Raw genomic sequence first — 121896 nt, forward strand, 5'->3', positions numbered from 1 at the left:
GAAATCGTGATTGTTGGAATGGTTGGTTGCTTGGAAATGTATATGTCCATTATAATTATAATTTGACAACTTATGAAATATCTGACAGTTTTTTGAAAAAATATTGGATATATTTATATTATGGACAGTGACAGCGACTCAGAAGTACTTACTCCTCCAGAAATAAGAAAGGTGGCAAAAAATATTGATTGTCAGAAGATTTCGAATGTTTTATTCGCATTGAGAATGATCACTTTGCTGCCTAGGCAGGCAAAGTAATAATCCGCTGATTGATATGTTTCTGCAAAATCAATATTTGCTGTCAATCGGATTTCCTTTGACCTAAGAAATCTTCGGTTGAAACATATGTTCAAGTCAAAGACTTACCCTGTATATTATATTGTAGATCTGCACATCTCTCTTCAAAATTCCATATGTTCAACTTTTTACTTTCTCTGAACCGATAGCTCAAACACTCCGCCACAATGTATATAGAGGGTGATTCACCGCGATTGCCTTTTAGACGTTTATGGAAAATTAATCATAATTTTGTGCTGAAAATTTGCATGTTGGGACAATGATCTTTCTCCCTAAAATATTTTCAGGTTTCTACAACTTCCGGTTATAGCGGAAATAGACTACTCACGCATTTCAAATGGCACACCCAGTATATTATTGCATCATCAGATAGCTTTTTGATGACAATTTCAGCAATACCTTGGGAACTTAACGTTTCAAGTTTATGAGATTCTTATAAAAAAAATGGTGGCGATGAGGACTCACATTTTTCTGAATATTTCTGTAGAAAAAGTTGTTTTCGAAAAAACATGTTTTATTTTCGGTATCGTAAATACGTTCCATTATAAGTCTGTTTGGGGTTTGAATCAGAAATGCACAGGGTGCTCATCAGAAGGGTCATGAAGTTGGACACCTCAAATTCATCAAAACTCAAGATTTTCGAATTAGAACCTATATTTTTATTTATTCAGTTCAATTCTACGTATAAAAGATATACATATATCTGCGAAAGCTGTCTCAATATTTTTTCTATATTCATAGATTATTTATCAAATCAAGTTTTTTTTATTTTGTATATCAGAAAACTATGAAAGAGCTCAATACATATTTGAATAGCTCATTTTTTCCATGGACTTTATGTGGCTACCCACAAAATACATACAGAATCTGATGAATTGATCATCAATAGAACTCAGTAAATTTTTCATGAATATTCGTGTTGTTATTGTGCAACTCAATTCTGAAAGTGAATGCTTCATAAGTGATTCGGATCCAATCTTTTGAGACCAACATCATCTCAAAAACCGAAAATAACACACATTTAGAACAAGCGCGCTCGAAATTTAGTCTCTACAGATACAGTGGATTAGTTCCATCACATTTACTTGCTTTTTCCTCGATCAAAATCCTTCGAGATGAATACATCTGCTGACTCGAAAATAACAATTTGTCTTTCAGCTCTATAACTTCCTCCTTGATCGTACAAACCCCCCTCCACTCCCCAATCGGTTTATTTCTCTGATTGGCGAGTAAATGTGGAAGTTATTGTAATATATCGCTCATAATTCTTCGAACCACTGTGGAAAACCTTTTTTTGGTGGTAAGATATCAATTTGAGAACAATTTACTTTCGACATTCGACTCGGTTTCACGCAGTTTATTGCCTCTGCGGCAAGCAATATACATTTCTTCGAGACTTCCATCCCATTCTCTTCACAGAAATATGGTACATTTTAGTTTAGAAACTGCGTATGCCTATACCAGTTTTTATGACTAATAAATTTCTGTTTTTTTTTTGTAATGTCGTGAATGTAAGGAAGAATGCAGATGTCGTATACCGTAAGACAGATCATCATTATTATTGCGCTCTCTGCTTATAAATTTCCTGCTGATTCGAAGGCTTTCCTCCCCAGGGTGAAACTGATGTGTTTGGGTTATTTTATATACAGAGTGGTTGTTAGGCATATGGAAAAATTCCAGGAGTCATCATCACATTGAAAAGGGGCTGTAAATAGAAATATTAACATCGGTAATTGTCAAAAGTTAGTCAAATATTTCAAGCAAGGATCGAAATGATATGAGTCAAAAAAATTCAAAACTCGGTAATGTACAAAATTGCATCAATATTCGGTCTATTTGGTGAATACCGAAGGCAAGAACTTGAGAATATGCAAGTTACTCAAGTAGAAGATAAATGTCCGTTTTTTGGTGAATAAACCAGTGACTAAAAGCAATAAATATTAAGTTATCACAATTGATCAAGTATACAAAATGCAAAGTTCAAAGCTGATAAAAGAATAAATTGTCCATAGAAGTAAACCACCTTTTTTTCTTTCCTGTTTCGACTCTCTTAGGCCTCTGTGAGACCTCTAGGGAGTTAAAAAAAAACACATTTGGCCAAATCCCAAGTATCAGTGCGAAATATTTGAATTTGTAAGGTTCTGAAAAATATACAAGTCACTGTATCGAACAACCACAATTCTTCTGTATGAGGCTGAAGGTATTACTAGGCTGATGAGTCATGTAAGATTACGTCTGTGGCTGAAAGATGTAGGCATAGAGGTCAGTAAGTATACCCTTGAAAATTGTGGTTTCAAGAATACTTTCGGGCATACCTTTAGCCCAAAAAGTAAGTGATGAAGAGGGGTCTATAGCCCCTAAAAATTTGCTCAAGAGCTGGAAATCGTTTTAAACCTTTTTGTGGGGGTCTTGAATGAAAGCTATCTGATTTTGCGACGGTTTCTAGGTTGTGCTTCAGTTTTGAGAGCCAAAAAACCGTGAAATTTTCGCACTTTTTTCAGTATTCTGCTCATAACCCGAAAAGTACGCATCCTACATAAAAATTTGTCCTAATACTCTTCAAAAAACATAAAATCTAATGGCGTTTGGAACATTGGAATCGGTCTTTCAGCTGCAATTGACCGTCAAAGATAAATGATTTTTACAAACTCATGAGTTGAGAATAATCAACTTTTAAACTGCAGTTTAAAAGTTGATTATTCTCAAACTGAATTTGTCTCAATTTGAAGTTGAAAAGTTATAAATTCGCATTCAACCTGAGCATATCACATAATAAAAAGTTCAAATTGGAAAGTGCTATGAAAAAAACGCTTGAAAAAAATCAGACTTCAAAGCCCTGTATTTCGAAAACAAAGCGTTTGTGGGCCCATATTCATGAAACTTATTTCTAATGATCCTAGAAATATGTCATTTTTAATTGTATCTCCAATTAAGTAACACCCTGTATAAAATAATCGAATGTTATTTCCAATTTCAGGAGGATCATAAGAAGCGCTGATCTAAATGATCTAAGCTACAAAAATTGATAAATTAATAAATAACATCTAGCGATTGGGCGATAGTTAATGCATGCACCAATTGCACGCACTCTTGGGGACCACAAATATATATTACTCTAAGTGGGTAATGACGCATGAACCAACGAACGGTTACGTGAAGTCAATGATTATCTTAAATTTTCTGTACTTAGAAGCTTAGACAGGGTTTTTTGAACTTGACAGAGCACGTAATCGATTGTCATTCTGTAATCATGATAAAATTAATTGAAATAATAGCATTTCTCTATTTCAGTATCGTAATGAGTTCATTGCAGTTCTAAAAACAGTGCTGTAATGAACTCATTACAGCATCGTTTTCAGTTATATTTATCGTTTTGTGGTTGTGACTTCCAATCCTATCAAATTTCAACAAACGTCAAAAATTGTAAATATAAAATAATTTGGATATAGTGAAATGATTTGCAACATTATTCTCAAATTCTCCTAATTCTGGTGGTTTTAAATAGATTTTGTCAGACATAATTCACGAAGTTAATGCATAATTGTAAATTATTTCAAAATTCGAACTGTACGATTCATATTCAAATTCGGTAATCTGTCAATTTTCGTAACAGTCACACCAACTGCCAAGATACAATATAAAAGTCACTAGGATATATAATCTGATTTTTTTCATTGAATTTCGACAATATTACACAAAACTTGACAGAAATAGAGAAAATATCGTCAAATACTCGTTGCAGAAGGCAATTCCAACACTCATGCGTTCGAAAACTCGCTCCTTCGTCGCTCGTTTTCAAATTTCGCATTCATGTTGGAATAGAAGCCCATTCTGCAACTTGTTTTAGAATATACTATTATTCAATCTTTTTGATTTTAGTTTTCTTCAAATCATCTGAAAAAATTTAAAATTTTTTTCTGTTTGCAAATGATTCCAAACGAGAGTAGGTAAACCTTTCATCAAAAGGAAGGTATCAGCGATATCATCTCCTACACTTTTACTGATTGCGCCAAATTATCACATCTACATCCTATGTGGTTGTACGCTATCGAATTATTTGTTGTTTACATGTGGGCCGAACAAAATAGGTACCTAATCCAAATTTGAAACTGATACAGTGTTCGTTTGATTCGATAGGTGTGAAAAAAAAGCTATGGATGATGTAAAAGGGAAGGAGGTGCATGTGAAAATTGCCCCAGATGATCATCATGAATCGAAAGCGCATTCTGAAGAGCAGGAACCTACATCTGTTAAAGATCCCGCGGAGAGAGGTTTGTCAAAATAATATGAAATCATTTTACTTACTGGTTCAAGGAAGCTAAGGGTAGATAGTGGACACTGAGGTGAGTCAGAATAATCTATATTTGAAGGATTTATCCCTCTTCATAATCAAGCTACAGAGTATTTTATTGATTCTGACAATTTTTTCTATTACGCATAACTTTCGAACCACCCCATATATTTTCATGATATTTGCTACATTTATTCTCTGCACACGGAAAAAAATGTATTCTCAAATCAAGAAATAGGATATTCTTGAAATATTAAACTTGATCCAAGTATATATTGAATCGGAAAAAGTAAAGTAAGAAATTTGGTATACTTGGAATGAATAAACAGAATACCGAATACATATACTTCATAGAAATATATAATACTTCATACAAGTAAATGATGTATTCAAAATGAAGGAATAAATTGATTGATTCAAGAATACTGCTACATTTTGTTTGAACATACGATATTGCGACTTCGAAGATATCATTTACTCATTATGAAAATTGAAATATACTCATTCCAAATTATATTTTTGAAGAATTGGTTTACACATTATAATTATTGCGAGTGATACATTTTAGTTGTAATTAGAATATGCCCAAGTCACAAAGATGAATTGGAGACCTATTTGCTCATTTTTCATGTTCGAGACTAATCATAATAAATGAAAATATGAAATTTTGTAGACAAAATTTCGTCATAGTGAGACATATTTCATTTTAATATTTAAATATTATGGTTTGAGTGTTAGAAGGGGAGTGAATAATTCATCTAAAATCCACCCTGTGATTGAATTAGCAGATAATATGAATTTTATTTTTCTTTTTATGTTAATTGTAGCTAACCAACTCAATAAAGGCCATACTAGATAATTTGTTAATATACCGTTTCACAATACATCTAGTTTCTGACGCTAAAAAATGTCATAGCGGTACCATATTGAAGTAAGTTATGTGATATTTTGAGATGTGTTAATAATACATAAAAATATAAGTGAAATTGATTTTGGTGAGCAATAATGAACCTAAAAAATGATAAGAAAAACACATATTTTCTTTTGAAATAACTTTTGTTTCAACATTCAAAAATGGATGAGGTATACTAGCAATTAAACACCTGGGATTGCCCCAGATAGCAAGGTTCTCGTGACCGACACAACATGGGAATAATCGTTAACAGTTTACGTTATATGTGTGATATAGAATAAGCCAAAAATTATTTAATGGATATAAATGTATTTTACAAAATATAATTCCTTTGAGAGGTGTCTAATGAACTGAAATATTTTGATCACGGATTTCGTTTTGAATAAGATGAATTTTTGAAAAATTCAAATTATCCAGTTCAGAATAAACCATTCATAATCTGAATTATATTTGCATGTACTAGATCTGAGTATATTATACCGAAATATACTAAAACGCGAGTTCTTTTCCCTGCATCTTCGTCAACATGATTCGACTCGTTTGATATGCCGCGCCAATGAAAACGTTCCTATCCACCTGTTGGCAGTATTTATCGAAATACAAGTATATAAATGCTTTCATCCACTAGATTCAAGAATATTATTCGAAGATATACTAAAATGCGCCCTCTGTGCAGTTTGCATTAGAAAATATCTCTTTCGATCCCCTTCAGTCTCATTTAGGTGATAGGACTGATCGGTCTACGGAAGTTTTAATTGTGTTATAAGTGTAAGATACTGAATATATACTGCAAAAAGCAAAATTTAATTAGGAATTAGGGATAAATGGAGTGTCTGAGTGGAAAATTTCAAGGTAAGTTTTTATTGAGAAATAATTTCAACTCATTTAATTTTTTTTCATTAATTCGGATTTCATTTTCCTTTTCATGATGCTCTTGGTGTTTTTTACTATTGTGATTCAGCTTGATATCTTTGTATTATTTCTTTGAGGATTAGGTATTTTTGAATTGATATTTTCAACAAAATTCTTACTTTTTCAGAACAAATGCGTTAATATTTAATAGGGTCTGTTATAAAGATTTTCTAGAGATTTCTAATTATTTTCGAAATATTAATGCACTTTTTGAATACAACTTCCTGTTCATAATTGATTAATGTTAATTGAATTTGATTCTTTTGCAGAATATGGAAATTGTTCATGAACAATTGGGAGTTACGTTATCATTTGCTGATGAAAATGCAAATCAATAGATATCTATCGATATGAGTGAGATACAATTTTGGAATAATTCTTCAGGACCAGGTAGTATTTTTCATTCGAAAAAGTCCACGATAAAATTTATTAATCACAAATTTCTTCTTTCTTTGCAGATCTCAAATGATATTGGACAAATCATTCAAGAACAGAAAAATAGATCAACACAGAGGAATCAAACCGCCAAGCCCAACTTGTTTTTGGTATCAGGGGAAAATCTATTATAGCCGAAAAGTTTCCAAATTGTTGTATATAGATGTAGATGAACTTTTAAGTATGTATCTCGAATTCTCTCCACCTAAATAATTTATTCTTTAGGAGATAACTATGTTCCTTTAATCATTTGTATAGTACAATGTTTTATCCTGTATTTGTATAAATGTAATACAATTTTTTTCCAATGTAGATATTGTTTATTTGTTGGTTTTTATTTATTTTATGATGATATGAGAAATAAATTCGTTTTTTATATATGCTGTATTTTATTTATTAATCAGATTAAGAAATCTAATGGATTGGATAGATAATTGCATTTATTCTTTCGAATAATTTCAAAGAATTGATTTGAAATTAATATTCATTTCAAGTAAGTTTACTGTTTCTTCGGAACAACCATAAAATTAATTTTGAATTTATCATATTACATACTTATTCTAACACTTACTTAATTTTGGTTTGAGTATATCAATTCTTTCATTCGAGTATATGATTCACTACCTTCAAACGAAGAAATGATTGAAATTGAGGAATTCAATATCTTGTCTTGAAAATATTTTATATTCAAACGAAATTTATCAACCACTCATTTCAAGTATAGTCATTTACTCACAGCAAATATAAGAATTTTCTTTGGACCAATAATACCGACTTTATTAAATTCAAGAATATCATATACTTATTTGGAATACTTGGTATATTTAAATTTGGAGAATAAAGTATACTTGACCCAAATTTATTATAGTCTTGCTTATATATGAATCTATCATATACTTCAACCAAATATTATTCACTCAATTTGAGAATAGATTTTTTTGCGTGCAACAACTACTCCATACAAACATAGCAACTGAATTCATTTTTCAGGTCAAACCTAGGAAAAATTGATAAATAAGATTCAACAAAAAAAAATCTGCCTATATATTAGAATTCCTTAAATTTGAAAGGATATCTGAATAAAGTAGAAAAAACCAAGGAGAGCAAGGTATTTCTTGAACTGTCGCATTTATAGACATTTATCAGGCCCTAATTTTTTTGGGTCACAAACTTGAAACATAACGAATAAAAAAATTTGTATTCGAATAAATCTGTGATGATTTCAAATAATTGTACCACTGAAAACAATAACATTTATTTATTAGATATTTGAAATGAATAATAAGACTATCACAGTCACGTCTTGAAAAGCAAATATCATTAGGGGTCACTTGAGATCAGAAGATTACTCGACACAAATAAACGATAGATTGCAACTTTTCAGGTAATCGAAAACGATTGCAACAAATTGATACAATCAATAAATGATAAGAAATCAATAATTTTTCTAATTCAACGAACACAGAAAGAGCGAAGAATCTTGTTTTTTGGGTTAAATCTCATTTATCCATTTTTTCAGACCAAGTCTAAAAAAACATTCAGCTACTATTGCTGCAGAGAGTAAACATACCAAATATCATGAAAATATATAGGGTGGATGAAATTGACAAAATCAATAAAACACTCTGTATTTTGATTATAAAGAGAGATAGACCCTTCAGTGTCCACTATCTACCAGAAGCTTCCGCCCATTTACCAATGAATCACCCTGTATATCAAAGTTTTTTATCATGTATTTCATGATGTATTTTTTTGTACTAGTGATAATATCGATTTCTCTGGAATTGTACAGGGTGGGCAAATAAGCGAGGTAAGCGGCTATATCTCAGGATCCACTCATCGTAGAGACTAAAGTGTACAAGAGAACACACTCCAGTGTGTTCTCTTGTAAATAGAAATATAGAAAATAATTTCCAAATTATTTTGAAGTTCGCTAGGGGACGTAATAGCTACCGTCGAGAAAAAACTCGACGGTAGCTATTACGCCCCCTAGCTGTAGAGGTATGAAATTCAAAACAATTTCCACTGTGTTTTCTTCTACACTATAGTCATAAAAAATTTTACCGCAAGTCTCTACGATGAGTGGATCCTGAGATATAGCCGCTTACCTCGCTTATTTGCCCACCCTGTACATCCTGATGTTCAACTTCCATTCAGACTTCAAAATGGATGAGCTGAAATATAATGTGGCACATTCCAAAAATATTTCGATATCGATTCGAATGAGTAATTGATGAAACCATAATAAATTTATGTCTTTAACTAACTGATAAAAAATTCCATATGGAAATAATAACTTCAATTTCCACGTATTACAATTCAGAGAACAAAAATGATTTCACCACAATGATGTTTTGTCAGTACTGCATTTTCAGCTGATTCTGAATAAAATATACATCAAATGATGTTTTTGAAATAAAAGTAGGTATATCGAATTGGTGCGTTTGTTCTAGGAAATAATCATTTCCACATTTTGAACCAAAAATACACTCAAACGATGAATTCGTGGTGAAAATTGACCACTTTCGCAACATGGGGTCGAGCATTGTCGTGCTGTAAAACCACTTTATCATGTCTCTCGTTGTATTGCGGCCATTTTTCTTTCGAAGCTCAGCTCAATTTCATTAATTGCGTTCGAAAACTATCGCTTATGATTATTTCAGTCGGTTTTAACAACTTATAATGCACTACTCCGAGCTGGTCCCTCCAAATACTGAGCATGACCTTGGAACCGTGAACATTAGGTTTGGCCGTCGACGTGGAAGCATGGCCTGGATATTCCCATGATTTTTTTGCGCTTGGAATTATCGTTATGAACCAATTTTTTGTCTCCAGTCACAATGCGATGCAGAAATCCCTTCCGTCTTTGCCTTACAAGCAGCTGTTCACAATCAAACAAACGCTTGGTTTGGTCTTCTCCAAAAACGAATTGTGGAGAAGATTTGTGGAAAATACTAAGAGACCTTAGTCCCCCTCTAAGAATTTTTCTGGTAACGGAGAACCATCCACCAATAGATGTTGGATAAAAAATCAAAAGTGCTTTACGAAATGGCTATGAAAGGCAGTAGCAAATCCTACATAGATCACAAATGGTTGTTCTAACTCGCTCAAGTTTAGAGATTCTGAGAAGGTATTAAAGAGGCTTAAGAGAGTCGGGATAGAAAACATAAAACAAAGAAACACAAAACTAGTAATCTCCAGTTCAAACTTCAAATAACTTCAGTGATGAAATGATGAAGATTTGTCTAACATTTTCAACGTTGATCATAAATAAAAACATTAAAATTAACATAATCCGCTCATCTTACACTTTTTGAAATGCCCCTTATGTATATTTATGAAATACTAGTACTTTCCAATCATATTAGACCCCAAAATCTTTTTTTTGTTGTACTTTACAAATGAATACCAGGAAAACAAATTTCAGATTTCTCGTTCCAGAAAACATTCCCAGAAATAGGAATCTATATTCTACGGTTGGGTGAATATATAATACTTATTAGATTTGTCTAATATTTTCAGCGTTTATCATAAATTAAAACATTCAAATCAACATAATCCTCTCATCTTACACTCTTAGACATACCCTTTATGTATATTTAGGAAATACTAGTACCTTCCGAACATATTACACCCCAAAATTTTTTTTTTGTACGATACAAATGAATCCCAGGGAAACAAATTCCAGATTTCTCGTTCCAGAAAACATTCCCAGAAGGAGGAATCTATATTGTACGGTTGGGTGATATTTAGTACATATTATAAGTAGTTATTAGATTTGTCTAATATTTTTAGCGTTGATCATAAATTAAAACGTTCAAATTAACATAATCCGCTCATCTTACACTTTTTGAAATGCCTCTTATCGTATATTTATGAAATACTAGTACTTTCCAATCATATTAGACCCCAAAATCTTTTTTTTTGTTGTACTATACAAATGAATCCGAGGGAAACAAATTTCAGATTTCTCGTTCCAGAAAACATTCCCAGAAATAGGAATCTATATTCTACGGTTGGGTGAATATATAGTACATATTTGATTTGTCTGATATTTTCAGCGTTGATCATAAATTAAAACATTCAAATCAACATAATCCACTCATCTTACACTCTTAGGCCCAGTTTCACCAAATGCTTTAATCTTGACTTGGCTCTTAAGTGAGGCCTTAGATCACGATTAATGTAATGTAGCGTTTCACCACATTCCAAAGCGCCATTTAATCGACCAATCGCGATTTAGCACTAATCGGCCATTTTTGGAGGATTATAACCTTTCAAGTTGAGATTAATAATTATTTATCAGTATGGAACTCTGGTCTATGTAATTATTTTTCCGGAAATTTCGTCAAAATGGCCTTTCGACAAGTATATGATCTTGCCTTCGAAGAGATGATAATGATGAAGAATTTGTCGTTCGACGTCCTCGATGGATCCGAGAAAGAGAAGATCATTTCCAAAATTTGGACAATGCGGATTTTGAGAAAAGATTCCGACTCTCAAAAGAAGCTGCACTCCAAATACTGGGAAATTGGAAGTGTTGTAGTGGAAGAACATCAAGAGATTGCGGAAGATCCACGTCCAGCAGTGAGGCAGGATCAATAGGACTTAACACATTGAAAACAGCTGAACAAAGAAAAAAAAATCACTCACAGCCAGCAATTTTTTTTTCAAATTTTTTGGTCAATTTTATCAAAATATGACTATATGTATAGGCTCAATATTTCCCATTTAAAATACACGTAAACTTTGTTTTTGTGTTTTATGAAATTTATTGCAAGGAATAATTCATTGATATGTTTGATTGAAATATTATTTAAGAAGCAGTTAAACTTGTTAATAAAAATAAATAAGTTAATAAAATTACTCATATAGACATACCCTTTATGTATATTTATTAAATACTAATACCTTCCAAACATATTACACCCCAAAATCTTTTTTTTTTTTGTACGATACAAATGAATCCGAGGGAAACAAATTCCAGATTTCTCGTTCCAGAAAACATTCCCAGAAGGAGGAATCTATATTCTACGGTTGGGTGAATATATAGTACATATTAGGTTGAACTTTACCCGTGGCTTGTATGCGTTCAACGCAAACGGAATCCTAATAGCTCCCGAATGATTAATTAAACAAACATTTCAGCTGGCAACACGTAAAGAGAGAATCCCTTGTTTGGGAGAATAGAGAATGGACCGTGGAGCTTTGGAATATTGATGAAATCTATACTCACAGGAGTGGTTCCAAACTTTTCGCCGCCTATCACTGATACCCCATTCTATTGAGAGAAAAACAAGCGCTTTTTGTTCGTTTTGTTGGTGATAATTCACGATCGAATGGCAATAGGTTCCTTCGACAAAAAAATAGATTTATTAGGTTGACCGAACTGCGCAGTTTACCCTATCAAGAGTTAAGTGTAATTGTGTATGGATAGGAAATTTCAGTTGGAATCATACTTGTTAAGTAGTAGTCATTTGTTACACATTAAGGGCAAATCATTTTCAAAATATACGATTTACAATGCATTTGGGGCATGCCAGTCATAAAATATAACACATAAACATTGTATGTTTATGCTATGAATAATAGATAATTCAACTAGGTGAACCGCTGTTCGATATTATCCTAATTCAATGGAACAAGGCAAGTTGATCTCATTGGATTAAAAGGAAAAATTATCCAAACGTGTGGCAATATCATTTCAAAGAAATGTCATTCTATTCATGAAAAAGTACATTTCAGTGTACTGAAACTATTTGAAGTGATTTAATTGCTCTAAAAATTATGATATAGCAACTACGAAATAGGAAATATTCAGAAAAGATGAGGCAACATCTGAATGTTGGTGAAAATTTTAGTCTTTCAACGATTCGCTTCACAGGGTATCCTGAATTATGGCTTACTTTTCATTCTTTCCTTTACCCCTGTATACAGGGTGGCCACTTTTTCAATGGGATTGTATTGGTAACTTTTAAACCATAAGAGTTAGAAGGTCGGTCAAATGGAAAAAAAGTTGCATGCATGGAAGCATTATCAAGCAGTTCAATTTCGAAAAGTGTCATAAAATATACAGGTCCGCATTGAAAAAAATGAGGTTGAGGGTGGCCTAGAGAGCACGAAACGTTGGATACGAAATCTGATTATGTCAAATTGAGAACAATTTACTGTCGAATCAAAAATTCCTGTAACATTTTTTGATAATATTTTAAATAAAGTGGGAAAAAAAGAAAAATCAAAATGACAGAATTTACTTTTCTTATGATATCTCAATAACCGGCCCAGATAAGCTCGATTTGTTTGAACTGCTTGATAATGCTTCTATGCATGCAACTTTTTCTCCATTTGACCGACCTTCTAACTCTTATGGTTTAAAAGTTACCAATACAATCCCATTGAAAAAGTGGCCACCCTGTATAACAAAAAAACTAAGTAACTGAGAACGGCATCTGAACAATTATGTTCCCGAGGAATCAAGCTACAATTAAAAAAAACTTCCTAAAATAAAATCCACCGAAGGGTTCAAGAAAAAATGAACTTCGTTGAGATTTTGTCATTTTCCCTGATTTTGACAGTGTGTATATTCAGAAGTGATGAGTGTAGATCAGCTCTTGTCATTAATTAAATTTTTATACTCAATGTTTCATCATTAATTTAAGTGTGTTTGATGGGAATTTGAAGCTTCAACGTGCTTCTTCAACATCGCATTCTAGTCTACGCTGAAACTGTCCAGTTCCTGACAAGGATCTGATGATACTGATCCTAACCAAATGAAGCATGATGCCACCATGTCTTTTGAATGTCATCTGATCAAAGCAAAAAGGTCGCAAATCATTATTGAATAGTAGCCCAGATGCCGGAAACCAAACATTCATTAGGAAATCATTCTATTAAATAATAAACATAATTTGAAACGAATGATCATGTTGGAAGAGCGGGCTATGAAAGACTTATAAAGATAGCAGGAGATCGAAAACCCACTGGAAGGAGAGACGTAGGAAGACCAAGAAAAAGGTGGCTGGAGAGCTGGGTATCCACCTCGGTAGAGACACCATGAAGAAGAACAGGTTACGACCTAAATAGAAGAGGAAGAAGAAGAATTTAAAACGTGTTTCATCCTTTTTCTTGTAATTCTCATTATAATTGGAAACATAGTGCCTTACCAAAACTGTTATATTCAAGTAAAGATGAGATAATTAACATTGAAACTTTTGCAGATGAGACACCTCCTGTAGAAGAAGTAGTAGTTTCTGGAGATGAACCAGACTTGGCTGCAACTAGAGGCGGTAATTCATATGCAGCCAAAAAAACTGTGGCTCAAGGTAAGATGTTCAGGATTTTTCTATATATCTCGATAATTCATCAAGCAGATATTGAAAATGAAGTCGTATAAAGCTATATATTTTCAACAACTGCATTTTTAAGAAATACCAAGAAGAAGAATTGTGATAAATATCATATATAGTTTGGATATAGTTTACCTAGATTCCATGAAACATTATGTCTACAAAATTCAAACTTCTTAACACTCCGCTCTTTCGCTAACATCAAACACTAACTTTTAATGATGTGCAAAACGGAACACCAAGACGGCATCAACTGTCTCGATGATCAAAGAAGTATTATATTACAAGCAGTTTGGCATGGTTGATTTCATAATTGCAGGGTCTGCAAGAAGTGAGCATGCATAGATATCAAAATTAAGTTAGATAATTATTCGCCAAAATTAAGTACTGATAGGTGATAATGTCAGTAAACTCCGCTCTTGTATCTCAATGGATTGAACCTAGATGCTCACGAGATAGCTATTGTCGTTAGGAATGTTTTCAAATCATTATGTTCAACTCTTCGATTCTGTCTTCTGTTAACATTTAAACGCAAAGCTCTAGAAACTCGAAATATATCGGGTATGGGTGTGATGGGATCTCAGAATCCCTTTGAGCTGGAAAAAATGGATGGCACATTTTCTGGCTCGATTTTTGAGACAATTCATTTGGTGAAAACCACAACCTCATGAATTCAACTATTTTCAAGTTATAAGAGAAAATTGGCAAATTGCGTGAAATGAAAAGTTTTCATAACTTTTTTATTACTGGTGCTATCAACATGAGACAAAAAGTTCTACAGGCACTTTTTTGAGTAGAATGTATTGATGTTATCATTTGTTTTTTATTGCAAATACGACAGCCACCTACCAGATTTCAAAATATCACAACTTTTGGTTTACATGAAAGACCTCCTTTGAATTTTGGCAAAGATTCACCCTCTTTAGATTTCATTTAGTAAGAACGTGTATATGTGGTCCCCATCGGTGTATCGGCCCATAAATGATTAGCGCTGAAACTCCTCAAAATTTTTTTCAATAATGAAGATGATTTAATAGTTGGTATTCAACTAAATTCACCTGGCATTAGACAAAGCAAAATTTTCCTGGCCTAAAACTCTCAGTCTTGAGTTCTAGAAATCATTTTCAAACAAAATTTAACCTCATTCCAGACTCAGAGTGGATTTTCGTGGAAATTCGTACTTTCAAATGAATTTTTATTATTTCTCGAATGCATATTGAAATCATTAACAACAATTCAATTTTTTTATTTTAATTTTTTTTAATTTATCGATTTTTCATTTTCAGGAATGATGGACATCGCTCTCATCACTTCAAATGCCAACCAACTTCGATACATGATGGAGTACGCATCCGAATCAAGAACTTACTATGTAAATTTATTTCTAATATCGGTCTCACTGATACTACAAGTTGCTGTAGGAATTTCATTACTTTTCAAAGGAAGATACCAAATGAAAGGTGATCCAAAGCACAAAAACGTTTCTAGAATTAATAGTTTTTCTGTGATTGGTGTGTTTCTTGTGACCCTGATCAACGTCTTCATAGCTAGCTTTACAATGAGTTCAAAACCAGTGGCTCCTAAACCACAAGCGAAATATCAACCTACATGAATATAAAATTGAAATTTTAATTTGAATCAAAATGAAAAGATTGACGATAGATTGTTTACCTTCGAATGGACATAAGTTATTTTGTGTTAAGGTTCAGAAATACATTTTCAATGAAAAAGATTTTTTATTTATTTTAAACACAACATGAAAAAAAAATTGAATTGCGTAATATACATAAATCAGAAATAGGATAGAAATGTCGTGCGTATCTTGAATTTGGGAAATAACGGCACAGGGTGTTTCAAATATATTGTGCCAAAAAGTGTGAACAAAATTCAATCATAACTTTGAATTATCAAATCAAAACCCTAATTTTTTATGATTGCGTTGGATTCTACAGAGAAAAATAAGAGTAGTTTTCAAATATGATCATGCTCACAAATTCAATAATTCAAGAGTTCGAGATTTTATGAATTTATGTCATACGTAGAGTCAATATCATTCAATATCTTTCTAGAGTGCGTTTCGGACCAGTATTCTATAATCATGATGAACGATTCAAATGTTCAATATTCTCTTGGATAATGGAATCGGTTTGTGTTCATTTTCAATAAGCTTCGAAGCACTCAAAGCTGTCAATAATGACAATTTAAATTTAAAACGTTTCAATGTAAACAAGGTATTATCGATGAGGAAGCAGTATAATCCCAAACGATTGGCTAGAATAATGCATTGCTATATTAGTTGAAACATCAGAGTATTGAACAGATGGAGGGAGTATACGAGTATGTCATTTTCAGTGAGCAAATTTTGTCCCCAACATGAACTATCAAATTTGACATGGAGCGCGCGGAAATGGAATCATATCAGTGATGCAATATTTCACTCAATTCGCGAGTTTCTCCACAAAGAACGCACTTCTTATGTCCCTTAGTGAATCATCGTTCCATATTAACTCAAAATATATTGACAGAAATTCAGAAAACGAACGTCAAGAGCTCCAAACGACGTGAAACCAATGATGACACTAGGAGAGCAGAAGTTGCCGAACTTTAGATTTCAGCAGGTAAATAAAGAAAATAATGATTATTCTGCGTATTATAATTTCGACAATTAGGAAAATATCAGATTTCAAATATTCAAATTTGCATATTCAATCGGGAATCACTCAAATAAATACATTTCATTCAATATAATATGCATTCATGTAGGATCTAGTTATTGTTCCCTGTAAATAATTGCGAATATCAACCGGATGCTTGGAGACCTATTAGTTTCTTCTAGTGTCGAGGGCATGACAGTTTCAATGAATTTACAGGGAACGAATTGTTATTGTACATATAATGTAAAAAGGATGTGTTATTCTTCGAGGTGTCGAAGATATGTCATGGAGTTGTAAATCTTGAAGAGATTTACTGGGGGGTTGTGAAAGTTCGAAGACAATACGGTCGTACCAGATGTGTCATATCAGGTTCTAGTCCTTCGAGAATATTCGATTTCCAGGAATCCGCGAAGATCTTTGTGGGCGGTACGGCAAAGCTCTTATTGGACTAGGAGATGGTACTTTCGACTAGGGGATGGTACTTTCCCTAAGGGTGTAGTCAAGCCGAACGAAGGGAGGTCGATATTCGAGACAGGGTAGTTCCAATCGGCAGAGAGACAGTTCAAGTTAAGACGAAGACGAGTGAAGTTCGGTCTTAGTCGAAGTAAGAGTAAGTTCTGTCGGTTGAAACTTAAGACGTAAGACGAAAAGGCGGTTCGCGGACTAGATTAAGAAGAGTCGCAAACAAATCAAAGACGAGACGACCGAAAACTTGAAGTACGACAAAGACGTGATAATCGAAGACGTTTAGAGTAATTAAAACTAGAGTTAAAGACGAAATTCAGTACCGTGGTGAGAAACTTCTAATTAGGACGTTATAAGGATCTTCTCAATACTGAGTTTGTGCTGTATAATTGTGGCTTTGTAAATAGATGTAAATAATTCAAAAGAGTTAATTATTACAAATCCAACAAAGTCACGGAGAAAAAGACGAAAGGCCAGGTAATCGAATCATCACTCTAGACTCTAGACACTCGATTAACCAAGCCTACATTCATAACGATATAGTAAAATTGTGGATTTGAAAATATACCACAATCCGACAACGTAATCTAACCATCTTGGCGACATGTAAAAATTGCGTATACTCCCTCTACCTATGTTTATTACTCTATGGTTGAAGCCATAAAAATCTCAGATTTTGACATTTGAAAAAAAATGATCAAAATAACTCTCATCGTTTTCCACGAGTTTTGCAATTAAGTGTTGGTAATTTCAACTTGAATTATTTGTTGACGGTTCGATAAAGCTGTAACTTCGAATTTCCATTCATTTCAATTAACGAACTTCATTATTTCGTCCCATGAAACACTCCATTTTCTTTATAGCTGCCCGTTTATACAAAGGCGACGTATAATTAGATTTATCCGTGTTTTACTTTGATTCCTGCGTGTCCCTCTGTACAAAAGCTTTGATGGTGTAAACACCTGCACGGAATCTGCGTCGATCTGTCAGGATAGTCGTATAAGGATTTAATGACGGTCCTGAAATACGCATAATTAAAAGCTTGAGTGGCGTTTAATTACTTCTATTATCAAAACAGCTGTCGTGCAAATTTTCTACTATACGTTTCCGAGCAGAAAGCTGGCCTGGAACCGTCTGGAGGATTATCCAAGCACAAACGAATTTCTATTCGGATGACAGAAAACTTTCTACTACTTAGTAACTAAGCAGTAGGAAAGTTATAACTTCATCAAACTGCAAGGGATAATATACTCGATCTTATTGCGAGTAGGTTCTAATAGAGATGCTGGAGGAATTCAGCTCCAGGTATCTACAGAGTGTATGTGAATAGTTGCGGAAAAATTCAAGGAGTGTTATAAACTTTTTTTTTGGGACCCCTAGTTACGAACAAATTTTTTGTCAAAAAGTTAGGTGGGTCTGACCTATAAATTTCTTTTTACACCCTTTTTAATTACAACCCACTAAAAATGGCGGGGTTTTTATTTTTTTCTTAAAAACTAGAAACTGATTAGAATGAGAATAAACAAACATTTCATGCGGTCGAAGGCATGCAGAAAAATCTTTGGTGATGTCCCTCTATGGTTGTCAGGGGTAGAGAAATGCACTCATAAACCGTGTTTCGCAAAAAACTTTTTCATGTTCATATTTCACATAAAAAAAAAATTTTGGATAGCTTGATCTTCTATTCTTAGCAAATAGGTTCTCTCGTAATTCTCCTCTAAAATACACGATTTTTGAGATAAAATAATTTATGAACAGATTAAAACTCTGAGTCGTAGATCCTGGAATTATTTTCGAACTAGAATTTAACTAGTAAGCGGATTTTATTTTGTTGTGATAACTAATTCTCTAAAAGCATTCAGAAGATAACCAAAAATATTCCCCGAATGTGTAGCTCCACATTACACTTTATTTAGACGAATTCGCCAACTACTACGAGAAAGCGGTACATCGAAAATGAATGAACAGTGAATTTTAGCAAAAACTTTGGAGGGACCTTATTTGTTAAGAATGAATTAATTGTTTAATTATAAAAATGAATATGAAAAAAAGTTTCTCAAAAAATAAGGTTGAGGGGTGGCTTTTTCTACCCCTTGCAGTCATAGAGGAGGTCCACCAAAATGAATGCCTAATTTAATTCTTGTCAGTTTCTTGGTTTTCAATGAAAAATTTAAAATTGCTGTTCGGGGACCTCTTTAGGGGACTATAACTAAAAAGCGGGCTCAAAAAAAAAAAATTATATGAAAGACCACTCTATTTTTCGACAAGTAATCACCCCTAAATTTCATATACACCCTGTATACAGGTACACCTTTTAATTCAATTGTGGCAACAAGAAGCAATTAGACATAATGTATGTGTATAGCCAAATTTTTCATCACAATACTCAATATAAATATACCTGCATTAGTGTTACAATGGTCTTTCGTTTACAACTTTCTCACTCATGAGGTTTTCAGAAAGATACAATATCTTTCTCCTACCCTAATTAGTGTGCAAGTACCATAATACCATTGCGCAGGCATACAAATTAGTGAATAAGAAAAGGAAGAAGAAATTCACGGTGTACAATATGATTTTATATTTCTAACATATGAATAAAACTGGAAAAAGGTGAGTTCATTGATGTAAGTTAAGAGGTGATGACCAGTTGAGTTAGTAGAGTGTTCAAGGATGTTTCCAAGGGCTGTACCGCAACAAATTTCCTGTCTGTCGTCCATCAGTGTTTTTTATGATCCCCACGAAAACGCCTTACTCCAAATATTCAAATAATTCAACTCAGAGTAACTTTTTCATTGATCATGGAGTACGACATATAGAATGGATTCAATACTGGCGGAATTGAAGCAGTTCAATTATTCATGAATCTTCAGTCTCACTGGAAATAATCTTTCCAGAAAGCTTGATCGCGAACAGATCCTTGACTGAATGGACCATCGCATAGACGTAGGACGATAGCTCCGGTCGACCAGGAATATAATAAAATTTTCAGAATATCCCCGCATAAAGCTAGCAGGATTTCACGCCAGATGAACGAGATAATTGGATAAACTTGTTTAATTTTTGAAACAAGCGCCTGTCAGCTTAGAAAATCTCCCGTTACGGCTCAAACCCAGCTGGCAGTTATCCCACTCTACGAATTTCCATCGAGATAGGTTAGAAGTTTTCATTACTCGAAGGAAACAAACTTGTATTACGCGAGTCCATCATACTTCAACGGGTGGAAAAGGGGCAGACATTTGAAGTACAACAGAAAGTCGGTATATAAAGGGTTGCCCAATAAGAGGTTTCATTTTGAATAGCCTGCTATCTTGGCAACTTCCGACATTTGACAAGTAGAAACTCACTGAAAATTAAGCTATACACGTTTCAACAAAGCATTGAAATTTTTGAAATTCTCTAAAAATATGGTGAAAATTTTGAAATAACAGTTCGCAAAACTAAAGCACTCTTGAGTCGTGAAGAAATTTTTTGCTCGGCAATAATGGTACTGTTGGAAATGAGCTGTTGGGGCAAGTTAGTGGAGTGTAGAACAACCGGGAGAATATTGCTGTTGTAGACCGCTGGCGTTGTATTGGCGAAAACCAAAAAACCAAGCTGATTGATGATGTCTGTAATTGGAAGACGTTCATTTCTGTTTATATAAATGAATAAATAAAACTGCGCTACGTGCTACACAAGCGACGAAAAAATCGCAATTTTGGAAGTTGAGATTCATGACTGTGATATTTTCGAAGAGGTGATCACAATTGGCGACCGAGATTATGTGATTTATTACCTTTAGTCTCTTTTCTTTGGTGCCAAGTAAAAGATGAGGCCTATGCCAATGATCGACAATAGATTGATAACTTTAAAGACGGAATTCATTGTCCAGTGAAATTTTGTAATTTAACACCTTTAGAATAGGGTTATGATAATGCTGCAGAATGAATTAAAGACCTAAAGATGAAATTCGTGCAGTTATCGAAGACATACAGCTGCAAATGTGCGAATTGATCATGAAAAAGATATGGTAATGCAACCATAGTCATGGCGGGCATTTGGCTGTTTCTTTACAATGAAGTAATTGTTTTCTCTCAAAATATACTGTTTTTTTATATAAAAATGAAACCTGCCAATGAAAAACCGTTTTTATTTAGCACAAAAATAGTTGGGTCAATTCTATGAAATTTTATATATTTCTGCAATGGTCTGCATTTTGACATATTTTCGACAGTAGTTGGCAACTCCGCATTTACTTGAGGAGCACTCTTCTTTTTTCATAAGAAAAAAATAATTGTTTTCTTATTTCTAATTCTAATTCTGATTCGAATTCCAAAATCTCGGATAACTTGAAAACCACTTTCTTTTTTGACCAATATTAAACTACTTTGTGAGACTCGGAGGAGCTTCTTCTTTCCAAGTTTAACTTGAAAAGCTCAAAACCTTCTCAACCTTCCAGGGCTGTGGGGTTGAAGGAAATGAAAAAGCTGATGAACTTGCAAAAAGTGCATCAAGGTTAACACCAGCTGGACCTGAGCCTTTCTGTGGCTAGGAAAAGACCAATATAAAACTGTGGTCCAGCTATGGGAGTTGAATAACAGGATAATCCACTGGACTAACACTCCTGGACTTGCTCAGGCAAAGAAATTCGTGAAGAGTTCACCTACCTACGCCAAGATGCTCTTGAAGCTGTCACGAGCCGAGCTTCGGGTGATGGTGGGACTGCTGATGGGGCACTGTCGGTACAAACATCATTTGTACCGCATGGGAAAGTCAGCAGATGAGATTTACAGGCTCTGTGGATTGGAAGCAGAAACAGCCGAACACATGGTATGCAAGTGTCCAGAGCTGGCTGGCTTAAGAAGCATTCATATGGGTAAGCTGGTCCTGGATACCAGAGGGGTAACGGCCAAGCCCCCTAAGGAGGTTATCAGTTTTATTAACGTCGTTGACGACCTCCTTGAATTTCCATGAATGAGTAGGGTAGAGAACAAAAGATCTACATGGTCGCAGTTCCCGGAAGGCTTACCGAACCACAACGACCCCAGTTCAAACAATAATACATAAATTCTCTGCTTTGCAAATTACATCCGCCTATAGGCTCATTTATAGCAATCACAATGTCTGTTCCAACAGTGCTCAGTCCGGAGCACTACAATATAACCCAAAGCTCAGCTCGTGGCAGCTGCAGAAGCTCCAAGCTCCAAAAGATCAGACGTCTTCAAGGGTAGATATATTCACTTATCAATACGTGTTAGCTAAGCGAAATTCATTAATTTAATTGGTTAATTTCAACAAGAGTTGTATGATCATCGATATAGGTTAGAAGTTTTCATTATTCGAAGGAAACAAACTTGTATTTCGCGAGTCTATCATACTCCAACGGGGGAGAAGGAGCAGATATTTCGAAAGTTCAAACAGCGCCAATGAATGCGTCCGAGAATCGAAAATGAAACCCCACTGGGACGAAGATTGCTGTTCAAAGTTGAACGAGAAAATGATACGACCAAATGGGAATTCGATATAAAGGAGTTTTTGGTATTGGGAAAAAATTCCCAGTCGATTTGGAACTTTTGTGAGTTTTATTCGGGACAAATTTTCACGACGATTCTATTTTTATTAGTTTTCCTCCATGGATTGTGGCGGATCTGTGGAAAAGAATTGCGATTTCCGTTTGTCGGAACTTTTGAGGAACATCAAATGAAATAGAGCACGATCGAGTTACTCTGGATAAAATGGAAAAAATCCGTTCCGAGGTGCAGAACGATTTACAACTCTCATAAAGTTCCAAGCTCTTGCTGAATATTAATCAATGAAAAATAAACTAGTTTTTACAATAAGATGATAATAAATCTATCTTTCATCATATTCCAAAAAATTTATCAAACAAAAATAATATTAGGTGTACAACTTTGCTTCATCCGTTTAGCAATAGATGGATTCAGCGGTAAGTGGTAGTCGACATAAATAGATCGTAGATGTCATACAATTAACTTAGGTATTTGTAAACTTAACACCATCGAAATAGTAGTCGATTTGTGTCTGCATCATAAAGTTATTCTCGATTAAACATGTCAGCTTACGAGCCAAATTCTCTTCATTTGCGGGAGGTTTCAATTTTCACTTCAATATGATGAAATCTGGGACTGAGGCTCATCGAATGCTCTCATATGCCTATGGTGAGGCCGCTATTAGTGAAAAAACGAGCCGAGAGTGGTTTCAACGCTTCAAGAACGGTGGTTTTGACGTCGAAGAATAGAGAAGGTTTTCGAATATGCAGAATTAGATGCATTACTAGATCCAGACTCGTATCAAATGTAACAAGAATTGGCAGGATCATTGGAAGTGACGCAACAAGCCTTACAAAACGCCTGAAAGTCATGGAAATGATTTAGAAACATGAATGAGCGAGCGCTCAGAAATTCTTTATCACGTCAGTGTTTTTCTTATTTTTTATTCGAATATAAACATTCCAAAACGTGATAATTTCAATACCTCAATTATTTATTCATTAAAAATATCAATTAATAATTATTTTCCATTATTATTGAAAAATTTTTGCTTTAGCTAAGAAAATCGATTTCATCCGAAATAGATAAATTTGAAATCAAAAAGATAAGAAACATTCTGTTGAAATCATCAGGTAAGTTATCATGGAATATCACTCCACAGGTTAATATGTCTAATTGACATATTTGTTTCAGTTTAAAACCCATTTTACATTCAGGAAGGCAATCAGCTACTTATCACTGAATATGAGATTTCTAATGGAAATTTGTTGATAATAATGATTATCTACTTGAAGCCTAAAACAATCGAATATAATGAAGCTATTTTACAATATGTAATAAACAATTAGGTATTCACAATAATTGCCCAAATACCGAAAAAACAGACAATTCCACATTAATGACCGTGGAAGCACTAAATATTTGATGGTCCAGCAACGTATATAATATGAAAAGTAGTATGAAAGGCATCTCATCTATACGATTTTAATGAGGTTTAAGTTACCTTCCTACCAAAAGGGTCCTTAAATTTAAGTGCGTCCTTTCGAAATGAATAAAATATTAATGTGGGAGTAGAGACACCTGAGTCTTTCGACAACCGAGAATGTATGAATTAAATTTGAACTATACCTACATTCAAGAACGATTTGTATTTGTGATGAAGTTTTCGAAATCAGTCATTTTGAGAACAAACTTTTATCCAAGGAGATTATCGATAGAGCTATTTGAACATTTATAGATTATTATTCATTTGTTGGAAAGAAGGGAGAGCACTTTATACAACGTGTTAATGTCGAGGCTGTACTACTAATAATAATAATAATAATAATAATATAGTTTATTGAATCATAAACAATAATCGCAGAGGCTAAGAGCCTGTACGCGATATACAATTGAATACATTCATGTATACATTATTTCTTAAGCCATTACCATTATGAAAATACAATTTAATAGAACAAAAAATTATCCGCTGAACGTCCAAAGAGAACAAAACAAACATATCTAATTTAACTTAAACGTATTCATATTATCCCAAATTTTTACCCAAACCATTTACACTATACCCACACCCAAATCGATATCCTCGAGAGTAGGAACTGTAAATTCCCACATCAGTTTGTAAGTGTCCGCCATAAATTAGTCAATAATTAGAAACATCTACTTCCTCTATGTCTAATCCATTCTTTGATGAGTCTTTTCCTCTTCCCAATGTTCTTCTCATTTCTTAATTCCCTGGGGATTTCCCTGTAGATTCTCGGTGCTAGGTATGAGAAGCATCTCTGACCGATACGTTTTTCAGCTCTGGGTGTAAATATGCAATTCTTATTCCTGGTTTCATACGAACACTCTATTGGCTGCAGATCAATTTTCCCAGAAAAAACAGCACTCAAAATTTGAGTAATATATAGCTGGTGAGGATTCATTACCCCTGACATAGCGTATAATTCGTCTGATGGAAATAATAGAGGCTTACTATAGATGACACGAAGTAACCATTTCTGAATTATTTCTACTCTTTTCATATGACTTTCATATGCACCACCCCAACCTATTATACCATATCTTATCAGAGTTTGACAGAGGGAACTATATATCTCCATGAGCTCTTCTACATTTAGGTACTTTTTAAGATGTCTAAATCTTGGCAAAAGGCATCTGAGTTTTTTGACTAATGTGTCTATATGCTTCTCCCATTTCAAATGCCTATCTATTGTAATTCCTAAATATTTTATGGCGTCACCTTCAGGTATTGACGTTTCTCTGTTGATATTCAGTGGGCCCATTTGTGGTAATCCAGATTCGTAGGAGGCGAACGGTAAGTATTTAGTCTTTTTTAAGTTGATAGTCAGTTTATTGGATTCGAGCCATTGTTTTATCTTTGAAATATCCTCCTCGGCTTTAGATTTTAAATTCGGCCATGTCTCATCCTCGTATAGTATAGCAGTGTCGTCTGCGAAGCTAATGACTTCACCCTTCTTTTTCATCAACAGTAAGCTGTTCACGTATATTGTGAACAGAATCGGTCCTAGCACTGTCATGTTTTTTCTACAACTGATTTGAAATAAACTCTGTCTCTATTGAAATGTGATTTTTCACTTCCAAGAATGTTTCGCACCGAGCTTGTAATTATTTTTATATCTACCTACACTATAAATCTCAAAATTCCAAAAGTTTAGTGGTCACGAGAATATTCGATATTCTTTATGAATTTTCTGTAGTTTCGCGAAAAGGTCAAAACAGGTAATTTACATCCAAATACAAATTTTCATCGTCTGGATCAATCTGCAGTTCTGAAATTAATAGGAACACAAAATTTCGAATAGCTATATTCACGGAAACGTCAGTCGAATTACGTCCATGAACGAACCTTTTTGCGGTAGCAAAACTACATTCGAAACTACTCTAAAAATTGCAAGTTTCTATGCCTCGCCGTACTAGAGTTATCTTGTGTCGTACGGTCAGACGAATAGATTCAAATTTGAGGACGAATTTGTGTTCAGTCAACCTTATCGTTTGAGACCATTCTCGGCTCAAAATTAGAAAATTACAGAAATTGTGACGAAATGTTCAGTGAACGAGCACTCAGAATTTTTTTTGAAATTATCTTTGGATCTCATCTCCGCTATATTCTACAGTTTTTCTTCGATGAAGCCGAAAGTGCAACCAGGCGGCTGAAAATGTGGATGGAGTTTATGGTCCTGATACTGTGACATTTAATCACGCACAGTTTTGGTTTCATCGATTTCGTTCTGGTAATTTCGATGTCAAAGATGCACCCAGCACTGGAAGGCCAATTGTCGAAAATGTCGATAAAATCATGAACATTGTCGAGTCCAACCGTCATGTGAGCACTGTTTCGAAGAGCTGAATATTGCACAAAAAATCGTTTGGAACCATTTGCATAAGGCTGGTCTCAAGAAGGAGCTCGATGTATGGCTTAACGCAAAAAACTTTATGAACCAAATTTCCGTCTGCGAATCGCTGCTGAATTACAATAAAATCGACCCATTTTTCAATACGACAACGTCAAGCAAAAACGGTCGTGGTCGAAATACGGTGAGCTGGTGGAAACGGTGGCCAAGCTAGGATTGATGACCAGGAAGGTTTTGGTGGGGTTGGCAGGAAATTTTCTACTACGGGGTACTCCTCTACGGCACAACTATTAATTCGGAACTATACTGTCAACAATTGAACCGTTGAAGAAAACAATCACCCAGAAGCGGTCAGCTTTGGTCAATAGGAGAAGAAATGTGTTCCATAAGGATAACATCAGGCCACACACATCGATAGAGACTCGCCAGGAGCTCAGGGAGCTTAGTTGGGAGGTTCGTATGCATTCACCTTATAGCCCGGATTTGGTACCAAGTGATTACCATATGTTCCTGTTCATGGCGAACAATTTTGCTGTTGAAAAATTCGATTCAACAGATGCTCGTGAATTCGACTGTCTCAATTTTTAGCCAATAGGGACAAGGGCTTCTATGAGAGGGGCATAATAAAATTACCTTCAAAGTGGCGCTTTTTACCTAAATCATAGAATCATACTAACAATGCTAATCAACCATAGAATGGTATTATGGTGTCGCGGGTGACACCGCCAGTTTTCAAACCTGCGTCCCAGACGTGTTTGAGTGGGGATGTCGGTATGCTTCTATGTACCTTTCAGGCGGGTAGTGCGTCGTCGAACTTGGTGGTTTGAAGTTATTATTGTTTGTTGATTCCGCTCGTAGAGACACTTGTGTCATCCGCGACACCAAGATACTGTTTGCGTATTTTTTTTAGTTTCATTTGAAATGGCATCTTCAAGCAAAAATTTGAGTCAAGCCGAATTAGAAGAAATTATATGGGTCTATGAGCGAGGTGAAACTGATTTAATGTCAGATATACCCGATATAGAAAGCGAAGATTCTGAGAGTGAAGATGGAGAGCTGTCCAATAGCGACTACTCAGATAATCTTTCTGTAGAGTCTAGTGATGAAGAAGAAGATTTAAACTTGGCAAGAATAGTTTCAAGTGGTATAAACAAAGATTTTAAACAGGCTCCGAGAAGGAAATTTCTTCAAAACTTGGCTCTTCAGTTGGTCACCCCCCACATGATAAATAGACTAAAACAACCAACATTATCCAGACGTCTACGGTTTTCATTCCTGGATGTTTCGGGAGAAAAAGAAGAGTTTCCAGTTCCTGACCAAAGAAACATTCCAGCTACTCAAAAAAGATGCATGGTTGTCCCAGAAGTGCCAACCGAAAAAGTTAAGACAGATGTATTCGATGTAAGAGCAATATTTGTGCTGAACACAAAAAAACCAATTTGTCCCCCATGCAGCTTGGATAGTTGAATTATTTCATTCAATTATGTTTGTAACGATGCTATTTAAGAATTTGTATTAAAATATTCGAACATAAAGTATTTGTTCTTTTCTTTCGGTGTCACATACGACACCACTATACCAAGCATGTCCAAAAAAATTAGCATACCATTCTAGGGTTAAAGCCTTGTTTTCCATGTAAAAATAATAGATTTCTTTCAACTACACCTTATATTTATAAGATAACTTGTAAAGTCGTTTTTAACATCCAAAATTGCATTGATCGTAATACTGAAAAATTTATTTCCTCAAGTAAAACCCCCAGTATATCCTTTTGAATACCAGTCACCCAATTACTTCCCCCAAAAGCTTATTCTCCGCCTCATATGTTAGAAGAGGTACTCAAAAAGGACGATATCTACGTCGTCCAATTTGCTGAATAAATAAGTTGTGCGATCCTGAAAGACGCAGTGAGAGTGTCGGAAGACCGAAATTACCGCTTCTTTTCAAGGCACCCTCCCAAAAAAACAACATCAATCGACACCGACATTAAAGGGCTAAAGATCGGAATCGACCGAATTCCTGCGGCTTAACGGGCCAATTCCGATAATCTCATTATCGTGTGAATTAGAACATCTAAATCGTGTTGTTAGCAGAACGGAATCGGAATTGAATTTATAACCTAGAAGTTTGCATTCAGCAGGATCCCCCGATAAAAATCGAGTAATTGTTGTGCTAGAAGAAATACCCGTGGAGGTATTTATTGAGTTCGAGGATCCGATTCGAAAGTAATTTTCTATGTAGTGAAAAGAGACCATAAGCCACCAATAAGATGAAACCCTCCCCTGTGGGAGTTTATGAATTTCCCTTTTTTGTTTGTTATAACCAACCCGATTGCCTTTTTAAATTAGAGCATTCTCAAAAATTGAAAAAAACTGAAAAATTCTATGAAATACATAGGCGTACAACTTTGCTTCCGCCGTTTTTTTCCAAATTCGAGGTTTTATTTTGAAAAAACTGGTTTTACATTTATGATTCAAATTATTGTCCATCGCTGTCCACTACTTTCTTCCATCTTTCGGGCAGCGTACAAATCCCGCGTTGAAAAAACTGGTCATATTTCGAAGGGATCCACGAATCGATCCAATTTTTTTACTTCTTCATAATACCGGAAGTGCTGGTCATTCAGGCCGTGTGCCAACGTCTGGGCAATACAGCGGGTGGAGTATAGGACTTTCACAAGATGGGGTTGAGTATTGTCATGCTATAAAATCACTTTATCATGTCTCTCGTTGTATTGCAGCCGTTTTTCTTTCAATGCTCAGATAGAACGTATTAATTGCGTTCGATAAAAATCAAAACCTTCTGCAGATGACGAGAATATGGCTCGTAAGCTGACATGTTTAATCAAGAATAACTTTATGATGCAGACACAAATCGACTAATATTTCGATGGCTTTAGGTTTACAAATACCTTAGCTTATCGTATGTCATCTACGATCTATTTATTTCGACTACCACTTACCACTAGACTAGTGCGGTCTATTCCAAACGGCGTAAGCATAGTCGTACACCTAATATTATGTTTACTTTTTCTGATTCATCTTCATCTTCGAATTTATCTGGTTCAAAGCTTTCTCGAACCTCAAGCAGTTCGGGTGGCAATGGATCTCTTCAATCCAATAACAATTTCAAACTACATATATTCAAAATTTCGTTTGATCAAATCATCAAAAAAAAAAGTTAAGCTCTGATGTGAAGTCGGAAGCATTCGTCAATCACGCGCCATTTGCGCATGGAGACCACAGAAATGGCGATTGGCGCATGAATGAACGAGCGCTAACTAGCTCCTGAGTTCACGTCTGCACTATCCTCTTTTTTCTTAAGATGATTTCATATGATTTCAAAAAGAAAGAATACATTAATTTTCTTTCCAAATCACGTTTTAGAGCACTCGTTCAAGTACTATATCATTTCGTTTCGATAATCGATGTCGTTTATTTTTTTGCCGGGAATTCTCAACCGATAAGATTTTACACACTGATGACGAATCCGTGGTTAAATTCAATTATGTTCGTCCTTCCGGCTGTTCTAAGCACGATCCCTTTTGATTGGAAAAACCTAGAAACTTTCCAGAGTAGGTTCGGAGTCGAATGCAGCAGCGGTTGAGTTCGTTAATGGGTGAAATTTTTTTTTCTGATAATTTCCAAACTACGGATTCGACGGAAATGAAATTTTTCGATTAGATAACAATTTCAAGCCTGAATCTGATATACGGTTGATACTCTTATTTTGAGTTAATTTTCAAAGTGTTTTTCTCAAGGCGCGTCGTGTGCAGATAATTGATAGTTTTCGTTTCACACTTGTACCTTTGATCTCATGAAAAGTCATCAAAATATCTCTGACTGATGATACTCCTATTCTGGATAATTCTTCTTTTAGGATACTCTCCAACCATACTCCAACTTATGACCCAACCAGCATCGACACACATTCAATCCCACTGTGAGAGATTGAATTGAAAATGTTTTTCCATTTCATCCGAACAGTTGCAGTGGAGGTGAACTGATTTGTCTGCGGAAATATCCAACGAGGAGAATCGTGTAAATATCTGAATCTGCAACCTTTCCCGAACTGTTTACTAGCGACAGTCGAGGTATAGAAATTTTCCAATTCTATATGAAGGAAAATATTCACTCAGTGAAACCCTATTCCTGGACCCATTCAATTCTACGAAATTAATATTTCTTATTGTACTGAGCTTTGAATGAGCCTTTGATGAAAATAACATGAATCACTGAATAGATAAATTTCGTTTCAGAAGTTGTCAACCGTAACTTGTTGAGATGGGTTTTCTTGTAACAGGTTTCATTTTGATATTGAAAACAAAGAGTATATGTCTGTATATTGAGAGAAATCAATTAATATTTATTTCACTATAAGTTCTGTCATTAATGATGGAAAATTATATTAGTCAAATGGGCGCCACAGCTACGATTGTAGCACCATATATTTTTCATAAAGATTTCCATGCCAATTCGCACCTTCGCGTCTTTTATTTACTTTATTGTGTCCTTCCGAAATTTGTTCCAAGAACATTAAGAATGACATTGTATTGAAAGTATTACGTGATGAATTTTATGTTTTCATGGGAATACGTGTTGATCGGATACAAGCGACCAACTTAAGCAACGGCTACAACTATGCCACGCCAAGCCTTGCTTTTCCATTCCACCAACTAATTTGCGCTCTATCTCTCCTCGAATATAACTTCGTACCTCTTCTTCTGAGGCGTCGTCTGTACTGGCAGGGGATTGTGTAGTGTCTCGGTGCTTGTCCGAGAGATGGCGTCGTAGGCTGCGCATTTCTACCTGAATCGGCACCACTTGGCATGCTACGAAAGAGCCACCATGCTCCGCTATGGAGATGGAAGGTGTATTTGGCATTTCTATCGGTGATCTCGGCACGGTAAACCGCAATCCCTTGAGAGAGGGCGCACCTTCGAAGTTGGCTGATAACGCCTCACCAAAATTCCATCTCTGCTATCATATCAGACATATAGCTCTTTCGTAAGTTGTTATCCTTGAATCGCCTCCCTCAATAAAATTCATTCAACACTAATTCTAATCAGTCAGTTAATTAATGAATAAATTTAAATTTAGACATTTTTATTGGTTGGTTAAAGAATCCGCAAAAGTCAAACCACAGACTCGAATTGTATGGCTACATACAATTCAATTCAATAATTATAGGGTTTTTGAAAAAGATTATAGTGATGATTCAAACATTTGTTTCAGCTTTTCATCGGAACTGGTAGAAAAAATACCCAAAGCTAGGTACGTTCTTATTAAGTTGATCATAAAAATGGAGGTATCTACAACATAAAAATATTTCATATTCATCAAGGAAGGGTCACATAAGGTGAAATTGTCATGTATCCCAGATGATACAGTTAGATACGCCACTGCTAAAATAATATATTTTTCTGTATATTTTCCATCTTCGCCGTCTTGGGATATCCCCATCGATAGCTTTAGAAATTGAATAAATATGAGATGGTTCATCGAAATTCAGTCTTCATGAATTCTCGAATTGAATTGACGGAAATGAAAGCAATATAATATAAGCAACATTACCAGACGCAAAAGCCTCCAACAATGAGAGAGTACATTAACGAGAAAGCTGAAGGGGAATACTTCAAATTGAACAGACATTTTATTATTTCCATATCACTTCCTCCACTTGCATCATTTCGATGTCCCTTGAGATATTTTAGTTAAATTGCAAAATCGATTTTTTACGTCTATTCAATCTCTACAAAAAATTCAACTAGCTCTCCAATATTCTTTATTGAAAACAACTTTTCAGACGGTGAAGCGTAATATTAAATTCGTAATATTCAATTTTTCAATATTGTGGAATCTGATGAGAAAAACTTGAGTGAAATCAGTCCTTCTGATTTCTTGAGTTTCTCTAGCATTCATCTTCAGATGAAAATTAGTTCCAGTCTAATGAATTTTCTATTTAGTATTCGTTTGAGTTCTCTTCGTGTTAAATATTTAGATTAGATTTAGATTTAGATAACGTTTACTTGCTAATTCAAAACGTAAAAGTTATTGTAAAAAATATTATTCAAACGATAATCGATGGAATTCAGAAATTTGGCTTTAAAAATTCTTGAGTTTCGTTCTCCGAACCGACCGCTTTTTAAATTGTTGGTTACAGTTTCTGTATCTCTCTAGTTTGGGCCTGTAGCCCTTCGCGGGTAACTCCTAATGCTGAAGAAAGCTCCTCATCTAGCAATACCTCCAATTCAGCATCTTCGAAGGCTTATGGCCTTCTTTTGCACAGACGGTTGTCAACATCGAAATCACCGTCTCTGAAGCAATGAAACAAATCACAGCACGTGTGTCAGTTAGAACAGCATGTCGTGAACTTTTTGGAGTCCTTGATGCGCTTCAGCCGCCAATTTTTCGAATGAAAGAATAAAATCAACACATATTTACACAACCAAAAGTATATGACGTCAAAACAAAATCACTTATGTGTTCCACTGCTACCTAATGGTCTATTGTGCCCCCCGTCAAAGCTATTCTCGACATAACAAAAACTACAGCTTGCCTTCCAGTTCCAGAGTTCTAATGAATTCCTGTATCTGGGATGGCTTCAAGGAGGCTATTTCCTCACTTTTACAAGTTTTTAGTCCCAAGCAGATTTCGCGATGGCTAGGAATGGTGAGGCCGAGGCATTCCATCACTATTTGATCCGGAGTTTCCTCCTCTTCTCTACAGAATCTGCACTCGTCATTTTCTGCTTGACCCATTCTCATGAGTTGTTTCCTAATGCGACAGTACCCTGATAGAGAAGAATCCATTGAGGAGATGTAGTATATTCTTGCTAAAATCCAGATACTTCTTGCATCTCGCAGTGTCAAAGTTTCAAAGAAATTTTCGTTATGATCAAATTTTGTTCACAATTTTTGGCACAATATTTGAAACACCTTGTGATGATATTTTTCTCAAAATCAAGATATGCACGATATTCCAACATCATTCTAGTTTGAGAAAGTGGATTGAGTATACGCATGGGATATTCACAGTAAAAATAATTCACGTAATAGTGACTATGGAAATTCTCTCTTTTTTTCGGTTTTTCCTTAATATTTTGAAAACTATGAGTACTAACGCAATAATTTTAGAAGAGAGTAATTGAAAATGGAAATCTTAATAATATGTAAGACATAAAATGAAAAAAAAAGTTTTTTTGAAAAAAATTTTTTTAATTTTTGTATAACCGAAAGTGCCGGTAGATACTTCGAAAATATTTTAGCTGACTAGAGCATCATGAACAATACAATGTCATATTCCGAATTTTCAGATTTCAAATCGGCCCCGTTCTCCTGAAATGTCTAATAGGCCGTCGAACTTGAAACACCCATTATGGGGTGTTTTTTTTGAGGTATATAACTTTAAGTTGGCATTTTAAGATGGCGACCGATTCAACAGCTGTCAAGTGATTCATTCTCAGTTTGGTTTGGAAATTCATCATGAATAGATTCACGCCTGAACAACGCTTGCAAATAGTGCAATTTTATTTCGAAAATAATGGTTCTGTGCGGAATACGTATCGCGCACTACGTCCATTTTATTTTGTTTAGCGATGAAGCGGACTTCTGGTTGAATGGCTATGTCAACAAACAAAACTGCCGCATTTGGAGTGAAGCTAATCCTCAAGTGTATGTCGAAACACCGTTACATCCAGAAAAACTGACTGTTTGGTGCGCTTTATGGGCTGGTGGAATCATTGGTCCGTACTTCTTCAAAAACGATGATGGACAGAACGTTACAGTCAATGATGATCGGTATAGATTCATGATTACTAACTTCTTCATTCCTGAATTGAACAACCATGATGTCCAGGAGCTGTGGTTATAATAAGACGGCGCAACATGTCAGACAGCTTGTGCCACAATCGATTTATTGAAAGACACGTTTGGTGACCGCCTAATTTAACGTTTTGGACCTGTGAATTGGCCTCCAAGATCTCTGGTTTAACACCGCTAGACTACTTTCTGTGGGGCTATGTAAAGTCATTGGTCTATGCGGATAAGCCACAAACCCTTGACCATTTGGAAGACAACATTCGCCGTGTTATTGCCGATATACGGCCACAAATGTTGGAAAAGTCATCGAGAATTGGACATCCAGATTGGACTACTTTGAAGAGTTGTGAAGCTAATAAGTATATTGGGATCTAACCACATTTTTTTACATTACATTCATTTTTTTACATACTCTGTTGCATGTCTGAAGAATCAATAAAATAAATAAAGATCAATAAACATTATTATCACCATCACCATATACCAATCACTCCTCAGCAAGAAATAACGGTAACGCTTACATTCGTATAATATCCCTACGAAGAATCTCCAAAGCTGTTTCCCCCCAGTTTTATGAAATAAACGTGTCATGATGTCGATATTCGGTTCACATTTCCGAAGCATCCCGCGTCACGCAGAGCAGCGGAATTTCCGATAAACCGTTCCGTATTTCGGAAACCTCCGGATACACCTACCGCGCGTTGTTTTATTCATTTATCTCTTCAGGCATTCAAAGAATCCATCACGGAAAATGGAATTGAGCCATTTTTCTATGCGAATTTTTGTATCCGCGTTCCGTGCGTACGGAAGAATGGAAAGAATGTAATGCCCTACCAGTTATTAGTATACAACCCGCGAAAGCGGCCTGATATTTCAGGATATCGGGAATGGGAAGATATGAATGTAGATTCTGAATTATAGACGGGGAGAAATATCAGTCTTTGCGGCCGTGAACCCGGCACGGAATGTTAATATCCGACCCAGAAAGTTGGGGAGTTTTACATGCATATTTCGCTTGGTTCGGAGGTGGTAATATATTTGGGTTTCGCTTGGAATGGTCTGCTTCGAGGGGCAGCTAGCATGTATTAGGGACACTAGCGTAGATACTAAGGGGGGGTTTTGGTGTTGCAGCCCCCCTCCAAAAATACCAACAATTCAGGGAAAATTTGTCAATGGAAAGAACATTTTGTGTCTAATGAATTGTCGTTTATTATTTATAACCCAGCATCATTTCTTGCTTCGATTGGCAACTTCAATATAGAAGGAGATTAAAGTCACGCAAACCTTCATGGATTGATACCTTCCTCCAATCTAATGAAAGTGACAAGGAAATTTAACGTTCGGAATGGAGTTCTTGTAAGGTATCCAACAAAAGTAAAATCGTTGATCCTTCAGAGAAAGTTCTAGGTTTCAATCTCTCTAGAAAAATTTAGTGTATTTTGAATCGACTCAGGACTGGTCATGGTCGTTGTAATAGTGTGCTCTTCACATGGCATTCTATTGATAACTCACTATGTGAGTGTGGTGTAGAAGAAACCATTGACCACTTGGTGAATGCTTGTCCAATTTATAAATTTTATGGTGGCTTCCAATCTATCCTTCAGTTTCAGATTCTTTTTGGAATGAGTCGCTTATTTCAAGTTAATATAATGGAAACTAACATTTAAAACTCCTGTCTGGTTATTTTCTTTTTTGTTTTCAGATTTGATTATAAAGTCGTCAACCGTTGGTGAAGAGAAAGGATGGAGAAGATTATGTTCTGGATGAAGAGAAAGCCCTTCAATATAAATATGTTAGCTTATTCTGTAGAAAAATACACGAACCTGTCACTACACTTATACGAGGGACAGAGTTTTTGCTGAGGTTTTTATCTGTGCTCTTGTATCATTGGTTGAAATGTATGCTTTCGCCGTTTTTTCCAAAATTCAAGGCTTCATTAAAAAAAAAACTGGTTATGTGTACATTTATGCTTCAAAGTATTGTTCATCACTGGCCACTTCTTTCTTCCTTCTTTCGGGCAGCGTACTAATCCCGCGTTGAAAAACTAGTCATCCACAAATCGATCCAATGTTTAACTTCTTCATAAGACCGGAAGTGCTGGTCACCTAGACCGTGTGCCATTGATCGAAACAAGTAATAGTCCGAGGAAGCAATCACCGTTTCAGTCGGTATTAACAACTCATAATACACTACGCCGAGCTGGTCCCACCAAATATTGAGCATGACCTTGGAACCGTGAATATTCGGTTTGGCCGTCGACGTAGAAGCATGGCCGGGATATCCCCATGATTTTCTGCGCTTGGGATTATAGTAATGGACTCATTTTTCGTCTCCAGTCACAATGCGATGCAAAAATCCCTTCCGTCTTTGCCTTGCAAGCAACTGTTCACAAGAAAACAACTTGTATGGCATCCAATTTCCTCGTTTCTGAATCAGTCCTATGACTTTTAGGCATTTTGAGAAGGCTTTTTGCGTCCTCCCAATGATCCTTTCAATTCTTGTTGTTTGACACGAGTCTTGATCAAGTAATGCCTCCAATTCTGCATCTTCGAAAACCTACCACCGCCATGCTGGTCTTCGACATCAAAATCACCGTTCTTGAAGCGTTTAAACCGCTCTCGGTACGTTCTTTCGCTAATAGCGCCACCCTAAGTATTGGAGAGCATTCGATGAGCCTCAGCCGCAGATTTCTCCATATTAAAGTAGAAAATTATAACCTCCTGAAAATGACGAGTATTTGGCTCGTAATCTGACATGTTTGATAGAAAATAACTTTATGATGCAGACACATATCGACTAATATTTCTATGGCGTTGTGTTTACAAATACCTTATCTTATTGTATGAACTTTTACGATTTATTAATTTCGAATACCACTTACCGCTACATCCAACTATTTCAAAACGGCGGAAGCAAAGTTGTACCCCTATCATTTTTAGGTCTAATTGATAAATAATAGAAACTATTCGATCTATAATTACCTCTAAAAGACAAATTTCTACCTAAATCAGATACTGAAAGCACATTCAACCAAAAATTATTGATATTATCAAAATATTCAGAAATCTACCGATTTTTCACGACGAAATATACCAATCACATTCAAGTTGGAGTGGCAGCACTGGTTCATCCCCCAAAACAAAGTCCTAGCTGCGCCATTGCTTCTCGGGACAGCTAGCATATATTAGGGATGTGACATGTTCCAGATGACTCGTCGGTAAACCGGTTCCCAAACTTTCCGAACTTGCATCTTTACTAGGGAATATCGGATGGTAGAAATTGAAGTCGTTATTTTGAATTAATTTTAATTATTTCGTGTCGCGCTGGTTCCTAATTGGGTTTTATTGCTTGGTATGAATTATTATGATTGTCTGTCCCGTATACAATTTTACCGCCATTAGAAATAAGGCCGTAAAGTTCAAAGTTATAGTTTTTAGATTATGACAAAAACGTTCAGCTTGTCCATTCGGAATCGTTGATGAAAATAATTAGATTACCAAATTTTTAAGCATTTTTGAAGGATTTTTGTTGCACCCTGTACCATCGCCATCAACCCTCTAAATTCTTTTAATAGGGAAAGTGGGTCATGTCGTACTTTGTTGACATAGTCTTTGTATCTTCTTTACAGGCGTGCAGAAATTTTCAAGAAAAAAACTTTTGGTGGTGTTTCACATACAACGGTTTGCAACCGCTCGCCTCCTTCAAAATCAGCTTGAGCAAACTCATGGGGTGCAAATTTGCACTCAGACAATAAGAAATCGCCTGAGAGAATATGATTTAAGGCCTCGTGTCGCGGAGAGAGGCCCAGCTCTTACCCCAGCCCATCGAAGGCCGCGTTTGGATTTTGCGAGAGAGCATATCCATTGGGAAGAGGCTGATTGGGAAAGAGTTCTCTTCACAGATGAGTCTAGATTCTGCCTCTACCATTGTGATCGATGTTCCCTTGTATACAGACGTCCACATGAAAGATATGCTCAGTGCAATTTCCTGAATACTACTGTTTTCGGGGGAGGATCAATTATGGTATGGGGTGGAATATCTTTGACTGCTCGCACAGACCTAGTGGTCGTTGATAATGGAGCTATGAATGCTGATAGGTATATGAGGAACATTCTTGAAGAGCATGTAGTGCCATTTGCCCCATACATTGGTGAAAATTTCATTTTCATGGACGATAATGCCAGAGGTTGAAGTCTCTCGAATGGAATGGCCAGCAAGAAGTCCAGATCTCAATCCGATTGAGCAGGTTTGGGACAACCTCAATAGAAGGCTGAGAAGTTCAGAAAATCATCCAGCTACTAATGACCTAGGAATCCAACTCAGAGAAATCTGGGACGGATTAGATCAGAACATTTTAAGATCACTCATTTTGAGTATGAACCGTCGTTGCCGAGCTGTAATTAAAGCAAGGGGTGGAAATACCAAGTATTAAATCACTTATCAGCATTTCAATATTTTGAAAATTGTTTATTTCTCTTCTTTCACATAAGATTCGGTGAAATCCTGAATTTTTCTTCCTTTTAATGTTAACTTTCATTGAAATTGAGATTTTCAGAATGTGCGTTAATTTTTTTGCGCAGTGTATTTGGTGAAAGTGAAACAAAAATTGATCTGTTTCAGGATTTTGTTGCCAAATATTTTTGTTCTGAGAGAATGAATTTGTTTCATACTTTTGACGCGCACTGTTTACACTTTTACAGTGATTCGTCCAAATTAACTCCGAGCTTCAATTTTTCATTCTTGAATTGTCAACCGTACAAATTGTTGCCGTCTCGAACCTCGATAAGCCCGTCTTGATATTGCTGATGTAAAACCTTCGTAAAATTCGTCCCAGGGCGAAGGAAACTAATAAAAGAAACGCATTCACCTCTTCTGCCGAAATAGCCCCGGCAAAAACTAATCTCGCTGCGAGATCAGGAAATAATCTGAAACCGAGGTTCTTTGTTTCACGGCTGACACTTTCGATACCATCAGGCGTATTTTATAAAATAATAAGCCTGGTTTCCAACGTAGCAGATAAGCCATGGAACTCATGAAAGGAGATATTCCCGGAATATACTTCACCCTGAGGTATAGTTTAAAGAAACTGCTGGGACGGAGTCCACCGTTCGCGAGAAATCGCTCGGCTTCTTTCCCTGTTTTTTTCCATGCTATGAGTCTTCGAATGGCAGGCGGAATTTCCTTTGTCTTTGGTTTTGACGTAGATAAGAATTCACTGGAGCCGCAGGGATATGAGTTTGTCCAAATATGAGGGGGGGTTGTTATAAGAACTGTGCAGTTTATTTTTATATTTATTGACCGAAAAGAGTCGAGGTATGGTTTTTATGAATCAGAAAACAAGAAAAATATTTTCTTAAGGATGTAGAAAAAAGGAGAGACATTTAGTTTTTGCTCGCTCAATGGAATATCATTCATCATTTTTTCGGAATTATTTTCTTTAGCATATAAAAATAATAAATTCATATAAGAAAAGTTCAACTTTTCGACCTCTTCCAAAATACCCCAATACCGTCAGTTAATCGAGCCTTATACACTCACCGACAAAAAAACTTGGTCACCTAAATTTTGCTGATATTCATTACCCAAGAACTTTTGTAATTTTTCATCGATTTCGATTGTTTGTACTCCAAGTTGGAGATAAGTTGGTATTACAACAAACTCCAGAAAAGTTTTAAAAATGTTGATAGCTTATTAATACAGGGTGAAAAAAAAATAATCATCAGACTAATTTCTTTAAACCCCCAGTGGAACAGTTCAGGAAAATTGTAGAGTCTACGCTCAGTTTATTACAAAGACGCCATCTGTCAGTTTTCATTTGATCTTCATATCTTGATTTCTTTTGAAGATACACGTATTAAAATAGAAGCCTGCAATTTGATAAACACGCCAAGCTCTATTAAGAAACAGATGAATCAAGAGCATCACGTATCGAATTACGAGAATTATTTATTGAAAACGGAGCTCTAAATACTCAACGTTAAATACTTCTAGACTTCATTTTAATGCAGGACCGCATGCAGCAAATATCGTTAACCAATATTTAGATGATATCCACCGATTAGAATAGCCTGCATGTAGCCCGGATCTGAATCCGATTGAAACAGGGTGTTAAAAAATTGGACTTCAAATACATGGTTTTTTCAACCTGTATAAATGAGCTATCAACATTTTTGGAGAACCTTTCTCGAGTTTGTTTTAACACCAAAGAATTCATCTTCAATTTGGCATAGAAACAATTGAAATCGATGAAAAATTACGAAAGTTCTTGGTCAACAGACTTTAGCAAAATTTTAGGTGGCCAAGTATGTGGAAAGAAGGAAGATTTTTTTTCATTTTTCAACATGAATCGTCGCTCACATTGTATAAAAATCCTATGAAAAAGTTAAAAATTGAACTCAGTTATCAGTTTTTAATTGATGAATAGAAACATTAATACAATGAAAAGTCGTTCATCGTATTTACGAATTGTTCTATTTGAATCAATGAACAACTTCCATTAAACCAATGAAATGTTCATTATTGCAATCTTCGGTTCATTATTCGATCATTGTACTCTGTTTCAAAAATGTATTGCTGTACAGAATTGTGATATTGATGAGCAGAAATTCATAAAATCAATGAGTAGTGGCGTACATCAAAGAATGAAATTTCATTAAATTGATGAAAAAGTATATTGTAGCAGTGAAATCTAGTTATTATTTGCCATTTTCTAAAATAATGAACAAATTGTTTTTTCAGTGCAATATAGAATCATCGTTTTTCCCTTCAATGAAAAAATACTGTATTATACACAGGAAAAATGTTATATTTTAGCTATCGATTTTTCTGTCTCCCTCTGCTATTTGTCGGCATAAAACATAACATCAAATTAAAATTTAATACCTTTTCCCGTTGCATAATAAATAACTATTCATCTAATATACAGAAAAAGCTATAAAAACTCGGATAACTCATTCAGCATTTCTCATTACCTCTAGTACATAAAAAGGGTCTAGAGATCAAGGATTGATGCAGTATATCAAGCTCTTTCAATTTTCGAGAATAGCCCTAACAGAGTTTCTAGAGTTGTATTCAGCAGATGCAGACCCCTAATTGAAATTCCACATCCTGTTGTAACATCGATACGAAATTCAGCAACAACTTCGAATTTGATGCATTATATTCGTTGAAATTCAATTAAATCTATGACGTTTGAAACTTTCCGGAAAAAAATAGGATTATTTCAGCTATTCTAATCAATATCAACTTTTTTAAGGCTTCGGGGATATTCAAATTTAAATGGATATCCTTTTATGGTTCCTCATTGATAATAAATGGTTTTCCAATAACATGTTTCATTTTAAATAATAATAAAGGCCTTTATTTATAGAAATTAGGATACAAAAAATGCAACAGAATTGAGGGCGAGATTTAGTTCGCGCTGTCTCAGGTATTATAACTTGAAAATAAAACCTACTAAAAGTCCCGAGACCTCACGTCTATTCTTCCACCTAACCCTCTGTAACTAGAAACAAGATAAAAAAAAAGAAAGAAAAACATGTTCGAACATAAGCCACTAACTTAAATCGAATGAGCTCACCAATGCAGCAAAACAAGCAAATCTTTGTAGAATATTCACTAGATACAGCCATAGCACAACAAAAAAAAAAAAAAAAACAAAAATTAATAACTTTTCAAGATGTTGAGTTCAAAGGAACACAATGGTCCGCTATCTGGCCAGCTATCACTTTTGAAACTGTTATCTTCGACTCAAACCGTTCAATCACCAGCAACGTCGTATTGGGTCCTTGAAATGCATCAAAATGATCCGGATTTTCATCAAAAAATCATCTTCCGTTATGTTGCACATTTTCACCTCGAAGGCTACGTTATGTCACATTCGGAGCTCGGAAACTTCAACAATGAATGTTGAAAAGGATCTCCATCCCCATCGTGGTATTATTTTGTACGTTTTTTGGGCTTGTGAGGTCGGACCTTACTTACTAATGATTGGACCTTACTTATTCGAAAATGAGGCTTGTGCAACTGTTACGGTGAATGGATGGGAAATTTCATAAAAAGGGTAACTGCTGCAAATAGCAGATTATTATTATTATAATTATAAAATGTCTCTTATAGTTGTGGGCGGTTGGGACATTTTATTTTCGTATTGTCTTTTTTGGGCAGAATGAGTCAGGTCTACAACAAAGTCCTATTCATTATGGTATTTTCCATTTTTTTTTTTTAACTTCTTTAAATGTTCTTTTTAGTTTCCATCAGTGAATGTTGTAAGCGTCCATAGTGTGGAAGCAGAGAGAGTTATGATTGACTACTATTTTCAACATTTCATGGGCAGAATCTATTTGATGAAGCACATCTGGTCTTATAAAGTTAAAACTATCCATTTCACCTTTAATCAATTTAATTTTAACGTTGTTTTTCATGTTCAGTTACTATTAGTTACGAACTGTCTAAAATACATAACCACACTTAAAATTCAATGTGAATCCTATTCACAACCGTTTAATTTCGTCGGATTCAAAATGAGCAGTAGTTCTTATGAACCGTCGCATTCGCCATTTAGTAGCATCAATTCTATTGTGATAAGGGGCCATCTATTTTTTTAAACTGCTATAGTTAATCTGGAGATCCAACATTAGTCATCGAATTGGAATCACCCTGTGCATAGCGACTGCCTGGTCAGAATTCAAGATAACCTCAAAGTCTACATCCATCGGTGTGCGCGTTCAGTAGAAATCGCGTTCAGTAGAATCGGTAGCGTAAGTAGCTCCGCTACTGATAGGTATCAGTTTGCTAACATTAGTATTCTCTGCTGGACGGGTTGCTTCTTTTCTTGACAGCAATAGGTTTTGTGGATCCTTCATGAAGGTTGTGTTATGATGAGAGACAATTTTCTGTTAATATCGATATTAATTTCCAAGTTTGCTTTTGATACTATTACTATTTTATTCTTCAATATATGGGAAATTCATTCAAAAAAACATTTTAGAATCTTAATAAATGTGTATATTTCAGGTTCCATTATTCCATCCAATGTCAGTTACTCAACATGTTATCAAAAAGTAGCATAAAATAAATTCGTTTCCAAATATGGCGACCGCTGATAGAATACGTTCAGCAGAAAATTCATAGAATATTGGCAACTGTTCCACAACTATTGAGTCTGCTGAACGCGTCGATTGAGTCAAACCCAATTATTTCAGACCATTCTTGCTCAATTAATACCATTTGAGCAACTCCCCTCTCAAAAAAGAATTGCCAAAAGTATCAAAACACTATAAAAATGATATTGCAATTTAAATTCATTACTCCTATGATATTGTCTGACATTTCATAGGTATCAACAACTTCATATCAAAATATCTCAAAATTAAACTATGGCTTTAATGTCAAGCACAGTTGACGGCTCCATTGAAATCGCCATGAAGATCAGCAGACAGCCAAACTTATACCCTCGAAAATTTGAACAACCAATTCAGTGCCATCGTTGTTAATAGCGATGACATTACAAAATAACATGTCCCATCCCGTAATGGATTTCCACAGACATTCACTTCAATCTCTACGAGCGACGGCATCACAAATCGGATTACGCTAATATGCAGATCAAATTAATAGATTGACCTCATTTCAGAGATATGTATCAGAGCCGAAATCTCGTCGTGTTGCTGTAGAGGACATAGAAATTGATGTTCGAATCAGTATTGTACGGATGATTTAAAGCTATTCCTATACAGAACATGAGTATTATATCATGATTCTATGATTGGGATATACTACCACTTTAGATATCTATGTTCATTGACTGAATTGATGCCACGGATGATTTGCGGATCTAACCGCTAGGGTGGGTAATTGAATCATGATAACACTTATCTATTCACAAAAGGACGATTAGTGAAAGTTCGAATTATGGGTATGTTACGCATTCAACACAATCAACTGAATTCATAGGAGAACGCAGTATATGAACTGACCACAGGTTAAGTCTATGCAATGTTGATTAGAGATCTCTAATTTTCTATGGAAATGCATGTGAACCCCACTGTTGGAATTATGGTGTAGTTCATGGGCGCCCGCAGGGGGGGCCATGGCCCCGCCTGAGATTTTGGATGCCTCATTTTTCAGCACAACACCCTCAATATTACTTTCTCAATTCAAAGGGCAAGGAAAAAAGGAAAGTAATAGATTCACAACTATTTTCCGGTTTTCAATGGAATTACATACTATACATATAATCCATAATCGGCAGAGGTATTTTTCGAATTGAAAACTTTTTTAGGCGCGTTGAGCACTTCTTGGGTGAAGAAAAATCATGGAACCGAAAGCACTCCATGCGTGTAAATTTGTTTTTAAATTCATCTTATACACTGTGTCCGTAACCGTTAAGTATGGAACAAAATTCATTTTTAGCTAAACAGACCATTTTAAGAAATAATCCTGAACACGTCGATTTTTTATTTTAATTTACCGTAGTATAAAATAATAATCTAATATACAGGGTGAATTACTTTCGAAAAATGACGTCAGCGTCATTTTTTTTGAATGGAACACCCCCATTTTGTCTCAATTTTCCGATTACTCTGGTTGAGCAGATTCCAAAAATGTATCACATGTTGTCCACAGGGTGGACAAAAATACAATAGTTTTGTGTGTGCTCATAAAGTGACACGTAACATTCGTTATTAGTTAAATTAACAATATTATCAAAAATACGGCAATTGGTTTGAATATAACACCCTGTAGTTTGTTACATTTTTAGTTTAATAAAAATGTATAAAAATAAGAAATAATTTCTTTCATATTCTGTCTGCTAGACCACAAGTACCAAACATGTATGGAAACAGCTCATTTTTATTAATCTAAAAATGTAACAAACTACAGGGTGTTACATTCAAACCAATTAGTGCTAGACAATAAGTATTTTTGATAATATTGTTAATTTAACTAATAAAGAATATTATGCGTTATTTTATGAGCACACACGAAACTATTGTATTTTTGTCCACCCTGTACCACTTTTAGTGATCTTTTGAAATTCAGAGTAGACGCTGGCGCTGGTGATAAATATAAATACAGAAATAGAAAAAACGGAATATTGATGTCGCCTACGACAATAATGGACGCTTTATCGTTTTTCAATAATTTTCATTTTGCCCCCCCTGAGAAAAATTTCTGCGGGCGCCCATGGTGTAGTTGGCTATTGCTTATGGAAGCAGATAATCTTTGAAGTTCATCAGATTCAACATGATCGTCGTGCGTTACATCTAGGAGATGATGGAACTACTTTTTTACCTTATACTTATATCACTAAACCACTATTCTAACTAGGTAGGGCCAGACCACATATTATACCCACAATTACGTTGATGCAATTTGAAGACATTCAAGTCCGTTTGTTGACTTGGTCCCCTAAATATCTCGATGTTTCACCCCTTGAACACGACTGGGGCATTATGGGAAGGAGATCACTCCATTATGTCATACTCCTCAGGCTGTATTGGCACTTCAGCTATAAATAGAATTAGCCAATGAACAGAAACCTCAAAAGAAAGTCTACCATCTCGTAAGAAGTATTTCTATTATCTAAGGATATCGTGTGGAGGTCCTACATTAGTATATTGTGCAACCAGTGGAAAAAGTCCAACTTTTCCCACGAGCGTGGAAATTTGTGGCACGAGCCTTAAAGGCGAATGCCACAAATACAAGAGTCCAAAAATGACTATCTCCATATGTTGCACAATACTATATTGTGCAATAAGTAGGGAAAGTCCAACTTTTCTCACGAGTGTGAAGTTTCTGGCACGATCCTGAAAGGCGAGTTCCGCAAACACACGAGTGAGAAAAGAACTTTCTCCACATGTTGCACACTATACTTTTCCTGCAACTGCTATGGAAAGTAGCGTATTCTTCACATCTTACTCAATTTCAAAACTATGTATTTCTCATACTGTGGTAAATATGATTCCCCACGGCACTTTACCCACACCTCGCTTGGTAGACCAATGAAATTGGGCTTTTGAGTCGTTTCTATGGAAACACAATTAGCACATACTGTCCACGAAGGCCATTTTGATTTGAATCAAGTCCATTACTTGAATTATTGAAATTTGTGCAGTTGTAGGAAAAGTATAGTGTGCAACATGTGAAGAAAGTCCTTTTTTCGCTCGTGTGTTTGCGGCACTCGCCTTTCAGGCTCGTGTCACAAACTTCCACACTCGCGAGAAAAGTTGGACTTTCCCCACTTGTTGCACAATATACTTTTTCCTACAACTGCACAAATTTAAATAATTCAACTATTGTACCTAATTCAATTCAAAATGGCCTTCGTTGACAGTATCTGTTCATTCCTTGCATTTCCATAGAAACGAGTTATCAAAAGCCCAATTTCATTGGTCTACCCAGCGAGGTGTTGACAAAGTGCCGTGTGAAATAATATTTTTCACAGAATGAGCAATAAGTACATAGTTTCGAAATTGAATAAGCTGTGAAGAATACGCTACTTTCCATAATAGTTGTAAGAAAAGTCATTTTTCTCACTCGTTTATTGGCGGCATTCACCTTTCAGGCTCGTGCCACAAACTTCCAAACTCGTGAGAAAAGTTGGACTTTTCCCACTTGTTTTACAATATACTAATTTTACCTTTTACTTATATCACTATACCACTTTTCTAACAATAGTCTAAGAACCAGTGGACGTCAGACCACACATATTTTAGGAAAGCCTAAAATGCGATGGCCTCAGCTACACTCATGAGCGACAGGTATGATAATTTGATGAACTAAACAAGTATTTTAGGAAAACTGCCATTTGGGTACTTCAAAATACACTCTTACAGATATCCAAAAAAAAAGGCAGACGATAATCGCGATCTGAAATGGTGGCAGATATTTTCAAAATGAAAAAAAATTGTTTCAAAAGTATTTTAGGGAACTTGAAACTGGAAATTTATTTATATAATTCTTTGAAATTTCAGAAGTTTATACTTCTGAAGGCAGACCGGAACGTCGGTTCCTTCGACCTGGCAGACAGTAAAATCTTTCTCCTCCGCGAGTGTAAAAATACAAGGTGGTCCAGATTTTAGTTCAATTAAATGGGGGTCAGATAGAAGAACTTTTAACATAAACAAAGTTTATAATGGGTGTTTTTTTCGAGGTATATAACTTTAAATTGGAATTACTGTTCAAGATGGCGACCGATTTAACAGCTGTCATGTGATTTATTCTCAGTTTCGTTTGGCAATTCATCATGAATAGACTCACGCCTGAACAACGCTTGCAAATAGTGCAATTTTATTTCGAAAATAATGGTTCTGTGCGGAATACGTATCGCGCACTACGTCCATTTTATCGTTGAATTTTGTTTAGCGGTGAAGCGCACTTCTGGTTGAATGGCTAAGTCAACAAACAAAACTGCCGCATTTGGAGTGAAGCTAATCCTCAAGTGTATGTCGAAACACCGTTACATCCAGAAAAACTGACTGTTTGGTGCGCTTTATGGGCTGGTGGAATCATTGGTCCGTACTTCTTCAAAAACGATCACAAGTCTATGGTGATCGATATAGAGCCATGATTACTTACTTTTTCATTCCTGAATTGAACAACCATGATGTCCAGGAGCTGTGGTTTCAACAAGACGGCGCAACATGTCACACAGCTCGTGCCACAATCGATTTATTGAAAGACACCTTTGGTGACCGCCTAATTTCATGTTTTGGACCTGTGAATTGGCCTCCAAGATCTTGTGATTTAACACCGCTAGAGAACTTTCTGTGGGGGCTATGTAAAGTCATTGGTCTATGCGGATAAGCCACAAACCCTTGACCATTTGAAAGACAACATTCGCCGTGTTATTGCCGATATACGGCCACAAATGTTGGAAAAAGTCATCGAAAATTGGACGTCCAGATTGGACTACATCCGAGCCAGCCGTGGCGGTCATATGCCAGAAATCATATTTAAAATGTAATACCACAAGATTATCTTTCGGATAAATAAAATTCATGTCAATCGATTAATCCATCGTTGTTTTATTGCAATTTAAAGTTCTATAGCTCTAATAAAAACACCCTTTATAAACAAGCTTCGTTTTAGAGATACATCTTATTATGGGATAGGGATTCAGTTTGGGTCATGAACGATCTAAACTAGTACTTAAAGAATGAGGAAGAATTACTCTACCTATCGTACTGGTACTGGTACTATTTGATATAAGATTGACTGATTCAGTAACCGAGATATGTATATTAGATACTATTCAAGAGGGATGCATCTAGCAGCTGATACCTCAGAAAAATTATTCTCTATCGAAGCTGCCAATTCACCTCCCGTTTTTCCTCGTCTCCGAGACCATTCACGAATTCTTCATTTAATCTGTTCTAACGCGGGCTTGAATGGGATAAACTAAAAGACCCCTATATACCCTGAAGATATGGGATGAGAGTAATAAACTTGTTCAAGATGAACGATAAAATGGGTCGACGTTAAGTAGGTATAAAATGACCCTTCCTCCATAGAGTTGATTAAGACTTCATTGTTTTATCATTTTGACGAGAGAGGCAAAATATAAAAACGTGGATTAGGCCTCTTCTCCCCTATCTATTCAGACTGTAGAATTCCATCCGCGTCATTAGAGGCCATCATTGTTTGTTTCGAGGCGAGCATGTCTCTCATTCTGAGGGATTACGGCCGAAGACGCTATGAAGGGATCACTCTGCCGGAGTTTGTCGAATCCACTTCATCCTAGAACCTAAGGTCTCTTAGGAACAAAGAACGATGAGCCAATTTCGTCCTGGACTGAAATTAGTTATTGGCGACGTTGCTGTTTAAGAGGTGCTCCTCTTTGAGAATAAAACACGCCAAACTGAATGCCGTAAAAGAAGGGAATTAGACACCTCATCTTAAGGATCTTCCTCGATAGAAGTATACGAGTACAAGGGGGATCGAAATCGAGGGGATGAGAGTATTTACTTCGGAACTGTAGCATCAGATATCTTGGAATGAAGCTCTGAAGTGCCATAAATGTGTCACAGTGCGAACAGGGATATGAAAGCTTTTCAACTTTTGAAGCCTTCTGTTTGTCTTGTGAGGCTTTTATTCTTATGCGTTCAGTAGACAGTAGTCAATTCTGATTTTCACAAATCACGTTATCGCCATAGGAGAGAAAACTTACAATGGTTTGACTTTCTGACTGTCCAGGCGAATATTTTCGTAGTATGTGTTGCCGGAAAACGCCGAGTAATTTTTGCTTCAAGAAAAAGTCTTGTGATATTCGAAGCAAATTGATTTCAACCTTATATTACGTGTAGTAAAAAGGAATCCAATATTTTTTCAATAGATGGCTTTAGTTATCTGTATCTCGCTTTGTATAGGGTGTTTTTTTTCGAGGTGTATAACTGTAAGTTGGCATTACTGTTCAAGATGGCGACCGATTTAACAGCTATCAAGTGATTTATTCTCAGTTTGATTTGGCAATTCCTCATGAATAGACTCACTCCTGAACAACGCTTGCAAATAGTGCGATTTCATTTCGAAAATAATGGTTCTGTGCGGAGTACGTATCACGCATTTTATTTTATTTAGCGATGAAGCGCATTTCTGGTTGAATGGCTACATCAACAAACAAAACTGCCACATTTGGAGTGAAGCAAATCCTCAAGTGTATGTCGAAACACCGTTACATCCAGAAAAACTGACTGTTTGGTGCGCTTTATGGGCTGATGGAATCTTTGGTCCGTACTTCTTCAAAACCGATGATGGCCAGAACGTTACAGTCAATGGTGATCGGTATAGAGCCATGATTACTAACTTTTTCATTCCTGAATTGAACAACCATGATGTCCAGGAGCTGTGGTTCCAACAAGACGGCGCAATATGTCACACAGCTCGTGCCACAATCGATTTATTGAAAGACACGTTTGGTGACCGCCTAATTTCACGTTTTGGACCTGTGAATTGGCCTCCAAGATCTTGTTAGTTAACACCGCTAGACTACTTTCTGTGGGGCTATGTGAAGTCATTGGTCTATGAGGATAAGCCACAAATCCTTGACCATTTGGAAGACAACATTCGTCGTGTTATTGCCCATATACGGCCACAAATGTTGGAAAAGGTCAACGAAAATTGGACGTCCAGATTGGACTACATCCGAGCCAGCCGTGGCGGTCATATGCCAGAAATGATATTCAAAATGTAATGCCACAAGATTATCTTGCGGATAAATAAAATTCATGTCAATCAAATAATCCATCGTTGTTTTATGGCAATTTAAAGTTCTAAAGCTCTAAAAAAAACACTCTATAATTCCGATCGGGTTCACTAGATGGCGTAAGAAATATGAGATTTCGTACTACAAAAACTTTTTTGATAGTTTTGTGATTAGTTGATTCAGTTTAGTTTGAGCATGCGTCAAATATGGAGCCTTCATCGAAGAAAGTTTTTCTTCGATAAAGGCGACAATTTAAGCCAGGCGGCTGACAATGTATATAGTGTTTATGGTCCTAATACTGCACAAAAATCATGTGCAATTTTGGTTTCGTTGATTCCGTTCCGATATTTTGGTAACAAAGATGCACCACCCACTGGAAGGCTAATTGTCAAAAATATCGATAAAAATCATGGACATTGTCGAGTCCGACCGTCAAGCACTATTTCGGTGCTAAGTACTGCACAAAAACTTGTTTGGAACCATTTGCATAAGGCTGAACTCAATAATAAGCTCGGTGTATGGGTATAGACAGAAAAAATCTCATGACTGAGTACAGCTGCTGAATCGCACCAAAATCTACCCATTTTTGAAGCAATTGATGGAGGGTGGAACTTACGACAACGTCAAGCGAAAACGGTCGTAGTCGAAACACGGTAAGCCTGCGCAAGCGGTGGCCAAGTTAAGATTGACCGCCAGGAAGGTTTTGCCTGTGTGGGATTGGCAGAGAATTATCTACTATGAGCCTCTACTCTATAGCAGAACTGTTAATTCTGAACTATACTGTCCATAATTGGAACGTCTGAAGGATGCAATCGCCCAGAAGCGGCCAGCTTTGGCTAATAGAAGAGGAATTGTGTTCCATCAGGACAACTCCAGGCCATACACATCGATAGTGACTCGCCAAAAGCTCTGGGAGTTTGGTTGGGAGGTTGTTATAATAATAAACTTATAGTCTGGACCTGGCAACAAGTGATTACCATCTGTTCTTGTCGATGGCGATCAATTTTACTGGTGAAAAATTTGCTTCAACAGGGGCTTGTGAAAATAAATAAAAATGACACCCCTTCTAATATATTGTGCAATTATAAGACCCAATACCTTTCGACTGAAGTAAAGTTGCAACCACACTATTGACTTGATGTTTTTGATGAATAGGTAGTCGTTTCCGTAACAATCCCAAGACCTTCATCGGTGTATTTATTTCGAATTTACAGGATGTCCCAAATTCAATTACCATTTTACAGATAAAGAGGATAGTTGGTGTTTTGTAAATAGGTCTAAATTTTAGGTATGGATAATTTATGAAAATTTTTCGGCAAAAAATTTTTCAGGTGAGATCGAAATTCGACTGATCAGAGATCGTCAATTCTGACACCGCTCACCGATTCTTCCTAGAGCTTACCGTTTAGAGGAAAATTGAACTCGAAATATGGGAATAAATTGAATTTCCACTCAATAAAAACGTTTTTCAAACATCAGGTTCCGATCCAACACATACTGAGGTTTCAAAGGCATACCTTACGTCCAGGAAAAGTAGTAGCCTCGGGAATATTATCAATTTTTTTCCCGAAAATTTCAAGTTTTCACGTATAATTTCTGAAATAATGTACTGATCGCCCAACTGCAAGCATGTTCGTGATCTACATAGTCGAACCAATCAATAAAATGATACAATATTCCCATAAAGGATCTTTTATTTTTTTTTTAATTTTCTAAGGGTTAGGTATGGAAAATTTTTCAAGAAAAAATTTCTCAGGTGAAATCGAAATTCGACTAATCAGGAATCGTCAATTAGCACCACTCACCGTTTCTTCGTAGAGCTCCCGGTTTTGAGGAAATTTGAACTCGAAATTCTAGAAAAAATTGAAATTCCCTTCAAAAATTGTTATATCTTCTCAGGTGCGGATCCACGGGGGGGGGGGTGGGAACTGGGGGAACGTTCCCCCCCCAAATGGCCCGGGCACCTCTTAAATGTTGCCGGCCCTCCTAGAATTTGACATACTAAGGCTCGAATAATTACAAGATCATCAAGAATTTCACCTTCATTACATTTTGTGAAAACTCATATTAATGAACGGCAAGAAAAATTGCGTCCGAAAATGGCAGAAGTGTCTTGGATCCACATTTTCAGTATTTTGAGTATCTAAAAGTCCCCCCCCCCCAAAAGTGTGGCCTGGATCCGCGCCTGTATCTTCTGAATTATTCGTCACAGACCCTACAAATATAAACGTTTTCCAAACATCAAGTTCCGGTCCAAAACATCCAAAACGGTTTCAAGGGCGTAGCTCACGTCCAGGAAATGTTAGAGCCGCGGGAATATTATCAATTTTTTTCTCAAAAATTTCAGATTTTTACCTATAATTTCTGAAATCATGTACTGATCGTCCAACTGCAAGGAATTTCGTGATCTACATAGTGGAATCAATCAATAAAATGATACAATATTCCCATGTAAGAACTTTCAATTGTTTCACTTTTCTAAGGGTTTAGGTATAATTTTACGAAAATTTGAAATATAACTAATATAAGCAATGGTTGTCAATTGTGATACGCCCCTGATCAGTTGTATGTTCTTCTTTATAATCATAACGGATTTCTCAAAATCTAAAAAATTTATCCCGTACGTCCAATTCTATGTTTAACTGTCAAATTAATAGTTATGTCAGATGCCATACTTTAAGGTTGAAGCTTGAAGCAACTGACAACAAATGAGGAAGTTGGAAGATTAATAAACAATTTTCAAAATAATGTAGATTTTGTTTGTAAGGTATGAAATTTGATATAATACAAGAAAAATCATGGCTCAAAGTTCTACAAGCGGTACTGCACCTAGACGCCACCTCAGGGAAAATGATTCAGTATCCATCAGTTCTAGGGTGGCAGATATTGCTGAGTGGGAGGCAAATGAGGTATATTTTTCATAATGCTATCACCTTTTTCTTCTTCAAATAATATAAGAAATGGCTATAGTCATTATGTATCGTTTTCCAAATAATGTTTAATTCATGCTGTCAACTTTCGAAACAGTTAAACTTTATAAAAATTCAATGAAAAACAGAGGTCTAATTTTGACAAATCAATAAAGTTTTTTTTAAATACCACGTATATACTAAATACCACTTTAGTCAACGTAATGTGTCATCTGAAGTTATTCCTGAAATTATCTAGTAATGTATATGCATTTTACTACCACTAAAATGCATATCTTTACTGTATTCTATATTTATGTTTTTTTCTGTATACCAGGTTATAAATGATATATTTTTTTGTTAATTTAGATTATGATATTGAGTTGAAGATCTAGTCGAATATTGTAGGCCCCAGTGCCAATTTTTATTCACCGCTTACAGGTCATCAATAAAGCTTAATATAATTATCGGTAATAATTACCAAATTATAACCATTTTGTTTAAAAATAATCTTAAAAGACAATATTCTATCAATTCCTATAGTTATGTGTCATCTTGTATGTATAGTGAGATTATTCACTTAAATGGTAGAAATCAATTGAATATCACCCAAGTAATAAAATTACAATTTTTTACATCTTCAGGCTCTACGACAGAGAGAACTTGAAGAAGCCCGAGGAAGGGCAGCACAAATGGAAAAAACCATGAGATGGTGGTCAGACTGTACAGCTAACTGGAGGGAGAAATGGAGTAAAGTACGTAACGAAAGAAATAAATCTAGAGATGAATGTAAACAACTAAGAACTAAACTGGATAATATTTTAAAAGAGTCTTCTTGTAATAAGAAAAAGAAAGAAGAACTGGAAATTCAGAATGAACATTTAAAGAAAGAAATAGAAAAAATTCATCTGATTTTACTGAAACATGCTGGCCAGTTTGATAGTCAACTCTTTGAAGCATTGAGTGAAGACCCATTGAAAGATTTTGTTTTTAATAGTTCATCACCAGTTAAGCTTGAGAATGGAGTTTATTCTACAGATAATCAAGATAGTGATACCTTAAGTACAATTTCGAAAGAAATTTCTATAGATGACTATATTTTAAAAGGTGCTGTTCCAAAGTATGTCAATGATTTGAAAGGAGATACTTCTGATAAAAACAGTGACACTGCTCCATCAGAAACAGGGTCGAAGGATAATTGTGATGAGGAATATGTTATTCAAAAATTATCCATGTTGCAACTTAGACTAGATGAAACAACAAAAACATTACAAATAGAGCGAGAGTAAGTTATTTTCTTATGCTCAATAAAGTATGTCATCCTAATGCTATATTCAAATGTGTGTAGTCTGAACAGAGAATTCTTCAATTAGCAACATGAATGAAATACACATACTCTCCCACCTTGTCAATATTGCTTTTCTAAGTTTCTCATATTGAACCACTAAAAGGGTAGGAGTATTTTTTTCATTAAAATAGAAGTAATGGGTGAATACTACATCTCAAGCATTTTATGAAAAGATTTGTTTCAAAAAGATTTTTTTTATTCATATATAGAATACACAGAATGCAGTCTCTAACATGTTAAAAATTAATGAAATAATTTATTCTGTGTGGATAATTTGAATAATTTCCATTGAAAATTGATATTATTCACATTGTTTTATAATTCTAGTGAAAAAACACAATTACATCACACAATAGATGACTTGAAATCGGAATTACAAGAAATGAAGACTAAATGTGATGAATTGAGAGAGCTACGTCAGGATGCAGCAAGGGAACTCCTTAGCATACAAGATCAGCATCAAGAAGAAGTGAGACTTTTAAGAGTAGATTTACAAGATGAAGCAAACTCAAGGGAAGGAATGGATAGAAGAATTAATGATCTACGAGCAGAGGTAATAATAATATACTGTATAATTTCCCTTTTCTTTTATTTTTCTCTTATAAGTTCTCTCAAAAACATTACTTGGGTAGTGACAGGTGAAAGTTATTTTTAATGTTAGCAAATATAATATTCTAATTTTCGTAAACCTCCACTATCGAATACTGAGGCCATAGTTATCAGAATCAAACAGGCGCAATAGGATCTGTCCTTGAACTGCACTTCTCTCTCTCTTCTCTTCGGTAATAACCAGCTTACTGTAATATAGTAAAAGTTAGTTGAACTGTGTTATTGTTATTATGGGCAAAAAAATTGTTTTGTGTTGAAATTAACTTGGAATATCAATGATTTGTTATAAATTAAACACATATCAATGGATTACAGTTGGAACGGCTTCAGGCAGAGAATGCAGCTGAATGGGGTAAAAAAGAACGTCTCGAAACTGAAAAATTAGCATTAGAGAGGGATAATAAAAAGTTGCGAACTGAATTGAGAGATATGCAAGAGAGAATGGAGAGACGAGGAAGACCTTGGCAAACTTCTGACGAAGATGTAAGACATTTACAGCAAGAATTGTTGGATAAAAATAAGGTAAGAAGCTCCTGAACTTTTTAGCTTTTTAAAATATCCTCAACTCAGAAAGTTTATATTTTGATCATTATTTGCCACTCAGAAACATATTTATATTTCAAACTTTTTTGATACCCAGGATTCAATCTGTTATAATATTTTGGTTGAATAAGTTTTGTACAATTCATGTTGTTATGATGCATTTGAAGCTGCCATGCAACAAACTTATGAACAATGTATCATCACATGATTCAAAGACAATTCTTGAATTCTAGCATCTAGTTCCATCTTGACAAAAAAATAATTTGGTTGAACATAGATAAAATAAAAGCTTCCTAACGTTGTTTTCAGTTTGCAGAGAAATAATTTTTGTTTTGTTCATTAATCTAGTATTCTCCAAAATGAAATATTTAGTTGAGATCTTGAAGTGGTTATGATGTATGTAATATAGATTAAAAAATATGACATTTTGGCGGTTTCAACTAAGAGCAATGCGTTATTCTAGCCAATCATTCGGTACTACACTGATGATTATCCTATTTTGTGGAAATTTTTCATTAAAAAAATAAAATACTAATGTCCAATTTTCAAATGCTACCTAGATCTTTTGAGAAAAAAAGTCTCTAAACATTTTTTCTAACAATACTCCCAGGAAATTGCTGAACTTCGACATTCCCAAAGTAAAATGAAAAAAATGGTACAAGACAAAGTTGGAGAGTTAGCCCATGCATCAAGGAGAGCTGAACAGTACGAGGCAGAAGTTAAAAAACTCAGAACTAGGGTAGAAGAACTCAAGAAGGATTTGGCAACAGCAGAAGATGAATTGGATACAGCCACTAACAATGTGAAAAGACTGCAAAGAACAAATGATGAGCTACAAGAACAAGTTGATAATTTCCAGATTCAGTTACAACATCTTCACAGCAGGTGAGTAAATTCTTTTGGGGGTTACAGGTTACAGGGTTCTCTATTTACATCTAACAAATTTTCATGTGGAAGATTCTCATAATTTAAATAAGAAATTAATTAAACACATTAGATGAGATTGATTAACTCAAGCTAATGCAGTCGGAAATTAAGTTTGAACTAAATGTGAAAAACTGGGTTTTTCTGTACAGGGTCCTGCAATAATGTGTTGCACTTCCATAGCTGCCGAACCAGATATCTTAGCAATTTCGTTGGAAAACGGGCTCCTTGTACTTTCATTTCTGTATCTTAGGAAATTATTTCCTAATATACAGGGTGTTCCAAGAAAATATTCAACAAATGGGTGGTTTTTCATATGGATCATCCTGTATATTTTCAATGACCTCAAATAGCTCTCTCTTATTGATTGATATCTTATTGATCTCAGTCTTATCTATGGATATCTTAGAATTAATGCATAAGGGTACAGTTTGAAGTTCCTAAATTTTTTCAATTGAGAATGATAGCAGAACTCAATTTGAAATGCAATGACTTGTTTTTCAACAATAATTTCGATTTTTGGATTTAAGTCACAATTATCAGATTTGTTTCGTTAAGCTAAAATGACATCAGATAGCAACCATTATTTGTATCAGATTTCATCTTAGAGTTTTTGATGACTTAATGGAAAAAGTTAGTATGAAAAGCAAGTTGTTTATCAATCCTTGATACTTTATTATTATTTTCTGGGTTCCTTGTTCTTTCTTTATGTTTCTGAAAAAAATAACAGAAAGGTTTTTTGTTACTAATTCATATTATCATTACTAATTCAGATATAAATTATATTTAAATATAAGTAGCGTTCTTTTGAACCAACGTAAGTCATCTAGTTAAGATGAAGTTATATGTCACCGTTCTTTCGTTTTCTGTAGTTTCAGATTAGTTCCCCCATTTGAATTTTTACAATTCATCCTTCTTATACAAACTAACCTAGCTTGCGAGGTAGTTGAGTTAGATTAGATGGGTTAAAGTAATCTCAGATTACTTTGGAATTTTAGATTAGTTCGAAAGAACGCTACTAATATATACTTACATTTGAGTATGAGTTATTTCACACTCTAGCTTTATTATTTACTTTGCTTCTTAGTATGGAAAAGGAAGATGGTGGCGAGGAAATGGCTTTATATGTAGAAGAATCAGAGGTGAGGATTTGTGAATGTTTTATTAACAAGTACAAAATTATGGCTATTATTGATCATTCCTTAAAATATCGAATTTTCAATTATTTCCGATTCAATAATTATAATTCCTTGGTTTTTGGGTTAATCGTTGACTGAATTTCCCAAGCTAATACCAATGGGAATATTTTATTTTATGTGAATATACTAAGGGATAACTAAACATAACCCTATTGATCTAACCAAGTTGTTATTTGAAGAGCTTTCTACTCTCCTTATATTTATTTACTTCGTTTTTTTTTTCATTTGAATAATAAAAATTCAATACCAAGGTCGATTTAAAAAGAAGAATCAAATTTTTCAGGTTACGTAATTCTGCTCCTACAACTTTGTTGTCACATCGAGGAATGCTTTCTAACGAAGAGGGAAGTGATGATGATTTACCGAGTATTCATTATTAATTCGACGAATCAAGTATGATTACAAATCTCTAATATTTATACAATGTATTGTGAAGGGAAAGTCTGCCAATATTCTCACATATAAATTTATTTATTTATTTATGAAAGTGTACATAATAAATGACTCACCTACTAAAAATATTCATGTTTCCTTCCTTGGAAAACTTTAAACCTAATTCATTAAAATTTATCATAATATAAAATGGGTATTTCATAGAATAGTTGCCTATTATGAGAACATTTTAGAAGACTCTAAAAATCCTTTGGGATAAATTTCAAAAGAAGGAACAAATTCAATCTCAAATCAATCAATACTTTTATTTTATAGAAGTGAGTTTTCAGATTATGAGTTTTTTATTTTTCACTTGAAATGTCAAGTGAAGAGCATAACAATTAATAAAATCATTTGTGATTGTATGTTTCATCATAAGTGAATTATGAACAATATTTTTGGTGAAATAAACCAGAAATTCATTCTAGGTACTTTAATTACAAATATAAACTCAAAGATGAATTAGAATCACATAGAGATTAATATTATATTTCGAACATAAATAAACTTTTTCAATGATGCAGGCAGGCAATAAGTGTGGTAATGAAAAAACTGGTACTTAATTTTTTTTAATTAGAATCTACTCACACCATTTGTAGGAGTGAAAATGAAGTAACAAAATCTTTTCATAATAGCTCCTGAAATTTGTTAAAATTTATATTTGTAAATGAATTAAGTACATTTTTTGAAGTAATGTGTTATCCTCGAACTTTTTCACTCTTGTACTATTGTTTATTCTTCAAATTAGTGTCATTTTTCATATGCAAAATATGTTGCTACAAATTTTCACAGTAGGAAAGCATTGTCGTATTTGACAGCTAATCAGTACCTCTAAACTAATTTAATATATTTCTGTTATTCCTTCTGATTTCATTTTCAACAAATTCTGATTGATCCATCTGAACTCCTCACAATGTTTGGTAAACATACTCTTTGTTTATTTCGAATAACACATGTATTGGTGATCAAACCACAAGTGGACGATTGTGTATAATGTGTAGAAGAAGATACTCTTCTTCCAGTCATGGGATTATCATATCCTGTTTCTGATTTTGAAATCGAGAAAAAATTTGGCATTGCACTCTCACCACTTCTGAAGTAATATTGATTGGGTTCATAATTATTGTAAATAGTTTTGTAATTATTTCTTTTCCTAGCAGAATTTTGGTAGGTGATTCTTCCATTACCTGGTGTGATCGTAACACTTTGAGCTTGAGAATTTTTTCCAACAGTATATGTTTGCGAAGGACTAGCAACTGACTTAACTTTTCCTCTGAAGCCCGGAGGAATTCGGTACCCAGAAATACCTGGAATTGTTTGTCCTGATTCGAAAGTATCTCCTTGTCGTAACGGTAGATTAACTTGTGGTTGATAAACTTTTTCCTGATAATTATCGAAATTTGCTTGGACGACTTTCGCATCTAAGTTTCTCATATTTGGTAAAACTATATGTTGTGTTTGACCATTTCTTGTTTGGGCCACGATGTTGTTACTTGACGATTTTTCAGTTTCATTATCTTCATAATCGTATTCCTCAGTTTCATCGTTATCATTTTTCGAAACAGAATTTTCGACTATTGGTGCTGCAGTTTCTCCTGTTTCAGTTGTGGTTATTATCTCATCATTTTGATCTGTTCTATCTCTTGTTGCCTCTTTCTTACTTTCAGTATATATGTTACTATCAGTATTTTGAGTGTTAGATGCTGGAAGTAGCGAAATTGGTTTGAGCTGAAATTGTGGATCAAATTTGATGTTAGTTGAATTTTTGTTTCTATTATTTCCAGTTTGCGCTTGAGCACCGCCACTATATTTTATTCCATATTTGAATTTGCCCTGAATTTGCGATTGCGACTGTCCGTAAACTGAACTGCCTTGAGCACTGGCTGTTCCACCACCTAAGAAATAATTCTTCTGTGCAGCATCCACAGGGTCATCTTTCTTGTGAGGAGAAAATCCAATTTGGGCTTGTGAGGAAGTTTGACCAGAACCATTTGACTGCGCATTAGCCATGCCTCCTTCTTCGCCTCCCTGCACCTGTGTTTGTGAAGTAAAAGAATTTCCACCACTTTGTGCCGCAGAGAGGATTCTTCCCGTATCTGAGAACAACTGCATTTGAGCTTGCGATTGGCCTTTTCCACCATGACCTTGAGCTGCACTTGTAGCCCCCTGTTTACCACCAGATATTTGAGTGAGAGCTCCCCTTTTTCCATCATCGCTTCCTGCAGAGGCGCTAAAGGAACCACTTCCTGAGTAGGTTCCTGTCACTTGGGATTGTGCAGTTCCACCTTCGAGCTTTCCTTGAGCTTGCGCACTCGCTTGCGTCTGGTTGCTGTTTTGAAGTACTGATGCTTGAACCTGTGAATCACCATCGTCACGGGAAAGATTAGAAGGTACCTTAGCGTCAGTTCCATATTGCCCTTGACCTTGTTGAATTTGTCCAGTGCTAACTCCTGGTCTATATTGTCCAGGTGGATACGAACCTTGAGTTTCCCCTGGTTGATATTGTCCTGGGATTGATCCTGGCCTGTACTGTATTTCTCCCGGAATTTTACCTGGTGGGTTATAAATTTGTCCTGGACTACCTTGGGTTCCCTCAGGTTGTTGTAGAACTTGTCCGGGTCTAGATGGTGATGGTTCAGGTGGATATTGAACCTGTCCTGGTATTCTTCCAGGGGGATATTGTGCAGGGGAAGCCCCAGGTAAAAACTGATTATGACCGGAAATGATACCAGGTGGATGTTGTTCCTGTCCTGAAATACTTCCTGAGGGGTATTGAACTTGTCCTGTGGCTGATGTAGGTCGATATTCCTGTCCTGGTGTACCAGACGGATAATAAGCCTGTCCTGGCAAGGAGCTCGGTCCATAATGAATTTGACCTGGTATTTGACTGGTAGGTTTATCATTCGTTGGATACCAAGATCCTTGAGAAGGAGATGGTCTAGAGTCAATTCCAGGCTTCATTGTGGAGTAGGGGTAGATATATCCTGTATATGGTCTATTCTCAGTGGTTTGAATAGTTCCTGAAAAATGGATGAAGTATTTCAGCTAATATCCCGATTATATTTTTGGAAAATTTCGATAAGTCTTAAAAATAAATAATGAATTCTAGCAATATGTGACAGAGATGAGAAGTTATTGAATTTAGAAAACGTTTCCGCTTTTTTCAGTAACCCAACCACTCGATTGATCAGAATTTTGAAAGATTGCATTGATTGAAAGGATTTCAGTCGTTCTGTTCGGTGGAATCAACACGAACATTTAATCAATGGAATAAGATTGCCAAATGGTATTGCTCGATGAAAGTAAAAAATCTTTTGATACGTATTTTGGTTTATTTACATTTGGCGGTTTATATTGACGTTCAGAAAAGTCACTTTAATTATAAGAATTACCTAACATTATAGAAACTCAATTTTTTAAATGTTGGAAAAAGTCGACTTGCCAACTTCGAAATCTAATTGATACCTTGATGTGAGCGGTGTCCATTTATGTCAAATACACCCGAAAACTGTCCAGAAAATCTTCCAGTGTGACCAATATCGTAATCCCCTCCGAATTTGCCTCCAAATTGTCCATGAGTTCCCTGTCCTGGTCTGCCAACTTGTGAAGGATAAGTTGGACCTGTCGGATATCCAGGTTGTGCTGGTCCAACAGGGTACCCAGGTTGTGCTGGTCCAGCAGGATAGCCAGGTTGTGCTGGTCCAATAGGATATCCAGGTTGAGCTGGTCCAACAGGATATCCAGGTTGAGCTGGTCCAGCAGGATATCCAGGTTGAGCTGGTCCAATAGGATAGCCAGGTTGTGATGGTCCAATAGGATAGCCAGGTTGTGATGGTCCAACAGGATAGCCAGGTTGTGCTGGTCCAACAGGATAGCCAGGTTGTGCTGGTCCAACCGGATAGCCAGGTTGAGATGGTCCAACAGGATAGCCAGGTTGTGCTGGTCCAATAGGATATCCTGGCTGAGTTGTTCCACCAGGATATCCAGGTTGTTCGGGTACAATGGGATACCCAGGTTGTACCGGTCCAACAGGATAACCAGGCTGCGCTGGTCCAGTAGGATAGCCAGGTTGCGCCGGTCCAACAGGATAACCAGGTTGTGCTGGTCCAGTAGGATAGCCAGGTTGCGCCGGTCCAACAGGATAGCCAGGTTGTGCTGGTCCAACAGGATAGCCAGGCTGAGTTGTTCCACTAGGATATCCAGGTTGTTCTGGTACAATGGGATACCCAGGTTGTAAAGGTCTTGTGGGTTTTCCTGGATAACTTGGTTGATCTGGATACTCAGGTTTAGCAGGCCTACCGGGATATCCAGGCTGTATAGGTCCACTAGGATACTCAGGGTGTATTGGTCCAGAAGGATAGCCAGGCTGTCCTGGCCTACCCGGATATCCAGGTTGAACTGGTCCAATAGGATAGCCAGGTTGTGTTGGTCCCACAGGAAAGCCAGGTTGTGCTGGTCCAGCAGGATATCCAGGTTGTGCTGGTCTAGAAGGATAGCTTGGTTGAGTTGGTCCAACAGGATAGCCAGGTTGTGTTGGTCCAACAGGATAGCCAGGTTGTGATGGTCCAACAGGATAGCCAGGTTGTGATGGTCCAACAGGATAGCCAGGTTGTGATGGTCCAACAGGATAGCCAGGTTGTGATGGTCCAACAGGATAGCCAGGTTGAGCTGGTCCAATAGGATAGCCAGGTTGTACCGGTCCAACAGGATATCCAGGTTGTACCGGTCCAGTAGGATAGCCAGGTTGTGCTGGTCCAGTAGGATAGCCAGGTTGTGCCGGTCCAACAGGATAGCCAGGTTGTGCCGGTCCAACAGGATAGCCAGGTTGTGCTGGTCCAACAGGATATCCAGGTTGAGCTGGTCCAATAGGATAGCCCGGTTGTGCTGGTCCAGTAGGATAACCAGGTTGCTCTGGTCCACCAGGGTACCCGGGTTGTCTTGGCCGTTCTTCTATACCTGGTTGTATTGGTCTGCCGGGATAACTAGGCGTCAATGGTCTACCTTGCTCTGGACGAGTAAGAGGTCCTGGTCTTACTCCGGGTTGCTTTATTCAAAAATTGATTGATTGAATTGATAACTTTCTTAACTTTCTCATATTATCTATGATGTTTACTTACTCTTGGATAAGCAGACTCTGAAGAAGTTTCCCATTCTCCTGTATTGGTACCACGAACTGGTTCGTATTCAGAAGTTTTAATCGGCCTATAACAATCATCACAGTCGAACGGACTACTTTGACTTTGTGCTTGACCCATTCCATTTGTACCAACTGTAAAAGTGAAACAAACAATTAGTCATAATATTTCATATCAAACTGATATACCTATATATGAAATTAACTCTATTTTAATTATAACGTTCCAAAAATTGGTCAAAACAATAAGATTCCTTTTTCAATCTCTGAGCTTGAAATATTTTGAAGAGACAATGATACAAATTGAATGCATTTTTAAAAATATGAGGAAAGCACCGACGTAAAGTGGAAACTTCTGAGCGCTTGAGCATTCATGCACAAATTGCGTCAATGTGATTTCCAAGAGCGCAAATTGCCCATTGATGACGCTTGAAATTTCTTTACTTCACGTAAGTGCTTTGCTCTTTTTTTTCGATATTCTGCTAGAATTTTTTATAGTCCTGATGATGCTAAATTTCATACTAAGCTTGGAATGGTAAAATTTCAACCCGATTGTTTCTGATGATCATTATGTACTTGGTCTGACAGTGGTGAGCTAATACAAGCTTTATTAAAAAATTATATTTTTATATTTATATGTATATAATTATAGTTGAGATTGTCATACCAACAGTAGCTCTGGATAAACCATATTCTGATTCGGCTTCAGCTTTTCCACTTGAATTATTAGACTGACCAAAGTTCATGTATTGGGACTGTGTTTGTCCCCTCAATTTACCAACAAAATAGTGTCTGGTAGACCTTCTCTTCCTCAAACGTGATTTTATTATATCGTTATCGTCTGGATTGATTGAATCACGATCATTGTTTTTAACTTCTTGAATCAAGTACGTTGGAAAACCTTTGCAAAATTCCCATATTCTTGGACCAGCTAAATCCCAAATCTGTAAAATGATTGAATTTAATGGATCCCTAATAAGGTGCCGGTAATTTTTTTTTTAGTTTCCTAATTTCCAATTTATTGAAGGGCAATGAGTGTACAAAATGAAATATTTGAAGATGAAAAATTGTATTTCATTTTAAAACAAGAAACTCTAAATTCAACCTAAGTAATTGAATATTGAACTAGTGGAAATTTATTCCAAAATTCAATAATTGGCAAACCATTTGAGTACAACTTTTTGGAGAAAATGTTATATACATATAGAAAAATTCTTTTTTACTATGTCCATAGAACAGATTCTCAAGAAAGTTTGTCTATGGATACACCAGTCGCCTGTATGTAATAATACCAATTTTACATACCCTCCTCTTGGATAATTTTTCTTCAGATATATACAATCCTGCTGGTAGTTTCTTTATTGAATGATCTCCTAATCTTCGACTGAAAGATGGTTCCCCATTTTTAATAAATTCTAAGTAACATCCCGAACCAACCAAATCCTTATAAGCTGACATTCTCTGTGAAAAATAAAGGTAAATCTTCGTTTCTAGGATGTTCAAACTATCTTACCGTATGGTAGTCATACATAGTAGTCGATTTCTTTGCAGTTTCATCTTCTAACTTCTCTATTGTGTTCTGTGGAAAACATAAATAAACCTTCAAAAGTGCTCTAAGCAAATAAGGTTGTGAGAGTTCTTTGAAATGTTCATTCAATATAATACATGTTTATATAAAATGACCACTTACGCATTAAATAAAAATTTTTGTATTTTCATTATTTTTGCTATGATATAATTCGTAATAAAATATTTAGGTCTTGTGAACAATTTAAATATCGTGAAGCTTTTCTATCTATCCATAATTCCTACGAATTTTGAATTGTTGACTCCTTTAAAATTCAACTTTGTCGTTTTATTATCTCTTTTGTTATCATATCTTAACTGGAACGAAATTTCAATGAACCATTAAATGGAACAAAATATATGTAATAAATTGATACAGTGATAATCGTGATTTATGTGTATATACAAAGGAGGATATAATATATTGATAATTTCACACTTTCATTTCATAAACCAAAGCGTGACAAATTCACGAATATTATTCAGGAAAAATTTCGGGATGTATACAATAACTTTTTTTAATACTTTTGAATCTGTTAAATTAGAAGTTTGATTTGTATGATTTAAAACTGAAGTAATTTTGGGTGGAGTCAAGCAGTTTTGCGGATTATGTCTTTAGTTTGAATATGTAGATAACTAAACGCGCTAGACGTCCTGACAGTACTCAAACTTTTTTAATTTTCTTCATGAATTCAAAGAAAAATTGTTTTTTGTAGCAAATAATTGTAATATTTTAATAAGTTACAAAGGTAATATGTATTTTAAAATGTGTTATTGTTTCTCTGATGTGATGTGATTAAGTCTCTCACTTCAGCCTTCAAAGTTTCAGAAATATAACTTCAAATAACCCCAAAAATAAGAGCACAGATGTTTCTCACCAAGTCTGCAGGAGCTGAAATGATCAAGATATAACTTGTGCAAGACCGTCAATGTGCTGAAACCATTTGGTGTTTACGAAAGTGAAAATGCATTAACGAATCATGACCAATCCAATATGTATTTATGACTACCAAAATGGTACGCAATTGAAATCTTGCAGTCTTATCGCTGCACCTTTCATAATGGTCAAATTTGTTGATTATCTCCACACGTTTTTCTGATTCTATATAGTCCATAGTTTTCAAGCTATCAGATTATGACACACGAAAATCTCAATGTTCAATAAAAAGCCTCCTTCATGTTTAGCTGCCAAAGACATTTTTGCAATATCTTTGTATTAATTGAAATAACTTCAAACTTATTGTTGTAGGTATTCCTCATAAATCTTCATATTGAAATAAATAGATTTTTTCTTCGATAAAATTCACGTTTTATAACTCAATTAGTCCTGGACCTAACCAGTTAGAATACATTAAAATTACGACTTTTATTCGTCAACAAAGTCATCTTCAAGAATGTTACATATACCCCAATGCTCCTCTAGCTTTCAAGTAACTTTTCTCTAGAAAGATTAATCTTTGCTTTCGAAATAGGTTCAACCGTGGTCCGAGTTCAATCTCGGCAAACAATTTTCTTCTTTAAAGCCAAATTTCTTTACCTGGAGCATTCTATTGGGGTCTGCAAAAAAACGGTAACCACTGGAGCCCAGATTCCCCAAAAATTCCTTCGAAGCTCTATTGTCGAAAGGAATTGAAGAATGGAACAAAAATTCTCAATATCAAAATACAAAACTTTCCCAATCACTCAGTCAAAATGCAAAATATAAATAACTGCTGTTCGAATATTTGTTGATATTGGAAATGTTGTGGTCGAAATCACTACTGCATCAGCAATTTTGTTCCTTAAAATAATTCTGTAAATATCCTGTTCATATTTTAGAGTAGACTATGATTTGAATAATTATTTTATTCTTCACTATTTTTACTTTTCTATAGAAATCACGCACAGCATAAATAATGCTCCACTTTCACCCGATTTTTCCATATGGAGGGTATATAGGTTCAGTCATTACAATGGTCTAGTTGGCTGAAGCCTTGGCTTTGAGATAACCCCGTCGAAAGTTTCAGAAAGATGAAAATTACCAAATACATAAACATTCATGTTTGAAATTGCATTGTAAAAATTAATCAGTTGGGAATATATTCTTCAAATGGAAATATTAATTATCAGCTTTTCCCGGTTAGAGGAGAAAAATTAGTGTAATGTGATCATTTAAAATCGCTAAATGAGTAGTAAGGAAAGCCTCCCAACATATAACGCTCCCTAAGCGTGTTTTTAACAATATCTAGAAAAAGTAGAATTAGGGTTTCTTTTCAAAAACAATATTTTAACTGTAATATAACATAGTTTATCTATCATTATAACAGTTCTGAATCTTCTGCATAACCATAAGTGGTCCAAATCAGGTTTATGGCGTTTTCTTATAGAACTTTAGCTGTAGAATAACTAAGTTATTTTCAAATTAATCTATTGTAATTGATGTTAATATTAAGTGCGTCTTGCTTTTTTGGTGGATATTTAACGATCTAATATTACAAATTAAAATGGGTCCACCCAGAAATTATCACTTACATTGAGTTTTTCCGGATACCCTAAACGCAAACACCAAAAAATCACCAACACATATTTATAAAACATTGGCGCCATAATACGTTGGACATAGAGAAAGCCCTCTATCAAATAAAACTGGATCTATTTCTGTTTACTAGTGACCCTTGACATGGCGTTCGAATCCTAACACTTATCTGAATACCAACACTTCAGAGTCGTTTTATATACATCAATCATTCGAAAAACTCATTCATAATAGGACGAATCTAAGATTATGTAATTAAGGAGAAACGCAGTAATTCCAAACATTCAATCATCAGAGATTCCATCATATTATTTATGTATATGTGAGGGGATCTTTGATGTCTCGTGTCCTATATAATATAACAGATCACCTTGTTGGTTATATCCATTTGTAGCAGTCTTTTTAGATGGGATTTTGTGTTATTTTTAAATGTTAGATTTGAATCTTTGGTGTCGTAACTGAACGTTAGTCTCTCATAAAGAATACGCAGTTCGACAGTTCACTTTATTTTACTTCCACCTAGAGTAGTGTCTTTAGCAAGAATACATCTTTCCTGTCCTAGGTTTCAGTCATCGCAGGCACAAACTTTTGTGTGATGCCTCGCCACGCAACTCGACAATTCCGTGATCAGGATACTTACTATTTCCTATAGATTTAGTTTATGCTCGATTATACTCAACTTCACTCTATCTGGTACCTTCAGATTTGCGTGGAATAGCACTTTAACAAATCACTTGCAATCAATTCCTCGTATATGACCGCTTCGTTTCAAAATAAATGATAAAAGACTTTTGGCGAATCTTTCTCGAGCCAAGTTACGAGGTGCGCCCACTCCCAACAAACCAGGGGTTTGTTGTTTCGTCCCGAGACCGCTGGAAGACTCAACGGTTAGGCAATCCAGCGATCTCTGCCTAAGACACACCATCGTGGAGAGGTGACCCTGTTCCTGTTGCCTTGCAACGACCCCTTTAAATCCGCCGGGGTCGAAGTAGTGTGGGGCGAAAACCCATAGGGCCATCTGTGAGCAGAAAGATCCACTACAGACTATTAGGAATTGCATTTTCACTCGCCCCATGTAAACAAGTAATCTCCCTTTTGATCCTATTGATGTTTGGAACTATTTAGGTATCTTTTTTTTACTGTCCGGTAGCATTCGACATGTTGCATCTAGCCACGCAAAAATCACTTTTTTCACTGTTTTCGTGAAAAATTCTTAAGTTTAGTTCAAAGTGATCGATGATAAATTGGAAAATAAAACTAAAAAATTAATTGAGTGTGTCAAGGATCATACAATACGGTATTATTTGTTTCCTGAAAATTTTTAATTGATTTTTTTTAGATTAGGTAGTAAGCAATTAGGACTGGCCTATTCGGCTTCTCATCTTCAAGAAGGGCTCCCAAAAACATGATGATAATAATGTATACATTTTCGAAGAACAGTCAAAGTCAAAAATTCATCACAATTCAGCGTTAATAATGGTTTTTTTCAAAAAATGGCGTGATCCTTATAAGTTACTCATAGAATAATTTCCTGTTCTACTCAATCATGAGATTGGAAGTGTCCAAATTCCAAAACAACACAAAACAGTAGATATATGGATAATATCACAAAAAAAAAACAAATACATTTTTTAACACCTACGGAAGTGATACCTATGGAGGTAACACCTATGAAATAGATATACAAAATACATTCATTAACCAGCAGATCCTTAGGTATACTTTTTATTTTTGACTTGGAATGCAGATCATGACAGTGTCCGATATTTGTCTGGTTCTGAAAAATCAGACTATATCAAACCAAAAATTGCAGTTCTGTGATATGGTGGGGTGAAATCACCTCTGAATCTGATGTTGAGGTTGTAGTCGTAAAGGTGCCTAGCACTCTTCAGCTGAATTATATTGAAAAAAAACGAGCATAATGCAATCTTTCTCTCTTTTCCATGCTTAACCATCTAGACATTTGCATTTTTGAAGAAATGTACTGATATATTTGCTTGTTTAACGTATCCATATCTTGTTTAAATTCATATATCATGTCTGAGCCGTGAGTTCTGAAAGAGCTACATAGATCCTTCTCTTATAGAAACTAGTGGGGCAATTACTATAGACTAACCCACAATGATAATACATTTGAATCGCAAAGCAGAGTTTTAGGTTTGTGTACAAAAAATGGCTAATTTTATCAGAGGTTTCTTTATAAACGTTTTTCTAGAACAAGGGACTTGAATCTCATCAGCATAATGTTAATAATTACATACAAGACGTGTAGATACATTGCACATAACAAGGATGAATAAATGAGGAATGAGGCATTTAGCCTTTTCTTTCGGTTATAACTCCAGAACGCCTGAATCTATCCCTTTTCTACCTTCTGGTTTCTTCATGCAAATTCAATGAAATTTATGTTTCTTAATCCTATCATTACATTCGAAATTTCGAGGAAAAATGAACAGAAAAACGAACTTTTGACTTAGCTCCTCCTATCCGAAGCAGCAAAAACAAATTCATCATGAGTATTTTTTCCTTAATCAACAAGATGTTATCTCTCACACGAGATCTAATTTGCTCAAAAATGTTCAGCCAAACTGAAGTTACAGACATTTTAATCAGTCAGGTTTCTCCCCTTCCCCTACTCTTATTTGATGTCGTAAAATCGAAAGTGATTATTCAAAAAGATACCCAATTTTCCAGGATTACAGCGATGATATTTTTCCATCAACTTGATATTTAACATTTTTGAGTAAAATTCATTTTTCTTCTCGACGCTATTACGCCCCCTAGCGGTAGAGGTATGAACTTTGAAACAATTCCGGTGTTTTCCTGTACACTTCAGTAGTAAAAATTTTTTCCGCAAGTCTCTACAATGAGTGGATCCTGATTTATAGCCGCTTACCTCGCTTATTTGAACACCCTGTACAGTTACTCAAGATTAATATACCGGCTAGCTCCCTCGGGCATTCTATTCACTAAGATATAAATTCATGTTTCAATGTGAAAAAAATAAAATTTATAAATATCAATAAAAACTTATATTTACTTATGTACAAAGTATTAGCTTCTTCACATAGTTATTACACTGATTCTGTACTCATATCTGAATCACATTCTTCTTCATTGATGTCCTGGGAATCTTCATCTTCCTCTTCTCCGATGTCCTGGGAATCTTCATCTTCTTCTTCTTCACCGATGTCCTGGGAATCTTCATCATCTTCTTCCATCTCCTCTTGATCATCACTACTAGAATCGGAATCTAGAATACAAAACGATACATGACGAAACTTAATAACTTTAAATATTAAAAATTTGCAGCGGTTCAATCAATAAAAATTTTGCAATTTAGATAATGAAGATAATTAAGCTCAATTCAAGGCAATGAAGTAGGGTACTACTTTTGGAAAAATATATTTTTAAGGTGATATTTTGTTTCATATATGGTTAGTGAGAAAATTTGTTCTTACCTCTATCATTGAAAATAAGAGCCTCGTCTTCACTCTCCTCTTCTTTATTTGAAGGAGTTGTAAGTTGTTGCGAAAATACCAAGCCTAGCCGTTTTTTTATATTATAATTTCGCGAAAGTAATCGACTTTTTATGTAACTTCTTATGGGACCCATAATCACTGGAAGGTCTGAGTTTGAATTTAGAAGAGTTGAATGCTCATCCAATAATATTTCCAACCATACAGTAGCAGCTCGAGTTCTGAAAATAATTTACTCATTAACTTGTTGCAATATAAAAAATGTAAACTTTTAAATGTGAAGAAACAAAATAGGAATGTTTTAATTCATCGGAACAGAATTAGTAATCAAAAAACAAAATAATGATTTGAATTGAGTGACAAATAATTGGCATTGGTGTAGCTAGAAAAGTATGGACTCTGGTTCAAAAATTAACATGAACCTCTAACCAAACTGCTTTTGTTTCATCAAGTAAAAATGGCCATGGCTCCACTATGCTTTTTACTGACTTGGTATGTTTGAATTCTGAATACTTACTGATTGTCAGTTCCTTGAATCAAAATTTCCAATTGCTTTATTAATTCACAAATGACATTTATTGGAAGCCTTCTTATCGTGTTTCTGACTACCGGTTTGTTGGTTGAAAGCAGTACTGTCCTTATTATATTTTTATCTTTGCTTCTTAAACCTTGTAACAACAAATGGGCCATATTATTACTTCTAGGTGCAGATTCCTCTTTTTGATTGGATAAATTTTCAAGCCTTTTGAGGAAGGAAAGCCCTGGAGTGGTACTTAATTTTCTTTTTGTGACACTGGCAATATTGGTGAATGGGGTCAGATAGGTAGCATTATTTCCAACAAGTGGATTAATTACTTTGTCTGTTTGAATATCATTCTGTTTTTGTGTATGTGGATGCTCCCTAATGAGACACATCGTTTTTTTGTTATTAGGTTCCTGAAAACAGAAAATATTATTAAAATAATAACATACTTAGAGCATAATATTAATATTTCTCTCCATTGAAAAACATATAGATAGGATTGAGCAATCAAATTTTTCCCAAGCCCAAGAAGACAATAATTGCTTCAACATAAAATATAAAAATATAATAGAACTCATATTAATACATTTATGTAAAAATGTCTTTGTAGTGGAGAAGTGATTTAATTTGCTTTTTATGTAACTTCTGTAATTTGAACATTAAAGCATGAAATTAAAAAAAATTGTACTCACAATTCGTTCAAATTTAAGAATTACGCTGCTACCATGTGCTATTAATAGAGAATTCTCTTTCTGTAGATGACTAGACACAATTGTTATATCATAAATTGGAGCATCTTTTTTCTGGTTGTTATCGGCTACAACCATGATTGTAGATTTTGGCTTGAGAGGTTTAGTACATTCACTGCAAAAAGACATTTATTAATAATTTATTCATTTCCACAATTATTGCAAGCATACACATATACACACAATGAAAGGAAAACACGTCAAGTAACACAGAAATATTAACATCAATATGATAAACAATTAATTATCTGCACAACTTATCATGTATTTTACTTAATGTTACAAATAAATATATGGAAATTATTATTTGATACCCACTTCGAAGGGGGGAAAAAACTTCAAATAAGGGTATAGAATTGCTGTAAATATGTACTTACCCATTGAGGGTAACTTGAAATAAGTGTAATCTCCCATTTGCCAAAGCTGCAGAAAGTTTGGTGGAACCATCTTCATTTGCAGATAATGAAATACTTGTAACATAATCATCCAAAAGCAAGGTAGCAGTTGTATGCACTCCTTCAACTTCATCACTTATATTCCAGCAGTTCAATAGCCGATCACTCTGAAACATATACATATAATACAATTGAGAATCTAAAAAAATTACACAAAAATTAACTCACCTTCGACCCACTTATCACATACTTTGATTCAGTATTTATAAAACCGTTATTAGGTATTGAATGTAAAAAATTTACATTTGATGAATGTCCTAAGAAAGTTTTCAGAAGAGTGTGATTTTCCAAATTCCACAATTTTATACTCTTTGAGGCTGTTAGCAACCTATTAGATTTAGGAACTGCAACGATAGCGGTTATTATGTCACTTCCAGCTTTCCATTCACTAAAATAGACAATTAACACATTTAGGAATTGTGAAAATGAAATAATTCAAGGAAAAATTGAATTGAAATTTATAACAATTGTTCACCTCAAAACAGTACGATTTTGAATATTCCAGGCAACTACATTTTGATCCAATCCAGAATAGACTATTTCTCTATAATTTGGTGATAAGCAACTAACTGGTAAGCTGATGCTGCCATCGATAGTGCATTTGATTCCACCCTTGGAAATTGAATAAATAAGTAATTTTCCTGACGTTGTTCCAATAACTATTTCAGTAGAAGAATCAGTAGTTTTCCTTCTTTTATGTTTTGGCGATTCATTCTGAAATATACAATAAGACATAAAAATTTTAATTGAATGATTTCAATGGATATTGTTACTTAATTTTATTGAGTAAACTCACCTTAAAGTTCTGAAAACATTCAACAAACTGTAAACATGTGCATGGAGATGCTAAGTGAATATCTGGCACATATTCTTGCTCCAATGAATTACTCGCTGTGTCCCAAATTTTTAGAATACCATCTTCATTTATTTTGGCGAAGTACCTGCCTTCTGAATCGAACTGAGAAGTCATTTTTCTATTTAAATTTCACTTATTTCATGTATCTCACATATTCTGGTTTATTAACCTTAAAATTTGAAATATTCATCATAGAATTAATATTAGTAACCGGCAACATGTCATAGACATCGATAAACAGTTTACTTTTTACAGTGGTCTTAGTCAATTTCCGATTCAAGGGTAGGCTGTGCTCTCTACGAAATTTATTCTCATATGTAGGGAAGATCATTATAAATGATTTAGAAAGATGTATTTCGGGGTTATATATGATATTTATTCAGGAATAAATATGAACAATGAAAATATTTTTCTCTCTCAGTTTCAACAGTATATTTTCTATATTTCGAAGCAACTCGAAATAATAGGAATGTAATAGAAGGTGAGTTCATTGTAATTTATGAATAATCCAAGGGCGTAGAAATATGGGGTTACTGGGGATAATTACATGCCCCAAGATTTCCGAAATATAAAATATCAGAATCCTCGCAAAGACGAAAAACGAAAATTTTCACATGAAATGAACCAATAATCATTTTACTTTAATGTATGGAATCGCCAACGAAATTTGATGTGAGTGACGTAGAAAATGTGGCAAACTACTGAAGTTTGGCCAATCTCCCTAATCTAGTTGAGTCCAAAATGGTTGATACTACAAAAATCGCAAGTAGAATCTTAAACGATGAAGGAATAGTCAAAAACGTATACCTAAAATAGATTTATTTTACAATACATACAATGTACACAAAATAATTACAATTTTTTGGTTGAATTCATCGCACGGAAACACCATTGATGGTGATGGCATTGCCAACAGGTTCAGGTTCATAAGTTTCGCTCTCTCCTCCGGTTTCTTCATATGGGGAATTATACATATTTTCTTCGTCTACATTCGAGTAGATCGACGATGGCATTCTGTAACCATTCCTGTCGCTGAAGGTTGAGTAACTCACCACCGAAGCGCTCCTGTCGTCTTTCATCTCGGCACTCTGTATGTTGTCGGTGTTTTTCACAGGAACTGGAGTTTTCCTGAAAGGAGAATCATTAATTAGCTTTAACGGTAGTTGCACAACCTTGTTATATATTTTTTATTATAAAATCAATTTAATTGAATCGTATTTTGGGCGTTCATTGTTTTCGACCGTAGAGTTATAAACATAGATAGAGGGAGTATACGCAATTTATAAATGTCCCCAACATGGTTAGATTACGTTGTCGGATTGTGATATATTTTCAAATCAACAATTTTACTATATCCTTATTATCGAATAATAGTAATTTACGTAACAAGTCCGGAAAATAGGGTTTTTTGGACGAATAGACAAAATTCCAGGACGAGCGTAAGCGAGTCCTGGAAGTCTGTGAGTCCAAAAAAAACATTTTCGGGCGTGTTGCGTACAATATTTTTTCGGCAACCATGTGAAATAACACTATCGCTGCTGCTTTTCATATTTTATTGCGATTGCGATAAAAAAACTTGCAAATTTTTGACAACTAATTTCATATGAACTGTCAGCCGTTATCTCGGTTGCTATGGATTCTATGATTCTTTTCCGGACTAGTCCGGGAAGTACGTACTTTCCGGACTAGGCCGGGAAATGCTACTTTCTCAGAGAAAAAGCGTCCGTAAGTGAGCACTTCCCGGACGGTTGCCGAAAAAATATATTTATTTGAGTGATAAATATGCAAATTTGAATATTTGGAATCTGATATTTTTCCTAATTGTCGAATTTATAATATGCGGAATATATATTATTTTCTGTATCTACCTGCTGAAATCCAAGGTTTGGCAACTTTTGCTCCCCAAGTGTCATTCGTTGTTTCACGTCGTTTGGCGCGCTTGAAGTTTGTTTTCTGAATTTCTGATATATTTAGGTATTCATTTCAATATATTTCGAGTTGATATGAAACTTTGATTCACTATGGGACATAAGAAGTGCGTTCTTTGTTGGGAAACTTGCGAGTTGAATGAAATATCGTATTAGAATATGTTTTCATTTCCGCGCCCTTCATGTCAAATTTGATAGTTCATGTTGGGGACAAAATTTGCTTACTGAAAATGACATATCGTCGGCTAAGAGTGTAAATCTGCTAAGTCCATTTTGAACAATTTCACAGGAGACCAAAAAAACCGTACAGTACAGTGTTATAATAATAATAATAAGAGAGTTTATTCATGAAAATACATTCAATAGAGTTTATTGAATATATTTTCATGAATAAACTCTCTTATTATTATTATTATAACACTGTACTGTACGGTTTTTTTGGTCTCCTGTGAAATTGTTCAAAATGGACTTAGCAGATTTACACTCTTAGCCGACGATATGCTCCCTCTATCTATGTTAATTACTCTGAGTTTTCGACAATATAGGTCAAACTATAGAATTTTTAGTGAATTCTGATGGAAACTGAAAAAAAAATTAGGAAACCACTGACGATAAGTTAGGATCTTCAGAGCGCACATTCGTACATTCGTACAGAATGAAAGAGTGCTCAAAAGCTCTCGCCTTATGTCAGTTCTGTATTCTGCTTGACTGACTCTCCCACTAAATTTCGCATGAAGCTTGAATTGGTTATTCTATTTATACACGCAAAGTTTCAGTATGGTCGAATCTGTATTCACGGAAAAATTATGAATAAATCATATTATTTCAATTTTGTATGGTTCTGCTATGTTATCAGCTTGAAATTTTACACGAAGATTTCAAAATTCAAATGAAAAATTTAATCTCGATCGAATCTACAGTTTTGTAATGAACAGAAAAAAAACAATTCGAACGACCATGTCCGAACCGAACCTAACCTGAAAATTTTCAAATCTCTAGCTCTATTTGTTCGGAAATTATCGTACTCATTTTTCGTTTGAAGCAGAATAAACCATTGCTGGAGTTGAGAAAAATTATTTTCTCGAGAAATTAAAGAAAGTGAAATCGATTTTCTCCTTCATTTGATGGAATTGATATCCTTCAATTTGATATACTTACAGTTTCAAATAAATTAATCCTAATAATATTAAAAGTATCACAACAACGCTTGCTCCTATACCCATGTTCTGACCCAAATTTGAGCTCTCTTGTGGTTCCTCAATGGCAACTGAAACAAAAAAGTCGAATTGTTAGTACCTATGTTGCAATAAAAATAAATTCAAATATTATACCCGACAACCGTTGAATTAAGATATGCTATCTGTCTAATATATGAAAGAAAGTGAAGTATGGAACTGTAAAGAATTGAAATCTGGTGATGGCTTGGTTAATACCCAGCTTCATAGTCATTTCAACTATTAGGAGAATAAATTCAAAAACGACTAGATAGATCTACCTACGTGCAGAAATAAGAATAATGAAGTTGATAAAGCTTGAGAAAAAATTCAAACATCAGTTTTAATCCTCAAAAATACAAAGGCATGATAAATGCTTATTATTCTTTTAACCTATCAACATTACTACTCACCTTCACATCTTGGTTCTTCTCCAGACCAATTTCCGGTTTCCAAACATTTTCTGAGATATGGTCCTGCTCTTTTGAACCCAGGTATACAGTGGTATTCGATCGCACTGTTATAAATAGTTCCATTCGTTACTATCACATGTCCATTATCTAGTTTCTTAGGTTCGACACATTCAACAGCTGGAAAAAGCAAAAAAGGAATTATACCACCGGGATTTTTTGAGATTGATGTGGGATCATTTTATTTTATATTCATATCGATCAGTACCCAAGATGGGTTTGAGGTTTGGAAATCGGCATTTGTTTTATTGAAGTCAAGGTTGATAATATTCTGTCATGATGGTCGGTAGATATTTTTTTATTGTATATATGTTTTTTCAAGTGAATTTTCTAGAGGCATTGAAGGTAAAGATTACAAAATAAACTTGCAAAAGAGGTATCAAGGGTTGAACTGGCTGGATCTGAATCCTTGTGTGGGCTAAGAAAAGGACACTATGGTGGCAGTTGTTCAGCAATGGGAACTCAGAAATAAGAGATCCTATTAGAGGAAGAACTTGCTTAACTGAACTTGTGGAATTCCGTCCTATATAAAGAAGTGTCTGCTTCAATAGAGAAAATGAACTTACGAACACATAGCGGTGCTCTACCACTCCATTTACCGGTGGATAGACAGTGTCTGGTAGCATTGCCTTGCATATTATGACCTCTTGGACAACTGTATTGCATAGTTCCTCCTGCACTGTAGGTATCGACTGTAAATAGTGCTCCGTTATGGACTTCTGGCATTTTGCATTGTATTTCTGAAAATAAAAAAAAAACATATTTATCTATGGATTATGAATTTTTATGTAAATAATATCATTTCGACATACGATTTCATGGAATGTTCGAGGCCTGAAAGCTCTGCTTCGCAAAAAAAAGAAATTATAGGAATAGGTACCAAGAAGATCTTGTTCAAAATAATTCAGACAACGAGAGCTAGGATCACTTTCCCCTGTGTGTTTTTTAAATAAAATGGACGTATTTTCATGGTAACGAGAAATTTTCTTTTCATATGTAAGTGGCGCTTTATTTTTTCAATAAGATGGAGAATGATAGTTCGCTGCGACCACCGGAGTTCCACAGGGGTGTATTTTGGTACCTTTTATGTTTCTATATTAGATCTCAGGAACTGCTTCTTGCATACGATTTGAAAATTGACGAAGAAATAAAGATCTTATCCGAATGCTTGAATATGCAGAATGATCTCTTTAGGCTATGTGGCTGGTGTGCCGAGAATGTATTGCTTTTAAATTTAAGTGAATGTAAAACCATGAAATTTTAAAGAAATGTGGAACCATTTGTTTTCGATTATCAGCTTCATGATACAGTAGTGACGAGCATGGACTGCTATTCAATGAGAGATATAACAGTTGCTGCTATGAAAGTTCTAGGCTCTTAATTCGATATTGTATGGATTTTTCCGAGTTTGAAGCGATTTTATCTTCACACCATGAATTTGTAAAAAGCAATTATTATATATTTCAATACAGTATGGAATCCTTGCGACTGAAAGTACATAGATAGATATATTGAAAAAGTACAAAAAAGTCTCAAATCCCTCTTTCTGAAAAAACTTGGTGATTATCGTGTTTGAAATTACAATTATGATTCATAAATATCTTCTAAACGGGTTTGGATTCGCTTCGCTCAGAAAGGTTCTTGAAATAAATGAATTTTCTCTAATTCTGTGGTTATTCCGTTCATTCTTCCACATCTTGTAGAACAGAATCGTGCGAGAATATATCAGAAACGCACAGTTTTCATGGTTATATTTTATTATTCTATGTTGGCACTCCGAACTTTCCGCCACGGCTTTATCTGTCAATTCATCAATTTGCCTTGAAGAAAATCAGTTCTGCCAACCAACATTTTTCAATGCAAAAAGCACTAAATTATATTTATGGAAATATTTCATTAATTTCAATGAAAATGCAATGAGTTAGAGAAAATAATGTATAATACTCGTACAGAAGGCTCATTCTACCACTCGTTCATTCCAAAACTCGCCACTTCGTGGCTCGTTTTTGAATTTTGAACTCGTGGAAGAATATCAATGCCTTCTGCACTTGTATTATAAATAACTATTTCTTCATAAGATATAATACGCTTTGCTATCATCACTGCAATTTGATATTCCAGGTCTGGTATCAAGGTTTTCTACGGAATACACATTTTTTTCATGTCCGCTGACCGCAATGTTCAAAAATTATAATTGCCAAGGAAATGTAGGTATATTTTTTGCTCTCATTCTGACAATTCAGGAATTCAGTTGAACGTACAATTGGAAATTAACTTGCATAGTTGGTCTGTTATTTTTATTACCATTGAAGTTTTTCTTTTCATGATTTTGTTATTGGCGTGATTTTTTTTTGCCCATTATTATTGAGCTTTGGCCTGTTGGATGTATTGTTTGATAAATGACCCTGTAAATCGATCTGCAACATGTTTACTCAAAAACGTGAAAACACCGAATCCGAATAAGTGAATATATTAAAATGCTCAAATTTCCATAGAAACGAAAGCGAAAATTGAAGTAAACATGAAAATTTACAAATGATATCAACTTCCATCATGATCTATTCATTCTCACCTCTACAAATAGGCGGCTGAAGACTCCATGTGGCGTTTTCTAAACAAATTCTCCTTGATACTCCATCCAATTCAAAATTCGTGTCACACGAGTAGAGGGCAATTGCTCCATAATAAGTTGCGTTTGAAGTTAAAATCACTTTTCCATGATTCACTGCTTCTGGTTCCCCACAATCCACATCTGAAAAAGATATTGTAAACATTATATTGATTTTGAGGACATTGGAATAAGCAGCAAATTGGCAGAGGGTTTTCACTATGAAATGTGTCTGTCAACCACAAAAGTCCTATTTTAACTGCTAATAAAGTGATACATTACTGTGGAAATTTCCAGAGCAGTATATTATTTCATAATCATTTTCTAAATGGCAGAAGCCGTACATTAATTCTTTACTTATAACGGTTGTTTTTTTTCGAGGTATATAACTTTAAGTTGGCATTACTGTTCAAGATGGCGACCGATTTAACAGCTGTCGAGTGATTTATTCTCAGTTTGGTTTGGCAATTCATCATGAATAGACTCACGCCTAAACAACGCTTGCAAATGGTGCAATTTTATTTCGCAAATAATGGTTCTGTGCAGAAAACGTATTGCGCACTACGTCCATTTTATTTTGTTTAGCGATGAAGCGCACTTCTGGTTGAATGGCTACGTCAACAAACAAAACTGCCGCATTTGGGGTGAAGCTAATTCTCAAGTGTATGTCGAAACACCGTTACATCCAGAAAAACTGACTGTTTGGTGCGCTTTATGGGCTGGTGGAATCATTGGTCCGTACTTCTTCAAAAAACGATGATGGCCAGAACGTTACAGTCAATGGTGATCGGTAAAGAGCCATGATTACTAACTTTTTCATTCTTGAATTGAACAACCATGATGTCCAGGAGCTGTGGTTCCAACAAGACGGCGCAACATGTTACACAGCTCGTGCCACAATCGATTTATTGAAAGACACGTTTGGTGACCGCCTAATTTCACGTTTTGGACCTGTGAATTGGCCTCCAAGATCTTGTGATTTAACACCGCTAGACTACTTTCTGTAAAGTCTAGCTATGTAAAGTCATTGGTCTATGCAGATAAGCCACAAACCCTTGACCATTTGGAAGATAAACAAAATTCGCCTTGTTATTGCTGATATACGGCCACAAATGTTGGAAAAATTCATCGAAAATTGGACGTCCAGATTGGACTACATCCGAGCCAGCCGTGGTGGTCATATGCCAGAAATCATATTTTAAATGTAATGCCACAAGATTATCTTGCGGATAAACAAAATTCATGTCAATCGAATAATCCATCGTTGTTTTATTGCAATTTAAAGTTCTATAGCTCTAAAAAAAACACCCTTTACTTACATGTACACTCTGGAACCTGCCCACTCCACTGTCCTGTCTCTTCACACGTACTTAAAGATTCACCGACAATTTTGTATCCTCTTTCACATCTGTACTTCACCAAAGCTGACACTTTGTAAGTTGCAACGGAAGCGCTGTTTGATTCTGACGTCTTGATCAAGGTTCTTCCGTACATCCTATCGTTATTGGTAACTGATAGTATACTATGATCAGCCAATATGGGCTCAGGACAACGTATTTCTGAAAAAATGGTTAGTAATTTCTTATCGAGATTCATAAGAAGTGTTTTATAATACGGAGCTTTTCAACCGCCATTTTCTCTCATAACTAACAGAGTTGTTTTGCTATACACATTAAGAAGACACTCTTCATATATACAATAAAAATTGTTTTTACTTACGACTGCTTACCTTCACATTTTGGCATTGACTCACTCCACTGCTTACTTTCCGTGCATATTCGTTTCGATGGCCCAATTAGTCGGTACCCTTTGGAACATTTGTAAGTGATTTCGCTAAAAAGGTACGTTGATTTGTTCGTATGTATAACTTCTCCGTGAATCAGTGGAGGTACTTGGCCACAATCGATAACTGTAAATTGAGAAGAAATGAGATCAGATGAAAAATGAGGAGAAATTCAGTAAAGTTTAAATTTTAAACTTTATGTATATCCTGGCAACACCAAACAGAAATGTTTAACTAGTTTAAGCTTGTTCATACCTACTTATGAAATTGCCTTGATGGTAATGAATTAATTAATTTAATCTTTCCCACCGCAACCTCCTGGTGCTTATACTTAGTTTTGCATTTTTTTGATTTTACTCAAAATCAACCCGGGTTCGAATCTCGCGTCTACGTATCCATTCATTTTTTTTGTATTAATATTCAGTATATTTGTTTTTTCAAAAATAACCAGAAATTTTGTGTTAACAGATGAAATAATAAACCTTAGTGAAAATTTTGGAGCCTCTTTCCATTTCAGTTATAAATTGGCTTAACTCACATTCACATATCGGAATTGCCCCAGACCATTCCCCTGATCTCAAACAAGTGAGTGTAGGTTTTCCTTTCAGAACATGTCCAGGTTCACAATGGTACTCGATAGCTGAATTCACATTGAAGTCATACCCCACTACAAAGCTTCCTGGAGGCACATCAGGTTCTGCACATGTTATCACTGGAAAAAGAGAACAAATTGAATATTTTAGATGTCATAAATGTTATGCCCATATGTTTCAAAACCGGAAAGAAAATAATGAATCGATTCGAAACATTAAATTTGCACTTTCTTCATTTCTAGAGAAGGAAGAATGAGTAGGTATGGATCATCGTTACACAAGAATATCACATATATGAAATTGGTACTCACATTCACATGAAGGTGTGTCTGATGACCATTTACCCTCACTTGTACATCGCTGGAATTTCTCTCCGTCAATCCAGTAGTCGGCATCGCAGGTGTACTCGATCAAACTGTCCAAAAAAGTAGTTTCGTTCAGTAGTTGGTATGATCCTCTCTGGATTCTTGGAGGAGGGCCACAATCGATATATCTACAGGAAGGTGTTTTACCAATCCATTTTCCTCCAAACTCACAGCTGAGGGTCTGAAATGAATTATAACATAAAATATGGGTAAGAATAAGAATAGAATTATCGGGAGCAGAAGGAGTTATTAACCAGATACAATGGAACTCTTGGAAGAAACAACAGAAGAAATAACAAAGCCACACTGTCTACCGTACATTTTCCAGATAGATAGCAGATACCATAATGAAATGGGATATCAGGAAAAACAAGAAAGATCAGCGAACTGCAAGACAATATGCTCATTACAATCACCGAGTGAGGCAATAGAAAAAATGATATATGGAAGCGTCCGATTTTCAGATATGGAAAACGCCTTCTACAAGAAGGGACATTAGGGATCACAAAATGAAAAACTTGCATTCCTAAAGAAAATGAAGGATGTAGTATACTTGCATCAAATAGAACGTTTAGAAACGAACAGAAAAAAAAAACTGGATCGACAACAAGGAAGAATAAGTAGAAGAGATATAAAAAAAGAAGCCAAATACCGTGGTGAGTTATTGAAACGAAGCCTGAGTTTCACCGAACAATTGGAGATAAATGTAAAGGAAATAAAGCAGGTTCATATAACCAACAAAATATGCAGAAAGAAAATAGCACAATGTGAAAAACTAACAAGAAGATTACAAAGTTTACTCAATAAAATAATTTGACATGTCATAGGACTTCGATGGCTAGTCAGCAATCAGCAAATAAGAGATGACCTGAAGTCATCAAGTAGAGATCATGCAGAAAGTTTATTGGAACGGATAAGGACATAAAAACAATTATATAAGCAGAATATGAAAAGTATAGGTCAGAAAGATTGACAAAACAGTACCTCTATGCAAAGCAAAATAACTTCATACGACGAAAAGTTTTCCCCGAAGCAACCACAGAAGGAAGTGGTAAAAATGAAACAAGAGACATAAGGAAGACATTTCGAACCTCTAGAAAACATAAGGTCTCTATGTACAGTTCTGCTTTTTCTGCAGTAGGTATTTATTCTCAACACAAAAATTCTCATTTCCACTACTAATTCAACAATATACTATTATTAATATAATACTCACAGACTTTCCCACTAACAGGAATCCAGGTTCACAAGAATAAACGACTACATCTCCAGCTTTCTTTCCCAGAACCTTAACCACTCCACCTTCAATTTTAGGTGGATCGTCGCACCAAGTGTACAGACACTTTGGTGTTGACTCTGACCATATTTCATTCTCGTCACACTCTCTCATTTTGTTGCCTACCAATGTGTAGTTGTCCCTGCAAGTATATACTGCCTGTGCACCGAATGTTGTTCGGCTTTCTTTTAAAGTCACGAAGCCATTTTCTATATCAGGTAGGGCACCACAATTCACATCTGGAAGGAGTCTTACTATAGTTTTCCATATTCAATAAAAAATTGAAACAATAATTGACTAAGGTTTCAAACATCATAAGTGCAAAGCGAGAATCGTCTTCCCAACAGACGTTAATATCATATATAAATTGAACACCTGAGCAACATATTTTTGCCACTTTCATGATAGTAATGCCCTCAACATAGCAACTGCTTTAAAGACACTCATATGTATACTATTTTTATTATACCTGCATCCTGCATCATAGCTTCAATAACAATGCTGACAATGAATTTTGGATCAGGATAATTATTCATATATAAAAAAGAAGGATGTGACTGAAAAGAAGAAGTAGGAGGAAAAGAACTTGCTCCTTTTAAAAGTTAGAAGTATAAGCATATCCATTTACTTCTAAATAGGAGGATTTGCTCGCAAGTAAAATTTCATCATTATTAATATGCATTAAGGATATGACTTTATCACCTTTTATAAAGGGCAGATTTACAGATTAGGTTATTATCGATGAATTGCAGGAAGAACCAAAATATTTTTGGTAGTTAGATAGACCTACTTCCGGATAATCAACTTTCATTCTATGGATTTGAATAAACAAATTTTGACCTATTTATGCTCTCTTATACTAGTGATTTATACTTTATCGAGTTACTTACATCTGCAGGACGGTGCGCTGCCTGACCAAACACCATTATTGAGACAACGTCTAGATGGTTCTCCAACTAGCATATGGCCCTCAGGACATCTATATTGGACTATAGATCCTATTCTATAGTCAGTGCCAACGATTGTTGTGTTTTCCTTTTTGTCTGGACCTCCACAGCTGGATGGTTCTGAATAGAACATATTATCTCAATGCAAATATTTTTCAATGGAAATAGTTACTGATGAAAAAGGAAGATAAAATAAACGGACGAGTGTACTCAGCGGGCAAGATTCTATTCACTTGGCCGAGTGGCTACCAAGGTATACTATACTCAGCGCGTATCTAGCTATATAATCATAAGTCTCAATAAAAACAAAGAAAAGGCTTTTTTTGGCTAAGTCACTGGTTTAAGCCATCAACTGACTGAGGTGTAATGATAAGTTGTTTGGAGTCACTAAGTTTTGCCGCTAAGCTCTTTGGATGAAACGCTAGTTTGGTTGATATTGGTGCTTGGCTGAATATTAAGTATCGTTATCTCTCTCGTGAGTAAAAACCTTTTTCAAATCAAATGGATGATACTATTATCAATACTGTTATCTCACTTCTTCTCTGACTTTTTAATGAACTAATTAATATTCATTTTGTTAGTTTGTAAAAGTTTTTTGGTTTACCGTATTGACAAATCCAATGCAAGTAGTCCAAGTTACATCCAACATCATTCCAGAGCCACTTTCTGCCTCCATCTAAAACCACACAGTTCTGTTCGCCATTATAATTGTTTGGCTGGTCACTTCCCCAGGCAGGACTCAAAATGGTTTCCCCTGAAAGTTAATAGGATTATTGAGAAAAAAGTCCTATATCCACTTACTGAAAATAGTCGAAACAGACTTTTTGAGGCAAGGGCATATTGAAAATTACCTTATAAATTTATTATTTTTATTAACTTTCTCAAAGAATTGTTGGTTCTTTATGAAATTATTAAGCAACAAGCGCTCAAAAGCTCCTGACATCCAATCAAATTAATCAAATCAAATACTTAAAGGTTTCAATACATGGGTTAAAAATTATATAATATGCGTCCTACCATTCGTCCACTTATAAATCTTGGAGGCTTTGTTGGGTTCTTTCTGGGCCCCAATCCAAACCAATTGTGTTTTAAAAGAGTTCCTTCTCCTCTCCAGTTCCGAATAGAGAAATGAGGTAGTACTGCGCCCCATACTGTGTACTAAATCACCTTTGAACTTTTGACAGTACGCTCGAGCATCTTTGAAGGACCTCCCTTGCGATATGCCAAATTCGTAACATGTCCTGTTGAAGGAAGTCAATTTCAAATCTGCAGGTGCTCCTGGTGGTGAGCAATCGTCGATTGAAAGCTCTGAAAACAAGACAAATAAATTAAACGAATGTACTGTATACAGTACATTCGTTAATTAAGCAAATACATGTGTAATGAAAACTTTATATATAAAGTTTTCATTACACATGTATTTGCTTAAATGATATGACATTAATCAGTGAATATTCTCATATCGGGTTGAAATTCCTCGTGTTAGGGCCGCTGACAGACATTTTGGAATCCGGCAAAATGAAATTTTGCCGCCTAAACTGTCTAATTGTACCTTCATTGATTGCTATTGAATTTATGAATTCATTTGATGATTTGATTTTACTCTATAGTCAAAAGATGATGTAGTTCTTGAAGGTGCTTAGTGGCACCTATTTGTATTTTCATAAATAGTTGAGAGTGCTCATTCGATTCCAATAGAATTGGGCGCTTAGCAATTTTCTTATTTCTCTACAAAGAGTGATATTTTCGTTAAGAATTAATATTGTTGTGTCAAAAAGTATGACTTCTGACTATTTTGCGCTCCAGCAAAATATTCAGTATGCCGATCCTGGCAGCGCTTCTGCCACGTGTTTATAAAGAATTATCATTTCAATCTTCGTTCAAAATTTTGTGTAGATAGACTATCGAAAAAAGAACTAATATTTCAGTGACAACAAAACCGACTTAGTTCAGAACAATCCCAAGCTTCGTGCAAAATTTCGTGCCAAGAGCGTCGTCAGAGCCATAGGAAATGCAAGCAGAATATAGAAAAATAATGAAGAAAGCTCTGAGTTTTTGAGCTATAATTGGACCCTTAGAGACCACTTGATTGTATATGGAAAAATAATAACATTTTCGAGTTCTTGAATATATGAAATTTCCAAGGTACTTGATATAAGACAAATTTATGCCCAAAAAAATTTTTTAAATGCCTACCAAAACAAAATACCCATCAGATTGTAAGAGCACGAACATAATACTAGAGAAAAACAAAATAATTATGAAAGAAAAATAGCGGAAAAAAGGATTGGCCAATGTGTTGTACCTATATAGCTTCAAGAATTTACCCAATTGTACCGCTGAAAATCAGGGAACTGAAAAGTGTGAACAGATTCAAAAAAGAAATAAAAACATGGCTTATAACAGAGGATCGATACATGTTCCATAGAATGATCAATTCTAGTTGAGATTTAACTGGTCAAATCTAGACATGAATCACCCGAATGCAGAAATTACTGGCTGAATTAGGATTCTTTATAAATTCCCAAACATGTACCTACCACCGATGAAGACGATACACACCCGATAATGAGACAAAAAAAAATACCGATGATGACAGAGAAAATGATGATTTGAATACAAATTGAAGAGGAATAGATGGTGAAATTGTTCATTTTGGTTAAGTTTTTGAGTGAATTTAATTTTGATTTTAAATATCTGTACACAGTTGTCATTGAATAACTCCACAGTATTTTTTAAGTTTATTTGTAGTTTTCGAACGAATAAACTTATATTTATTATTTATTATTATATAGGTATATATGTAGTTGCCAAGGGTGCAACTAACACATGAATGAACGACCTTTCAAAGGCTCCTGTCTTAAAGTCAGTGCTTTCCAAATTTTTTCATTGAACTGATCTATACTGAATTCTTATACGATGTGGCTCTCCGTAAATTATTCTATTTTGGCTATGATTTTTCTTCAAGCTGCATTAATTTTTTCCTATAATCATAATGGATCACTAAGACCATTCAAGAAGAAGGAAACAGGTGTAAAACTAGAAATTCCGGAAATTGCCATTAAAATGGAACTATGCTTTATCGATGTAGGTACCAAGTTTTTATAAGAAGTTTTTTGTTGTTGAAGTTATGTGACTGCAAACATGTTGAAATGAATTTACATTAACGCTAGAACAAGTTCAACTTTTTAATTCAGCTCAATTATGTTTCATTACTGCAAATAATATTAAATTCATATAAGGTATGTTTATGTTACCTTGATTACACACTTAATATCAGAATTTATCAACCAAATTAAGTAATTTAATTTTCTATTGTTTTTTCTATCTTCATTAATTTCATAAATCGTCGCAATTAATAGGTGTAGATTTCAGACAGCCATGAGAAATTTATCTACGAAATTCTATTCAATACAAATTGAATACCGTCATCTCACATATAATTATCAGACAAAGTGAAAACTTTTAATCGAGTGTTAGTTAATTTTATCCTCTACTCTATGGAAAATGCAAGTCACTGTTTACTGCATTTTTTCAGTATTACATTATAACAGCCTTCAGTTCATATTATGGAATTGATTAATGAATGGGAAAATGCATATTGGGATCCATATCTATATAGGTATGCAGCTTACTTTGTGAATGCCAATATAGGCCTCTCCAGACAAACAATTTTAAGAGAACTTTTTGTTAATATGCTTCATATAACTAAGTGAAGGATTTGAGAAGAGAGTTAATCTATCCACTTTATCGCCAATTAGGAGTCTTTTTCCTTTTTTTTACCTTCTACAATTAGGGCTTCGACTGCTTACTACTGTCAATATAGAAAAGGTGCAGAGAATGGTAGAATTGGCAGGCAAAACGGCAGAATGCCGTATTTTGCAGCAAATCGCGATTTTAGCCAAGGATGCACGAGGAAGGGTAAAACTTTCCAATAATTTTTTATTTTAATTTTAGATATTATTGCAGAATAATCAAGATGAACACTTTTAATATCATCAACTATTATTGTGTTCTCAGTGCTACAAGGTACATGTACAATGTACCATGCAAGTCCTCGATATATTCTTACATCATTATCACGGTAATCCAGTATCTGTTCTTATACAATTTAAATCAAGTTTGTTGCCTTCATTAAAACTTTAAATGAAAAAATTCTAAGGAATTAAAAATAATCACTCCTTCGATTCGTTATAAACTTACCATCTGACGTAAAAACTTCAACATCGCAAAGTGAGAGGGATCCGTCAACTCCAACCAGTTGTAGAAAGACGTATTGCCCAATAATATTCCTGGCACAAGTGAATGATTTAGTGATGCCTTCATCTGAAAAACACCAAATACGTTAGTCATTTCATATCTCCTTAATCGTTGCGCTCAAAAAATATAATTGTACAGGAGTCAAACGGTTACCTTCAGTTCTTTCGATAAACCTGACCTTGTATTGTCCGATTGATTTCAATGGAAGATTTTCGAAGCAAACCGACAAATGAAAGTAATCAGATTGTTGGTAATTCATTAATTAACTATGCAAAAAAATTAAGCTTTTTGATTGTGAACGAAGCAAAGAGGAAGTGTTATGTTCTTCCAGCTATTATTATAGATGTTTCCTCCGATAGTTGATATAATCAGGAGGAATATAGAATAATCTTGATAACCTTTTGTGTACTGAATGTAATAATATCTTTATGAGCTGCTTCTCATACAAGCAAATTATTAAAATCATGTAGAAAGTAGAGGTTTCGCGTTTTATCTAACGTTGAAGTCTCCGAAAATTCGAACGTGAAAGTACCAAGTTAATTATTTAATTGTTCAATTTTCAGAAGTAAAGATTCAAATGTCGGTATTATTTCAATATCTTTAGTTTTACAAGCTTTGACTGCAAGATTTTGACCGTTTGGTAGTGAATTTCAACCATTTCAGTATGGCTTTGGAGCATGTATCGTTCCCTTTTTATAAATAGCGTATACACGTCAAATGTCAAAAGATGACAGCTTCAAAAGTAACAGCTATCCAAATATCGGGCTATTCAAACTGTTTATGCCTTTAAAGTTAGAGAATATAAAATTTTAATATAGGTGAAGCAATAATGAATAAATTTTTCGTTATTAATTCTAGCAATTTCTTAAATATCTAGATGTATACCTACCCACCATTCGACTCATTAATTTAAACGGGGTTAGGTACATGTCAAATTATTTCACATTAAAAAAGAGTAAATATAATGGACTAAAATTGTATTGAATTCTTGTCACGATCGATCATTCTCGGAATATTTTGACAGTTTCTTCGATTAAATTCAAACGCTCACCGCTACAGAGTTAGTAAATAAGTACCAAAACTTATAATTAATTTATTTATCACAGCTACCTAACTGGATCTTCATAATAATTCGGATTTTCCTGAGAATTACTGTAGAGAGCTGTTTGAATTTTTTTCACGAAATCGATTGCAGATACGACAAAACTACAACAAACCAAAATGATGAAAACTTTACATTGGAATATATATGCCAATTCAATTTGAAAATCTTGTGAAGGGAAGGTGCTATGAGAGAAAAACTTGAACTTTAACACCTGTATCTCACAAACAAAGCGTTTGCGGACTCATGTTATAGGACTTTTTTTCTTGAAATGATCCGAGAAATCTGTCATTTTCATTTGTAGCTTCAATTTAGGAACAAACTGTATATATATTAAATTCAAAACTGATGTCTCCACAAATAAATTACAATTTGAATGAAACATAATAAATTGTACAACACAGACCAGACAATTTTTCGATCCGAATCAGTTCTTTGATAAGTACAGTATTGAAATTTTGTGACGGGAATGAACCGAAAACAACGGGTAAGTGTATAGCGATGACGAACGCAAAAATCACAAATGGCAAATAATGGGCGATGCCGAGAAAGCAGATAGATAAAGGAAAATAATAAAGCTCGGACTTGTGAGAATTAGTTTGTAATTTCGTTTGAATTCGATTTTTCAACAGACACAATAAGAGAAAACTGAAAATACCTAAGGTTCCTGGAAACCAAGCACACAAAGGGTTTCTCTGCAACTGACTGCTGCTGTTTCCAACCCTTATTTCGATGTCTTGAAGAGGCTGATGTCCGCAGCATCCTCTGGTGGTGATCCGCACCACCTTTACCGGATAGGGTTTCAGCAAGTCGACGTTCCACCATGGACTTGCTTCTTTTTGGGTTTCTGAGCATTTCGCGTTATTTGACTCAGCTTCCTGGCCACTGTTGGCATTCTCTGGATTTCCACTTCTCACAGTTGTGGATTGGTTGGTAGGTTTTCTGTAAGCTACGTTGGTGCCTGAAAATGAAAAAAAGCTATTGAATAATGATTTTGAAGCTGTGCTAGAGTGATGAGAGCCAGAACATTGGTTAAACATATATTAGATCAAAGCGTATATTGTGTTCAGTACAATTCCCACGTAGGGGAATATTTACTAATTATACATATATGGATAGGGAGCAAAACTTCGAATGATTCGCGACAAAATGTTGTTTAATATCATCAAACTATAGTTTCAATTCAATTCAATATTTTTTGATCTTATCAAATATTGCATTTTTTGTCATAAAATATTTCTCTTATTCTTACAGCCTGATAAATTTTTTTCAACAGAAACATTTGAGGTTGATGTATAAATATATGTATTAATACATCTGGCCTGAAAAGAATATATGAATATTTATAATCTCTGCTAGGCCCCTGTTGAACCTCAAAGCTTTCAAGAGTCAGGATTTTCGAAAAAAAAATTCTGCAGTCCTCGTCGCCACAATTATTTTCATAAGAATCCGATTAATTCTTGAACCGTTGAGCTTTTAACCAAGGTATGGCATATTGCTGAAATTGGTGACCAAAAAAGAAATCTAATGATGCAATAATATACTGGGTGCCATTTGAAATAAGGAAGTAGTAGTTTGTTTCCGGTATAGCCGGACGTTGTAGAGATCTGAAAATATTTCAGGGAGAATGATCATTGTCTCAAATCCCAACATGCAAATTTTCAGAACAAAATTATGATTAGTTTTTCAATAACGTCTAATAGGTCATCGCGGTGAATCATCCTGTACTATTTTGATGAAATTGGGTTGGGTTACTCAATTTGGGCCGTAGGTAAATGATTGCATACAAAATTCAGCTTTTCCAGATGAAGGGTGCATAGGTTTGATCCCGGGATTTTCATAACTTACTATCTACTTGTCGTATTTTGATAAAAATTGGTATGGGTATTCGAATCGTGTGATCCATGGAATCGGTGATTCCATGAAAGTTTCTTGTCTTTCTGATATACTTGCTCATACGATTTGCACATGCGCTAACGTGGAATACCCGGGATCTCAATATTTCTTGTTTTAGGGGAAATTTGGTGTTTTGGTTGGGACATTAGCATATAGATATTTCAGTTTTTATAAATTAACGTATTCGTGGCGTGAATAGACCTCAGGTGATCTTGTTTCACTAGACCGAAAGCCAATTAATGCAGTACTGATTTTAAGGCCGAGCGAATATCAATATACAATCGAGAAAAAGACGGCAAAGTTTCTTCTGTAATCCCAGAAGAATGAATAAATCTTTCCCAAATAATCTCGTGCTCGATAATAATTTGATACGCATGACACAAAAAAGCCACTTTCTCGAAATACATATATCCGATGAAAAAGACGTTTCAATTAGAAACCAGATATGTGTCACTAAACCACCTCACGGAATCTCAAACGTGGTCACTTTTTCAGTCATTTATTCAGATACAAGCACCCACACTTCGTGTCTGAATCAATTAAAATATAAGAGCAAACCGTTGTTGTTCGTGATCATCGAATATCCTCGAAGAAATTTGACCTAAATGATTTGTGGTGTGAAACTGATCTCATTACTTCTTTTGTTGGACTAAGGATCGCGAGGCGTTCTACTTTTCTCCAGAATATTCACAGCATACATAGAGAAACGTATACACACTATTCAGAATTTGAAAAAAGTGAGCGACTTGCAAAAGGAATTCACAATAAAATATGCTAATATTTGCACAGTGTTTGTGCATCGCAAGATCGTTTGTATTGAGAATAATGGGGTTTTCATTGATCCGGCTGTTAATTCTCATCGTTCTAAGGAGGTTTGAGCATAATTTATAAGGATATAGAGAATAGCTCATTAAAATGGTGTTTGCTGCATTCTAGTTCAAAACATATTAACTTCTCCATTAATTATACTTCATTATGAAGAAATAATCATCAATTGAAACGCATGTGTGAATAAATATGAACTACTTCCACTAGTTCCACTTACTATTGTTTTGTTTTGAGTACTACATTGGAAACTAACTTTGAAGATTCGTTCTCAAGAACAAACTAGTATAAATTATATTGGAATGTTATATTCGGATTTTTAATGAAACATTAAGAGAAATCTGATTTCTAACATCCAGTTGCAGGAACGTTCATTAAAGTGTAATGCCGTCATTAAAATTTTAATCTTCCAGCCTATTGGCTACCTGCACTGTTTAATGGAGGCTTAAAATATTAATGCGGCATTGAATCTTATTGAAAGCTTCTGCAACTGGGTCTTAGACATCAGATTCCTCCTAATGGCCTTATTTGTGTGATTAAAAATCTCAATATTCGATATAATATACTCTAATTTGTTTTTGAGAACGAATCTCAGTCCAGGTTGAGTTTTAAAGCTTTACATTGAATGTCAAATACAACTTTAGGTTCCTCCAACGATCCAAAACACTTTTTTCATTTTCCATTTCACTTTTGATGTTTTCACCACCTAGATAATACAAAACTGAATACAAATAAGAATCATCAATTATGTAGCACTCGTCAAAAAAAATTCTTTTTTTCATGTCCGTTATGAGGAAATATTTATTAAGCTTCGATTATACAAAAAAAAACGAGACAACATTGCCTCAGCTGTATTCAAGGCATTTCCTTTCTAAGAAATGGATCCAAAATCAAGATGCACTTTGAGGAATTCTAATGATTTTATATGATTCTCGCTTATAAATATCTAAAATATAAGAATTCTATTTTCTAAATTGATTAAGTATTCTGAAAGTGACTGTGGATTATCTCTATATGTTTTCTTTTTTCTGCTGTAGTGCAGTTTTATGAATCATCGAATTTTTACAATGAAATGCATTTCATCCTGAATGATAATGTGAAAGATTTGTAGGAAAAACTTCTTTTTTTTGAACTTTGAAAAACCTCTTATGTTTCCAGCTGAGCCGAATCTGGAAAGGCAAATTTAAGAAGTGTTTTATTTGATTACAGAAGTCTATGGCTGAACTAAATGCACAACTTTAAGACTCACCCTGTATAACCAAAAGCTGTGCTCGTGGAAAGTTGAAGCACGCACAAGTTCAAGGGAACGACGCATTAAAAATGCTTCAGATATACGTGTCTGATGTAATATTTTTATTTTATACCTGCAATTAATTTATAATTTGATATAAGAATTATGTTCCTTCCAATTTTTGTTAACAGGCTTTTTAACAATTGGAACCTTTTGCCAAGAGATTTTTTTTCTATTTAACGTTATTCAAGTTAATTTCGAACGTTTATTCTTAACTTTATTGCATGAATTTAAAATTATTTTCGATTGGTCTAAACTCTAAAGTGACCGGTATTCGGGTATAGAAATTTTTCGTTCGAGTAATTATTATATATTTACCTAATTAAGGTTCTTGATGATATTTCAAAACTAAATCGTCAGACAAAATAATGGCTAAAATGCGATAGATGTTTGAATTTGATCGATATTTTATTATGGAATAACCTTCTAATATTAAAATTCTATTATATAAGTACACAGTTTTGATCAGATATGCTTCTCTTCATTATACAAAATAAACTGTTCTCTTCTTTCTTCTTCTTCTTCATATTTTAAGCCTGTGGCTTGTATTCTCCAATTATTATGCCTCCTGTGAGATCGAAGTCCATGAGTCTCTCCATCGTTTTGGTGGTCTCCCCAACGGTCTGCGTGTTCCCGGTGTTCCGTCTCTCACAATCTTCGCAATTCTTCCATCGCCCATTCTTTCCACGTGGGCATTCCATAATCTTCGCCTATTGCGACCCCATCGGACTACATCCGGAACCTCACATTCGCTGCGAATATCTTCATTTCTTCTTTTGTCTCGTAATGTGAGGCCCAGGATGTTTCTGAGCACCTTCATCTCAGCAGTTCGCAGTGCGTTCTTCATTACTTTAGTATCGGCTCTCGTTTCGATACCGTATGTCATAATTGGTCTCACAATAGTTTTATATATTCTGACCTTGGTTTGATTGCGCATGTGTTTGTTGTTCCACACAATGTCTCTAAGAGCACCCGATATTCTTGCCGCCTTATTTGCTTGTTCTTTAATTTCCCGAGTTCTGTCCTGATTGGACGAGATCTGCACGCCCAAATATGCAACCCTCATAACCTGTTCTATTGGTCGGTCCTCAACTACAAGTTTACATCTAATTGGTTCCTTTGAAACGACGAGTGATTTGGTTTTTGTGGTAGATATTTCCATGTTCAATTTTTTTGCCTTTGTGTAGAATTTAAACAAGAGCCTCTGTAGATCGTCTTCGCTCTCAGCCACAATTACTGCATCGTCGGCGTAGCAGATTATCTTTATTTCACCGGTTGTTAGCTTGTATCCTCTTGCTGTATTCTTCAAATCTTCTATTATATCGTCCATTATTATGTTGAATAATTGGGGACTCAAGGAATCTCCTTGTCTTATTCCTGTTGGTGTTGGTATTTCTTTTGTGAGACCGTTGTTTGTCATAATCCTAGTGGATGTTTCATGATTTAGTTCCCCTACAATCCTTACAATATCACTGGGAACATGTTTCTTCTTCATGATACGAGTGACATCTCTCAGTTGGACGCGATCAAAAGCCTTCGTCAGGTCTATGAAACACATGTACATGGGCTTATTGTACTCTATGGACTTTTCTATTAGCTGTCGGACTATGTATATGGCGTCCAGAGTTGATCGGTTTTTCCTAAACCCCTGCTGCTCTTCAGAGATGTCCATGTGCCGCTGTATCATATCCGTCAGAATCCTGGTAAACAGCTTCATAGTAGAATCCAGCAAGGTGATTCCCCTATAGTTTTCGGGTTTCTTTTTGTCCCCCTTCTTGAAAATGGGTATTGTTACACTCTTTTTCCATTCCACTGGAACCTTTCCTGTGTTGAGTATTTTGTTGAAGAGAGATCTTAATTCGTTGCCAAGTACGGACCCTCCATACTTAAGGAGTTCATTTGGTATCTCGTCTGGACCTGGGGATTTACGATTCTTCAATTTTTCAATCGCTTCATTCACTGCCTGGTTCGTGATCTCAGACATGCCAGTATTTTCCGCATCTTCACTGTAGCGATTATCATCCTGCTCTTCATGCGCACAGTGCAACCCTTTGAAGTGTTCTTCCCACGTTTTCTTCTCAATCTGCTCAGTTCTAGTGTATTCCGCCACCTCTTTCCTTCTTCTCCTCAGCACGCTCCAGATTTTTTTTCTGAGCTCCATAAAGGTCGTGTTCCATCTCCGAAGTGAATTGTTCCCAGTATTTCCGCTTTATGTCTCTTATCTCCTCGTTGACCCGATTTCTGACTTCTATATATCGACTCCTCTCTTCTGATGTTTTCTTGCTTCTGTATCTGACGTAGGCTGACCTTTTCTCGTTCGCTAACTCTTTTATTTCTGGGCAATACCATTCTTTGTTGTTGGATTTCTGTACTGTCTTTATTTGTCTCTGTCCCATTGCTTCTATCGCCGCTGCTTTGATGTTATTCTTAATCTTTATCCAGCATGTTTCTACGTCATCTATTTCCTCAATCCCATCTATCTCAATTTTCTGTTGGAGACGTGTTTGGTACAGGCTTTTTGTTGATGCGTTGGTGAGAGATTCGATGTTGAATTTAGTTTTTATGATGTTATTTTTATCCTGTTTTTTTCTCTGCATGTTCATTCGTAGTTTACACAAAACAAGATTGTGGTCCGAGCCGATATTTGCTGATGTTATGCTTCGGATATCTAAGACCTGGGATGGATGTATGGCTCTGTTTGATATGACATAATCTATCATAGAGTGCTGACCTCGGGAGTTTTGCCATGTTATTTTGTGCTGAAGTTTGTGCGGATAAAAAGTATTGTTTATCCTCAGAGAGTGACGTGCGCAGAAGTCGACAAGAATTTCACCATTATCGTTGATTTGATCTTCGTTAAATCGATTCATTATCCCTGGCAGCACATTGTTGCCCACTCGTGCATTCAGATCTCCCAAAATTATTATTCTTTCGGTTGGCGGTATTTTTCTCAGTTCTGCTTCAATAACTTCGTAAAAGGCATCTGTTTCTTCTTTTTTCCGACTACTGTCTGGGGCATAAACACTTATAATATGTGTCCTTCCGGACTCTGCATTTAATGACATCACAAGGATTCTTTCATCAATGTATCGGATATCGTTGATGAATGGCTCGTATTTTTCCGCAATCAAGACTCCTACACCTGCTGATGCTCTCTTACAATGGTCTACGCCGCTATAAACGAAGATGTAACCAGGAAGCTTCATAGTGCCCCTGCCTTTCCGCTTAGTCTCAGACAGTGCGCAGATGTCAACTTTGTGTTGCCTCATCTCTAGAAGTATCTCATGGCATCTCTTATTCCAGGACATGATATTCCAGCAGGCAACCCTTAAAATTCTCTTCCTCCAATTTCTCTTCTTTTCTCTCAAAACCGTATTCGTTGTCCTATTTCTAGCCATGTTCATTACCGTTGCATCCGTCCTATTCCGAGGCTGATTATTGGATCTGTGAGCAAGGATAGTTTTTACGCCAGGTAGGATGCTACCCTCGCCTGACAACCCTCCTCCTTTATCCGGGCTTGGGACCGACAGTGACGCTTGATAGCTACTCAATCCACCACCAAAACGCCCCAGGCGGAGTTGAAAATAAACTGTTCTTGAAATTAAAACATTACAATTTTCGTTGACACTTCACATTTAAGATTATGAAATGAAAAAAAAGACAATGATGGAAATTTTTTGCATATGAGGTCTAATTTTTGGCAACATTTATTCCTTATATTTTTTCAAACTTTCTTAAGGGTGAAATAATCAAATCTACTCACCGCAAAAGGGCAATTCTCCTTTCCATTTCCCCGATTCTTGACATATCACGTCACTATTCCCAAACAATTCGAAACCTTCCCTACACTTATAAGAAGCTATAGTACCGGCAGTCAAATCGGTCCTACTTAGTGTCAATTCGGCGTTGACTGGAACTGCTGGATGTGGACAATTAACTGAAAGAAAAAATATAAAATTGAAAAAACTTTGTAGTAGAAAACACGACACATTTTATACAATAATTCATTATTTCCTATTTCATTGCAAAATTTTATTTGGTCAAATTTTCTCTGGATTCAGAAAATCGAACCACATGAGAGTTTGAATAAAGTCGTCTGGCTTGCATTTTCGTCTTTATCGAAGAAAAACTGTGAAATATGGCGTATTTTCTCTTTGTGTGACACTAGTGTCCACTTTGACGCGCACTCAAAGTAAACTGAGTCAATTAATCACAAAACTATCAAAAAAGTTTTTGTAGAACGAAATCTCATCTTTCTTACGCCTTCTAGTGAAAGCCGATCGGACTTATACAACGTGAGATACAGATAACTAATAATATTAGTTATGAAATAATTTTGATGGTGATTGGAGAATAAAAAATAAATCTAAATATCAACTTGTTATCAAACCCATATAATGAAGAAGTAGGAGAAAATAATAAATGGTTTCTTTGATTTTCTTCATTATTGTACGTTGGAATAAAAATATATATGTCCTAGTTAGCTGGGATTCTAGCGTAACAAGTTTTAGTAAAGAAGTAAAGAATTTACCTCCTAAATCCAAGCATTATTTGTGTATGACCTACATTGAGTTATCAGTTACTTAATCAAATTACTTGGGGTGTTTTCAAGGTAATTCTTTCACAAAAAACCTTTATGCAAATCACGAACAATACATTTAGATTCAGTAATGAACACCAGAAACCCTATAAGGTCCGACATACGTTTCCTGTTGTGAAAAAACAGTTCTTTAGCGAAACAAAAACACCTTCACCGAGCCTTTTAATAGTTCACCTTGATCCTATCTCTTTCTACCTGCAAAATGTGGAACATTCCCGAATGAAATAAACAGGTTTCAGTTCGTAACGATTGAAATGTCGCCTACCACGTAAAGTTTGAAAGTACATGACCTCTTGCTGAAAATTAAGCATCGATCAGGTGTTGTAAGTGAACGTTGACTCATTGAAATTCATAGGACCAATGCGGTGAAAGAAAACACCAACCAGGTTCTTGAGGAATTAAACGAAAATTGGTTACATAATTTATGTGAGAATATAGTCGACCCCTTCCTGGAAATTTTGAAAAAGTACTGACGGGGTTTTTACGAGATTATCCAAATTCGTGTTTTTGATCTAAAATGGATATTTACCACTTTTTTGGATCAATTTTTCCGGGTAACGGAAAAAGCATAATCCATTTTGTGGTTTCGAAAGTAAACGTAAATAAAACACTTTCATTTAGAATATCGACAAGTTTTTATTTCAATAAAATGCTAAGACCTTGTCGTTTGTCGTTATGTGAGGAATACAACATCATGTGAATGTCCTCCGCTATGTACCTAATATCGTCAATAGTCTGACAATTACCGGCATAAACACAATCCTTCGTATAACCTCATAAAAAATCCAAAGGTAATAAATCATTAGATCTTGGTGGCCCATTCGCATAACCGAAACGAGAAATTACGCGTCCTGGGATTTTTTTTGCAATAAAGCCAAAACGGGGCGTGTTTTGTGGCTTTTTGCACCATTTTGCTGGAACTACAACTCTTCCAATTCTTCTTCTTAGTACGCCGTCTCCTAAAGAAGGTTGGTGATCCATTTGGCAATCAAAATTCTAGATGTAGCAGCCCAAAAATGTCGGTGAAGGTGCTACCGAATCATCTTCTTAAATTCTTCAGCCAAGAATTTGGTCTTCTACCCACCGATCTTCTGCCCTGAATCTTACCTTCTATTATCAACATCAGAAGCTCATATTTCGCACCCACCATCACATGCCCTATGTATCTGGTCTTTCTTTCTTTGATGCCAAAGAGGAGCTCAAGTGGTTTATGCATCAAGGTAGGTACTTTCTCATTGGTCATTTTTTGTACCCAAGATATCCACAACATGCGTCTATAAAGGTACATCTCAAATGCCTGCAGTTTTTTTTCTGTAGTTTGATCGAGAGTCCATCCTTCACACTCATATAACAGAATAGAAAACACATAGCATCTTACCATTCCTATCTCAGGTTTCGTAAAGAACTGTTTCATGCTCATAAAGGCCTTTCTGGCTTGCTCAATACGTGATCTTATCCCTATTTTAGGGTCACATTGGCTGTTGATGATAGTGCCCAAATATTTGAAGGACTTCACCTGTTCTATAGTGCGCCTGTATATTTTTATTTGCGTAGTTATAAATGTTTTTGCAAAAATAAGTAGGTAGCTTTGTTTTCTCTTTGTTGAGAAAGAGGCCATATTGTTCAATTCTAAATTATTAATTTCATCCAAAAGCAATTGGAAATCATTTTGCTATAGCAATGAGAATTGACGGTTTGAGTGACACCTTCTTCATTTTCAATTACAATTTTCCAATCGCTTCACCAGACCAAATTGCACACCATAAAGTGACTTTTTGTGGATGTCATGATCTCTCAGCAGTTACATGAGGATTTTCATAACCACCCAGAGAAAACTGTGCCTCGACGCTTAAGAAAATTCGATGCGAGAAATCAATTGAACCTTATAAAAATGGAGATTCAAGTTCAAATGCAAAATACGACATAGCGTGCAGTAAGAGAGGTCCATAGGTAGTGCGCGCCGAGGAATCGTCGACCAACCCAATTCAATGACTAAAAAAAAACCCGCTACAAATCGGTTTGTTCTCCGAAAGATATTCTATGGTTCAGAGGGTTATCAGAACAGAAAAAATTGATTATATTTTGGATAATTCTCTTTATCGATGAGCTTTATCCACAAAATTTCAGTAAAATATGATGAATGGATTCAGGTATCTCAAAATTTGAATATGATTGCATTAAAATTAACCATAAGGAACGATAAAGAATATTCCGAATTATCATATGCTTAAAAGCTTAACCACACTCTTCTCCTAAACAAAACTAAAAATCTTTCAGTAAAGTTCAGATGAATAATTAAAACGTCTCTTAAGTGTCAAAATTCAGATTTTGGTGATATATACATATAATAAATAACTCGAAAATATACAATTAATTTAGTAAAGGGCATATGGATTTCATAAAGAACAATATCTATATGTCTTCTGTTGCTAATCACGTCTTATTTATTCCCGAACAGGTCATCAAGACTTTTGAAATTTTTTAACCGAATGTTTGAATAGAATAACATAGCTATGAATGTATACAAAGAGAAATCAATTGCTGAACTACAACTTAACCTTTGTTAATAATCCATTACAAAACATACTGGTACTAAATCTTCATATATGTTAAACATATTAATAATTGTTTAACCTTTCTCCTATTTTCCTCTTCTTTGTAGGTAACTTAAGAATGGCGAAAGTAGCTGTTGTATCTAATGTTTTTAGTTGAAATCACTTTGAATTATACAGCAAAATGACTGCAGGTGAATTTTAACGATCGATAATCGATATATATTCGCCATTGCTTCATCGGAATATCTTCCATACATTATGCACGCTCATAGTTATAAATTTATCTAACGGTCGCCGTAAAACAAGATATTTAAAGGTCTAGATGCAGAGCAAGGTCAGTTTTAAAGACGGAACTGATACAGTAATTTCCATAATGCTTTATATTCAATGAAATTCATCAATCATTAAGTGAAAGATAACGCCTACAAGAGAACTTGCACTTTTGTTTGTCGGTTTGGCCTTCAGTCTTTGATATTTAATTGTGTAGATGAGGTTTGTTCTGGATTGTACAGAGTAGCATAATCTGCAAATTTAGCACGTGAATCAAGCTTCATATAGAAATTACGGTATTTGAAAATTAGCAAATACATTTTACACTATAATTTTTTCATTTATTTATCTTTTTGCACTCGAATCAAACAAAAACAAGCAACTTTTGAAATCGGTTTCAATTTTCAATTATCAATGTCCTTGGGTTATTACTACTGATAATTTCAAAACAACGATTTCAATAGAAATGGAATTTTGCATTTAAATGTAGAATAAGAATTTCAAGCACCAGATACTACAGGGTTAACCAATAAGAATATCCCGTAACCTAGCAGCTGTCACAGAGATCTTGTGATTTACCACATATAAACTTTTTTCTTTTGGGATACGTGAAGGATGAGGTCTATACCAATGCTCCACAATTAATTCAAGACCTCGAAGATAGAATTCGTGAAACTATCGAGAACATACAGCCACAAATGTGAGAATTAGTCATGGAAAATCATCAATCATGAAAAGGAAATGGTGCTACAACCGTTGTCATTTGACTGATATCGTTTTCCATCATTAATGGCATACTTTCCTATTTACATCCCAATAAGCATCCATTGGTTTCACTTGAAATATTCTCACTCGTTTTTTTTGTAATATTAAAATGAAGCCTCTTATTGGACTGTGATATCAAAATACGAAAAAAATTAAAGAAGAAATTATCAATATTCCACTTCAACAGATGCGTATTAATTGATATTTTTTACCTTCATGCGAAATTTTAATGTTGATTGCGACTCCAGATCCATAGAAATTCGGTTGCAATACAGTTATTGGAAATTTTATAGAAAAAACATGTGACCTGCAGTCTAGACTAGATATACATGATTCGTAAATATCAACTTTATAATACAATAAATAATACAGAAAATCTACACATTTTGCATCCTTATATTCAATAATTTATCCAGTTCCAGACATTAAAACATTTCCTTTCATTTCGATCAAAAACACATACCTAACTTTCAATCAACTTTTCATAGAAATTCTTCAACTTTTCATGTCAATTTGCCCTATTGAAATCACTCGTTACTGAAGTAATTTCCATACCTAACAACTATTGTCTTACATAAGTATCCAATCAAGCGATAATATTGATAAATCACCTTTTTTCCTAGGTAATACAAAAAAATTATACTTTCCATTGGTTATTGCTTGAAATAATTTACATTATGTAATCTCTGTTATCGAATGGTGGGTGGTACAGGTTGGTGGAATACTTAAAATAAATCATTCGTTAAATGTCACGAAAGTGCATCAGGCAGTTGGAGAACGCGACTGTTTCCTTTCTAACCTACGTGATGAAACTCTTTCATACCGCAAAACTAATTTGCACCAAGGAGTTATCAAAAATGTCCGAGAATACCTATATCTTTCAGTTAGACAACAATCAAATTTACTCAAGGATTCATTTTGGGCTCTCAATTGTATAATATCATTGAAAAAATAAAAAAATTATAGATAGGCGAACAACTTTGCTTCTGCTCTTTTTTCCCGAAATTCGAGGCTTTATTGTAAAAAACTGGTTCTACATTTATGATTCAAAGTATTGTCCATAGCAGGCCACTACTTTCTCCCATATTTCGGGTAGCGTACGAATCCCGCGTTAAAAAACTGGTTATCTTTTGAAGCGATCCAATTTTTTACTTCTTTATAAGACCGGAATTGCTGGTCAGCCAGGTCGTGTGCCATTGATCGAAACAAGTGATAGTCAGACTGGAGATTACTGCGAGTGGGGTAGGACTTTCCATTTCAACGTTTCCAAGTATGTATTGATCACTTTCGAAACATTTTCTAGCATTGTCATGCTGAAAAGCACTTCATCATGTCTTTCGTACTATTGCGGTCGTTGGTGTTTCAATGCTCTGCTCAAACGCATTAATTGCGTTCGATAACGATCGCCTTTGATTGTTTCAGTTGGTATTAACAACTCGTCATTCACTACGCGAAGCTGGACCCACCAAATACTGAGCATGACCTTGGAACCGTGAATATTCGGTTTGTCCGTCGACATAGAAGCATTGCTGGGATATCCCCAAAATTTTCTGCGCGTGGGATTATAATAATGAACACATTTTTCGTCTCCAGACATAATGCGATGCATAAATACCGTTCAACATCTCTCGGCTTCAACTCGTACGGTACACAATTTCCTTGTTTCTGAATCATTCCCATGATTTTCAAGCATTTTGAAATGGCTTGTTGCGTCACTCTCAATGATCCTGCCAGCTCTTGTTGCGTTTGACACGAATCTTGATCAAGAAATGCCTCGAATTCTGCATCTTCGAAAACTTTCTCTCTTCCACCGCCATTCAGACCTTCGACATCAAAATCACCGTTGTTGAAGCGTTGAAACGACTCTCGGCATGTTTTTTCACTAATAGCGGCCCCACCAAAGGTATCTAAGAGCATTCGATGAGCCTCAGCCGCAGATTTCTTTTTATTAAAGCAAAAAATAAAAACCTACCGTAAATGACGAGAATTTGGCTCGTAAGCTGATATGTTTAATAGAGAATAACTTTATGATGCAGAAACAAATCGACTAATATTTCTATGGCGTTATGTTTACAGATACCAAAGCTTCTTGTATAACATCTATGATCTATTTATTTCGACTACCACCTACCGCTACAGGCATCCATTGAAAAACGGCGGAAGCAAAGTTGTACACCAATATTATTCAGACTCTGCTTCATCCATCGACCACAACTGTTAAAATGTTGTTTGCTGACTTCAAATCTGGTTCTTATGAAGAAGTGATTGCCGAGGAGAAGCCTTATTCGAAAATAAAGATGAATTTTCCTACAGAAAAGGTATTGAAACGTTAGAGGAGCGTTGGAGGATATGTTTCACTATTGAAGGTGAAAAAATTGACTAATAAAGAAAGAATAGAATTCTCAAGAAAAAATGTTTTAATGTTTAGGTCCGAGACTTATATTGATTGAAGGATTAATCCATGTATAGTTATGTCAGCCAGAATAGCACACAATTGTTATCATTTTGAAAGTTAATAAAACCTTGATACAGAGAACACTTTCGTGGATGTTATAAATCAAATTACCATATCCAAATAAACATTCCATCCAGGTGAAAATGACGACGACTCCTATCGTAACTGATTATAATCGAGTAACATTCATTTGTCATTTTGTTAATGAGAAAGTGAAATCAACAAAAGTACAAAAATTAAATCCCATAATAATTCAATTGTTGTTTGTGGCACTTTCATTTTTAAGAGCGACGTTCACACATGTACACTCTTATGATAGTATTTCAGAATAAAAGGAAAGTGGATTGAAACTACTTTCCTAAATATTCTATTTGTATTCGATCCGTGTTCTTGAATTAATCGAATATTGCAGTCTTAAGTAGAAAATCCTCATGGGATAAACGATTGATTAACATCGTTTTAAATTTGTTGTTCAAATCAAGAGAGCGCTATGTTCCACTGAAAGATTTATGAATTTTCTCATTATTTCAATCCTTTCATCCCATAAATATTCAATAATTACATTGATGAAACATAGATTCTCAGATCTTACCTTTAAGAGTTTTTTGCTTAAATTCTTTTGATTTGTGAGGTTTACAATTAGTTTTTATGTTTTTATTATTTTTTTTTATTTGAATGATCAGAATCTATCAGATGTCATCTGAAAATTCAAATATTAATCAATTTTTCATACTTATTACAACTTCGGAGATATGCCAATGATCAATTCTCAAAAACCCAAAAAGTGAAAATAATGACAACACTTTCGAATACTTATTATTCGTGGAATTTAGAAGAACATGGTATTCACACGGTATTTCGAAAACAAACAAATCATTTCAGAGTTTATTTTTTGACATAATTATCTAGATTTCCAATGGATTTCTAATCAATTATGAGAAACTAGATTATGAATTGCAAGCAACATATGGTGAATGAGTCTTCGTTTCAGGAATCAATATCTCGTTTTCTATTATTGATAAATAGCTTTCCTACTGACCTTCGATGCATTCATTACAATAAAATAGAAGATAATAGTATATTATTCAACGAGCGGTAATGTAGGTCATAACTCACGCAGATGGAGTTTGCAGCACGAGCCGCAGGCGAGTGCTGTAATTCATCAAGTGAGTTATGACCATTACCGCAAGTTGAATACTATACTTTATCTACGACTTTATCAATAAATACTAAGAAAAAAATTCAAACTTAGAATATAGACAGAAGGAACGGGAAATAAACATATGTGCTCGATCCCGACTACAAGAGAGATGGAAACTTAGTGTCACCAATCACAATCGAACTAGCTTTGGCTAGCTCGAATCCAGTACAGAGTACAGACATAGAATTATATTGAAAACCCTTAATAGTTGCCTATAAAAATGCATTAAAATATACCAAAAAACATTCCCTGTAAACGACGACTTTATGACCTTACTGCTACAATCTCCTTTATATTTTTTTCGGGCAGGTAATTCTGTATGGTAACATTAGCTGTTTGTCTTTTGGAAATGTATACCTGTATAATATTTGATCTTCACTATCTGAATTAATCATTTTCAGCAAAACATTCACAATAATTAGATATCAACTTAATTTTAAAACGTCAAAATTATTAAAGTGACATTCCCTCGGACATTCCTCCCCTCAATAACAATAATGGAATGTTCCCTTTCGGCCAATCGAATAGAAGCAGAGAAGTATAGAAGCACAGATCCATATTTTCCGATTTATTATAGTGAGTTATAGCAGTGAGTTATTATAACTCACGATGTTTGTTAAAAGATACTATTAATTGCTCAAAAGCAGTTGAATAATGAATATATAATTCAATAGGAGTAGATAAAGGTTGTTGAGAATTGATTACTTAGTAAGCATCCATTTACTTTGAGCTGGAAAGATGAAGAAAATTACTAGGAGAACCGATTATTATTATCATCATCATTCGCTTAGTAGAAGCCAGAATGGGTACCATCAGGAAATCAAGATTTTAAGTGATTTGCATCAGTATTAGTTAGAGTTCACAATGAGAGTTATATCCTATAAGAAGGTATTACTCAGTCACTTTCTAGACGAAAGATGTAGAAAGACCATAAAAAAAATGAGGAAAGTATTGACGAGGTATCAGGAGCTTTTGAGCGCTCTTCCTTTCATTTGCCAATTGCATCATAACTGTATTTAGGTATACAGGGTGTTTCAAGTCCGACGGCCTATTAGACGTTTCTGGAGAAAGGGGTCGATTTGAAATCTGAAAATTCGGAATATGACATTGTGCATGATGCCCTTTTCAGCTAAAATATTTTCTAAGTTCCGTCACTTCTGGTTATACAAAAATAAAAATTTCAAAAAAACTTTTTTTTCATTTCATGTCTTGGATATTATCAGAATTTCTATTCTCAATTATTCTTTGCTAAAATTATTGCGTTAGTCCTTATAGTTTTCAAAATATTAAGGAAAAACCGAAAAAAAATAGAGAATTTCCATAGTCACTATTACGTGAATTATTTTTACTGTGAACATCCTATGCATATGCTCAATTCACTTTCTCAGACCAGAATGATTTAGGAATACCGTGAATATCTTGAACTTGAGAAATATTATCACAGGGTGTTTCAAATATCGTGAGAAAAATTGTGAACAAAATTTGATCATAACTTTCGATTTTCAAATTAGAACCCTATTTTTTTGTGATTTCGTTGGATTCTACGGTGAAAAATAAGGGTAGTGTCCAAACATGATTATGCTCTCAAATTCAATATTTCAAGAGTTATTCGAGATTTTATGAACTCAATTGCATCTGCTGTCACTGAAATATTAGGTTTTATTTTCGATATTCTTCTTGAATATTCTATGGTTCGGGTTATGCGATAAAAACTAAATTTTCCACAATTATGTATTATACAGGTGGCCTAGTGTGAAGACAGTTTTGAGATTTTAATTGCAGCGAATGTTGACTAATGTAGAGGAGCGGAACAACCTCATGTATTTTTAATTATCAAAGATGAAATATAAAAAGGCAGCCAGCTAACTGGGCAGAATTGCTGCCCCTCAAATAGAGGCACCTGAAACGGTCGCTTCACTGTTTCACCCCTAACGAAGGCCCTGATATATATTAACAAAAAACTCACTCATAATTACATATTTTATCAGTTAACAGATGAAACGTGTTGCAATTTATCTAACATCAACTGAAACAATCTATGTACAGAAAAATCACATCGATTTCATTGTAAAATGGAGAACATTGTTCGTTAATGGGAAAATGAACGAAGTGTCGAGTTTCTGATTGAAGGTGGCAATCGCTAATAAGATGATTATTCCAATCTACAACATGAAATTGGCGTTACGAAAATGCAATGAGTTGTTTCTTTGGAAGGTTCAAATTATCCTTATAAATGGGATCTGGCAACTTCTTGTGTATTGCGAATAATGTGAAAATGATATTCATCTCCAATTATTTATATGTAACCAAAGAATAATGAACATAGATAGAGGAAGTATACGCAATTTTTACATGTCCCCAACATGGTTAGATTACGTTGTAGGATTGTGATATATTTTCAAATCCACAATTTCACTATGTCATTAGGAATGTATATTATATTGAATGAAATATATTTATTTGAGTGATTCCCGATTAAATAGACAAATTTGAATATTTGGAATCCGATATTTTTCCTAATAGTCAAATTTATAATAAAAAGAATATTTATTATTTTCTGTATCTACCTGCTGAAATCCAAGGTTTGGCAACTTTTGCTCTCCTAGTGTCATCGGTTGTTTCACGTCGTTTGGCGCACTTGAAGTTTGTTTTCTGATTTTCTGATATATTAAGGTATTTATTTCAATATATTTTGAGTTAATATGAAACATTGATTCACTACGGGACATAAGAAGTGCATTCTTTGTGGAGAAACTCGCGAATTGAGTATAACTGATATGTTTCCATTTCCGCGCGCTTCATGTCAAATTTGATAGTTCATGTTGGGGACAAAGTTTACTTACTGAAAATGACATATGCTGTTTATTACTCTGAGTATATAGCTGAATCTAAATGTTACGTGTACGCGCCTAGGTTAATGCTTCTAAATTGGTGTGGAAATTTGCTTGAACGGATAAAGATTCAAATATAGGAGTTGAGGTCAGCTTATTCAAATTTTGAAACTAAGGAACTCGGTCCCTTCTATATCATCACAAATAAAAATCTTGTGCTAAAATTTTTAATGTTTAGACTTGACAAGGTAGTCAATATTCATTTCTGTTGGTCTTCTCAACTAAGTTGCATTCAGCCAAATAATTTTTTTCAAAACATATTAATCGAAAACGGTACAATATAGGAAAAAATATGTGGAATAATTTCATTTTCAAAATGGTCCCATGTTCAGTAACGAGCGTTCAACTTTACTTCAAGAGTTGGGTTATTCAAATTTCTGGTATTGTTATGGAATAAAATGGTTATAATGAAGAAACTATAGATGTAAATGGAATTTTGTGTTCGGAGAAAATTCATCACATCGGGAAAAAAATGTAAAATGAAAGAGTATTTGTTTTGTCCTCAGGAATCTGTTGAAATATATGTATAAGTCATGTACTATAGAGTTATTCCAACAAACATAAAGTTTATCTGATTGCGTTTCTACAAGTTACATGAAGGTTTTTTCAACATTTTGTCGTCGGGTATTCGTTACCAGAGTATAATCTAGATCGAAAGAGGATGTATTGAGCCTTCTTAACACGCAATTCTTAATTCAGCATGAAAATTGGGAGACATGACTTCTTATCTGTGTTGCATCTCTCATATGGCCAAAATTGAGAGGTGAAAGTATCTGGATGGATGATCGCTCTATTTAAGGTAATAGAGATCATTCTATTACGATTTGTTCGTTCTTAATATCCTGAATATCAAACTCCAAGTGGATATCGATTCATAACAAGCCTAAAAAGGACATAGGTACTTGCTCGACCGTCTATTACGAGTATTACCAAATTCGAAAAGAATTAGCAATCATTTCGCTTTTGCCATTTCACTCACGTACTATTACATAGGCGTCACTCAAAAACGAAACATGATTACAAAAGAACTAAATGATATTATTAGATTATAATTACCGTCATGATAATATGCGGTTGGACTGTAGACAATGATAGTACGTGAAATAAATCAAGAATTATTATCGAAATGAGTAAGTAGAAAAATATTGTTCGATTACAAAAATACATTTCTTCATTATGATATGAGTTTATTCAATTATGAAATTACCAGCTTCAGGATACAACTTGTAATTTACCCTATATTTCCTTCAACTATCTCTTCATACGACATATAATCAACTGATAATACTCCTGGTAAGAAAGAAATTATGAAATATTTCAGTACATATAAAAAACTCAAGGCTTACATTGAAATTCTCTCAAGTTTTTCATCAATCTGTGATGTTTATCGATATTTCATGAAAATATGGGTATAATAATCTCAACTTTGTATTTGTACTTGGTATATTCTTAATACATTAGATCAAGCTAAGATTATTTCGATAAGAATAATTATTATGTCAAAATATGGTTTCTTTCTACCTGTAGAAAGGCACCATCTCACATCCTGATGTAAGTTCGTTAAAAAAAAGGTTCTATGAACTTGTGCTCTTCGTTGAAAGTTGCTCATTTAGCCCTTACTTTATTGAAATTGAAAGGTCCAGTTGCGTCTCAATGGGCACCACAGCCAACAATATTAAGAATGAGAAGTATAACTTTTGAGAAAAATGATTAAAATTCACTTTAACTTATTTTGAAAATTATCCATGAACAACATAAAATGAGAACCAAAAGTGAAAAAACAATTTCGACCTCATTATAACATGCAGAATATTCTGTCTTGAATACATATAATACATACAGAAAAACATTATTTATATGGTAATCTGTTTCTGTTAAACCCATCACTGAAATAAAATTTATAAAATAAGTATATAGACGTAATAGAAAAACAAGATATTAAAAATTATGCCCAAAGCCTTATATAGGAAATCTAATGATCCAAGAATCGCATCATCGAGTTAACACCAAAGAGAGTTCATTGAACTGTTGGAATCCGAATAAAATATAAAATGTAGAATCCAACTCCATACAACTATGTCTGCTATGTTTCTCTGAGAATTCATCACCTTGCCCTAGTAAAGGATACAGTTCATCACTCTCAAGAGCAGAAGACGAGAACCTACGTGTCCTAGTTCTTGATCAAGGAGCATTGCATGACAATATTTAATTCACTTTCGATGCCAAGCAAATGATGCCCAGCAGGCGATAATCTTGTTTGCAAAAACTGGTTTTAATTTGCAACAGTACTTCTACTGTCTCAGCGTCTCAGAGCATAAACCCAACCTAAGTGATCTTATGATGCGTCAAGCGTTCAAAAAAGATAATGAACAAAATAGGTGATGACGTGCTTACAACAACTAACTGTTTTACTGTTACAGCGTAACTGTGAGGATGCCAATAGACTGTGAAACAGTCGAAACGCGTTATACAATACAGTAATCAAGACCTACTACTCTACATTACGTCCGAGTAATGGTCAGTCATGTGTTTCTTTGGAAGAACATTGATGCAATATAAAAATTTATTTCGTATAGTAATTAGGTAAACATCTAGTGGATCGCAGAAGAACGGTTATTCGAAAAAAGTTATATACATATACATCGGACAAACAGAAACGAAATTGATTATAATAATAATAATCCATCAACTCTCAGCGCAGTACGAGTAAGAATTCAAGATGAACCGATTACTTTGCAAATGGATTGGAAATAGAAGCAATGAAATCGGACGATCTTCACAAATACCTTGGAATGAAACAGAACCGACGAATCAACCACCAAAGAATGAAGCAAGACTTAACTACATTTGTAGTTAGGAGAACTAAAAAGATTTTAAAAACAAACCTCAACAGCAAGAACATGACGAGAGCCATCAATACATATGCATGTTCAGTTCTAACATGCTCATTCGGTATAGTTCCATGGAGCAAAACAGACATCGAAAATCTGCAACGCAAAATGTGAACGCTGATGACAACAGCAAATAAGCACCATCCAAAAAGCAGCATTGAGAGGACTAAACTGCCAGGAAACAAAGGAGGCAGGGGTCTGACGGACGTCATGGAACTTGCTAATGGGCAGATAGAAAGCCTACGAGAAAACTTCAGAGATCAAGCAAGTAGATCAGACGTCTACAAAATACTGTATGAAGACGAATCAACACCAACTTTACAAGGAGCAATTTTCATACAACCACCAGACAAACTAAGAAAAACTGCTAAGATGGAGAGAGAAGCCCCTACATGGAAGACATTTCAACGAGGTGAACCAGGATCATGTCGACTTTGAAAAAAATTTCATTTCATTTGAGAATCATGAATTGTGTATTATCAATCTTTCTTAAAATTTTGTGAACCCACTATTTCCAAACCCGCGATAAGTAAATTAAAAGTGGTTCAACAGCTACTACAATGTTATAATTAGTTATGAAGGCCATGTATTACATTATATTTGAATAGGTAATATAGGTTGAAGAAAACAATTTATAAGGAACTACTTTCATCGAAATTTTTGTGGAAATGATTTTATAATCGATAATAAATTTATGTCACTAACAACTTTCAATAAAACTCAATCAAGACTAATACCATAAAAATTCAATTCTTCAATAGCATAGCAAACAAAATTTAATTAAGTCCACTTTCATTTTGACTGATCACTGAGTGTGACAGCCGTGCAACATCCGGTCTGTCTGTTCGTTCATCCGGTTTAAACATGAGCCAGTTTGCATAACACCTGCATTTGCTGGAGAATTTCAACCTTTTTGTCGTTGCAGAAGTGAAGTGGACGAAATTAAACAAAGAAAAATGTCTGATGCCTCTCACTGTTTGACCATGAGTTATTATGGTTCAGTTGGTGGTTGTGGTGCTTATGTTATCAAATATTTGATAGCCTTTTCAGGAAACAGTATCTAATAATAATTGAAAAAATAGTCAATTCGTAAATTGTATTATAGGAGGATAAACAAATTGGAATAAGAAAAATCGTACGGCTAAATTTTTTATTCAATTTTTGGATCTTCCACATTCAGAGACCCTATATAAGAACTGCAGAGGAGTTGAAATAATGTTCCTGACCCTATTTCACACGTAACAAAATTCTGTTCCGAATTCCAAAGTTTGCGGAAATCTAAAATGTACTGTTAATGGTTAGAATGAATGAACAACTCACAATTGTCAAGACAGGATCCTCAACGACCTCAATGAGTTTTTTCAATGTATTCTGATAAAATTCACATGAAATTATAATGAACTATTTTCCACAATTTCAGATTGTCTTAAGGTTTCTTATAGATATGAAAATAAATGCTCTGTAAATGGATGAATACACTCAAAACCTGGAAAGAAACTAGTAAGCTATTGCTTTTCATTCTCTAGATAAAAAAGATACTTCTTAAGATATAGGTAAAAGTATTCGTTTATGGTTAAGGAAAACACAATATGAGATTTTGGTCAAGGAGCTTGTCAGACTCAAATGAATCTATTTATGTTGTATTGGCATAACTGTCCACTATGATCAAGCAGATTCTGAGAGACCTTTTGTCAGTTCATACTGTGTATTTTAAAACTTAATAATGAGGATAAACATCAGTCAGTTTTGTATTGCCAATTGAAATTTCATGAGCCAAAGGGCTGAAAATGTTTCAAACAGAACTTTACAAATTTATTTTAAAGACGAAAAGAAATATAGTTATCAGGTTTTATAGAGAAAAATAAAACATATTGAAAAATTCTGAGTAAAATAAAATATTACTCAATGCTAACAATATTTTTCAATCAAGAAACCATACAATTTTCGATTTCTGATCCTTTTTAGGACGAAATTTTTCGATTCTGCACTAATTATTTTGAAATTTTTGTAACGAATGCTTACTAATCTCGAAAATTCCAAATTACAGAAGTATTTTAACTACCCAATAGTTACTACGAATCAACTGTTAATAATTCATTAGTATTCGTATTATCTACCATCTGAAGGTTCGTTTCTTTACCCAGTGTTGGGATCTCCATGTATTTATCTACGGATAAGCTACTGACAAACTATCCAGTATCCATTGATAGATTTCTTACAATATCAATAAAAATCTCTCAAAGGAACTTCTTTTTATACTTAAAGTTTTCTTCAGTTTCCTCAATCATCAATTTCATTGAAAAATGAAGGGATGTCAAAAGCTTTCACTCATTTGTTGAAATTAGTAGATATTCCAGCAAAATTTCCACAAAATTTCCTTTTACTGATATTTGCTTCAATAAACTTAATTCAGTCTTTTCTGATCCGTGACATGACATGTGAAATATAATATACGAAAGTTACATAACACTTTCAGAAAAATGTCATTCACCACTTTTTTAGAAAATTTTTCTTGAATAAATATAAAAGCATGTAAAATAATAATAATTACATGCGTTAATGATTTGCTATAGACACCAAATCACGGGAGAAGGATATTCTGCAATCTAATTCTTCTATTTCAGATTAAATCAATCTTTCGATTGAAATTTAATAAAATAATAAAACATAATAAACTTATGGATGCTATTTTTAACATGAAAAGTTTTATCCGGAAATAAAATATATCAACCTTTAACAGAGACGCCAATTCGAACACTCCCAAAATTAGCAAATATTGAAGGTCAAGTATTTATTGTACCAGAGAGGCCAAGACAGTTCATTTCACAATCCAAGATCATCGAATGCACAACAGGTCGCAGACCGCAAGCGAGAATTTTCATATCTATTGAGAAATATGAGAATAATATTTCTCTGTCGTGATTTAATATTCAAATGTGTAGGAACAGAAGTGGGTGGGGAATCTGGAACTCGCTTTTTTGCAATCCCTAAGCATGAAATTAAATATTTCTGCTGAAAGAGTAATCGTTTGAAGGTCGGGAATAGAACGAAATGTCTAACGTAACAAAGTATTTATAAACACTTTGATGTTCGTCATAATGGTGAATTAATTTGATACACATAATATTGAGTTGCTGATTTTAATGGGTGGGTATACAGGGTGTTTCCTACGTTTTTGCCAACATTTATGTGCAGTTTATTGTGAAAAAAATTTTTCCGAAAACTTCAAAAAAGTTGACTTCATTAACATCAATGCATAATGTTGAAATTTGTTTGATCGTAACTTTTTCTTCAAGACAGAAAAATTGATTGACAGGAATTCACTAGGGGGAGTACTTGAACTTTTGAGTATATTAAGTTCCATAAATTCAATACACTTCGTGCATTCAAATTTGTCTCAAATATTGTATTGACTCGACCTTTACCAGATGGAAATTCATTTTAAATCACAAATAAAATACAATTTTTTGGCTATACAGTAGTTTCAAAAGAACATTTTCCGAAATATTCTGTTTTCGTCAGAATCTTTCGATTGCTTTGTTTTTTATCTTTAGAGCTCTCTACTAATATTATGAGCCACCATAGAATATGATGCCACACCTCATTTTTTATTCGAAGACTGCCTGATATATTGTTTTCAATGATGTGGGGTACATACATATTTGCATTACTTATATATTACAGAATCTTATATATTACAATACTCAAAAATACTTTTATATGACACATGACCGAATAGTATGGAGTACAGTGAAGTTAAACTTGTATATTTCCAAATTATACCTGAGTATATGTATGTAAAAATAGCATTCTATTTGAATATTAATATGGAGACTACAACGTTGCGTCTAGACAGAAACATTGATTTCCTTGGAAGAACAGAATTGGAAGGTATGTAACCAGTATGACCATCAAGCAATGTTAACACTTCATCTTGTCACACCCAAGGTACTTCTCAATCATAAAAATAGCGATCAATTATTTTCCTGTATGAGTGAAGGTTATAGTAGTCGAACACAATTTGATGTTTCAATGGATCTTTTCTTCATTCTTCGCAATAATTGACCTCATATATCAAAAAAGTTGTTGAAGTCATTTTTCTACATTTAGAGCTGCGTGAATGATTTGAAATGATTTTTACAGAGAAGAAGACTAAACGCTGGAAGTGAAAATATATTTTAATCTTCGTCCATTAAAAACATTCGATTATAGTGAGGGAGAAAACACATGAACAGTGAAATCTATTATGCAACTAAACGTGAGTTCAATACCACATTTTCTAGCTTGCACAATATACTTCGGAATGAATTCAAGATACGATCAATTTAACCTCGCAAACCTATAACCTGTTACCTAGCTCATCTGGTTCAAAGGTCGATGTATTACATTCTTTATTTTAGTCCTTAAATTTGATTAATATATTCCTGAGTAGGTGTTCCAGCGGCATTAGAAATGCAATACCAATAAAAAAGCTGATTGATTTGCATATATAGCCTTTTGAAGTTCAAATGTTGGCAGAAATATAAAGCAGTAGATAGGAAAGAGATAAGAACCTAATTATCTACGAGGTATCATATGGTTATATGGAAATTAAGTGTTAAGTATTAATGCGGGTACACAAATCTGTTGATTTTTATATCCGTGAATGAATAAAATGAAAATTATTCATGATGAAAATCAGATTGATCACCCTTCTTTGTATTTTCCACAAAGTCTGAGAATAATATAGCAAATATAATATTCCATAATTGATATTTTTTTGAAGACCTTTTCGAAAATACAAATGTTGAGAATAAATCGATTCAATTATGGAAAATGAAAGAAGATTCTTGCGATTCTGTAGAACAGTAAGTAGGTGGATTGCTTTTAAATATACCTACAACTTTGTTCCAATAAACTTTTTATTAGGTTGTCGATGAGAGAAAGCATTAACGCCTGCAGTACTCTGAAGTCTACTCTGCACACTCATTCTCAAGTATGGAATATCTATTGAATATCCGTACTTGAGGAATTCTCAACCAAAGAATATCGAATCGACCATAAGTATTCGCTCGAAATAGAACAGTTCCATATGAACAAAAAATTGTTTCAATTATGTTTGATTATTTATATTAATTATTTATAATATTAAAACATTTATTTTAATGATAATTTTCGATAAATATATGCAATATTAAGCTCTGCGATTACCTCTACCTATTCAAACAAAGTCAAAAATCATTGAATTTCACTCGAAAAAGTGCTTCAGAAATGAATTCAGGAAAGAGAAAAATTTCTCTACTGACAAGTTTTAACTATTTTTTATTACTAACAATCATAGCAAACTCAATACAGTACTCAGACAATGATAGATTGTTATGATTAGGATCGAATCAGGTCAACCTATAAAATATTTTTCATATCAAGGTGAATTTATTTATCAAAAAAATATTCATAAGAAGTAGGAGAATGTTTCAATTTTGTTTCTTATATTTATAGTTCACTGAAGCATTAAATTAAAAGATTGGTAATCCTGAGAAAAATATTTTCATCCTCCAAGCATATTCAAATCCCAACTCACGATCTATCGCCAAAAACAGTTTTTTCAACATAACCATATTGGACATTCCTAACGCACCCAGTATAATCTACTCAAGAAACCTTGAATCGAAAATAATATCCTAGATACAGAATTATTTGTTGCAGTTCAACAGTAATTTGCATATTTAAATGAATTAATAAATCAGATGCCATCGTAATATAACAATTTAATTTTCTAATTTAATATTCGGAGTTATCTCTTCACATACTTAGTATTCGTTAAGAATTTGCAAACATGAATGTTCCTTATTCAATTCTTTATTTTTGTTTTGTAATGAAAAAAGATAAATAAAACTCAAATTATTTCAATCATCACAAATGAAATGAAAATTTCTGAATAATTCATATCTAATGATTATATACTGATTTAAAATCAATTTGGAAACAGGTCTTTGTAAAAATAATAATACTATCATTTGGCTTTACATGCCATACTGAACTTCATTTTGATAAATGAGTAGGTACGTCGAGAGTTGAAGAAGTAAAAGTTTAAGGTTATTGGATTTCATGTGAACTTTCGACTCCTCTTAATTAGGCGTTCAATAATTGATTAATTCACAATTGTCTTTCACATACCTACCAAGCAATTTTTTTGTGACATTGAGTTTGTTGATGTAATGAACAAAACAATTTGCAGTGTCGATTAAGTTCTTTGGTTTTTATGTTATTATATTATAGCAATGGTAATATGCATTACAATTTGAATTTCATCGAATCGAAAACAGAAGAATACAATAGTATTAATATCAATACATTTATTTGTCATGAATGAGTATTAGGTACGAGTTTTAATCACTCTCTAATCCACTGAATCTTCATAATTGTTTAACGTATGTTTTGACAACATTGTTGTCTTTTTTAAAAAACTGAAAGTTACTGAATCCAACAGACAGAGGATCAAAAACTTCATAATTAAATTTTCGTTGAATTCTTATTTATGAAAACATCATATAAAATGTTATCTGCCCAAAATTATTTGACATATTTCAATTCTGAGAATTCCAATCCAATGAATGTTTGAAAATTAATTGTCTGAAAAATGAGTTCTATGGTGCTATAACTACTTCAATATGTTGTAATACGAGCAACAACACACACATTGCAGAAGATGTAAATTTTCATTTTCAATGAAATCCGAATGAATTTCCGTTACCATGAAAATTAGTTCAAAGGAGATAAATCTCTGCCTTCTGATTAGTAGGTATCTCGGTAGGTATAATCAAGTAATGATATACCCACAAATTTATATCTGGTTCTAAAATCGAAAAGTTAAATCATTACGTATGCAATAGAAATTACAGGAAATTCTAACGCCAACGAATGAGTAGGCATCTATAATTACATTCGATTGTTCAAAGATCAAGTAGAAAAACAACCTATATCATAAGGATTTATCAGATTGTTTCTGTTGAGAGAAAAATAGGATCACCTTGGAAGTGAATTATAACTTTGATGCAAATCAACCTGACCTATGCGTTTACCAAACAACCTTGATGTTCAGTTATAGTTGCCAATTTAGTGTTTCTGACAGGAACCTAATAGGTCCTTACAATGCTACTACAACTATCGATAGCCGTACTAGTTATATTCCATCATATCTAAATAACTAGTTTCTTTTGCCAAAAATTAAAAAAAAAACGAAATGAAGGGTTTCTCAACAAGAAATTCATTCTTCAAAACAAAATAAAATAAAGAATTCAAATGGAAAACACTAGTTTTTTTTTTTATATTGGAAAGAGTAAGGTGTGGCACCGTCCTCTTCAAACCACTTGTCAGTGGTATCCATAACATCAATAATAGCCAAAATCTTTCGATAACGTGATCCATTGACCGTTACCTCATTATCAACCAAAGCACTTCACCTGACCACTTAGCACATCATCAAGTGACACGTTGAGCATGTAAAGACTTCTTAACAATCACTCTCGGATTTAAGAAGTCTAAATGCGGCAATTTTGCTTGGTGACGTCACCAGGCACGTTAAAATGGTCTTGATCTGAAAAAATAATTTTTTCAGGAAAACCATTGGGTTGTTCTTGAATGGTTTGAGCGAATCTACAGTGAGTTGAATGATTGACCGGCTTCAATTCTTGCACCAGTTGCACATTGTAAGGCTTCAGAGCCAAAATTGTCACCCAAAATTCGCCATTTGGTCGTTTTGGATAACCTTAATTCTTGAGAAGGTCGAGGAATTGCCAATTTCAGATCTTCCTTAATCCTGTGGCGCTCAACTGTGATGTTAACACTTGAACGACTCAATCGTGATGGAACATTTATGCATTGAGCCTGTCGACTCAAATTTATAAAACAAATTTCTGATGGCGGTCTCAGAAAGAGGATTATGTTGAACGAAAATATCATTAGATCTACTGAATGTAACTTTTACAGACTCAGCATTTTTAAAGGCAGTTATTATTGATTTATGTGATTTTCGAGCAAAATTGAAATCATTGTAGCAAGTGCAAAAGTTTCTCTTACTGATATGTCAAAAAGCTAAAAGTGAAAACTGTTAACCAAGTTGCTAGAACGGTACTAGATACTTTTTATGACATCCATAATTGCCATATTTTAAGTACCAACAATTAAGTCCATATTGGCGAGGAAAAATCTCCTGGGAACCGATTATTGAACGTACAAATGTAAGTACCTATTCCAATGTTTAAGTCATGCAGAATATATTATTTTTGTATAGTAGGTCATACCTCAACTTTTGCAGTTGTTGCCTATCTGATGCAAAATGACCCGAATCCATTATGCTGATGAGCTTATGTCATTTGGTGATAACATCCCATAAAATACGTACAGACGAGTTGCCAATAATACAGTTCCGTTATTAGCTTGTAAGGAAATAAAAATCAATGACGAGTTTTTCTTCTTATATAATTTCTCCTCTTGTTCCAGGGTAACAGTCAAATGTCTGTAATTGCAGTGCCAAGAGGATATACAGTGTGTCAACTTGGGAAGGTATAGGTACCACCCTTAATATCTCAACTGTCATGTAAAAGCAGAAAGAATGCAAAATGAACCTAACTTGGATTCAAAGGGAGACATTTTATATGGTTAGTTTCGATCAATTTGTAAAAAACCTGTGAGCGTGAATGCAGCAACCCCTAAAATCTTAATTGAATGGAAAGGGGGTTGAGTGACACCTTGTTTTGAAGGTTATTCGATAGCCTTTACAAAAATGCCAAATACTTGATCTTTTCTGTTAGTACTTCCCAAAAATCACAAAAAAAGAGTAGAATATCTGCAGCACTATTTCTCATGGCATGTCTTAGCTTAGGAAGTTGTTTTTAGAAGACCTACATGTAAAATTTCATGAATATAAATTTGAACAACCCTGAAGAAACTCCTGACTTCACTCCAGTGCATTTCTCGTGTATCTCGAGTGTATGAATGTTTCTGACTCATTGGATATGCACGACTATACCCGGAAATTTCAATTCCTCATACACTCAACTTTCTTTTTTTAAGTAGTATTGCAGCTCGCCCAAGAGCATTCAATTAAAACAAATCACTATAAATCTGCCAATTTTAAACCAGCAAGTCTAACTCACCTGAAGAATTGACGTTGTTAATCCAGAGAGAAACCGCCAAAAATATCACTGTTCTCAACCAATCACTAACACTTGACCTATCCGTAGTTCTACGTACAACCACCAACATAGTTCACATACACCTAGCTACAAAATCACAGAATTCACAATTTCCTCATTGCTCACAGAAAAAAAAAATACCACAGAAGCGCGATGCGGAAGATTTAAAACATATTGAAGCACGCTCACAGACTACCGCTGAGGCACGATGGCATGCCTTCTTAGGCTTGTAATAATCGAATGAGGATTGAGAATGAAAGGAAAGTCTTGAGAATTGTTCGAAACAATGTTCAGGGACGTATTCGCGCCGCGAAAGTGTGTCTGGCAGTTTCGGTTCTGTGTTAACTGAAAGCCATCGATAATGAATTCAGTTGGCTTAGGAAGAATGATTCAGTGGTTTTGGCGTTCCAGTAGGTGGGTTTGTCAGAATTCCATTGGATGACTGGATGAGTATGTTTTGGAATTGATGCAAAAGATTCTAGGAGATGATACTCAGACGTAAATCAAGGGAGATCTCTCCCCTTCAAATTACTATTTTCAGTGAATATCCTCCAATAATTTACAATAATGAAGTTTCATCATGAAGG

General features: G+C 34.7%; 5 protein-coding genes and 1 long non-coding RNA gene across 7 annotated transcripts; 3 read left to right on the top strand and 3 right to left on the bottom strand.

Moving 5' to 3' along the window:
* The first annotated feature begins 4377 nt into the window (after nucleotides 1-4377).
* On the top strand, nucleotides 4378-15926 carry LOC123673637 (ninjurin-A-like). Its single transcript, XM_045608223.1, has 3 exons — nucleotides 4378-4568; nucleotides 14066-14170; nucleotides 15481-15926. Exons 1-3 carry the CDS (start codon nucleotides 4451-4453, stop codon nucleotides 15804-15806), a joined length of 549 nt encoding a protein of 182 aa, XP_045464179.1. The 5' UTR covers nucleotides 4378-4450; the 3' UTR covers nucleotides 15807-15926.
* On the top strand, nucleotides 6268-7160 carry LOC123673638. The gene is made up of 3 exons (XR_006746518.1): nucleotides 6268-6353; nucleotides 6683-6803; nucleotides 6872-7160. It is a non-coding gene; the product is annotated as an uncharacterized LOC123673638 (long non-coding RNA).
* A 37446-nt stretch (nucleotides 15927-53372) lies between the features above and the next one.
* LOC123672166 (coiled-coil domain-containing protein 102A) lies at nucleotides 53373-58759 on the top strand. Of its 2 annotated transcripts, XM_045606163.1 has the most exons (7): nucleotides 53373-53615; nucleotides 54260-54900; nucleotides 55291-55516; nucleotides 55888-56094; nucleotides 56726-57000; nucleotides 58127-58181; nucleotides 58522-58759. In XM_045606163.1, exons 1-7 carry the CDS (start codon nucleotides 53505-53507, stop codon nucleotides 58528-58530), a joined length of 1524 nt encoding a protein of 507 aa, XP_045462119.1. In that variant the 5' UTR covers nucleotides 53373-53504; the 3' UTR covers nucleotides 58531-58759. The 2 variants fall into 2 exon arrangements, with proteins under 2 accessions (XP_045462119.1, XP_045462118.1); XM_045606162.1 differs by lacking the exon at nucleotides 58127-58181.
* On the bottom strand, nucleotides 58689-68076 carry LOC123672165 (collagen alpha-1(IV) chain-like). The gene is made up of 7 exons (XM_045606161.1): nucleotides 67882-68076; nucleotides 65318-65383; nucleotides 65110-65265; nucleotides 64472-64748; nucleotides 63788-63939; nucleotides 62136-63714; nucleotides 58689-61690 (listed from the first exon to the last, which is right to left on the bottom strand). Exons 1-7 carry the CDS (start codon nucleotides 67954-67956, stop codon nucleotides 59547-59549), a joined length of 4449 nt encoding a protein of 1482 aa, XP_045462117.1. The 5' UTR covers nucleotides 67957-68076; the 3' UTR covers nucleotides 58689-59546.
* Nucleotides 68077-70902: 2826 nt separating this feature from the next.
* LOC123673474 (WD repeat-containing protein 43) lies at nucleotides 70903-74290 on the bottom strand. Its single transcript, XM_045607970.1, has 8 exons — nucleotides 73888-74290; nucleotides 73567-73805; nucleotides 73260-73479; nucleotides 73014-73198; nucleotides 72580-72751; nucleotides 71882-72300; nucleotides 71347-71585; nucleotides 70903-71138 (listed from the first exon to the last, which is right to left on the bottom strand). Exons 1-8 carry the CDS (start codon nucleotides 74059-74061, stop codon nucleotides 70960-70962), a joined length of 1827 nt encoding a protein of 608 aa, XP_045463926.1. The 5' UTR covers nucleotides 74062-74290; the 3' UTR covers nucleotides 70903-70959.
* A 459-nt stretch (nucleotides 74291-74749) lies between these two features.
* On the bottom strand, nucleotides 74750-121575 carry LOC123672912 (sushi, von Willebrand factor type A, EGF and pentraxin domain-containing protein 1). The gene is made up of 17 exons (XM_045607246.1): nucleotides 121271-121575; nucleotides 98269-98442; nucleotides 91152-91454; nucleotides 89335-89457; nucleotides 86149-86439; nucleotides 85736-85885; nucleotides 85075-85251; nucleotides 84125-84423; nucleotides 82855-83089; nucleotides 82489-82662; nucleotides 81897-82076; nucleotides 81487-81726; nucleotides 80132-80311; nucleotides 78126-78299; nucleotides 77503-77679; nucleotides 77034-77142; nucleotides 74750-75075 (listed from the first exon to the last, which is right to left on the bottom strand). Exons 1-17 carry the CDS (start codon nucleotides 121377-121379, stop codon nucleotides 74820-74822), a joined length of 3351 nt encoding a protein of 1116 aa, XP_045463202.1. The 5' UTR covers nucleotides 121380-121575; the 3' UTR covers nucleotides 74750-74819.
* Nucleotides 121576-121896: the final 321 nt, after the last annotated feature.

The sequence above is a fragment of the Harmonia axyridis genome, chromosome 2, assembly GCF_914767665.1.
Source record: "Harmonia axyridis chromosome 2, icHarAxyr1.1, whole genome shotgun sequence".
NCBI lineage: Eukaryota > Metazoa > Arthropoda > Insecta > Coleoptera > Coccinellidae > Harmonia > Harmonia axyridis.

Coding starts and splice junctions, on each gene's coding strand:
- LOC123673637 (XM_045608223.1), top strand. CDS start 4,451: ATGGATGATGTAAAAGGGAAGGAGGTGCATGTGAAAATTGCCCCAGAT. Junction 4,569..14,065: donor TAAAGATCCCGCGGAGAGAG/GTTTGTCAAAAT, acceptor AAACTTTTGCAG/ATGAGACACCTCCTGTAGAA. Junction 14,171..15,480: donor CAAAAAAACTGTGGCTCAAG/GTAAGATGTTCA, acceptor TTTCATTTTCAG/GAATGATGGACATCGCTCTC.
- LOC123672166 (XM_045606162.1), top strand. CDS start 53,505: ATGGCTCAAAGTTCTACAAGCGGTACTGCACCTAGACGCCACCTCAGG. Junction 53,616..54,259: donor CTGAGTGGGAGGCAAATGAG/GTATATTTTTCA, acceptor TTACATCTTCAG/GCTCTACGACAGAGAGAACT. Junction 54,901..55,290: donor ACATTACAAATAGAGCGAGA/GTAAGTTATTTT, acceptor TTATAATTCTAG/TGAAAAAACACAATTACATC.
- LOC123672165 (XM_045606161.1), bottom strand. CDS start 67,956: ATGGCGCCAATGTTTTATAAATATGTGTTGGTGATTTTTTGGTGTTTG. Junction 65,266..65,317: donor CTATGTATGACTACCATACG/GTAAGATAGTTT, acceptor TATTTTTCACAG/AGAATGTCAGCTTATAAGGA. Junction 61,691..62,135: donor TGGACACCGCTCACATCAAG/GTATCAATTAGA, acceptor TCCATTTTTCAG/GAACTATTCAAACCACTGAG.
- LOC123673474 (XM_045607970.1), bottom strand. CDS start 74,061: ATGACTTCTCAGTTCGATTCAGAAGGCAGGTACTTCGCCAAAATAAAT. Junction 73,199..73,259: donor ATGTGATAAGTGGGTCGAAG/GTGAGTTAATTT, acceptor TATATGTTTCAG/AGTGATCGGCTATTGAACTG. Junction 71,586..71,881: donor ATTCAAGGAACTGACAATCA/GTAAGTATTCAG, acceptor AATTATTTTCAG/AACTCGAGCTGCTACTGTAT.
- LOC123672912 (XM_045607246.1), bottom strand. CDS start 121,379: ATGTTGGTGGTTGTACGTAGAACTACGGATAGGTCAAGTGTTAGTGAT. Junction 86,440..89,334: donor TGAAGTTTTTACGTCAGATG/GTAAGTTTATAA, acceptor TCTTGTTTTCAG/AGCTTTCAATCGACGATTGC. Junction 78,300..80,131: donor TCAGCCGCCTATTTGTAGAG/GTGAGAATGAAT, acceptor TTTTATTTTCAG/AAATACAATGCAAAATGCCA.